At 50.0% G+C, this 144,179-nt stretch overlaps 2 protein-coding genes across 2 annotated transcripts in view; both read left to right on the top strand.

Moving 5' to 3' along the window:
• Positions 1–63,886, top strand: part of LOC119957952 (cytochrome P450 2C42-like) — a 64,175-nt gene extending 289 nt beyond the window's left edge. Inside the window, exons 1-9 of the mRNA XM_038786177.1 lie at positions 1–93; positions 18,329–18,491; positions 30,491–30,640; positions 39,903–40,063; positions 42,813–42,989; positions 43,306–43,447; positions 45,637–45,824; positions 52,154–52,295; positions 63,166–63,886. The exon at positions 1–93 is cut by the window's left edge and continues 289 nt beyond it. Coding sequence (XP_038642105.1) covers positions 1–93; positions 18,329–18,491; positions 30,491–30,640; positions 39,903–40,063; positions 42,813–42,989; positions 43,306–43,447; positions 45,637–45,824; positions 52,154–52,295; positions 63,166–63,347 — 1,398 coding nt within the window. The 3' untranslated portion in view covers positions 63,348–63,886. The remainder of the gene's footprint in view (positions 94–18,328; positions 18,492–30,490; positions 30,641–39,902; positions 40,064–42,812; positions 42,990–43,305; positions 43,448–45,636; positions 45,825–52,153; positions 52,296–63,165) is intronic.
• A 9,293-nt stretch (positions 63,887–73,179) lies between these two features.
• On the top strand, positions 73,180–139,088 carry LOC119957959 (cytochrome P450 2C42-like). Its single transcript, XM_038786190.1, has 9 exons — positions 73,180–73,619; positions 91,080–91,242; positions 112,048–112,197; positions 120,257–120,417; positions 123,167–123,343; positions 123,660–123,801; positions 126,330–126,517; positions 137,185–137,326; positions 138,883–139,088. Exons 1-9 carry the CDS (start codon positions 73,410–73,412, stop codon positions 139,062–139,064), a joined length of 1,515 nt encoding a protein of 504 aa, XP_038642118.1. The 5' UTR covers positions 73,180–73,409; the 3' UTR covers positions 139,065–139,088.
• Positions 139,089–144,179: the final 5,091 nt, after the last annotated feature.

The following is a 144,179-nucleotide window of genomic DNA, read 5'->3' as shown; positions in this document are numbered from 1 at the left end:
AAAAGCAGGCTCCCCCCAGGTCCTTCTGCCCTCCCAATTCTTGGCAACTTATTCCAAGTGGATAGAAGAGCAACTAAGAAGTCTCTCATGAAGGTAAGGTGCTGACTACTGCAAATGCCTGTTTTTCATTCCAACTTTGTCCCTTCATCTAAACGCTTTGACTGATCCGGGAGCATAGTAGCACAGTGGTTAGAACTGTTGCTTCACAGCGCCAGGGACCCAGGTTATATACCTGGCTTAAGTCACTGTCTGTGCGGAGTCTCCACATTCTTCCCGTGTCAGTGTGGGTTTCCTCCGGGTGCTCCGGTTTCCGCCCACAGTCCAAATGTGCGGGTTAGGTGGATTGGTCACGCTAAATTGCCCTGTAGTGTCCAAAATGTTAGATGGCATGTGGGCTTAGATAGGGTACTCTTTCAGGGTCTGGTGTAGACTCGATTGGCTGAATGGCCTTCATTTTCTGCACTGTAAATTCTAGGAAATTCACACGCCGGAGTTCCTCTGAGGATTCATCCAAGAAGCTATAATAAATCTGTTTAGTAGGATTATTGATTGTCGATGAGGCACTAAAGCAAGGCTCACTGCCAAACCAAATTTAATCCAAACAAGCTATATTTTTGGATTGGATTGGATTTGTTTATTGTCACGTGTACCGAGGTACAGTGAAAAGTATTTTTCTGCAAGCAGCTCAACAGATCATTCAATACATGGGAAGAAAAGGGAATTGAACAGAATTCAAGAAAATACATGAGAATACATAATAGGGCAACACAATATATACAATGTACTACATAAGCATTGGCATCGGATGAAGCATGCAGGGTGTAGTGTTAATGAGGACAGTCCATAAAAGGGTCATTTAGGAGTCTGGTGACAGTGGGGAAGAAGCTGTTTTTGAGTCTGTTCGTCCGTGTTCTCAGACGTCTGAATCTCCTGCCCGATGGAAGAAGTTGGAAAAGTGAGTAAGCCGGGTGGGAGGGATCCTTGATTATGCTGCCTGCTTTCCCCCGGCAGCGGGAGGTGTAGATGGAATCAATGGATGGGAGGCAGGTTCGTGTGATGGACTGGGCGGTATTCACGACTCTCTGAAGTTCCTTGCGGTCCTGGGCCGAGCAGTTGCCATACCAGGCTGTGATGCAGCCCGATAGGATGCTCTCTATAGTGCATCTGTAAAAGTTGGTAAGGGTTAATGTGGACATGCCAAATTTCCTTAGTTTCCTGAGGAAGTAAAGGCGCTGTTGTGCTTTCTTGGTGATAGCGTCGACATGAGTGGACCAGGATAGATTTTTGGTGATGTGCACCCCTAGGAATTTGAAACTGCTCACCATCTCTACCTCGGCTCCGTTGATGCTGACAGGGGTGTGTACAGTACTATGCTTCCTGAAGTCGATGACCAGCTCTTTAGTTTTGCTGGCATTAAGGGAGAGATTGTTGTCGTTGCACCACTCCACTAGATTCTCTATCTCCCTCCTGTATTCGGACTCGTCGTTATTCGAGATCCGGCCCACTATGGTCATATCGTCAGCAAACTTGTAGATGGAGTTGGAACCAAGTTTTGCCATGCAGTCGTGTGTGTACAGGGAGTAGAGTAGGGGGCTAAGTACGCAGCCTTGCGGGGCACCGGTGTTGACCTCAGGTTACTTATTTTTCAGCTCAGGTTACTTATACTGCTCAGAAATAAATTTGGTGGACTTGTTCTGGCGATATTGAAGGTATTGCTAGTGTCCCTAAAACTATCCTAACTGAAACTGGCTAACCAAAGTTGCAATTTTGGACCTTTCTGTTTCTGTATGACTTACGTCAACGCTGCAAATGCATTTATTTCGTGTTCAAATCACTATATGGCCTCACCACTTCATTTTCATTCCCATCTCGCTCTATCATTGATGGATGTGTTTTCTTTTTTTAAAAAATAATTTTTATTCAAATTTTCAACAAATTTTAGCCAACAAAACAAAGAAAAACAGTAACCCCCCCCAAATACAAAAGCAATAAATTAACAAAAATAATGAGCATGAAACCATGAAACCACACACCCAACCCTCATAGCGAACAAGTAACCCCCCCCCCCCATCCCCCCCCCCCGGTTGCTGCTGAAGTTGACCGCCCCCTAATGCTCCACCAGGAAGTCTTGAAACGGCTGCCACCGCCGGAAGAACCCTTGCACCGACCCCCTCAGGGCAAACTTGACCCTCTCCAGTTTAATAAACCCAGCCATATCGTTGCTCCAGGATTCCGGGCTCGGGGGCCTCGCATCCTTCCACTGCAAAAGAATCCTGCGCCGGGCTACCAGGGACGCAAAGGCCAGAATACCGGCCTCTTTCGTCTCCTGCACTCCCGGCTCCGATGCTACCCCGAAAATTGCGAGCCCCCAGCCCGGCTCCACCCTAGAACCAACCACCCTTGACAACGTCCCCGCAACGCCCCTCTAAAAGCACTCCAACGCAGGGCACGCCCAAAACATGTGGGTGTGGTTTGCTGGGCTCCCCGTACACCTGACACATCTGTCCTCCCCCCCCCCCAAAGAACCGACTCAGCCTGGTCCCAGTCATATGCACCCTATGCAGCACCTTTAGTTGGATTAAACTAAGCCTCACGCAAGCGGAGGAGGAATTCACCCTCCCCAGGGTATCCGCCCACGTCCCCTCCTCGATCTCCTCTCCCAGCTCCTCCTCCCACATCTCTTTCAGCTCTTCCACCGAGGCCTCCTCCCCCTCCTGCATCACTTGGTAGATTGCCGAGATCCTTCCCTCACCGACCCACGCCCCCGAAAGCACCCTGTCCTGAACCCCCCCTTGGCGGCAACAGTGGCAACTCCGCCACCTGCCGCCTAACAAACGCCCTAATCTGCATATACCTGAAGGTATTCCCTGGGGGGAGACCCCACCTCCCCTCCAACTCCTCTAAGGTCGCAAACTTCCCATCGAGAAAGAGGTCCCCCATCCGCCTGATACCTGCCCTGTGCCAGCTCAAAAACCCTCCGTCCATCCTCCCTGGTACAAACCGGTGGTTCCCCTGTATCGGGGACCAAACTGAAGCCTTCACCACCCCCCTATGCCGCCTCCACTGCCGCCAGATTTTGAGGGTAGCCACCACTACCGGACTCGTAGATTACCTTGCTGGGGGGAGCGGCAATGGCGCCGTCACCAGCGCCTCTAAGCTCGTGCCCACACAGAATGCCGCCTCCAACCTCTTCCATGCTGCCCCCTCCCCCTCCATCACCCACCTACGTATCATTGCCACATTTGCAGCCCAGTAGTACCCACACAGGCTGGGCAGCGCCAGCCCGCCCACTTCCCTACCCCGCTCCAGGAATACCCTCCTCACCCTCGGGGTCTTCTGCGGCCACACAAACCCCGTAATTCTCCTACTGACCCTCCTGAAAAAAGCCTTCGGGATCATGGTGGGTAGACACTGGAAAAGGAACAAAAACCTCGGGAGCACCGTCATTTTAACCGACTGGACCCTGTCCACTAGGGAGAGTGGCAACACATTCCACCTCCTAAACTCCTCCTCCATCTGCTCCACCAGCTTCGTGAAGTTTAACCTATGCAGGGCCCCCCAGGTCCTGGCTATCTGCACCCCCAGGTATCTGAAGCTCCTCTCTGCCCTTTTCAGCGGGAGCTCCCCTATCTCTCTTTCCTGGTCCCCCATATGCACCACAAACAACTCACTCTTCCCCACGTTGAGATTATACCCAGAGAAGTCGCCGAACTCCCCGAGAATCCTCATTACCTCCGGCATCACCCCGCCGGATCTGCAACGTACAACAATAAATCGTCTGCGTACAACGGCAGCCGGTGCTCCCCCCCCCCCCCCCCCCCCCCCCCCCCGCACTATCCCCCTCCAGTTCCTCGATTCCCTCAGTGCCATGGTCAGGGGTTCGATCGCCAACGCAAACAGCAGGGAAGACAGGGGCCACCCCTGCCTCGTCTCCTGGTACAACCGAAAGTTCTCCGACCTCCTCCCAATCGTTACCACACTCGCCACTGGGGCATCTCTTGCCTCACCCACCTAATAAATCCCTCACCAATCCCGAACCTCCTCAAAACCTCCCACAGGTATCTCCACTCCACCCTGTCAAAGGCCTTCTCCGCATCCATCGATGCCACTATCTCCGCCTCCCCGTCCACCGCCGGCATCATTCTGACATTAAGAAGCCGCCGCACATTAGCGTTCAACTGCCTCCCCTTCATAAAACCCGTTTGATCCTCGTGAATAACCTGCGGCCCCCATCCTCCACCCTCCTGGCCAATATCTTGGCCAGCACTTCCGCGTCCACATTGAGGAGCAAAATCGGCCTGTATGACCCACACTGGAGGGGGTCCTTATCCCGCTTAAGAATCAATGAAATTAACGCCCTGGACATGGTCGGGGGCAAAGCCCCTCCCCTCCCTTGCCTCATTCAAAGTCCTCACTAGCAGCGGGCCCAGCAGGTCTGAAAACCTCTTCTAAAATTCCACCGGGAACCCATCGGGCCCCGGTGCCTTTCCTGACTGCATACTCCCCATCGTATTGACCAGCTCCTCCAGCTCAACTGACGCCCCCAGACCCTCCACCTGCTCCACCCCTACTCTCGGGAACTCTAGCTTGTCCAAAAATCGGTGCATTCCCCCCTCCTCCCAGGGGGCACTGACCAGTACAACTCCTCATAGAAGGTACTAAACACTCCGTTGATGCCCCTTGCACTCTGCACCAGACTCCCTCCTCCATCCCTAACTCCCCCTATCTCCCTCGCCGCCTCCCGCTTCCGGAGCTGGCGGGCCAGCATCCGACTCACCTTCTCCCCGTATTCGTATACCGCCCCTTGCGCCCTCCTCCACTGCGCCTCCGCTTTCCGGGTGGTCAATATATCAAACTCCGCTTGGAGACTACAACGCTTCCTCAATAGCCCTTCTTCCGGGGCCTCCACGTACCTCCTGTCCACCCTCACCATTTCTTCCACCAACCTCTCCCTCTCCCTTTTCTCCCTCCTCTCCCTATGTGCCCAAATGGAAATCAGCTCCCCCCTAACCACCGCCTTCAGCGCCTCCCAGACCACCCCCACCTGCACCTCCCCATTATCATTAGTTTCTAAATACCCCTCTATGCACCTCCGGACCCGCCCGCATACCTCCTCGTCCGACAGCAGCCCCGCCTCTAACCTCCACAGCGGGCCTTGGTCCCTCCCCTCCCCCAGCTCTAGGTCCACCCAATGCGGGGCATGATCCGAGATGGCTATCGCCGAATACTCCGCCCCTACCACCCTCGGAATCAACGCCCTGCTAAAGACAAAAAAGTCAATCCGGGAGTAAGCCTTATGGACATGGGAGAAGAACGAGAATTCCCTACCCCCCGGCCTCAGAAACCTCCAAGGATCCACCCCTCCCATCTGGTCCATGAACTCCCTCAGCACTGTGGCCGCCGCCGGCCTCCTACCCATCCTGGACCTGGAGCGATCCAGTGCTGGGTCCAGTACTGTATTGAAATCTCCTCCCATTATCAAGCCCCCCGCCTCAAGGTCTGGAATCCGGCCCAGCATACGCTGCACAAAGCCTGCATCGTCCCAATTTGGGGCGTACACATTAACCAGCACCACCCACTCCCCCTGGAACCTACCGCTCACCATCACATATCTGCCACAACTATCCGCCACCACACTCGACGCCACAAACGACATACTCCTCCCCACCAAAATCGCCACCCCCCGGTTCCTCGCATCCAACCCCGAATGGAACACTTACCCAACCCACCCCTTTCTCAACCTTACTTGATCTGCCACCCTAAGGTGCGTCTCCTGGAGCATAGCCACATCCGCCGCCAGCCCCTTCAAATGCGCCTCCACCCGGGCCCGCTTGACCGGCCCATTCAGCCCCCTTACATTCCATGTGACCAGCCGAATCGGAGAGCTATTCCCCCTCACTGTGTACCGGTCAGCCATAACTCTTCCTCGGCCCACCACGTGCCCGCAGTCCCCGCACTGCCCGTTCCTCACGGTGGCAGATCCTCATCCCGACCCCCCCCCCCCCGCACCATCAGTTCCCCTTCAGCCCTTCCAGCAGCAACCCGGTAACCCCCCTACTCCCCCCCCCCCCCCCCGACAGCCCCCTCCCCTCCCCCCCCCCAGCTAGGCCCCCCCCCCTCGCTGCGTTGCCCCTCTCATTGTACTTCCGTAAGTCAGCTGACTCCTGCTGACCCCGGATGCTCCCGCCACCCCAACCACCATTCCCCCCCGACCGGCACAGTCCCCCCCCTCATTCTGACTCTAGCGCGGGAAAAAAACCCGCGCCTCCAGCTTAAACCCTGCTCCTCGACCCAAAATGTGGGACGAGAAGGCTCGCGCCACAGCGGGCCTACAAAACATCCCCCAAGCTGCCCACAGGAAAGAAAAAACAAAAACCAACAGAAAAAAGCAAGGGCGAACAGAGCCTCCGAACACTATACATCAGTCCCCAACCCCCTCTCAATCCTCAGTCCGAGTCCAGCTTCTCTGCCTGGACAAAGGCCCAGCGTTTCCGGGGAGTCAAAGTAGTACTGGCGGTCTTCATAAGTAACCCAAAGGCGTGCCAGCTGTAACAGGCCAAACTTCACCCCTCTCTTGTGCAGCACTGCCTTCGACCGGTTATAACCAACCCTCTTTTTTGCCACCTCCGCACTCCAGTATGTTGCTCGTTATGCTTTCCCTTAATTTGCTCTGTTTTAATTACCTTTGCTCTAGAGTCGCCAGGTATCTTTCTGATACCACTACAGGGTTTAAAACCGAGTACTGATCAATAACTCACTACACCAGTTAGTAAGTTTGAAATCAATACACGTTTATTATACACACAGTCAATTACTACTCATGCATAAACTCTATTTACTAAACTACAACTGCTACTAAAAGCCTAAACTTAGCTTCGAGTGGCCCACCAGGTCAGAGGAACAATGGCTTTTGTCCGGTTCTGATACTGCTGGCTTCGAACTGGTACGGAATAGTAGCTAGGAGTGTCTATCTCGTAGCGTGCGTTGACCTTAGACTTACTTGGTTGATGCAGCTGTTAGGCAGGTCACTCCTCGCTGAGAGCCAAGGCCAAGAGAGCGAACTGAACTTGGGGACGCTATCTTATAGCCCCCAGGGGTTTCGCGCCCTTCTGGGCGGACCCCGGACTTGGTCCCAATTAATTGGACCATGTCCCAATCATTCCTATCGATTTTCTCCAATACCGGAGGTGTTCCCTGATCGTTGGGCGGGCCCTATGTGGTCGTTGGCCTGCCTTTGTTTTAGCTTCCACTGGCGCCGGGGAGTCTGTCTTGGTCTCGATTGTTTCAATGTTTCTTTTTGTCCCTGGAGATAGCTCATTAATATGTTAATGGTTATTGGTTTTGGTTCTGTCTGGGTTCTGCAAATCTTAATACACAGGAAACCTTGCACCTGCTTGTGTTCTCTGGTGTTGTCCGTTTTTCCCTGCACTCCTTGCGAGTGTCCATTTTGAATCGGGACGTGGCAACCCCAGGTGGCTACACTCCCTCCTTGTGACCCGCGACGCGAAGCGTGACGGATCACATTACTGCGATGTCTTCGTCCTCTGACAAAGTGGGCACTCATGTCTGGGCTCTACTCTGACCCTAACTATGCAATAAATTTTTAACTAAACAATATTACATACACATTATCAAAACTCTATGGGGGCGCTATGTCTTTAAGGGCGTGCATTACAAAATAAAAAAAACTGGAGCCTCTAACTATCCGCAATAAACTATTCAAAAATATTCTAGCTTCTTAACTGTACAAATAGCAGCATTCAAATCCTCTCTGGTTTGGCAGTCAAACGCAGAGTTTACATTCCTTTATTCCATAAACGGTCACATTTATTTATTCACAAACGAAGACACATAAACAAAAAAAACGAATGTAATTTATTACATGTCAAGGGGTTCGGGGGCCTGGTGGAAACCGAAAATAGGGGATCTTATTCTGTATACCGGGGTGCGAGAGCGGTAGGCTCTCCTTTGCCATTTCTTCATACGAATGGTCTGCACGATACTGCAAAGTATCGCCAGTGCTAGAAGTGCTTCAACAACATACAAGACGGAATACCATGTAATAAACGTATCACACCATGTTGGGGTACTGTTGGTTGTTACTGGGCTCTGTGTGCTATGGGGGAGTGAATCATTGATGGCCTGTGGGTGGGGGTGAGGGGGTTCGCATTCGCGCACAACCAAAGGGACCCTATGATCCAGACAACAAAGATGGAGGTCGTCTTCATCTTTTCCTCTCTTTTCTTCTTTCTTCTCTTCTTGTCCTTCTTTGACCTTCTGGAATTCTGTGAATACAAGCATAATATCTGTTATTATCTTGCTTAGGATCTCGTGCGTTAGTCCATCTGTTCTTTAGTGCAAATTTCCCGTTATAATTGGTCACCATCTGTGACTCCCTCATTTTTTTTTTAAACCGAATTTCTGGACAAGACATTCGTGAAAAATACTGACACAGTGCGAGCCGTCTCGCAGCCTGTGCGATTTACCGTCCCAATGTTTGAGGATGTAAATAGCATGAGGGGAAGCAACCGAAGAGTCACTGTAAACTGAAACAAAAACTTTTGAAATGAAAGAGCCAAAATGAGGTGCGTATGGGCCGCGGCGGGTAAGAATTGGATAGAATCCCCGGGTAGGACGGGATGTGCTCTACCCGAGCTTAGCTGACCAGAGGGGGTGTCCTCAGACAGGGCGGGGATAAGTGCCGTTACTCCACTGCCTGGGTAACAGGCAAGAACGGGCAAGAATGTAGTCATCGTGGGGGTTGCGGTACTGCCTCTACCGTCAAATCGGAAGAGCAACTATGAAATGCTTTCTGGCAAGATCTCAGCGGTTTTGGCTGATGAGCTTGCTGGCAAGTTTTCAGAGGTATCTGCGGACAAACTAGGCGTGGGGCTGTGAAAAACCTATTTAAATTCCAAACACTAAACATTAAACAAACACAAACAAACAAACATGCCACAGGGAGCTTGTGTATAAATATGCGTGTGAGTCACTGAGATCCTATTCTACAGTTGCGCGCCACAACCCCCCATTCCGATTCCAGCACGGGAAAAAACCCCGCGCCTCCAGCTTAAACCCCGCCCCTCAACCCAAAACGTGGGACGAGAAGGCTCGCGCCACAGCGGGCCTACAAAACATCCCCCAAGCTTCCCACAAGAAAGAAAAAACAAAAACCAACAGAAAAAAGCAAGGGCGAACAGAGCCTCCGAACACTATACATCAGTCCCCAACCCCCTCTCAATCCTCAGTCCGAGTCCAGCTTCTCTGCCTGGACAAAGGCCCAGCGTTTCCGGGGAGTCAAAGTAGTACTGGCGGTCTTTATAAGTGACCCAAAGGCGCGCCGTCTGTAACAGGCCAAACTTCACCCCTCTCTTGTGCAGCACTGCCTTCGACCGGTTATAACCAACCCTCTTTTTCGTCACCTCCGCACTCCAGTCCTGTTAAATTTGGATCTCCGCATTCTCCCAACTGCTGCTCCTCTCCTTCTTAGCCCACCTCAGCACACATTCTCGGTTGACGAAGCGGTGAAACCGCACTAGCACTGCCCTTGGTGGCTCGTTCGGCTTGGGCCTTCTCACCAACACTCGATGGGCCCCCTCCAGCTCCAAGGGCCCTTGGAAGGACCCCGCTCCCATTAGCGAGTTCAGCATCGTGACCATGTAGGCCCCCAAGTCCGATCCCTCCAGCCCCTCCGGGAGACCCAGGATCCGCAAATTCTTCCGTCGCGAGCGGTTCTCCATATCCTCCATCCCCACCTGCCATTTCTTGTGGAGCACCTTGTGTGACTCCACCTTGACTGCCAGGCCTCGGATTTCGTCCTCATTCTCCGAGGCCTTTTGCCGGACCTCGCAGCTCTCTGCCCCCGGGCCGTCTGAGTTGCTGTGAGCTTGTCAAGCGAGGCCTTTAGCAGTTCCAGCAGCTCACCTTTCAGCTCCCTGAAGCAGCGATGGAGCATCTCCTGCTGCTCCTGCGCCCACTGCCGCCACGCTGCCGATTCCCCACCCACCGCCATCTTGGTCTTCCTCCCTTGCACCTTTCTCTGCTCCAAAACCGATTTTTTGACCGCTCCGCTCCTGGTCCAGTACATCCACCGGCAGAGAGACGCAGCTGATGTCTTCCCACACCAGGAAACGTCCGACAAGCGCCGTTACGGGCTCTTAAAAGAGCCCAAAAGTCCTGAAAAAAGCGGGAGCCTCCGAACGTGCGGCTTAGCTCCGCATCACGGCAACCGGAAGTCCGATGGATATGTTTTCAGCTGTCTAGGCGCCAGTATCGAGAATTCACTTCCTGAATCTCATCATCTGTGTTTTCTTTAAGATTGATCTCCGCACCAACCTTTCCAACTAAACATTGGGCATCTGTTTTAATGTCTGGTCTGTGGCCATCGAAAATGGCCGCCCACAAAGGATAATGGGAATTGTGGTCAGGCTGGGACGCAGACAAGACACAGCTTGTGAGTATTGGCAAAAGCAATCCAGACCTATGCAGAAATTTGCACCTGCTAGAGGTCAATCACAGATCTCCCCAATGGGGCTCAGATTGAAACATAACATGAGTAACAGACTCGGGGGTGGCTATTCACATTATTTGGGAGTGCATACGTGCCTTGAGCAATAATAACCAGGACCCGGCCAGCTATCAAGGTACCTGCCCCTAATTGGCCACAATTAGGGTGATCCAAATCCTATCAATCCACTGGATCCCGAGTTGGGACCGCCCAAAAGAGCTCGAAAGATCAGAGGATAAGAGGAATTGCGTGACCAACGCTCTGTCTCTTTTGGCACCGGCCTCTACCCCACCACTTGTAGCATATCGACCAGCGAAGTTCAAGGACCAGCGATAGTTACCAGAAGGACCAACCTCAGCCCAGACGTAACTTCCTGCTGCCACACTTGGGGTACCAGATAAGGGCCTTATCTAACCTACACAGAGCAGGTCATTTGAAAGTTAAGTAAAGGTCATTTAAGCTGTTAGATATCATCTAATGTGTAGTAGCGTGTAAGTTATTAAGAATCGACCTTATTCTATGTTTAACAATAAACTATAATTGAACTAATATACTGGTTGTGTGGTCATTTGTCCAATACACGGAACGTACTCGCATCTTGTGGTATTGATAAAGATAGAAGTAAACATTAATTGGTGACTCTGATGGGATTCGACTAGAAGTGACTTTGTTACTCCAAGAGATCCCACAACTTTGATGAAACTGGAATAAGTCAAAACGCACCACAAGCATGAATTTCGTATTGGCCAAATAACCAAATTTTGGAAATGTGCACTAACCGCATGCAAAATTAACAGGGAAAGATAGGGTAAACTCTGCAGACTTGCACGCACATCTAGAGGGGTTGTGAACCAGAACATAGCCGTAAGCCGTAACTGTTGTTCGCTTGACTCCCTATTCCCCCCTTCCAAATTAAATAGTGAGGAAATGGCAGCGCAATTGATAGAGAGGGAGATGAATCCGCAGCAGCAAACTGGGGTAGAAGTAGTTGACATGTCACAGAAGTGTCCCATATGGGAGGATGTACTAAGGAAATACTTAAAGAGGAAAGGATGGCCCTAATGGGCAAATCTTTGTGTGAACATCGAATCAGGTTCAAGGAAGATAGGACAAGCTTCGTGGGAGGATTTGTGTAAAATTTATAAGAAGAATGTAACAAAGTTTAAAAAGCCAATGGCCGTAGTGTGCTGCTTGACTCAGTTAAGAGGAACCGAGGAGGTCTTGGAGACGCTCCGCAGTCAATTGAGAGAAGGAGGAGGAATGTAAGAAAAATGAGGAAAGGGGAACATCCGACTGCCTTTGCTGGTCGCCTCTGGATACATTTTAAGGCACTATTTGGAGACTTAAATCGTGCTAATTTAGATGATGAAGACACTACAAAATGGGCCCACACTTTAGCTTCACACGCCACAGAAGCAGGTAGAAAGGCTTGCGCAAACTTCGACCCAGCAGAGCAGACACATAATGAAGCATGGGTACTCAGACGTCTATCTAGAGCATGGGAACAGTCGCTGCAGAACCAAATATGACAGGATGGCTTGGAAGGTGCCATGCATCCAGTTAAGACTAGTAGTGGACAAGTGAGTGCAGAGGAGTGGTCCAATGTCCCAGGGAACAATATCCAAGGTATCATGAGAATGCCACTTTAAGAAATGTTTGTCTGCTCAAGTTACTGTAGTGATGTCAGAGTGTGGATGGAGCTGAGCTCTGGCTCTGCTTTTTAGTTTCACTTTGAGAAAAGCTTGGGTGTGTTTTTTGGTTTTGTTTTAGTGTTGGGGCTGCAGTCAGCCAGAGAAGGTGTAATGTTGTTCTCTCTGCCATATAAAGACTATCTTTTGATCATTTGGTGAATTCAGAGTGATAACTGTTCTCAGGAGTGAATTTAAACCTGATGTGCTTCTGTTATAAGTTTTTGGTTGTGGATGTTAAAAGGAAAGTTTAAGGATTATTTTGTGTTGTATTACTTGGGGGTATATTTGAATTGATGGTTGCTAAGAAGTTCACTGTATGTTTTAAAAAGGTTAACTTGAGTTCATAGAATAAACATTGTTTTGCTTAAAAAAAACTTTTCGATTTCTGCTGTACCACACCTGTAGAGTGGGCCATTTGCTCCCCATAACCACAATCTAGTAAAAGCCGTGGGTCAGGTAAACTCCATGATACACTTTGGGGTTCTCTATACTCTGGCCCATAACAAAGAAAACAATATCCAAGGGAACAATACCCCAGAGAGCTATACACCAGAACACCGGGTCCACCTTATGTGCCCCGAGGGTCATGTTATAGCTGTGGGCAATCGGGCCACTACGCCCGCGAATGTAGACAAAATCCGCCATCTTATAACTGAAACCAAAGACCACAGGGACACACTAGCCCCCCACCAAGGAACAATAGGCCTGACCACGATCGCCCACCACGTCAGCTAGAAGGTAACGCTTGGCCCATGTATACCGTAAACGCCCACGTAGATGATCTTGCATATCACTCCCTCGATTGACGGTGTCCGGCCTTTCCAATATGGGTCTGTGATACATGGTAGGATAATGTCAGGAGGCTGGTAGTCACAGGCAAAGTCCGGGGACATTCGGTTGATTTTCTCTGCGACACAGGAGGCTCTCAGATCACACTAAATTAATCCACCCTGTTCCTCAAAGCGCCATGGCCAATTGCGGACACCATCACACTAAGCGGATTTACTGGGCACATGCAGGAAGGATTTATTACAGCCCCTATACCTGTCCATGTTGGAACAATAGCCACTAATCACCCTGTCATTCTGGTCGAACAACCCCCCCAACGCAGAGCACATTTTAGGAATGGATTTCATGAACAATAATAACTGCTCATTCGACCCCGTAAATAGGTGTTTGATAATAATGTTTAATAATAAACTATAATTGAATTAATATACTGGTTGTGTGGTCATTTGTCCAATACACGGAACATCTTCGCATCTTGTGGTATTGATAAAGATAGAAGTCAACAGTTCCTGTAGCTCAGTTCTGATGTTTGTCAATCTATTTTTCATTGTGATGTTTTACTATTTAAGAGCACAATATACATGCAAACTGTGTTATCGATCAGTGGCTTTGATTATAAAAAAACATTTACGGAGCTGTTGTGTGTCACCAGGAATGGGTTTAATGGTGAGGATCCCAAAATTAAAAAGCTGCTAGCAACTCAATAGACTCATATTCTATTGAAGAATGGCCTTTTGAATGAGATACCAGTGGAACTGCACCCTGCCATAATTGAGCACTTTCAGGAAAGTTAAACACTGGAAAATAATCTGTCGGGGTGAGATGCATTTTTCCTCTCCCCTTTGTGACTTGAAGGATATCATTCTGTCCGTGTGCATGTGTTGGCTCTCTGCACTCAGCCCCAGATTCTCCAATCTATCCACATAACTGAAATTCCTCTTCCCTTGAACCATTCCCGTGTATCTTTTCTGGACCTCTCTATCGCTTTCACCTTCCTAAAGTGTGGTGCCCAGAACTTCACGCAATACTCCAGTTGAGGCTGAACCAATGTTTTATACAGGTTACCATAGCTTCCATGTTTTTGCACTCTGTGCCATTGTTAGTACAGACCAAGATGCCGCATGCTTTATTCACCATGTTCTCAACCTGGGTGGCACAATGGTTAGCACCGTTCCCTCGTAGCGTCACGGACCAGGATTCAATTCCGGCCTTGGGTGACTGTCTGTCTGGAGTTTCTACTGTTCTCCCCGTGTCTGCGTGAGTTTCCTCCGCGTCCTCTGGTTTCCTCCCACTGTAACAAAGTTGTGCAGTTTAGATGGGGTGGCAGGAATAGTGGGCCTGGGTGGAGTGTTCTTTCAGAGGGATGGTGCAGACTCAATGGGCTGAATGGTCTCCATCTGCACTATAGGGATTGTATGGATTCCTGCCATCTTCAATGATTTGTACACATATATATGCAGGTCAATCTCCTCCACCTCCTTTAGCATTGTACCCTTGATTTTATATTGTTTCTCTACATTCTCCCTTGCTAAATGGATCACTTCACACTCCTCTGCATTAAATTTATTTTGCCACTTGCTTGCCTTTTCCACCAACTTGTCTGTTATTTTTGAACTTCTACATTATCCATCTCACAGTTCCTAATACTTCCAAGTTTCGTTTGTCTGCACATTTAGAAGTTGTGCACTGTGCACCAAGGTCTCGGTCATTTATGTATATCCGGAAGAGCTGGGGCACAAACACCAACCCCTAGGGATCTCCACTTTAAACCTTCCTCCAGTCTGATAGACCACTGTTCATCACTATTCTCTCTTTCATGTCACTCAGCTAATTTCAAGCTCCAGTTTTGCTCTGAAGCTTGTTGCACAGCACTTTATCAAATGCTTTTTGGAAGTCCATGTACAGCACATCAACTGCATTACCCTCATCCACATTGTTACCTCATCAAGAAACAGTAATGTTAGTGAAACACAATTTGTCAATAACAAATTCATGCTGCCTTTCCTTCATTATTCTGCATTTGCCCAAATTATGCTAATTATGTCCCAAATTTTAATTTCTAAAAGCTTCCCCATCATTGAGTTTAAACTGACTGGCCTGATGTTGCTCGGCTTATCCTTGTCTCCATTTTTGAACAAGGGTGTAACATTTGCAATTCTCCAGTCCTCTCGCACTACACCTTGTATCTGAGGTGCAACAGAAGATGACTACACCTGGACCAGAGGGGTACTAAAATCCTGGGGGGGAGGTTTGCTAATGCTCTTCTGGAGGGTTTAAACTAGTTCAGCAGGGGATTGGGAACCTGAATTGTAGCTCCAGTATACAAGAAGCTGAGAGTAGTGAGGTCATGAGTAAGGTTTCAAAGTTGCAGGAGTGTACCGGCAGGAAGGAAGGTGGTTTAAAGTGCGTCTACTTCAATGCCAAGAGCATCCGGAATAAGGTGGGTGAGCTTGCGGCATGGGTTAGTACCTGGGACTTTGATGTTGTGGCCATTTCGGAGACATGGATAGAGCAGGGCGAGGAATGGTTGTTGCAGGTGCCGAGGTTTAGATATTTCAATAAGCTCAGGGAAGGTGGTAAGAGAGGGGGAGGGATGGCATTGTTAGTCAAGGACAGTATTACGGTGGCTGAGAGGACATTTGATAAGGACTCGAATACTGAGGTAGTATGGGCTGAGTTAAGAAACAGGAAAGGAGAGGTCACCCTGTTAGGGCTTTTCTATAGGCCTCTGAAAAGTTCCAGAGATGTAGAGGAAAGGATTGCAAAGATGATTCTGGACAGGAGCGAAAATAACAGGGTAGTTGTTATGGGGGACTTTAAACTTTTCAAATATTGACTGGAAACACTATAGTTCGAGTACTTTAGATGGGTCCGTTTTTGTCCAATGTGTGCAGGAGGGTTTCCTGATGCAGTATGTAGATAGGCCAACAAGAGGCGAGGCTGTATTGGATTTGGTACTGGGTAATGAACCAGGACAGGTGTTAGATTTGGAGGTAGGTGAGCATTTTGGTGATAGTGACCACAATGCGATTACGTTTACTTTAGCGATGGAAAGGGATAGGTATATACCGCAGGGCAAGAGTTATAGCTGGGGGAAAGGCAATTTTGATGCGATGAGGCAAGACTTAGGATGCATCGGCTGGAGAGGAAAACTGCAGGGGATGGACACAATGGAAATGCGGAGCATGTTCAAGGAACAGCTACTGCGTTTCCTTGATAAGTATGTACCTGTCAGGCAGGGAGGAAGTTGTCGAGCGAGGGAACCATTGGTTACTAAAGCAGTTGAAATACTTGTCAAGAGGAAGAAGGAGGCTTATGTGAAGATGAGACGTGATGGTTCAGTTAGGTCGCTTGAGAGTTACAAATTAGCTAGGAAGGCTCTAAAGAGAGAGCTAAGAAGAGCCAAGCGAGGACATGAAATGTGTTTGGCAGGTAGGATCAAGGATAACCCTAAAGTTTTTTTTATAGGTATGTCAGGAATAAAAGAATGACTAAGGTAAGAGTAGGGCCAGTCAAGGACAGTAGTGGGAAGTTGTGCGTGGAGTCCGAGGAGATAGGAGAGGTGCTAAATTAGTATTTTTCATCTGTATTCACACAGGAATAAGACAAAGTTGTCGAGGAGAATACTGAGATACAGGCTACTAGACTAGAAGGGCTTGAGGTTCATAAGGAGGAGGTGTTAGCGATTCTGGAAAGTGTGAAAATAGATAAGTCCCCTGGGCCGGATGGGATTTATCCTAGGGTTCTCTGGAAAGGTAGGGAGGAGATTGCTGAGCCTTTGATCTTTAAGTCATCTTTGTCTACAGGAATAGTGCCAGAGGACTGGAGGATAGCGAATGTTGTACAAGAAGGGGCGTAGAGATAACCCCGGTAACTATAGACCAGTGAGCCTTACTTCTGTTGTGGGAAAAGTCTTGGAAAGATTTATAAGAGATAGGATGTATAATCATCTGGAAAGGAATAATTTGATTAGAGATAGTCAACATGGTTTTGTGAAGGGTAGGTTGTGCCTCACAAACCTCATTGAGTTCTTCGAGAAGGTGACCAAACAGGTGGATGAGGGTAATGCAGTTGATGTGGTGTATATGGATTTCAGTAAAGCGTTTGATAAGATTCCCCATGGTAGGCTATTGCAGAAAATACAGAGGCATGGGATTCAGGGTGATTTAGCAGTTTGGATCAGAAATTGGCTAGCTGATAGAAGACAAAGGGTGGTGATTGATGGAAAATGCTCTGACTGGTGTCCAGTTACTAGTGGTGTGCCACAAGGATCTGTTTTGGGGCCGCTGCTGATGTCATTTTTATAAATGACCTGGCGGAGGGCGTAGAAGGATGGGTGAGTAAATTTGCAGATGACACTAAAGTCGGTGGAGTTGTGGACAGTGCAAAAGGATGTTACAAGTTACAGAGGGACATAGATAAGCTGCAGAGCTGGGCTGACAGGTGGCAAATGGAGTTTAATGCAGAAAAGTGTGAGGTGATTCATTTTGGAAGGAATAACAGGAAGACAGAGTACTGGGCTAATGGTAAGATTCTTGGTAGTGTGGACGAGCAGAGAGATCTCGGTGTCCATGTCCATAGATCCCTGAAAGTTGCCACCCAGGTTGAGAGGGTTGTTAAGAAGGCGTACGGTGTGTTAGCTTCTATTGGTAGAGGAATTGAGTTTCGGAGCCATGAGGTCATGCAGCAGTTGTACAAAACTCTGGTGCGGCCGCATTTGGAGTATTGTGTGCAGTTCTGGTCGCCACATTATAGGAAGCATGTGGAAGCATTGGAAAGGGTACAGAAGAGATTTACAAGAATGTTGCCTGGTATGGAGGGAAGATCATATGAGGAAAGGCTGAAGGACATGAGGCTGTTTTTGTTAGAGAGAAGAAGGTTAAGAGGTGACTTAATTGAGGCATACAAAATGATCAGAGGATTAGATAGGGTGGACATCGAGAGCCTTTTTCCTCGGATGGTGATGTCTAGCACGAGGGGACATAGCTTTAAATTGAGGGGAGATAGATATAGGACAGATGTCAGAGGTAGGTTCTTTACTCAGAGAGTAGTAAGGGCATGGAATGCCCTGCCTGCAACAGTAGTGGACTCGCCAACACTAAACGCGTTCAAATGGTCATTGGATAGGCATATGGACGACAAAGGAATAGTGTAGAGGGACTTTAGAAGAGTTTCATAGGACGGCGCAACATCGAGGGCCGAAGGGCCTGTACTGCGCTGTAATGTTCTATGTTCTATGACGAGTCAGGTTTAGAGCTAGGAACAGGATGGAAAGAGATTCTTTGCTAGAAGTCGATGAAATACAATTAACAATTGTTATTTCTTTATCATTTCTCTTCAGCTGGGTGAGCAATACGGCCCCGTATTCACCATTTGGTTGGGCAGTTGTCCTGCAGTGGTGCTGTGTGGCCACGAGGCGGTGACAGAAGCGTTGATCGAGCGAGGGCATGACTTCGGCGGCAGGTATGTCTTGCCTGTCTTCAAAACATTGTCAAATGACTACGGTGAGCAAACTTCATATTCTCTATTTGAATTATTATTGCTGCATTTGCGACCCTAATAACTGAAAATTTAGAATGAGCCCAACTTGTTTATTCTTCCAGTGATAATCCTAATTCTTTAGCGTTTCTAAAACACTTTTTCTATCCTCAAGGCATCACAAAGCTCTTTGTAACTTAATTAAAGTCCTTCTGAATTGTATGCTGATAAAGGACCAGGTGTATGTTTTTCGTGTTCTTCGAGGAATAAAAGTTGGGTGGAACACTGAGGGCTACCCTGCACTTTGCTGATCATTGTCATGGATCGTTACATCTACCTGAATAAGAAACGGCCTGAGTAAAACGACACATGCTAAAGAGATCCTCGGAACTGCAATAAAGTGTCAGCCGATGTTATGTGCACTGTAGTTTTTGCAGATGAACGTGAACCCACATCTTCTAACTCAGATGCCAGAATTCCAGTACTGTACCAAACTGACACTGGAAAGCTTTCAGCATTTGTAGCTGCCAATTGGGAGACGCTGGGATTTTATGGAGCAAAAACATTGAGAACAGTTATCACTTTAACATTACCATCAGGGAGCTGCACTTGCCCGAGGAAGTTCAAATGTTTGTCAATACCCGACATAACTGAGCCTCCTGAAGTACCGTCACATCAAGGGAACTCTGCCTCTTCCTGTTCACCATGTCATGGTTAATGACTCATGGGACCTGCACCCCCTCCACTGTCCAGCTGCAGATCTTTGAAAGGCAGGCTGTAGTTGCTGATCTCCGCTCTAATGACCAGCCCATGTCCTTCAACAGCAGGTTGCTATTGGTCATATTGTTCCTCATCCGATGTCCAATCAATGGAAGCCCAGCTGCTGCTCATCCTGATGAGATTCTGAACTGTAGAAAGAAAATTCTCAGCTAAATTACTTTGAATGAAGTGATCCAGGAATATGTGCGGTTTAATTGTCCATGTGAGGTCTCGCAGGTGGTGGTGTGGGAAGCTTTGAAGACACTGGTGAGGGAGGAGGTGATATGGGGCTGGTTTAGCTCAGCGAGCTAGACAGCTGGTTTGTGATGCAGAACAAGGCCAGTAGCACGGATTCAATTCTCGTACCAGCTTACCCGAACAGGCGCCGGAATTGGCGACTCGGGGCTTTTCACAGTAACTTCATACTTGTGACAATAAAAGGTTGTTGTTGTTATTGTTTAAGGCAAAGGTGTATAAGGAGGAGAGGGTGGAGCGGCAAAGGTTAATAGTTGAGATATTGGAAGTGAACAGGAGGTATGCAGAGGATGTGGATCCAGCACTGTTGGAAAAGAGGAAGGAGTTGCAGGCGAGTTTTGACCGGTTGTCCACAAGGAAGGCAGTGCACCAATTGGGCGAGGGGAGCGGTCTACGAGTATGGAGAGAAGCCAGGACGCATGCTGGCAGGTCAACGTCGGATGGAGGCAGCGGCAAGGGAAATTGTTCAGGTTCAGGATGGGACAGGGAAGTTGGTGGTGACTCCAGACGAGATTAAGTGTTTTTGAGGAGTTCCATGAGAGATTGTATCGGTCGAACCACCTGGGGTGGATCAGGGAATGCGGGAATTCCTAGGTGGTATGGAATATCTGAGGTTGGGGGAGGTGGATAGGATCACATTGGAGGGGGTGATAGGGGAGTAGGAGATAAAGGATGCGATTTGGAGGATGCAGTCGGGGAAGCTAACAGGGCTGGTTGGGTTTCCTGTGAAGTACTGTGAAGAATTTAGGGATAAGCTCGCGCTGCTGATGGTGAGGATGTTTGAGGAGGCAATAGGGAAGGGGGTGTTGCCACAGACTTTGAGGCAGACATTGATCTCCTTGTTGCTCAAGAAGGATAAGGATCTGACACAATGTGGGTCGTTTCGGCCCATATCACTCTTGAATGTAGATGCAAATGTGTTGACGAAGGTGTTAGCGGGAATGCTGCAGGAGTGCCTCCCAAAGGTGATAGGGAAGATCAAACAGGGTTTGTAAGAGGGAGGCAGCTTTTTTCAAACACAAGGAGGGTTCTGAATGTAGTTATGGCACTGGCAGAGGGTAGTAGTGACGCTGGACGCCGTGAACATAAGAACATAAGAAATAGGAGCAGGAGTAGGCCATCTGGCCCCTCGAGCCTGCTCCGCCATTCAATGAGATCATGGCTGATCTTTTGTGGACTCAGCTCCACTTTCCGGCCCGAACACCATAACCCTTAATCCCTTTATTCTTCAAAAAACTATCTATCTTTACCTTAAAAACATGTAATGAAGGAGCCTCAACTGCTTCACTGGGCAAGGAATTCCATAGATTCACAACCCTTTGGGTGAAGAAGTTCCTCCTAAACTCAGTTCTAAATCTATTTCCCCTTATTTTGAGGCTATGCCCCCTAGTTCTGCTGTCACCCGCCAGTGGAAACAACCTGCCCGCATCTATCCTATCTATTCCCTTCATAATTTTAAATGTTTCTATAAGATCCCCCCTCATCCTTCTAAATTCCAACGAGTACAGTCCCAGTCTCCTCAACCTCTCCTCATAATCCAACCCCTTCAGCTCTGGGATTAACCTAGTGAATCTCCTCTGCACACCCTCCAGCGCCAGTACGTCCTTTCTCAAGTAAGGAGACCAAAACTGAACACAATACTCCAGGTGTGGCCGCACTAACACCTTATACAATTGCAACATAACCTCCCTAGTCTTAAACTCCATCCCTCTAGCAATGAAGGACAAAATTCCATTTGCCTTCTTAATCACCTGTTGCACTTGTAAACCAACCTTCTGTGACTCATGCACTAGCACACCCAAGTCTCTCTGAACAGCGGCATGCTTTAATATTTTATCGTTTAAATAATAATCCCGTTTGCTGTTATTCCTACCAAAATGGATAACCTCACATTTGTCAACATTGTATTCCATCTGCCAGACCCGAGCCCATTCACTTAACCTATCCAAATCCCTCTGCAGACTTCCAGTATCCTCTGCACTTTTCGCTTTACCACTCATCTTAGTGTCATCTGCAAACTTGGACACATTGCCCTTGGTCCCCAACTCCAAATCATCAATGAAGGCTTTTAACCGGATAGAGTGGAGGTATTTAAAAAAAATATATTTTTATTCTCCTCCTTTTTCACATTTTCTCCCAAATTTACACCGAACAATAAAGAACAATCAGTAACGAATGCAATGTCAATCCCCATATTGTCATGTGAGAGTACCTTTAAGAAATGGGTGTTTATTCAATAGCTGCAGTGATGTCAGAGTGCAGATGGAGGTGTGCTGTCTGTCTGTTTTACTCTCGATTTGGGATGTCAACTACAGGGTGTGTTTAAAAATGTTAATTGGATTCATAGAATAAGCATTGCTTTTTTGTTTTAAAATACTTTTAGTTCTCTGTTCCATCACACCTGGAAAGTGGGCCCTTGTGCTCCCCATAACCAAAATCTATTCAAAGTTATGGGTCAGGTGAACTCCATGATACACTTGGGGTTCGCTAAATCCTGGCCGGTAACAATTGGGGGCTCGTCCGGGATAAAATCTATCTATTGGGTTGGCTTTGTGAACTTAAAGATAGTGAGGGGTGAGCATATTGTGGTTGCTTTTCAGGTGTGGTATTCCAGTTGAAGTAGGGAGTGTGTTGTGGACAATGGTTCTTTCAGAGGCTCTGACGTTTTTGGGGATGGAGACGGTCATACATAGTACCTTACGAACAGAGACTAATAACAGGCTTTTAGATTTGGCAAAAACATCACAGTTAAGCTTAACACCTGACAGAATACGAAAAGAGGTACTTACGGTGCTAGCTGAGCATTTAAAATTACCTGAGCTATAGTCTGAGTCATTAAAAATGGCAAAAATTCAGTTACAAATCAAGCAACTTGAACATGAAAAAGAATTAAAGCAGCTTGAATACAAAATGAGAGAAAAATAGAGAGAAAGGGAAATACAGATCAGGGAAAAGGAAAAGGAGAGCCAAGAAAGAAACAAAGAATAGCCCTAGCAGAACAAAAAGAAAGAGAAAGGGAGATACAGATCATGGTGAAAGAAAAGAGGAGAAGAAAGCAACAAATAATGAATAGCCCTCGCAGAGAAAAAAGAAAAAGAGAGAGACAAAAGGGAAGAAGAGAGAGGAAAGGGAAAAAGAGCGAGAGTTTGAACTTCAAAAAATGGGCATGAAACATGACAGTCAGTTAAAATTGGCAAATGTAAAGGGCAATGTACAGTTGGAGGAAAGTGATGAGGATAAAGAGAAAGAGCGTCACAGTCAAAGGCTTGGTGGGAATCGATTTAAACATGTTTAAGCATTGCCAAGGTTTGATGAGAAGGAGGTAGAAGCCTTTTTCATTTCATTTGAGAAGGTGGCAAAGCAACTGGAATGGCCACAGGACATGTGGGTATTACTGACTCGAGCAAAGCAGGTAGGTAGGGCAAGTGAAGTGTTTGCATCACTATCAGAGGAGGTATCTGGGACGTATGAGGTGAAAGAAACTATCTTAGGTGCATATGAACTAGCCCCTGAAACCTACAGACAAAGGTTTAGAAATTTAAGGAAAGAACCTGGTCAAACATACATGGAGTTTGAAAGGATCAGACTAATTTTGACAGGAGGATAAGGGCTTGGAAAATAGACCAAACAAATGAAGCTCTCAGAGAAATTATACTTTTGAAGGAGTTTAAAAATTCAATTCCTGATGTAGTGAGAAGTCATGTGGAAGAGCAGAGGGTTAAAACTGTGAGGTTAGCAGCAGAAATGGCAGATGATTATGAATTAGTTAATAAATCAAAGCTTGGGTACCGACATCAGTTTCAGCCTGTGAGGGATAGAAACTGGGGACATGAGAAATACTTAAGTGGTAGAGGGAAAGGAGATCTGATGGTTCATGTGAAGGTTTGCCACTTGGATACTCTGCTGCAACCTGGCTCAGTCAGACTGGATAAACACATGTGAAACAAGGGCAGGACACAACAAACAGGGACATACAGTAAATACAGTAGAGAAGTTTTGCTTTCTAGTATGTACAGTGCAAAACATTCAATCCCCCTTCAAATCACCAGCCGGCATCGTGTAATGAATTGCCTGGGCAGAAATGACTAAGTTGGGGAGACTTCACATTTCATCAGTTTTTGTACAATAGATAAGACAATGATCATTTTTATAAAATAGTGAGAAATAATAGTTAAAGAAGGAATGCTGAGGTTGTGGTTTCTGAGGAATAAGATTTGCTCTCTCTTTGTCCCAAGTTCAGGGAACTCTCCAGTTCTTGTGGGAGATAAAATACAACACAGTCAATCGCTCATTGTTCTCCAAAGAGTTCTAAAGAGGTTACAGAGCTTCTTCAGATACAAGCCTCTTATGGATAATCCTGATTGTGATCACATAAAGCCACAATCAACATTAAATAAACAAGATGATCTTACAAGAGATAAGCAATAAGGTGATATCAGGGGCAAGGGGAGGCTGGAAAGTGAGATGTCGGCCTTGTGCATCTATCTGCCCCTTGGATAATTGAATGGAAAGACATGATTGAGTGAGTGATTAACATGAGACGGCCACCAACTCCTTGAAAATAAGGTATATAAATGGGTAGACAAGAAAGAGAAGACACAAACAAAAGGACAAGGTAGCCTGAAGTGATAGTTACGTCTGGCAGCAGAGACCAGGCCATTCAGTTTGTCTGATCTGAGACCAATAAACCTTCTCACCTGTCACGAGTTGAATGTCCACCCCATACATTCTGATTATGTGTTGTATTTAAACTGTTGCCCTTGATAAACTACTTTGACCCTATCATTAAACTGTGTCAGGAATGTAGGAAATGTGTGTGGTGATCACAAGTTAACTAGATGCAATACAACTGAGCAAACACTAGAGGGGGCACGGGGGAGCCATATAAATAGACGGGGACAGGAAGTGAGGACACACTTCACAGAGGGCAGAACTTGGAGCAACACAGATACACCCAGACACACCAGCTAGGAACACTGAAGGTAACCTTAGGAAACAGCTCTGAAGAGAGAACGAACTCACAATAAAGCATCTTCTCCACATTTGAGACTACGAGCTTTATTAAGACACGAGTAACAACACATGGTACCCAGGAGTGGCTTCAGACGCTTACTACAGGACAACTCAGTGGCAGATACAGAAAGCTCAAAATGGCATGGAAATCTCCTACTGGACATTTGACTTGGGAAGACATCGCTAATTCGAGGATGTGGCTTGGATACCCAGAGCAGCTAGACCTGACTGGCAATGTAAGAGGTGTCTGGAAAAGGTTTAAACAAATGTTTGATTTGGATCTCGTAGCTAATGAGGTACAAGACGCCTCCGACAACATTAAAATAGCAATTCTCACCGCAGGGCCTGTAAATAGGAAAGTGTATAATGGATTTAAATACTCAAAAGATGAAGACAGAAACAGCTTACAAACGTTACTAAACAAATTTGAAGAGTACTGTGAGAAATTTGAACAGCAAGACATGCTCAGAGTCCAAACTGCACAGAGACTGAGTGATGCAAAACTTAAAAAATCACGAAAAGAACAAGAAATCGCGAATGAAAAGTACAGATCAAAAAGAAGAAATAACACGAATTTCTCACAAAGCCAAAACGCTGAAACCCAGTCCAAATCGGGAAGAGAAGGTAACTTACAACTTTTAGAAATCCAGTCCAGATGGGACAGAAAAATCGCTGAAATCCGCGAAAAAATGGCGTCGGAGCACATTTTGCAGTCTCCGGTAAGCAAAGAACTACAAATTGCATCTGCGCATGCGCCGGAACCGGAAGCCGCGCATGCGCAGTTTAAAAAATATCGCGGTGCCGATCGTTATGCGCATGCGCAAGCCGCGCATGCGCAGTCAAAAAAAGTTTTGGTCGCGGATCGTAATGCGCATGCGCACGCCGCGCATGCGCAATGGAAACAAAACCGCACAGTGAAGGAGGAAGGCCGATTTGCGCATGCGCAATGCATTCCTGCGCGTGACGTCATGACGTCTGAGCATCCCGACCACGCCCACTTAAAAGGGAAATGCCCGAAAATTGCAAACAAGACACTTAAAGTGGTAAACACAAATTTTCTTGCCTCAGAACACAGAAAAACGCCTGAACTTAAACCAACAGTTAAAAACAACTTGCACAACACCCTGAAAAAAGCAGTCTGCACCACCCAAAGTGAAGAGAACAAAAAGAATTCCGAAACAACAAAAGATGATTTGTTTTTCGAAGATTACCTCTCAGACATGGCTGAGTCAGTCGGATATGCTTATCACAGCATCAGCGACACGGTCGCAAAGCACAAGACGAACCAACTCGTGGTAGATGAACCAACCAAGATGATTTGGTTTTCAAAGAACACTACTCAGACATGGCTGAGTCAGTCGGATATGCTTATCACAGCATCAGCGACACAGTCGCAAAGTTCAACACGAATCAACTCGTGGTAGAAGAATCCAAACAGGATGATTTGGTTTTCGAAGAATACTACTCAGACACAGCTGAGTCAGTCGGATATGCTTATCACAGCATCAGCGACACGGTCGCAAAGGTCAACACGAATCAACTCGTGGTAGAAGAAGCCAACGAAGATGAAATGGGTTTCAAAGAATACTACTCAGACATGGAGGAGTTATTTGGACATGCTGATCACAGCATCAGCGACACCGTTGCAAAGCTCAACACGACTCTACTCATGGTAGATGAATCCAACACCATGATGCCATGGCAGCTCGTCGATACATTGGATGACAGCAATACCCTAGACGACGACAACGCCACACAGAGAGCACAGGAAGACTCCACAGAGCGAGCGATGACAGGCTCCACAGTGCGAGTGATGAAAGACTCCAAAAGGGATGCAAGCAAACACTCCCTGGCGAACACCATGCATGAACAAGACCATGCAGGTAAACCCGCTGTATCTGAGCAACCGCAAGCAGACTATGAAAGTCTACCAAGCTCACAGGAACAGGAAGAAGACAACGTACATCTAACCACTGACACCATGCATGCACAAGACCATGAAGGTCAACCTGCCGTATCTGAGCAACCACAAGCAGACTATGAAAGTCTAACAAGCTCACATGAACAAGAAGAAGACAATGCACCTCTACCCACTGCATGCGAAGACAGTGACAAGGTGATCACACTCGACGTACAGGATCACAGCGAGACTGACAGTTCTCAGCTTGTCTGTACCGAAGCACAGAGCGAAAACAGTAACAAGGTGATCGCACTCGACGTACAGGATCACAGCGAGACTGACAGTTCTCAGCTTGTCTGTACAGAAGCACAGAGTCGGGCCACCCAACAGTCCAGAGAGACGATGCCGAAAGAAAACATGCAGATTTTGACTCCAGAAGAGGAGCACCTGGAGTCCAGAGAGACAACGCCGAAAGAAACCATGCAGATTCTGACTCCAGAAGAGGAGCACCTGGAGTCCAGAGAGACCAAGCCAAAAGAAAACATGCAGATTTTGACTCCAGAAGAGGAGCACCTGGAGTCCAGAGAGACAACGCCGAAAGAAACCATGCAGATTCTGACTCCAGAAGAGGAGCACCTGGAGTCCAGAGAGACCAAGCCAAAAGAAACCATGCAGATTTTGACTCCAGAAGAGGAGCACCTGGAGTCCAGTGAGACAACATCAACAGAAATCATGAAGATTTCAACTCCAGAAGCGGAGCACCAAGAGTCCGGAGACACCACGTCAACTGAAATCATGCAGATTTGGACTCCAGAAGAGGAGCGCCAGAAGTCCACAGACACCACGTCAATTGTAATCATGGAGGTTTTGACTCCAGAAGAGGAGCGCCAAGAATCCAGAGACACCGCGTCAAATGAAATCGAGAAGAACTTGACTCCGGAAGAGGAGCACCAAGAAAGCAAAGATGAGGAATCCAATTCTCCACAAATGATTGATGTCACCTGCACCGATGCAACATCAGATCATTCGCACCACTCTCGAGACGAAATGCTCAATGACTCAAATTATCCACTCGGGACACGAATAGAGTATAACAAGACAAACAAAAGTCAAAAGCACAGCAGAAACGGGACAAACAACAGCAAGAACAAAAGCAACATGAAGCGCGACAAGACAAACAACAAAGTCAGGCACAAAGATAGCGACAACGACAGAGACAGAAACAACAAGAACGGCAACGAAAACAACAAAGTCAGGAACAAAGATAGCGACAACACCAAAGACAGAAACGACAAAAACAGCAACACGAAAGGCAACGAAAACAACAAAGTCAGGAACAACGACAGTGCCAACACCAAAGACAGAAACGACAAAAACAGCAACAAGTACGGCAACGAAAACAACAAAAACAGGAACGACAGAAACAACAGCAATGAAACAACGACTTGTACACAATGGTACTACTTGGCACATGAAGGACAATGCCACAGCACACTGCAAAACGATGACAAGACTACAAACATGTCATGGGATGACAACGAATCGCACAAACTCACGTCTGCTCCAGAACGAGCAAGCACACCAGCATCCAAGGCGGATGAGACAATACATCAATACCACAAGCACAGAAAAAAGTCCATGCCAGTCAACATCAGTGAGGTGACCATGCAAACACCTCGGGATGATGCATTGGGTACTTAAAATAACAAGGAACACCAACAACATTCACAGCGGCCTTGCAATATCAATATCACCACGTCATCAACAACAAAAAGAAAAAAAAAAGCTCTGAACAAATTCATCAAGTTTGGACTCATAAATGTTTTTATTAAGATTGGACATATAACTACATTGGCTGTGTAAAATATGCAATAGCACTATCACCTGTATAGATACGCATATCATAAGTAACTGTTTTCTATCATTTTCTTTAACGATGTACAGCAAATATGTAAAGAGAAAAAGGGGGATGTGGTGATCGTAGATTGACCAGATACAAAACAACTGAGCAAACACCAGAGGGAGAGCTATAAATACACGTGGACAGGATGTACAATTTTCTTTAACGATGTACAGAAAATATGTAAAGAGAAAAAGGGGGATGTGGTGATCACAAGTTAACTAGATGCAATACAACTGAGCAAACACTAGAGGGGGCACGGGAGAGCCATATAAATAGACGGGGACAGGAAGTGAGGACACACTTCACAGAGGGCAGAACTTGGAGCAACACAGATACACCCAGACACACCAGCTAGGAACACTGAAGGTAACCTTAGGAAACAGCTCTGAAGAGAGAACAAACTCACAATAAAGCATCTTCTCCACATTTGAGACTACGAGCTTTATTAAGACACGAGTAACAACACAATGTGTATATAGATTGTATTTTAAAAATCTGTTGCAGTAATGTTATTAAAAGCCTGAATTAGGGGGCAGATATATAAATCTCTGCCCCGTGATGCCGGAAATGTGGATCGTGATTGAGCTGAGCATCGGGCGTCTGCCACAAATCAAGGTTAGTGCCGGTTGCCGAACCGACTGCCATGCTCCGGGGCCCCACTGGTGACGAACCGACTGCCATGCTCCGGGGCCCCACTGGTGCCGAACCGACTGCCATGCTCCGGGGCCCCACTGGTGCCGAACCGACTGCCATGCTCCGGGGCCCCACTGGTGCCGAACCGACTGCCATGCTCCGGGGCCCCACTGGTGCCGAACCGACTGCCATGCTCCGGGGCCCCACTGGTGCCGAACCGACTGCCATGCTCCGGGGCCCCACTGGTGCCGAACCGACTGCCATGCTCCGGGGCCCCACTGGTGCCGAACCGACTGCCATGCTCCGGGGCCCCACTGGTGCCGAACCGACTGCCATGCTCCGGGGCCCCACTGGTGCCGAACCGACTGCCATGCTCCGGGGCCCCACTGGTGACGAATCGACTGCCATGCTCCGGGGCCCCACTGGTGACGAACCGACTGCCATGCTCCGGGGCCCCACTGGTGACGAACCGACTGCCATGCTCCGGGGCCCCACTGGTGACGAACCGACTGCCATGCTCCGGGGCCCCACTGGTGGCGACGCACCCGATGCCGGATTGCAGAACCGGTCTTTGCATGGGTTAGCATACCTTTCCATGACAACTGGTTTGACTCCTCAAACGTTTGAGAAATCTGTTACTCCTGATCAAATCTTAGTGGTGTCAGAAGTGAGATAACGGAGATAGAAATTACAGACCTTGATTTGTTTTGTTTGTGAGAACACTGGGATTGGATAGGAAAAAAAGCAAGAACTGCACAGATACTGAGCGGGATCTTGACAGTTTAGCAGTTTTATACATGATCTGCATGTGGCTGTCAGTTTCTCCAATTATCTGTGGAATGAATCATACCCTTGTGCGTATGGTTCCCTGGTGCACACAGCCTTCCAGCACCTTGCCCAAGTTTGTTCTTCGGATGAAGGTGGCAACAGTGAGACAGCAAGGCTGAGGGCAATAAATCTAAACCACTTATTTTGGAACCATAATCATAACCTACATTATGGACACTTTGCACCAGGAGTTCCTGGAAGCTGAATTAAAATCATAGAATTTACAGTGCAGAATGAGGCTATTTGGCCCATCGAGTCTGCACCTGTCCCTGAAACAGCACCCGACCTAAGCCCACACCTTCACCCTATCCCCGTAAGCCAGCAACCCCACCCAACTTTTGGATACCACGGGGCAATTTAGCGTGACCAATCCACCTAACCAGCACATCTTTGGACCTGGAGGAAACCCACGCAGACACGAGGAGAACGTGCAGACGCCGTACAGACAGTGACCCAAGCCAGGTATCGAACCTAGATTTCTGGCGCTGTGAAGCAACAGCGCTAATCACTGTGCTACCGTGTTGCCCTGTATTTCTCTCCCTCACGCAGGGATCCTGACACCATCACAACACTACAACTCTCACCTAGAGAAATAACCGCTTGGGTGAGGTACTTGGAGGCTGTGTCAAAGAGGAGAAAAAAATATTGAAAAATATTCCGGATATTTTGTCCGGAGCAAATAGAAAATTTTACTCCCAAGTTATTTACATTTGTGTTAAATGTCTCTGATTCAGGAATTGCCTCCAGCAATGGGGAGAGATGGAAACAGATTCGCAGATTCACTCTCAGCACCCTGAAGAATTTTGGAATGGGGAGAAAGAGTATTGAACAGCGGAACCAGGAGGAAGCCCAGTTTCTAGTTACAGCTATCCGAAACAAAAAAGGTTTCTGAATAGAATACTGGAGGAATTTATTTTTCAAATCTTAGTAAAGTTGCTATTTTTTTTCAAGTTCCAAACCAAAGATAGGAGTGAAACTGAGTGAAAGGATGTGGCATGGAAATGGTGCAAGGGTTAGTGAAGAGGGCATGGTCCAAAATTATCTTTGCCCTTAATGGAAAATTAAATTATATAATAAAAATCAAAATTTAAGACCGCCTTCACTTTAAAATTTTTTTAGATTACCCAATTCATTATTTCCAATTAAGGGGCAATGTAGCGTGGTCAATTCACCTACCCTGCACATCTTTGGGTTGTGGGGGCGAAACCCACGCAAACACGGGGCGAACGTGCAAACTCCACACGGACGTGACCCAGAGCCGGGATCAAACCTGGGACCTCGGTGCTGTGAGGCAGCAGTGCTAACCATTGCGCCACAGTGCTGCCCTGACCGCCTTTACGTTTTGATACAGCAATTGGATAAAGAAGTGGGGAAAGGCCATTTGTTATCTGTTCATCCCTCAATAGACTGGTCAGCACTTGGGTCTGTGGTAATTAACTTGAGGTTTAAAGAAAAAAAAATTCACCCAGTCAATGTCCAGTGACTCCTCACAGATGGATGTCAAGTGAAGGCAGGTTTCTGTCCTGGTTGCAGTGATGCCTTCCACCACTGAATAACCTGTCTACGTTAATGAAGAACCGGAGAGCTGCTGGAGCTCAAGCCGGCAAGAGGCCAGCACTTCAGGAGAAAGGAAGAAAATAAAATGAATTAATTTTACGTTGATCCCACGGATGAGGCGCTTCTTTGGGAACATAAGGTTAAGGGGGGATTTAAAAAAGATGTTCAAAATTCAGAGGAGTTTCGGGAGTACAAGTGAGTAGCATCCTTTTCTGGTGGGAGGTGGATCGATAATCAGAGGACATAGATTTAAGACATCTGCAAAGGAATTAAGGGAGATAACTTTTTTTAATGTAGCAAAGTTATGATTTGAGTTCATTGCCTATCAGCATGTTGGCTACAGGCTCAATTGCATCCTTCAAAAGACAATTAGACATACAGTATATTTGAACAGCAAAACATTTCACAGCCCTGGGGAAACAGTGGAAGAGTAGGACCAATTGGATAGCTTTATCCAAAAGCCAGCACACACAGGATGGGCTGAATGTGCTGTATGATTTGATTCTCAACAGTTATTAAGGAGGTTTTCTTTCTACAGGCATCTGTTATAACACACTGGTTTGTGAAAAACCGTTCTCTGTCTGTATAGGTATTTATCTTGCTGTTCGCAAAGGGATGGTGGCATCAAATGTCAGCCAACATTCCTAAGGTTAAAATGAAAGCTAAGGGGTGGGATTCTCCGTTATAACGGCAGAGTGTTGATGCCGTCGTAAATGGCGGAGCTTTTTACGACGGCGTCAGCGGGCCGCTAAAAGCAGCTATCCTGCGGCGCACAAGGGGCCAGCACGGGCGCCGCGAGAAGCGCAGGGGGAGCGGCCGCAGACCGGCGTCGGATACGCAGGCTGCGTAATTGACGTGGTGCCGCATCGCATAAATTGCGCGAGCGCCACACAATGCTGATTCGTGCAAGATGGCCGTCACCTGCCGTGCTACCCCGAGCTTTTGGAACCACGACCTCGACACTCCTGGCCGTGGTGGAGGATAGGAGGGCGGTCCTGTATCCCGGCCTGGGCCGCAACATCCCATGCAGCACCGTCCGGCGTACGTGGACGGAGGTGGGCCAAGCCATCAGCGCTGTGGGGCACACCCCATCGACTGGCGACCAGTGCCGCAAAAAGCTGCATGACGTAATGAGGGCAGCCAGGGTGAGTACCCAGCAACCTTGCCGTCCCCCAGGAAGATGGCACAACCCCCTCCCTGACCCACATTGCCTGCAGCCACCCATGCCAGCCACATTGCCGGGCGCCTTGGCCTTGTATGCCATCATATTGCCAACAGCTGCCCTGCATGCGTTGGACCGCCTAACGTTTGTTCCTCCCCAGGAGAAGAGCGCTCACAACCACAGGGAGCAGGAAAAAAACGGAGGGGGTCCATCCGTACTGCACCCTCTCACTGTCCATGAGCAGAGGGCACTGGACCTCGCAGGCGGACCCGAGGACTGGGAGGTTGCCGATTGCCAGGTTGGAGGCGCACCACCAGTGACACTCTCCCGCCTGACTCTACCCCTTCACCCCAGACCCCCACTCCACACCCTCACCCCAGTCCCCCACTCCACACCCTCACCCCAGCCTCCCACTCCACATCCTCACCCCAGCCCCCCACTCCACACCCACACCCCAGCCTCCCACTCTACCCCCTCACCCCAGCCTCCCACTCTACCCCCTCACCCCAGCCCCCACTCCACACCCTCAGCCCAGCCCCCCACCACACCCTCACCCCAGCCCCCCACTCCACACCCTCACCCCAGCCCCCACTCCACGCCCACACCCCAGCCTCCCACTCCACACCCTCACCCCAGCCTCCCACTCCACACCCTCACCCCAGCCTCCCACTCCACACCCTCACCCCAGCCTCCCACTCCACACCCAAACCCCAGTCCCCCACTCCACGCCCACACCCCAGCCCCCCACTCCACGCCCACACCCCAGTCCCCCCACTCCACATCCTCACCCCAGCCTCCCACTCTACCCCCTCACCCCAGCCCCCCACTCCACGCCCACACCCCAGCCTCCCACTCCACACCCTCACCCCAGCCTCCCACTCCACACCCACACCCCAGTCCCCCACTCCACGCCCACACCCCAGCCCCCCACTCCACGCCCACACCCCAGTCCCCCACTCCACGCCCACACCCCAGTCCCCCCACTCCACATCCTCACCCCAGCCTCCCACTCTACCCCCTCACCCCAGCCCCCCACTCCACACCCTCACCCCAGCCTCCCACTCCACACCCACACCCCAGCCCCCCACTCCATGCCCTCACCCCAGCCCCCCACTCCACACCCTCACCCCAGCCTCCCACTCCACGCCCACACCCCAGCCTCCCACTCTACCCACTCACCCCAGCCCCCCACTCGACCCCCTCACCCCAGCCTCCCACTCCACACCCTCACCCCAGCCCCCCACTCCACGCCCACACCCCAGCCTCCCACTCTACCCCTTCACCCCAGCCCCCCACTCGACCCCCTCACCCCAGCCCCCCACTCCACGCCCACACCCCAGCCTCCCACTTCACACCCACACCCCAGCCCCCCACTCCATGCCCTCACCCCAGCCCCCCACTCCACACCCTCACCCCAGCCCCCACTCCACACCCTCACCCCAGCCTCCCACTCCACACCCTCACCCCAGCCTCCCACTCCACACCCCAGCCTCCCAGTCCACACCCTCACCCCAGCCTCCCCACCCTCACCCCAGCCTCCCACTCCACACCCTCACCCCAGCCTCCCACTTCACACCCACACCCCAGCCCCCCACTCCACACCCTCACCCCAACCACACTCTCACCCCAGCCTCCCACTCCACACCCTCACCCCAGCCCCCCATTCCACACCCTCACCCCAGCCTCCCACTCCACATCCTCACCCCAGCCCCCCACCCTCACCCCAGCCTCCCACTCCACATCCTCACCCCAGCCCCCACTCCACATCCTCACCCCAGCCCCCCACCCTCACCCCAGCCTCCCACTCCACATCCTCACCCCAGCCCCCCACCCCAGCCTCCCACTCCACATCCTCACCCCAGCCCCCCACCCTCACCTCAGCCTCCCACTCCGCACCCTCAGCCCAGCCCCCCCCACTCCACACCCTCACCCCAGCCTCCCCACTCCACACCCTCAGCCCAGCCCCCCCCCCACTCCACACCCTCACCCCAGCCTCCCACTCCACACCCTCACCCCAGCCCCCCCACTCCACATCCTCACCCCAGCCTCCCACTCTACCCCCTCACCCCAGCCCCCCACTCCACACCCTCACCCCCGTCCGCCTGTCTAACGATACATGCTGTCTTGTGTCTTACAGGACCAGCTGCCGGTCGTCCCAGGCCCTCCAACGTACCAGTGCCAGGTCTTGTGGCCCCCAGGGACGCAGGCCATGGCGGGGAGGGCAGCCGTCACACAGGCCCTGCCACCGACACAGAGACCCAGGACACCGACACACAGAGGACAGACATCCAAAGGATGGACGCACCAGACACCGACGCAGAGAGGACGGACACACAGAGGACGGACACGCAGAGGATGGACACGCAGAGGACGGACACGCAGAGGACTGACACACAGAGGACGGACACACAGGGGACGGACACACAGAGGACGGACACACAGAGGACGGACACACAGGGGACTGACACACAGGGGACGGACACACAGAGGACGGACACACAGAGGACTGACACACAGAGGACGGACACACAGAGGACTGACACACAGAGGACGGACACACAGAGGACGGACACACAGAGGACGGACACAGAGAAGACTGACACACAGAGGACGGACACCCAGAGGACGGACACCCAGAGGACGGACACACAGAGGATGGACACACAGTGGACGGACAGACCGAACACTGATACACAGAGGGGGTGGGGCAACACAGGGACCATCGGGCCAAGGGTCGACGCAGGAGATCCTGGACTTTGGCTCTGTTGACGACATGGACATTTCATCAGTGCTGTCTCCCACACCCTCCTCCATTGCAGAGACTCTCACCTCAGTTGGGCAATTTAGTGATGAGGCTTCCGGGACACTCACTGGGGCGCACCACACAGCCGTATCGGTACAACAGGTAGAGGTAGGAGCAGCCGTGGGGCCGGATGGTCAGAGGGAAGACCGGCCCCAGCAACCAGTTGCCGCCCAGACGAGTCCCGGGTTCCTGGTATTACCACAGCCACCCAGAGACCCGATGCAGTCAGACACCCAGAGACTAGATAACGGGATGACGGCCGTCTTCCAGCAGCTGCAGACACAGGTGGAGGAGTCCTGCTGTGTCCAGGAGCAGCGAGTGGTGCCGGTCATGGCTGCCACCCAGGCCGACACCACATGGGTGGCGTCCACGGTGGAGGCAGTGAGGGCAAAGGTGTCGGACATGGATCAGGTGATGCAAGGCATGGGGCTTTCTGTGCAGGCGGCATCCGTGGACCAGGACAGTGCTACCCTCTCACAGTCAGCCATGTGCCAGAGCCAGCTGGAGATTGCAGCGGTGCTCTGCAGTGTGGCCGAGTCTCAGCAGGCCATCGCTGAGAGCATCGCGCCACAGCCCAGGTGCTGGATGGCGTCGCACAGGCCCAGAGGGAGGTGATGCTGTCCCAGGCAGTGATGGCCCACTCCCTGAGCTCCATCGCTGCTAACGTTCAGACCCTAGTCGATACCATAGTGGGCCTCCAGGACTGGCAGCGGCATGTGTTGGTGGTGCCTCGGGGCTTGTCTGCGCTCGCACCCCCCTCCCGTGGAGAGGCCCTGGGGCCACCGGGATCCCGAGACAGGAGGAGGTGCTAGGGCCCGTGCCGGTGACTCCTGTCGGGGAGGTCCCGGAACACCGCAGCACCTCGGACTCCCCATTTCGTATCTGGTGCATCTGGTGGATAGTGGGGAGAACAGGGTGGCACCACGTCATCCATGACGCCGGAGGAGCAACCTGGCCCATCCGGGCCGAGCCGCCTCAGGAAACGAGCGCCAATGGGGACCCAGGTCGCAGGTCAGGAGTCTCAGCAGTCCGGCTCCACTGCTGCTGTACCGTCTGGGGAACCTCAGAGACGTAGTGATAGGTCCCGTGAGGCCAGCAAGTTAGATGCCTAGTAAGTTGGCACAGGTGGAGGTCACAGCTTAGTTCAGGGGCTAGGGCACATGTATACAACCTTTCTAATTAAACTCACTGTCACACCAATGCGAGTTGCCTTTGTGCTATGTTCGATGCTTGTGGGGCTGGGGAGGGGACTGAGTGCCACTGTGGTGGAACACTGAGCCCCGGTGGGTGTAATGTGCGCCCCCCACCCCCAACCCCGGATGCCCATGCCAGCCCGCCCCCTTCAGCAAGGCCATGTGATGGAGTGTGCAGCACACATACAGGGACCACCCAGGTGGAGGGTGTAACTGTGGCCATGAGTCAGCCATTGTCTTACGACTTGGAGCTCAGAGCTCATCGCAGAGCGGGTTGTCATCAGCCTCCATGGCATGAACCACACCCGCTTCCACAAGCAACCGTGTGAGCCCAGCCCATTGTGCCGCAGGTGGATGGGGTGTGGGAGCTGAGGGTGGTGGCTGGTGGGGGAGATGCTTCTCATGGGTGTTTTCGGAGGTCGGGGTGGTGAGGTGGCGCAGTACAATGGTGTCAGTGCCCCTGCTCAGCGAACCCCCACCTCCCCTAGTTGGTGAAACGTGCGGTGATCAACACGACCCATGCCCGCTGGCCCTGCCGGTGGCGTCGTGCAGCCTTCCGTCCATGTCCAGCCCCCATGTCCTGTCCAGTGCCACCCCCCTCCCCATCCTCCTCGTCTGGAGAGGCATGCCCTTCCTCGTGATCCCCCCCCTCCCCTCTCAGCACATCACCCCTCTGCTGGGCTGCATTGTGGAGGATGCAGCAGACCTCAACGATGCAGCCGACCCTCTCCGACAGGTACTGGACGAAAGGTCCAGGCACCTGAAGCGCATCTTCAGCAGCCCGAAGCACCTCTCGACCACACCCCTGGTCGCTGCATGGGTATCGTTGTATCAGTTCCCCACATCGGTCTGTGGCCTCTGTACAGGCGTCATCAGCCATGATCGCAACAGGTAACCCCTGTCGCCCAGCAGCCACCCTTGAACATGTCGGGTATGAATGATTGCACCAGGTCATGCACACTTTACGGGTAACGGGCGCAGACATGCAGGATCCTCATCACAGACCACCTGAACGTTCATGGAGTAGGACCCCTTCCTGTTCATGAACACGGCCCTGTTATCTGCTGGTGGCCGCATGCACCCCATCGATTGCCTCCCGGACCATGGGTATCCTGGCCACAGCAGTGTAGCCCGCTGCCCGGGCATCCTGGTGGGCACGGTCCACAAGGAACTGAATGTAGCGCTCCGTGGTGTCATCCAGGCCCTGTCACTGCATGGATGCATCGGTGCACTGATGCCTGGGAGATGCCCACTCAGCGACTGGAACGACCCCGTCGCATTGAAGTTCAGGGCCACCGTCACCTTGACGGCCACCGGGAGAGGGTATCCACCCCCAGTCCCACACGGTGCCAGGTGTGCCTTCGGGTGGCAGATATGGGTGATGGTTTCCCGGCTCATCCGTAGTCACTGCCTGCATGCCCTGTCCGGGAGGTCCTCGAATGACATGCGGTGCCGGTAAACACGAGGCCTCATCGGGCGTCTCCGTCACTGTGGCTCCAGTTCCTCCTCCCCCCTCTCCTCCTCCTCCTCATCGGTATCCTCATCCTCGTCGTGGTCCTCCTCCTCCTCCCCTCCAGCCTGAGCGGCTGCCACCTGCCCCTCTGCAGCCCGTCGCTCTGCTGCAGCCGCCGCCGCCTCTCTGAGCCGCCTGCGCTGACGCTGCCACAGGGATGCATGCAGGGCAGCGGCCCCCACCATGGTGGCCAACATCGCTGGTTGGTGCCCCAAACATTATGATCTGCAGGGGGTGCAGGGTAGACAAAAAGTTTATCCACGGTGCATGACCCTCTCCACAACCAGATGCCATGGGCTAGATGGCTGCCCTGGTTGGCAGTTTGCACCCCAGCGACGCAGGCCCCCCACCTCCGCCCGCCCCCTCGGCGTTCCGACTCCAGTTGCCCATCCCTCCTGCCAGTGCCACTGTTGAATGGCGCAGCCCTCACCGGGGATGCCGTGGATGTGGCCCTGGGCTTACCCGCTGGTGGATGTCGCCGGCTGGGAGGGCCACCACCTGGGGGGTCTGGCACCCATCCGCACGGCCGGGAGGCCTGTGCTGAGCAAGTGCCCGGGGTCAGTGCCCATCAGCCTGGTTACCGTAATGGCATCCATGGCTTTGGCATTGCCCTGCCATGGCGGGCTGTTCCCGGTCGGCAGGGCTGTCCTCCCCACGCCCCCACCAGAACCTGGAGGGCCTCCCCTCCTCGCCCCTCCCAGCCACGGCCATGCCCGTCCCGACAGCCTAGGTCCCCCCGACGCCGACCCCTACCTCCTACTGCCATATTGTCAGCAGCACGACTGGCTGATGATTTTTAAAACCCCATTAGAACCGCGCCGGCGTGACCTCGGGGCTTTGGCTCACCCAGGCCGCAGTATCGCTGGGAGACTGGAGAATCCTCATCGGACCACCTCAGGCGATTCTCCAGGCCGCGCGGTGCTTTTCGCGACCACGCCTTTTCCCTTGTTTGGAGAATAGCAAAACGGCTTCGGACCGGCGTCGTGCGACTTTCCGTCGTGAACGCCGGTTCTCTGAACCGGCGAGGGCTCGGAGAATCCCACCCAAGGTAGCTCAACTATTAATAACAATGAGTGACTGAGGTGCAAATACTAGAAATGCTCCAGGTTTAATCCCCTGATCTTGGTTGGCCTCAGCTGGGTGTTGGTGGGATCTCTGTAGTGCGCATTGGAAGATTATGAAGTAAAATCAGTTACTTGACCCTAATTTGAATCCAGTGATACCCTCCCTGACTGGGAATGCAGGTAGATGGACACTGAAAGAGGACAGATTTAAATTCAGTATATGATGGCTCCCCTGATCCAAAAGCCAATTGTCACTGGGAGGAAATTGGGCCTCATTGTGTCTGTTTTCGGGCACAAAGTGGGGACAAAAAGATTTGCCTCTTGATGCTCAACTGTAACTCGCCAGAAACATGGTGATGAGCTCCGAGGCCCAATTTCATACAAGTCTCAGATGTCCAGCGTGAAAACTGAGCAGTTATCTATTTTGACCCTGAAACTGGAATGAAACCAATTTTTTGGCCACTGTTTGTAGTGATCTGCATACCTGTGTATATACAAGGGGTCAATGTAAATGCAATACAACTGAGCAATCACCAAGGGGAGCACAGGAGATGTATAAATATGGACAGACAGGAAGTCAGGGAGCACTCTTCACAGGAGCGGCAGCTGGTGAGCAGGACACAGACAGGCAGCTCAGATATAACATAGTATAAACGCTGGAGAGAGAACAAACTCACACAATAAAGCATCTAATTCAACTGTAAGGCTACGAGCTTTATTCAGAGACAAGGAATAAAACACTGTTTACTTACATACTTATGAATATTAATATCTATGAAATATTAATGTATTCCTCTGTTACTTGTGTAACACTTTAGACTTTTCTAACTGACCTTCTCTTTCATTTATATCAGATACCCCATTTAGCCCAAACCTTTTTCTGAGATTCGCAGTATCTAATATCATCTGTTCCTTAGTCTTTGGAGACCGGTTTGATTATGAAGATAAAAGGTTTCTCACATTGATTGAGATGATTTCAGAAAATATGCGAGTTTTAAGTGGCCCCTGGATACAGGTATTTCCCTTTCTTTTAAAATCATAATGTAACTGAAACTAGCTTAAACTGTCACATTTGCAGAAGATGCTCAAATAATGGGAGTGGCAGAGCGAGGAGCAGCTAGAGGTTTGCAGAAGGATTTAAATTGATTATTTAACTGGGAAATAAATGACAACTTGAATTTAAATGTATAAATAATGATCTGAGTTTGGAAATGAAGGTTTAGAAAGGGATCTGAGAGTAATGGTCGACCATTCATTATCTATTTCTGGTTTAGGCAATAAACTAAGAAAGAAAGATATAGAGCTCAATTTTCCAGCCTTTCCTGCCAATGGCAGCCTCCCCGTGGCGGGTTCATCGGTGAACAATGCAAAATGCTATTGGTGGACCAGAGATCCCACCAGCGGTCATTGGCGAGCCGCCGCTGGAAAACATGCTGCAGGGTTGGGAAATCCCGTCCATAGTCACTACAGAACATATGTCCAAAAAGACAAAATACCGTGAATACTCGTATAATACCCGTCACAAGACCCACAGGAACACATCAACTGATCTGCCCAGCGAGGCTCGTAAATTCACCCTTTAAAATCCAACCCGGAATGGGGTTGGCACTGCCAGTCGTCCCGATTGAGATGTGTGAGCTGGAAGCCACGTTGCGGCCTTTTACTTTATGTTTACAAATTAAATATTATTTAATTTACCTTCTCAGTCCTCCTGAGCTTTTCTACCTAGAAACATGAAATACAAGCAGAAAATGTTGGAAGTATGCAGTAGGCCAGGCAGACCGACGACGTTTTAGACCTGAAACTTTTTTTCTCTCTTCACGTGTTGCCTAAACTGTTGAGTAACAGATTCAAACTATTTCTATTAACTATCTACAGAGGTTATCTAGACTTGTCAGGCTTCCGTTAGTTTTGTTCAGGTTGATCACATTTGAAAAATGTGTCTACACAAGGTAGAAGTTATAAAGAGGAAGAACCAGACTACTGCCAAGGGTATTAGGGTTACTTTATGAGGATCACACTGTCAAATAAGAATCTCTGCAGTGCATAAGAAGGCCATTCGGCCCATCGAGTCTGCACCGACCCTCCTAAAGAGCACCCCACCCAGGCCCACTTCACTTCCCCCTATCTCTGTAAACCCCGCCTCACCTTCAGTAACTAAGGCAATTGGTCACGGCCAATCCACATAACCTGCACATTCCGTGAGTAAACTGGAACGCCCGGGAAAACCCACGCAGAATGTGCAAACTCCACAAATGGTCACCCAGGGCCGGATATGAACTCGGGCCCCTGGCGCTGTGAAGCAGCAGTGCTTACCACTGTGCCACTCTGCTGCCTCAGATAATTTCCATAACTTTAAATACACATAAATAACTTTCAATATCTTCAGTGGGTAAATATTCAGAAAAAGAACATCACCCGGGGCAGACTCTGTTTCCTTTCCATTAAATAGCACCCGAGGCATCATGGGCTCGATTCTCCGTTCCTGAGGCTAAGTGCCGATGCCAACGGATGATCCGTAGTGCGAATCCCTCACCGATTGTGAGGGGCTAGCACCGGCGCCGTGTGCAACACCAATTGAACAAGCGGAAAACAGTTGGAAAATCGGCAGGTCCTGTGCTGCACATCTGCACAGCTGACAAGCTGCAGCTGAGCATGCCGACACACCCACACACGCACCGGTCCCGTTGGAAAAGATGGCGCCGGCTGTGTTGGACTGCATACCCGCCCACCCTAAACCCACAGGCCACTTCCTGGCCACCCCCCACCACTACCCCCAGCCCTGGCAGAAGGCCCCTGGCCAGTGATACGGATCTCCGCCGAAAGTGGTGGTGCTGAACACTGAGCACACGCCGGCACGCCAGGCTCCCGACCCCGTCGCAGGCAGAGCATCGCGGTTGGACCGGCTGATGACATAATAACCGCATTGCGACTGTGGCAGCGCGTGTCCCGATGACACCGATTTGGAGGGGGTGGAGCATCGCGACCCGGCCTCAAACCGTCGCCATGCCCAATCCGCCGTCGGGACATGTAGAATCCCGCCCATTGTCACCTGGATTTTTAGTCCAATGCCATGACCACTTCTCTGACTGGGTGCTCGACTTGTGTCCTGTCCCCTATGTTTGTTCTGCAATTTAAAAGCTTGTTTACTCCCACCCGGTTTTTTCCTGTCATTATTTAGAAACAAGACCCTTTTTCTCCAGCTTCATAAAAATAAATTTGGAGCAGCCAATTCTGTCTTTTCCAATTAAAGGGCAATTTAGCGTGGCCAATCCACCTTCCCTGCACATCTTTTTAGGTTGTGGGGGTGAGACCTATGCCGATACGGAGAGAATGTGCAAACTCCACATGGACAGTGACCCGGGGCTGGGGCAAACCACTGTACCACCGTGCTGCCTGTGCTTTTCCCAGCTTAGTGCCGGCTCTTATTGGCTCAGCTCAGACCAAGAATCGAATCAAAGACTCTCTTGGACCCTCTGGTTCGGAAACAGGAGATTGAACTGTGTTTCATGCACTGTTCCGTTTAGGATAACTGAGTCCACACCAATCTAATGGGTGTGATTTATGGTCCAGCCCGCCATGTGTTTTTTGGTGGGAAGACAGCCTGTCACGGTATCTATCAGTCCTGCCGTTACCAATAGGATTTCCTGTGTGCCGGTGTGAGACCGGAATTTTCTGTCGTTGTGAGCAGCCGGTAAATCCCGTCCAATGACACCATATGACCAGAAATATAAATGCTAACAAACATTTTGTTTGCCTTGCAGATGTACAATAACTTCCCGACGATCATGGATTTCCTGCCTGGGCCTCACAAAAAGCTCTTCCAAAATGTAGCAGATTTGCTGAATTTTATAAAACAAATGATTCAAAGTCATAAAGAAAGTTTGCAGAAAGATTTTCCCAGGGATTATATTGACAGTTTCCTCATCAAGATGGAGGAGGTACTGGAAGGAGTTTTCTTTTTACTTTCGTACAGTTTCAATTTTCGTACCTGCTCCCCTAAGGTAAGGAGGGGTTTGGCTGGATACTGATGTGGTGAATCCAACAGGTTTACACAAAGATTAACACCAGCTAAACAAGACCAGCATTTTGGGAACTAGTGTCGCAAATGTCCCGTTGACACCAATAGAAAAACAGCTCAAAAATGTAACATATAGATTGGTTAATAGCACAACCTGTATTTGAAAAGAAATCTGAAAGTGACTACACACAACATAAGGCCGTTAATATTTTAAAAGTACATTAAATTTGTTTCAGGAGGAACACAAGCATGATTCGGAATTCATTCACATGAACTTGCTGTGGGCGATAATGGACTTATTTTTTGCTGGAACTGAAACAACCAGCACGACACTGCAATGGGCTATCCAGATCCTGGCAAAGTATCCACAAGTTCAGGGTAAGCAACATTACTATAAGAGGTTGGAGGATTTCAACAGTCCAACACATGGGATTATAGTGTTGGGAGAATGTTCCATTCTCATTTCGGAATCTAGAATCTAATTTTAACCTGGGGTTGGACAGCGGCATGAGAACTGGGACAGGAGTGAAGAGCTGACAACCCCTCATGCAGTCCCAGGCTCCGTGACTGCATCTCCACTGTCGCTGGGACTGCCCTTTCCAGAAGCCCAAAACCAAGATGGACAACAGCTAGTCTGACAGTCCGCCTCCTCAGAGGTTCCTCCCTCCACCTGATGTACCGTAGCACAAGTGTAGCGCGCACTCGATCGTGACCCAGGAGCCTCTTCACTAACATGCTCAACCGAGGTGAGTGTCTCTGGGATGGTGGAGAGTGTTGGAGACAGCTGTGTCAGGAAGTCAGTGTCATACCTGGACTGGTGATCCAGGGTGTCTCGGGCTGCAGTTTGAAGGCTCGCATCGCTGTCTATGTCCTCTTCCTTGCTGCTATATACTTGGGGTTGGGGTTGTAATTGGGTCAGGGGAAACCAGAAGGATCCGCCTCATCGCCAGGGGACCCTGCAAGACACAAGACATGACGCATGATTGTGTCACGGGTTGGGCTGGTGGTGGAGGGAGATGGTATGGGAGTGATGGTGATGGAGGGCGGGATATTTGGGGGATGGGGGGATGGTTGGCGGTGGTGTGGGTGTGGGGAACGGAGTGCTAATATGTGGCTGCAGCTTCTCGAGTGTTAACTCCGACATAGTTTCTAACTGGAATCGATCGTGTTCCACGCGGTGCCAGTGCTAGCCCATGAACGGTTGATGAATTGCTTCTGGAGTGGCGCTACTTTTGCTGTGGTAGATCTCCACCGGTTCTGTCCCGGGGTCCTGGTGGGGGCTGGCCACGGGGTAGGTAGGGTCTGCACACGGCCGCGCCGTGTTTTACGGCGCGACTGCTGCAGGCCATCGTCGTGCGTATGTGCAGGCTCGGACCTGGCAATTCTCCAGCCGTTTATATTGTGCAGGCTGGGTGTTTTACTCGGTACGGCTGTTAGCCCCTCACCAGTCGCTGGATTGGTAAGGGTTCGCTGCCAATTTGGCTGTCGTAAAACGCCACTGTTCACACACTGGCATTGGCACTTAGTCTCCAAAACGGTGAATCCAGCCCATAGTCTCTGAAACAGAGAATCCCGCCCATTATTTTTAAATTGTGTCACACTAGAGGAAACATCATTCCAGCATCAACCTGTCAAATCCCCATAGGATATTTTATGTTTCAATACAATCACATCTCATTCTTCTAAACTGCAATGGATACAGGACCAATCTGTACAATCTCTTCTCAGTGTATAACCCCTCCACCCCAAGAATCAGTTGAGTAAACCTTCTTGCAGCACTTCCAATGCAATTATATCCTGTCTTAAATTAGACCAAAACTGTACACAGTGCTTGAGTGTGGTTTCACCATTGCACTGTAAACTGTGGCAAAATTTCCTCACCTTTGTATTCCATTCCCCTTGCAATAAATAACAACATTCTATTTACCTTCCGAATTACTTGCTACACATGCGTAATAACATTGTGTGGTTCATTTACCTGGACACCTAAATTCCTATTCTCCCAAAAAGCTGATCACTTGGCAGCTCATTCCTCCCTCGCCTCCAGCTTTCAACCGCTGCTCACTATCACAATCAGTTGGGTGTATCAATACCTCTGTGGTGACTGTGGCTCTGAACTTCCTCTTCTTGTTCCATTAACTTGCATATCCTCCATTCTGCAATCTTGTTTTTCCCTGGACCTTCATTGGGTCAAAATCAAGCATCATCCACTTCGTTTAAAAAATGACTTTTCCAGTATCCCAAAACTATACGATTCCTTACCTCCTTCAATTTTTTTTCTTCATCCTAAAATCTTCAGGCTTTATAGAGCCAAACTTTGTGTGCCTAATCTTGGATTATGGGCATTGATTTCTACCGCAGGTTTCTAAGTGAAAATATATTAAATAAGCACTAACTCTCCAGTAGTCTTGAACCAATATCTTGTAATTGGCTAAGTCCATCAAATACACTGGCAGTCAGGTGAAGTAGTAGTACAGGCCACAATGTGCAAAGTGTCACAGACGACAGTGATGTTTGTAAATGAAATATATTTCACAATTTATAACTGTCTTTCTTTGTCCTACCAGAAAAAATTCATGGAGAGATTGATGAAGTTGTTGGATCCTGTCGAAGACCCACTGTTGAAGATCGAGCAAAAATGCCATATACAGATGCCGTTATACATGAAGTTCAGCGATACATCGACCTTGCTCCCATGGGTCTTCCACACGCTGTGACAAAAGATGTAGAATTCAGAGGATACCTGATTCCTGAGGTTGGAATCAAAACCTTTATATAGCTCCTCATAATGTCAAAACAGCAATTTGTATTATGGAATTGCTTTTGAATGCTACGACTATTGTTATTCTGGAAATTGTAATAGATATTCCTTGCCACCATTCTCCCACAAAACACACAATGAGACACGTAACTAGTTCTTTTCTTGATGGTTGTTTTTGTTAAGGGAGAAATATAGCCTGGAATACCAGGAGGAAATTTTACATTCAGAGGTATACAATAACACAGATACAGGGGAACTGGGTGGGATTCTGTGGTCGCCAATGCCGAAAACGAATTCAGTGATCGCCCGGAGAATCCATGTTTGTGCCAGCGCCGCTTTTGCAATGCTCCGTCCCCTCGAAAACAGCATACCCGCAGAGTACGGTGTACGCCGTCAGACCGACCGACCCTGAGGCCCTCCCCCGATGCTCCAACCCCAACACGCGTTGTGAACCTGGCGTGGCAGCTGTCCAGTGCCGGGGGGGGGGGGGGGGGGGGGGGGGTTGTGGAAGGCGAGCCGTTCCACAAGCAGGGCTGAGGGCACTGGAGGGGGGGGGGGGGGTGTTTCTGGGGTGGCGAGGCTGACTACAGGGGGACAGGTTTTGGCAGGCTGGGTCCATGCGCGGCCGGCGCCATGTTGCACGGTGCAGCCGCTGCAGGCCGCCGCCTTGAGCATGTGCAGCCACCGCAATTCTCCGGCTGTATCCACAGGTAAAGCCGGGGGCTTTAACACTGCGTGCCAGCAAGCCCCCTACCGGACGGAAGATCGGTTTTGCGCCGTTTTTCAGGCGTAAAACACCACAGTTCCCACGCCGGCGTCAGCACTTGGTCTTCAATTCGGAGAATCCAGCCCACTATGTCCTCTGTTAGGGAAATCCAGTACTAAGGAGCAATAGCCTTAATGTTAGAGCTAGACCATATGCAACTGAAATCAGGGAGCAATCTTTAGCACACAAGATCATGGAAATCTGGAATTTACTCCCCTAAAAGATGTGGATGCGGAATCAATTGAATTTTCAAGAAAGAGGGATAAATGGAGTTGATGTATCGATCGGATTGGATTGGATTGAATTAGCCATGATTTAATTGAATGGCAGAAGTTTTGAATAGTGCATGTGATCATTATTGAAAAGCTCATCCAAATAAGTAGAGATAAGGGGCGTGATTCTCCGTTTTGCTGGAGCCCGGGGTTTCCCGATGGTGTGGGGCTGTCCCACATTGGGAAACCCCGGGCGGAATTCTCCGCAAGGCCCGACGTGGTTGTGAAACCCGGAGAGGCGTCGGAGGCCGCTCCTCGTCCCCTATTCTCTCCCCCCCCCCCTCCGGGGGGGCTAGGAGGGCCGTGCCGTAAATCGCTGCCGCGGGGCCTTGACGCTGGAGTCAAGGCCCGGCGCGCCGAGAATGACGCGGCCGGCAGCGCCTAATGACGTCAGACGCGCATGTGCAGGTTGGCTGGCTCCAACCCGCGCATGCGCGGTTGCCGTCTTCCCCTCCGCTGACCTGCAAGACGTGGCGGTTTGATCTTGCGGGGCGGCGGAGGGGAAAGAGTGCGTCCCTTTGAGACTCCGGTCCGGTGCCCCGATCACGGGCCAGTCCCCTCCCGAGCACGACCGTAGTGCTCACTCCCCTCTCCGCCCCCCACAAGCCACAAACCAGCTTTTGGCGCCATGTTCATACCGGCAGCGACCGGGTGTGGTTGCCGCCGGCGTGAACCGGTCGGGAACGGCCGGCCGCTTGGCCCATCCGGGTCGGAGAATCGCGGGTTGCCATGAAAAATGGCGGCCCGCGATTCTCCGAGCGGCGTGTTGCGCCATTTTGGGGGCCGTGGGAGAATCGCGAGGGTGCCAGAGCGGCCCTCCCGCGATTCTCCCACCCGGCATGGTAGCGGAGAATCGCGCCCCCCATTGACCAACTGGCGTAACGGAGAATCCCGCCGGCCGGTCGGGGCAGAAATGTGGCACGGTGAGGCAGAGAATCCCGCCCAATGTTATTTGATCAAAATTTTCATTGTTAATCATACACAAGAGCGTTAGTCCTCTCAAATTCACTCTGGAATAGGACTTGAATCATCATCTTCTAACTAGGACCGTTACCAACTGAGTGAAGCTTGCATGTCTGTTCCACCAGCTGCCATTCATTAACCAGACTCACTCAATGTGGTTTTCAGGATTCCAATCAAATGTTCTCATCTCCACGCTGGCTGTGCATTCATCGTGTAAGGCCTTCATGTAAGGACATCAATGGACGATGGTGGCTTCACAACCAAGCCTAATCATCCACAATCTTATTTTTCTATTATATAAGCTTACAGTGGGAAACCTTTATTAATTTTGCTTCAAATGTTCATCTATTACATCATTGTGATTTATTTCTGACCCTTTTCTGAATTGGCTCTTGTATCTTTGGGAATGGCTTTCCACTGACATACAGGACAAGTCCAGACTCACACAACTACCTGGATTATTATTATTCTTTCCACTCGACCCCTTGTAAGTATTTCATTCCATTCATCCAATTTCTTCATCTCCATTCAATTTGCCCTCATGTTGTCACCTTTTACATGAGTTTTAAAAATTATTATGGGTCAGGGTTTAGAGAACCCCAAAGTGTATCATGGAGTTCACCTGACCCACAACATTGAATAGATTGTGGTTATGGGAGCACACAGGCTTACCTTACAGGTGTAATGCACCAGAAATCTACAGTATTTTAAAATTAAAACAGTGTTTATTTATGAAACCAGTTAACAATTTTTAAACCCACAGTAAACATCTTAACAACTATCAACACCAATAAATCCCTCAAAGAATACAGTACTCTATAAGTAACTCTTAATCTTTCCTTGCAACATCTATAAGACAAATCAAACCCTCTTTACAGAAATACATCAGGTTTAACTTCAATACTGAGAACAGTCCACGCTGAAATCACCAAATGGACATTCATAAGCTTGCAGAGATTCATACACATCTTGCTTTGACTGCAGCTTCTCCAAATCTAAAACAAAACTAAACACACCCTGTAGCTGCACACACAAAGCGAAAGTAAAAGCAGACAGACAGCCCAGCTCCACCCACACTCTGACATCACTGATAAACATCCATTTTTTAAAGGTACATCCACGACTGATATTGTTATAAACACCCATTTCTTAAAGGTACTCTCACCTGACAAAATGTTCTCCATTTTCCTCAACCATGGGTGAATGCCTCAGCCAGGTCCACCCTGTTTCTCTGCTTCTACCCTCACCCAACCTCAAAACAGTGATAGAAACTCACCATTTCTGCATTCCACCTCACTAGCCTCCACATTTTTGCCACCTCTGATGCAAGTGTGCCCCATCTTCACCTCCCCTTTCATCATTGTAAAGGGAACTTTCCTCCGTGATATCCTATTTCACTCTTTCATCACTTTTATTACCTGGCAATGGAGATGCAACATGTCTCCATCCAAGTCCTCCCATACCACTGTCCAGGGACACAATCAGCCCCCCCAGGTACCGCAGCAATTCACATGTACCTCTGCAACTTGTATATTGTATTGTCTCCTCGGCATTGGAATATTGAGTGCAGATTTGGTCCTCATTATGTCAGACACCTTCATTCTGTCCTCTTGTAACAAAGAACTGTCACTTCAATTCTTTACCCCAGCATCACTCTGATTTCTATTTGGAATGTCTACAAAGTTTGATAAAGCTGAACATAAACTGCGGAACAGTGTCTTTTTTTTTTACAGCTTTCTGGTCTTAGTACTGACTGTATATCAGGACACAGCTTTCAGTTACTCTTTTAGTTTATACTGTCAGTGTAGAATAGGTGTGAGAGTTTTTGATGATGTGATAGTAGTGCATTGGTGATGAGTGTGAAATCACCATGGACACTAATAAAACTGTGCTATTGTGGTAATCTGCACCAATGCTGTCAACAATGTATTTCTCCTAGACTCTTGCAGCCTGCTTCTATTTGTCTAGATTTTTATAATTTCCATTCCACTACTCTTCGTTAGTTACTTTGCATGTCTTCATGATGGAAGACACCAGTGGGATGCCAGAGCTCCAGGAGAATCATAGGGCAAAGATGACTGCAGTAGCCATCACGAAGGAGAAGGCTCAAAGGAAACTGAAAGGTCTGAAGGTGGATAAATCACCTGGACCAGACGGAGTACACCCCAGGGTTCTAAAAGAGGTAGCTGAGCAGATTGTGGAGGCATTGGTGGTGATCTTTCAAGAATCACTGGAGGCAGGAAGAGTCCCAGGGAACTGGAAAGTGGCTAATGTAACACCGCTGTTTAAGAAGGGAGGGAGTCAGAAGATGGGAAATTATAGATCGGTTAGCCTGACTTCGGTCATTGGTAAGATTTTAGAGTTAAAGATGATCATTATTAAAGATGAGATCGTGGAGTACTTGGAAGTGCATGATAACATAGGACTGAATTAGCACGGCTTTGTCAAAGGGAGGTCATGTCTGAAAAATCTGTTAGAGTTCTTTGAAGAGGTCACAAGGACGTTAGACAAAGGACAACCAGTAGACGTGATTTACTTAGACTTCCAGAAGGCCTTTGACAAGGTGTTTCAAAGGAGACTGTTACATAAGTTAAGAGCCCATGGTGTTAAAGGTAAGATCCTGGCATGGATAGAGGATTGGCTGACTGGCAGAAGGCAGAGAGTGCGGATAAACGTTTTTTTTTGAGGATGGCAGCCAGTGACTAGTGGTGTGGTGGTGTGCCTCAAGGGTCTGTGCTGGGACCACAATTTTTCACAATATACATTAATGATCTGGAAGAAGGAACTGAAGGCACTGTTAATAATAATAATTGCTATTGTCACAAGTTGGCTTCAATGAAGTTACTGTGAAAAGCCCCTAATTTCCACAGTCTGGTGCCTGCTCAGGGAGGCCAGTATGGGGATTGAACCTGCGCTGCTGCCATGTTCTGCCAGCTGTTTAGCCCACTGTGCTGAACCAACCAGCCCCTGGGGAGGGGGCTGGGTGTTGGGGAAGGGGAAGAGAGAGGACCAAACCAACCAACCTGTTGCTAAGTTTGCAGATGATACAAAGATCTGTGGAGGGACAGGTAGCATTGAGGAAGTCAGGGGGCTGCAGAAGGATTTGGACAGGCTAGGAGAGTGGGCAATGAAGTAGAAAATTATATACAATGTGGAAAAGTGTGAGGTTATGCATTTTGGAAGGATGAATGGAGGTATAGACTATTTTCTAATTGGGAAAATGCTTCGGAAATCAGAAGCATAAAGGACTTTGGAGTCCTTGTTCATGATTCTCTTGACATTAATACGCAGGTTCAGTCGGCAGTTGGGAAGGCAAATGCAATGTTAGCATTCATCTCGAGAATACAAGAGCAGGGATGTACTTCTGAGGCTCTGGTCAGACCCCATTGAGTATTGTGAGCAGTTTCGTGCCCCGTATCTAAGGAAAGATGTGCTGGCCTTGGAAAGGGTCCAGAGGAGGTTCACAAGAATGATCCCTGGAATGAACAGCTTGTCGTATGAGGAACGGTTGAGGATTCTGAGTCTGTAAACTGGAGTTTAGAGGGATGAGGGGGGGTGGGGGGGTCTTATAGAAACTTACAGGATACTGCTTGGCCTGGATAGAGAGGACATGGAGCCAATGTTTCCACTTGTAGGAAAAATTAGAACCAGAGGACACAATCTCAGAGAAAAGAGACAATCCTTTATCACTGAGGTGAGGAGCAATTTCTTCAGCCAGAGGGTGGTGAATCTGTGGAACTCTGCCGCAGAAGGCTTTGGAGGCCAAATCACTGAGTGTCTTTAAGACAGCGATAGATAGGTTCTTGATTAATAAGGGGATCAGGGGTTATGGGGAGAAGGCAGGAGAATGGGGATGAGAAAAGTATCAGCCATAATTGAATGACGGAGCAGACTCGATGGGCTGAGTGGCCTAATTCTGTTTCTGTATTTTATGGTCTTATCAACTATTCTAAGGTTCAGTGCTGTTCTTCTATTACTGGATTTCCTATTCTCCACAATGCTGAACACACTTTTAATTATTTTCTCGTGTGTTGTTGCTCTGTATGTTTTGCCCTGTCCCCTATTCTGTTCCCCCCTAAATGCTGTTCATCAGTAAAGCTTTACATTCTGAGAAAAGTTCTGCAGCGGAGAAGTTAGCTTGTGTTTTCTCAATACATGACGTCTGATTTGTTGGGTCTTTTCATTGATGCCTGCAGGGAGCTCTCTAACTGCTTATTGATGTTACTTGATCATGATGTTGCTATGTTGGAATGCACACAAGTGTGTAATTCTGATGTGCATTCTTCTTGTTTTTTTGTCTGATCTCATAATTTTGTTTTTAGGGCACATGTGTGCTTCCTCTGCTTTCCTCGGTTTTGAAAGGCACCAGCCAGTGGGAGACTCCAGACAAATTTAACCCAAACCATTTTCTTGATGAGAATGGGGACTTCAAACAGAGCAAAAGTTTTATGCCATTTTCGGCAGGTACAGTCTCTTTCCTTTGTTACACTTTTCCTTGCAGTTTCTGGACTCTGCGACACCACATTTTAACCCCAAGCTTCAAAACAGTAATCACAATTACACCAGGCCAGACATTGCAGGGATTTTGGTTACAATCCCACGATTTTAGAGACTAATTTCCTCCTGTAAATTTCAGGTGTCATCGTCAGTGCTTTTAAGTGGCACTTCACACACCAGTTTGGGTCTCACAGGGATCATTCAGTTCCACACCTTGTTACAGGCCTGATCCAAATAACGGCGAAAGAGCTGAATTCCAGAGGTCAGAGTGTCTACCTAAGACATCTAGGCAGCATTTGACCACATGTGGATTCAAGCAGCCCTATTAAAATTGAAGTCAATGGAAATCAATGGGGAGAAACTTGACTCTAGCTGAAGTTATACCGAGCACAAAAGGTGATGACTGAGGTTGTTGGAAGAACAAAAGAACATAGGAACTAGGAGCAGGAGTAGGCCATCTGGCCCCTCGAGCCTGCTCCGCCATTCAATGAGATCATGGCTGATCTTTTGTGGTCTCAGCTCCACTTTCCGGCCCGAACACCATAACCCTTAATCCCTTTATTCTTCAAAAAGCTATCTATCTTTACCTTAAAAACATTTAATGAAGGAGCCTCAACTGCTTCACTGGGCAAGAAATTCCATAGATTCACAACCCTTTGGGTGAAGAAGTTCCTCCTAAACTCAGTCCTAAATCTACTTCCCCTTATTTTGAGGCTATGCCCCCTAGTTCTGCTTTCACCCGCCAGTGGAAACAACCTGCCCGCATTTATCCTATCTATTCCCTTCATAATTTTATATATTTCTATAAGATTCCCCCTCATTCTTCTAAATTCCAATGAGTACAGCCCCAGTCTACTCAACCTCTCCTCATAATCCAACCCCTTCAACTCTGGGATTAACCTAGTGAATCTCCTCTGCACACCCTCCAGTGCCAGTATGTCCTTTCTCAAGTAAGGAGACCAAAACTGAACACAATACTCTAGGTGTGGCCTCACTAACACCTTATACATTTGCAGCATAACCTCCCTAGTCTTAAACTCCATCCCTCTAGCAACGAAGGACAAAATTCAATTTGCCTTCTTAATCACCTGTTGCACCTGTAAACCAACCTTCTGTGACTCATGCACTAGCACACCCAGGTCTCGCTGCACAGCATCATGTTTTAATATTTTATCATTTAAATAAAAATCCCGTTTGCTGTTATTCCTACCAAAATGGATAACCTCACATTTGTCAACATTGTATTCCATCTGCCAGACCCTAGCCCATTCACTTAACCTATCCAAATCACTCTGCAAGGATTCTTCCAAGTGTCCTCTGCACTTTTCGCCTTACCAGTCATCTTTTTTTTATAAATGTTTTTTATTGAGTTTTCATATTTTATATATGACAAATTACAAATTATTAGAGAGAAAAAAAAAGAAAACACAAAAATTTAGCATGAATATTTACAGGTAAGCATCTTCATAACAACAATTGTGGCCGCCCCCTTTAGCCAGCATACATATTTTACATTCCCCAATATGGCCAAGGCACATGTTTATAGGCATTTATTTATAGTTTGGTTTTGGGCCTTGGCTTGCCAGCAAACCCCCATAACGAGCCCGTAACCCCCCCCCCCCCCCCCCCCCCCCCCCCCCCCCCCCCCCCCCGGCTACCCCCCCCCCCCCCCCCCGGCTACCCTCCCCCGATTCCCATCCATTTTCCCCTGATTCTTGGCCACCCGACTATTCTTCCTCTTGTACGTTGGCCACAAACAGGTCCCGGAACAGTTGCATGAATGGCTCCCACGTTCTGTGGAAGCCGTCGTCCGACCCTCGGATGGCAAATTTGATTTTCTCCATTTGGAGAGATTCCGAGAGGTCGGACAGCCAGTCCGCAGCTCTGGGCGGTGCTGCTGACCGCCAGCCAAACAGGATTCTACGGCGGGCGATCAGGGAGGCAAAGGCAAGGACGTCCGCCCTCCTCCCCAGGAATAGATCTGGCTGGTCTGAAACCCCGAAGACCGCCACTATCGGGCATGGCTCCACCCTCACCCCCACCACTTTGGACATAGCCTCGAAGAAGGCTGTCCAGTACTCCACAAGCCTGGGGCAAGACCAGAACATGTGGGCGTGGTTGGCCGGGCCTCTTTGGCACCGCTCGCATCTGTCCTCCACCTCCGGGAAGAACCTACTCATATGGTTTCTCGTTAAGTGGGCTCTATGTACCACTTTTAGTTGCGTCAGGCTGAGCCTTGCGCACGTGGAGGTGGAGTTGACCCTATGCAGTGCTTCGCTCCAGAGTCCCCACCCTATCTCCATCCCCAGGTCATCCTCCCATTTCCTTCTTGTTGCGTCCAGTACGGTGCCGTCCCTTTCTACCAGTCGGCCATACATGTCACTACAGTTCCCTTTCTCTAGGATACTTGCGTCCAGTAGGTCTTCCAGTAGTGTCTGTCGTGGCGGTTGTGGGTACGTCCTTGTCTCCTTTCGTAAGAAGTTTTTGAGCTGCAGGTACCATAGCTCGTTCCCCCCAGCTAGCTGAAATTTCTCTGTCAGTTCGTCCAGTGTTGCGATCCTGTCGTCCGTGTATAGGTCCCTGACTGTCAGTGTCCCCCCGTCCTGTCTCCACCTTTTGAAGGTGGCGTCAGTCAGTGCTGGTTTGAACCTATGGTTGTTGCAGATGGGAGCCTTGTCCGACATTTTGTACAGGCCAAATTGCTGCCGCAGTTGGTTCCAGGATTGGAGGGTGGCTGTCACCACTGGGCTGCTGGAGTGTTTTTTGGGTGGGGATGGGAATGCTGCCGTGGCGAGGGCCCGGAGGGAGGTTCCCATGCAGGAGGCCTCCTCTGCACGCACCCACTCGGCTTCTGGCTCCTGGATCCATCCCCTTACTCGCTCGGCTGTTGCCGCCCAGTGGTAGAATTGTAGATTCGGGAGGGCTAGCCCCCCCCTGGATTTTGTTTTTTGTAGGACCTTCTTTGGGATCCTAGCATTTTTACCCCCCCATACGAACGCCATGATAAGTTTGTCCAGCGCTTTGAAAAAGGCCTTGGGGATGTAGATCGGAATGGATCTAAACAGGAAGAGGAACCTGGGCAGTACGTTCATTTTGATCGTCTGGACTCTCCCCGCGAGGGAGAGCGGGAGTGTGTTCCATCTTTGCAGGTCCTTTTTAACTTCCTCCGTCAGGCTGGTGAGGTTCCATTTGTGGATCCCTTTCCAGTCATGGGCTATTTGGATCCGCAGGTAGCGGAATTTATGTCGGGCTTGTTTGAACGGCAGCCCCTTTAGTGCTGCCGCCCCCACCTTGCGGGTGTACTGGGAAGATCTCGCTTTTGCTCATGTTGAGTTTGTAGCCCGAGAAGGCTCCAAGCTCTTTCAGGAGCGCGATGATTCCGTCCATGCTGCTTTGTGGGTCCGAGATATAGAGGAGCAGATCATCGGCATAGAGTGAGACTCTGTGCTCTCTACCTCCCCTTCGGATCCCGCTCCAATTTTTTGCTGCCCTGAGCGCGATTGCTAGCGGTTCGATTGCTAGTGCGAACAGCAGCGGGGACAGTGGGCATCCTTGTCTGTGCAGCTGGAAGTATTGGGAGTTGGTATTGTTGGTCCGTACACTCGCCATAGGAGCATTGTATAGGAGCTTTACCCAAGCGGTGAACCCTGTTCCCAGCCCGAACCGCTCCAGTACCTCTATGAGGTATTTCCATTCGACTCTGTCGAAGGCCTTTTCTGCGTCCAGGGAGACGATCACCTCTTGTGTTCTCTCCCCGGAGGGGGTCATTATCACGTTCAGCAGGCGCCTGATGTTCGCAGTAAGCTGTCTACCTTTGACGAAGCCCGTCTGGTCCTCTGTGACCACCTCAGGTACACAGTCTTCTAGCCTTTTGGCTAGGATTTTGGCCAGTATTTTGGCGTCTGCGTTCAGCAGAGATATGGGTCTGTCTGACCCACATTCCGTTGGGCCTTTGTCTTTCTTAGGTATCAGCGAGATTGAGGCCTGTGCTAACGTGGGTGGCAGTGTGCCCCTAGCTAGCGAGTCTGTGAACATCTCCCGCAGGTGCGGGGCCAGCGCTGTCGCAAATTTTTTGTAGAAGTCCGCCGGGAATCCGGTCCCGGCGCCTTCCCCGTCTGCATGGAGCTAATGCTCTCCATGATCTCTCCCAGTGCTAGTGGTGCTTCCAGATCCCGTTTTCTGCCCTCTCCCACGACTGGTATGTCCAGTCCATCAAGAAACCGGTTCATCCCAGCCTTCCCCGTTGGGGGCTCTGAGGTGTACAGCTCTTGGTAGAAGGCCTTGAAGGTTTCATTAATCCTCTCTGGTTCTGTTTCCCACGTGCCTCTGGTACCTCTGATTTGCGCAATTTCTCTGCTGGCTGCCTGCTTTCTCAGCTGGTGTGCCAACAGGCGGCTGGCTTTGTCTCCCTGTGTTCTTACAGGGCCCCGCATGCCTGGCGGAGTTGGTGTACTGCTTTCCTGGTGGAGAGCAGGTCAAATTTCCTTTGTAATTCTTTTCTCTCCGCCAGGAGCTCTACGGTCGGGGCCTCGGAGTATTTACAGTCTACCTCCAGTATGGAGTCGACCAGCTTCTGCCTAGCCACCCTTTCCTCCCTATCTCTTTGCGCTTTGTAGGCAATGATTTCCCCTCTTAGTACGGCCTTAAGCGCTTCCCAGAACGTGGAGGATGAGACCTCCCCGTTTTGGTTGTTCTCCGTGTATTCCGCTATGGCCCGTGCTATCCTTTCGCTGAAGGCCTTGTCAGCTAGTAAGGCACCGTCCAACCTCCATGTGGGGCGCTGGGCCCTTCCCGTCTCCAGCCGCACGTCCATGTAGTGTGGGGCGTGGTCTGATATCACAATTGCGTAGTATTCCACCTTGTCTATCCCTGGAAGCACCGTTTTCCCCACCACAAAGAAGTCAATTCTGGTGAACACGTTGTGTACTGGGGAGAAGAAAGAGAATTCTTTCTCCCCCGGGTGGGCGAATCTCCAGGGGTCCACTGCTCCCATCTGCTCCATATAGTGACTGAGTTCCCTTGCCATGTTTGAGGTTTTCCCCGTTCTGGGGTTTGATCTGTCCGTCTTTGGATCCTGTACACAGTTGAAGTTCCCCCCCATGATTAGTCGGTGCGTCGCTATGTCCGGGATTTCTGCCATGGTCTTTTGGATGAAGCTCGTGTCGTCCCAGTTGGGCGCGTATTACCACTCATCTTAGTGTCATCTGCAAACTTGGACACATTGCCGTTGGTCTCCAACTCCAAATCATCTATGTAAATTGTGAACAATTGTGGGCCCAACATGGATCCCTGAGGGACACCACTAGCTACTGATTGCCAACCAGAGAAACATCCATTAATCCCCACTCTTTGCTTTCTATTAATTAACCAATCCTCTATCCATGCTACTACTTTACCCTTAATGCCATGCATCTTTATCTTATGCAGCAACCTTTTGTGTGGCACCTTGTCAAAGGCTTTCTGGAAATCCAGATATACCACATCCATTGGCTCCCCATTATCTACTGCACTGGTAATGTCCTCAAAAAATTCCACTAAATTAGTTAGGCACGACCTGCCCTTTATGAACCCATGCTGCGTCTGTCCAATGGGACAATTTCTATCCAGATGATTGATTCCAGCATCTTCCCTACTACCGAAGTTAAGCTCACTGGCCTATAATTACCCGCTCTCTGCCTACCTCCTTTTTTAAACAGTGGTGTCACGTTTGCTAATTTCCAATCCACCGGGACCATCCCAGAGTCTAGTGAATTTTGGTAAATTATCACTAGTGCATTTGCAATTTCCCTAGCCATCTCTTTCAGCACTCTGGGATGCATTCCATCAGGGCCAGGAGACTTGTCTACCTTTAGCCCCATTAACTTGCCCATCACTACCTCAGTGCTAACAATCATTTCAAGGTCCTCACCTGTCATAGCCTCATTTCTATCAGTCACTGGCATGTCATTTGTGTCTTCCACTGTGAAGACCGACCCAAAAAACCTGTTCAGTTCCTCAGCTATTTCCTCATCTCCCATTATTAAAACTCCCTTCTCATCCTCTAAAGGACCAATATTTACCTGAGCCACTCTTTTTTGTTTTATATATTTGTAGAACCTTTTACCATCTGTTTTTATATTCTGAGCAAGTTTACTCTCATAATCTATCTTACTCTTCTCTATAGCTTTTTTAGTAGCTTTCTGTTGCCCCCTAAAGATTTCCCAGTCCTCTAGTCTCCCACCAATCTTTGCCACTTTGTATGCTTTTTCCTTCAATTTGATACTATCCCTTATTTCCTTAGATATCCACGGTCGATTTTCCCTCTTTCTACCGTCCTTCCTTTTTGTTGGTATAAACCTTTGCTGAGCACTGTGAAAAATCGCTTGGAAGGTTCTCCACTGTTCCTCAACTGTTCCACCATAAAGTCTTTGCTCCCAGTCTACCTTAGCTAGATCTTCTCTCTTCCCATTTTAATCTCCTTTGTTTAAGCACAAAACACTAGTATTTGATTTTACTTTCTCACCCTCCATCTGTATTTTAAATTCCACCCTATTGTGATCGCTCCTTCCCGAGAGGATCCCTAACTATGAGATCATGAATCAATCCTGTCTCATTACACAGGACAAGATCTAGGACCGCTTGTTCCCTCGTAGGTCCATTACATACTGTTCTAGGAAACTATCGCGGATACATTCTATAAACCCCTCCTCAAGGTTGCCTTGATTGACTTGGTTAAACCAATCGACATGTAGATTAAAATCCCCCTGATAACTGCTGTACTATTTCTACATGTATCAGTTATTTCGTTGTTTATTGCCTGCCCCACCATAACGTTACTATTTGGCGGCCGATAGACTACTCCTATCAGTGACTTTTTCGTCTTACTATTCCTAGGGCGCGATCTCCGCTCCCGCGCGGCATCGGGAAGGCCGTCATTAACTTGGCCGAGTTTCACGACGGTGTCGGAGGCCGCTCCTCGCACCCTATTCACCCCCCCCACCCCACCCCAGGGGCCTAGGAGCGGCGTGCCGTAAATCTCGGCCGCCGGGCCTTGTCGCTGGCCGAGAATGACACGGCCGGCACGCCTAATGACGTCAGCTGCGCATGCGCAGGTAGGCCGGCTCTAACCCGCGCATGCACGGTTGCCGTCTTCCCTTCCGCTGTCCCGCAAGACGTGGCGGCTTGATCTTGTGGGGCGGCGGAGGGGAAAGAGTGCGTCCCTTGGAGACGCCGGCCCGACGATTGGTGGGCACCGATCGCGGGCCAGTCCCCTCCCGAGCACGGCCATGATGCTCACTCCCCTCTCCGCCCCCCACAAGCCACAAACGAGCCTTTGGCGCCATGTTAACGCCGGCATCGACCAGGTGTGGTTGCCGCCGGCGTGAACAAGTCGGGAACGTCAGGCCGCTCGGCCCATCTGGGCCGGAGTATCGGCAAGCGGCGATTCTCCGAGTGGGGTGGGTGGGAGAATCGCGGGGGGTGCCAGGGCGGCGTGTCGTGATTCGCCCGGCCCTCCCGTGATTCTCCCACGTGGTGTGGGGAGCGGAAAATCGCGCCCCTGATTTCCACCCAAATGGATTGAACCTTATCCTCCATAGCACCAAAGTCATCCCTTACTATTGCCCTGATGTCATCCTTAAATAACAGAGCTACACCACCTCCCTTACCATCCACTCTGTCCTTCCAAATAGTTTGATACCCTCGGATATTTAACTCCCAGTCGTGACCATCCTTTAACCATGTTTCAGTAATGGCCACTAAATCATAGTCATTCACGATGATTTGCGCCATCAACTCATTTACTTTATTCCGAATACTACGCGCATTCAGGTAAAGTACACTTATGTTGTTTTTTTTTTCTTGTTTTGAATCTTAACATCTCCAGTTTTATTCCTTTTAGTATTACTGGACCTATTCACTGAGCTCCCCTCAGTCACTGTACCTTGTACTGTCGCCCTTTTTTAATTTTTGACTATGGCTTCTCTGCCTTACACTTTCCCCCTTACTTCCTTTTGCTTCTGTCCCTGTTTTACTACCTTCCAACTTCCTGCATCGGTTCCCATCCCAATGCCCCAGGAATTTGAATCCCTCCCTCTTGCACCATCTCTCGAGCCACACATTCATCCTATCTATCATGACATTCCTACTCTCACTAGCTCGTGGCACTGGTAGCAATCCTGAGATTACTACCTTTGAGGTCCTACTTTTTAGTTTAACTGCTAACTCCCTGAATTCAGCTTGTTGGACCTCATCCTGTCTTTTACCTATATCGTCGGTGCCTATGTGCACTACGACAGCTGGCTGTTCACCCTCCCCCCCAGAATGTCCTGCAGCCGCTCCAAGACATCCTTGACCCTTGCACCAGGGAGGTAACATACCATACCGGAGTCTCGATTGCGTCCACAGAACCGCCTGACTATTCCCCTTACGATTGAGTCCCCTATCACTATAGCCCTGCCATTGTTCTTCCTGCCCTGCTGCGCAGCAGAGCCAGCCACGGTGCCATGAACCTGGCTGCTGCTGCCTTCCCCTGGTGAGCCATCTCCCCCAACAGTATCCAAAGTGGTATATCTGTTTTGCAGGGAGATGACCGCAGGGGACACCTGCACTGCCTTCCTACTCTTGCTCTGTCTTTTGGTCACCCATTTTCTATCCCCCTCAGTAACTTTCACCTGCGGTGTGACCAACTCGCTAAACGTGCTATTCACGACGTCCTCAGCATCGCGGATGCTCCAAAGTGAGTCCATCCGCAGCTCCAGAGCCGTCAAGCGGTCTAACAGGAGCTGCAACTGAACACACTTCTTGCACGTGAAAGAGCCAGGGACAGTGGACATGTCCCTGAGCTCTATATCGCACACAAGGAGCATGACACGGGTCTGGGATCTCCTGCCATGTCTTAAACCTTAGGTAAACTTATACAACTACAATTTCAAAAACAAAAGAAAAATAAATAAATTAGACAATGAAAAGAAAAAAAGAAAAACTACTTACCAGGGTTAAAAGCACCTCCTCCCCACCCAGCTTCGAATTCCCAAACTCACTCTTGGTTGTGCCTCACTCTGGCTGTGTGTTCTCTGGCTCACTGGGAGAACTCACCCAGGGTCTCAGATGCTCCCTGGTTCTCTCCCTGCAGATTAAAAGTTACAGGCCAGAAGAAAGAGAGAGGGCAAAACAGTAGAGAAAAAGCACCTTCTCCCACTCTGCACCAAATTACCAAGTTCCAACTCCGGCTGTGTCTTCTCGACTTGCGCAAAGCCAGCTTTTCATCTCAGCCCAAGGACATTGTTGCGGGAGATCTCAGAGTAACTATCCTTCCATTTGAAGGCTTGATGTGGGGATGTTCACTGATTGCTCAGAGTTCACTTCCAATTGCAACTCATCAGATAATGAGGCAGTCTGTGCCCGCATGCAGCAAGACCCAGGCACCATTCAAGTTGGGCTGATAAGTGACAAATAACATTTGGCTACACAAGCACTAGGCAATGACCGTCACTGACAACAGGAAGTCTAACCACCTCCCCATAGCATTCAGTGGGGGTTACCACTGACCAGAGACTGAACTGAACTGAAACATAAATACTGCGGCAACAAGAACGGGTCAGAAATCATGGGCGCGATTCTCCGCCCACACGCCGGGTGGGAGAATCGCGGGAGGGCCGCTCTGGCACCCCCCGCGATTCTCCCACCCCACCCAAAATGGCGTGTTGCGTTTTCCGACACGCCGATTGGAGAATCACGGGCCGCCGTTTTTCAAGGCGGCCCACGATTCTCTGACCCGAATGGGCCGAGCGGCCTGCCGTTCACGACCGGTGGCAACCACACCTGGTTGCTACCATCGTGAACATGGCGCCAGATGCTCGTTTGGGGCTTCTGGGGGGCGGAGAGGGGAGTGAGCACCAAGACTGTGCTAGGGAGGGGACTGCCCGCGATCGGTGCCCATCGATCGTCGGGCCGCTGTCTCAATGGGACGCACTCTTTCCCCTCCGCTGCCCCGCAAGATCAAGCCACCACGTTTTGCGGGGCAGCAGAGGGGAAGATGGTAACTGCGCATGCGCGGGTTAGAGTCGGCCAACCCGCGCAAGCGCGACTGACGTCATTAGGCGCGCCGGCCGCGTCATTCTCGGTGCACCGGGCCTTGATGCCAACGACAAGGCCCAGCGGCCGAGATTCACGGCATTGCCCTCCTAGCCCCCAGCGGGGGGAGAATAGGGGGTCCGGAGTGGCCTCCGATGCCGTTGTGAACCTCTCTGGGTTTCACAACGGCGACGGGCCTGGCAGAGAATTCCGCCCCATATATTCTGCAATGAGTAACACACTTCCTGGCTCCCAAGACACAATTCAGGAATATTATCCACTTGACTGAATGAGTGCAGCTCAAGCAACACTCCAAAGTTCGACATAACCCTGGACAGGGCTGCCTGGTTGATTGGCACCCCATCCACACTTAAACACCTGGTTGGAAGCATAACTGGAGATAAGTCTGGAACAAGGTAATCAAATACTCAAAGGGCACAATGATTCCTGTGGTTAGTTGGGTGTGAGAACTTTTGTGGAGGGCAGAAAGGGTTAGGGTAAAAATGTCAATAAATATTCTCAAGCATTGCAGGATTCCATCACCAATAAGCAAGTGAATCTTTTTGGAGGTTGAGTATGTGGGTTAGAAAATGATTATTCACCTCATGGTTAAGATTCAAATCCAGTGCAGGTGGATGGGATGCCAAGAGGGCTTCTACAGACAGGAGTGTCAGAATTTCAAAAATTGGAAAGTTAACAGCTTGAACACACCCACTTCCAGTTTAAACACAATAAAGCAAACTACATTACAAACAAATTTCAGAATTTTTTCTTAACCTTGCAGGGAAAAGAATCTGTCTGGGAGAATCCTTGGCTCGAATGGAACTCTTTCTTTTCTTGACTACTCTGCTGCAGAACTTTGTCTTCAAGCCTGTTATCGACCGCAAGGAAATTGACATCTCACCAGTCATAAGTGGTTTAGCAGATGTGCCAAATGATTACGAGTTCTATTTCATTTCTCGCTAAAATCAACTTGGTCATCAATTGATCTAGAATTGAAAAAAATAGAATGTTTTTTGTGATGTTGGTTGAGGGATTGATATTGGTCCATTATTCTTTAAATAGTAATATTTCATTAACATAAGACAGGCTTGTCTCATCCAAAAGATGGAACTTATAGCAGTGCAGCATCCACTCAGTGCTGTGCTGATTGTGTTCATCTCTGGAATGCAGCTTGAAGAGCCAGCCTATTAACTCAGGTGACAATGCTACACCTGCTCTAAAGTTGACACTTGTATCTTACATTTACTAATTCTGAACATAGCGTAATCTTCAGTATCCAGAATCCTGTCTAACCTTTGGTTGCAGAAATTGTCTTTGCTGGCATCACAACACTTGCCAACAGCAAATGAAATCTGATGCACGATGAGCAAATTCATCGATATGAAAGCAGAAATGAAGCAATGATAAAAGTGATTATATATGATTTTTGTGTAATCCTATTGAATTGTTATAACATTTGTTTAAACAGCTATAAAATAAAGTTGTTTTAGGAATTAACTCTGTGTACTGGACTTGTTGTATTTTTTTAAGACATAAGTGTGATAATCATTCTGTCACTCAGAGGAAGGTCATGATCTCACATCAGAAGATGCCCATGTCAACTGTGTTTTAGATTTCCCCTATACGCTGTGATTTGTGAACGTTTCCCACAAGGAATAAAATAGTTGATTCCATGTCTGCTACATCTCCACCCCTGCCCTCCAAGTTATTGGCAAGAAGTAATTGAGCACCACTTTTTACCTTTTCCACAAACTAGACTCTCTGATATTAATGTTTGTTGGTACAGTCCTTTAGGCAATTCAAAGAAAAACTCCAAGAGTCTCTGTCCAGACATTTGATAGGTGCATCTGTAATAAAGGACAAATTAAAATCTCCACAAATTCGGGTCTGCACATTTGATGCTGCGTCTGTTTAGGGTGAGAATATGCTTTATTTGCTGCCTTTCAAATTAATGGTGTATCCAAAATGAGAGTCAGACTTTCATTTTTCATCACCCAGCAATGGCTTCAAGAGCTCCAAAGGCAGCCATGGAATGGGAGACGCCTCTATTTTAGCTGAAAGTGTGCTACTGCCTGAAACTAAAGAGAATTAAGAAAAAAAAGATGGTGTATCTTTACACAAAACTGCGGTAAAGTACTGACATGCATTTGCTCATTTTTCAAATAAATCCGGTTTATTCATTTCAGGACGGCACGGGGGCACAGTGTTAGCACTGTTGCTTCACAGCGCCAGGGACTCAGGTTCCATTCCCGGCTTGGGTCACTGTCTGTGCGGAGTCTGCACGTTCTCCCCGTGTCTGCGTGGGTTTCCTCTGGGTGCTCCGATTTCCTCCCACAATCCCGAAAGTCGTGTTGTTAGGTGAATTAGACATTCAGGCGACATTAGACACCCAAACAGGCGCTGGAGTGTGGCGACTCGGAGATTTTCACAGTAAGTTCATTACAGTGTTAATGTCAGACTACGTGTGACACTGATAAAAATTCACTAGAGAGGAGATAATTTGACACATTGGGGTGGATTCTCCGCCTCGTGACGCCTGAAATGCGGAACACAATCGAGCGGAGAATCAGACATTCGCTGAAAACCAAGGCGGCGATGTGTGCTGAACCCACCGCCATGCTCCGGAGGGACCCACAAGTGGCGACAACACGGACTGCGCCGGCAAGCAAAACCGGCGTTTGCATGCATTACCATATCATTACTAGGTACGACCCAGTATGCTCTGCGGCTCCGCGAAGCTTTGCCCCTGCCAGGCAGAAGTGAGCACGGCTCACTACAGGCATTTGAAAATGTTTACCGAGTGCCATGGCTACTGAGGCAGAGAGGGGAGGGAAGGAAAGTTACCAAAATCGCAATAGTATGCTAACAGCTGTGCCACGGGCTGGGGCGGCGGGTATGGCCAGGGCTGGGGTCAGTAGCGGGGATTGACTGGGAGAAGGGACATGGATTACAGGTCGTCCCCCTGTGATTGGTGTGGTCGGGCATATACCGCCATCTGCAAGGTAACCATTGTGTACAGGTTACAGGCCCCTAGCTGCGCACTGCACTGACTGACCACTGTGCCTTGTAAATGTTCAGAGCGCCACCGGTCGTTTGGGTGCCCATCCAGGCCACCTGTTGGGAAACCCTCAGACCCCAGCTGGCCCATCAATGGGATTGGCGTGCAACCTATGGCCCACCAGCTGTTGGCACCCCTCAGTGCACTGATCAGAAGTGCAGCCCCACTGCAGAGTGAACAGAAAGAAGCCTTCATACCCAGAATGGGCCACACTAGGTTTAGTCTAGATGATGGGCGGGATTTTTCTGTCCCCCAGCAGCAAGTTTCTTGGTACGGCACCATTTGCTAGTGGCGGGAATCTCTTTTCCTGCTGGTTGTCAGTGAGATTTCCTGTGGAAGCCACCCCAAGCTGCCGGGAACCCCGTGGACAGGGGTGTGCTGCCAGCGGAGAAAGAGAATCCCAACGGCAGAAGAATTCCGGCCAATGTAATGGACTTGTGATCAAGAACTGAGGAGTGTGACAGCAATTACAACTTTCTAAATATTTCCTGAAAACTACTTTTTTTATCTTTTGAAATGCTACAAACATTGAACATTATTGTGTGGGGTTCATCAACATGAGGGCAGGGTCCACACTGTCTGTGGTTCTGCTTTCAAAGATCATCCGCTAGGTCACTGATCTGCTGCTTTCATACAAAAAAAAGGCAAAGTTCAGGTCAGAATCCTGTTCTCTCATGTAGCAAGAACATAATTTTCATATTCAGTTACTTGAAACTAATTCCTCTAAGCTCTGGAGAGGGAGTGTTGCAATTCCACTGGGTATATGATCGCATGGTTACAACAAGATAATGATCAAGGTTCTTCTGGGTTGTCAGATGTTTGCAGCCCGTGTAGCTTCTGTATAATTTCTTGCTAGTTTTCTAGGTTGACACATACTTTCTTTGAAATGACAGAGGTGTGCAAACACCACAACCTGGCTCAGCTTTTTGCTCAGAGCCTTCCTAATATTTGACTGTGTGTGCCGTCAACTCAGGAGGTGCTGCAGTGCCGTAGCCAGCAACTGTTTCGCCAGTGAGACAGCACTCCGAGTATTGGGGACCAGGGGCGGAATTCTCCGATCCCCCGCAGGGTCGGGGAATCGCCCAGGGCCGGCGTAAATCCCGCCCCCGCCGTGGCCGGAAATTCTCCGCCACCCAGGAATCAGTGGGAGTGGGAATCACGCCCCGCCGATCGGCGTGCCCCCCCGCGGCGATTCTCCAGCTTGCGATGGGCCGAAGTCCCGCTGACAGGCCAATCCCGCCGACGTGGTTTAAGAAACCACCTCGGGTGCCGGCGGGATTGGCGCGAGCGGGCCCCCGGGGGGGGTGGGGGGGGGGGGGCGTGGGGCGATCTGACCCCGGGGGGTGCCGCCACGGTGGCCTGACCCGCGATCGGGGTCCACCGATTGCCGGGCGGGCCAATGCGGTAGAGGCACTCTTTTTCTACCGCCACGGCCTCCACCATGGCAGAGGCGGAAGGGACTCCCCCTACCGCGCATGCGCCGGTGGTGACGTCAGCGGCCGCTGATGCACTGGCGCATGCACGGACCGGCGAAGGCCTTTCGGCCAGCCCCGACGGCGGGCGGCGTAGCGGCAGTTTTGGCACCGGCTGCAGAGCGGAAACCACTCCGGTGCGGGCCTAACCCCTTTGGGGAGGCCCGACGCCGGAGTGGTTGGCGCCACTCCGCTACGCCGGGACCCCCCGCCCCGCCGGGAGGGGGAGAATCTCGACCCTGATCATTGAGATCTTTCTATATTCTTTCATTGCCACCATGGGTTTAAATGGTCCAGGGGCAACTCTACTTTTTGTTTTGCTAAGTGTTCTGTTCATTAAATGGTTTCTTAAACGCGAACAGCCGCAGAAATGCAGACTCCCCCCAGTCCTTCTGTCCGCCCAATTCTTGGCAATTTGTTCCAAGTGGCTAGAAGAGCATCTCAGTAAGCTGCTGAATACTGCAAATGTCCGTTTTTCATTCCAAAATTGGTCCCTTCCTCTAAACGCTTTGACTCATCCGGGAGCACAAATTCACAGGGGCCGGAGCGCCTCTGAGGATCACATCCAAGAAACTATTCTAAAACTGTTTGATAGGATTAGTGAGGGTAATAATAATAATAATCTTTATTAGTGTCACAAGTAGGCTGACATTAACGCTGCATTGAAGTTACTGTGAAAAGCCCCCAGTCGCCACACTCCGCGCCTGTTCGGGTACACGGAGGGAGAATTCAGAATGTCCAATTCACCTAACAGCACGCCTTTCGGAACTAGTGGGAGGAAACCGGAGCGCCCAGAGGAAACCCACGCAGACACAGCGAGAACGGGCAGACTCCGCACAGACAGTGACCCCAGCCGGCAATCGAACCTGGGACCCTGGCATTGACAGCCCAGCCAGTCATCCATAACTACCCTTGTTTCAGCCCTTTGGTGCCGAAATCCATGCATTTCAGACCATCAGAAATAGGAGCATAAGTATGCCATTCGGCCCATCAGGTCTGCTCCGCTTCCATGCTTAAGATTTCAGCAATGGTCTCCTGGTTGGTCTCCTCCCTTCTACCCTCTATAAACTTCTCATTCAAAACTCTGCTGCCCGTATCTTAACGTTCGCCCATAACCTCTGTGCTCCCTGACCTATATTGGTTCCTGGTCCGATGTCTCAAATTTAAAATTTTCATTCTCGTGTTCAAATCATTCTATGGCCTCACCACTCTTTTTCATTCCCAACTCGCACTATCATTGGTGATGTGTTTTCAGCTGTCTAAGCACCAGTCTCTAGAATTCACTTCTTGATTCTCACTATCTGTCTCTTCTTTAAGATTGTCCTCCACATCAACCTTTACAACTAAACTTAGGGCATCTGTTTCAACGTCTGTTCTTTTAACTCAGTTCTGGTGTTTGTCAATCTACTTTTCTGTTAAATTCATTGTGATGTTTTACTATTTTAAGGGCACAATCTAAATGCAAACTGTGCTATTGATCAGTGGCTTTGATTGTAAAAAATATTTACGTGGCTGTTGTGTGTCACTAGAAATGGGTTTAATGGTGAGGTTCCCCAAAATTAAAAAGCTGCTAGTTGCTCACTGTACTCATACATGAAGAATGGCCGTTTGAATGAGATACCACTGCACCCTGCCACAACTGAGCACTTTCAGGAAAGTTAAACACTGGAAAATAATCTGTCGGGGTGAGATGCATTTTTCCTCTCCCCTTTGTGACTTTAAGGATATAATTCTGTCCGTGTGCATGTGTTGGCTCTCTGCACAGCCCCAGATTCTTCAATCTATCCACATAACTGAAATTCCTCACCCCTTGAACCATCTCATATATCTTTTCTGCACCTCTCTAATGCTTTCACCTCCTTCCGAAAGTGTGGTGTCTAGAACTTCACACAATACTCCAGTTGAGGCTGAACCAATGTTTTATACAGGTTACCATAGCTTCCATGTTTTTGCACTCTGTGCCATTGTTAATACAGACCAAGATGCCGCATGCTTTATATACCATGTTCTCAACCTGGGTGGCACAATGGTTAGCACCGTTCCCTCGTAGCGTCACGGACCAGGATTCAATTCCGGCCTTGGGTCACTCTCAGTCTGGAGTTTGTATACTCCGTGTTGCGTGGGTTTCCTCCGCTTCCTTACAAATTTGTGCAGGTTGGTGGGGTTCGGTAGATAGGGTGGGGGAGTGGGCCTACGTAGTGTTCGTTCGGAGTGTTGGTGTAGACTTAATCGGCTGAATGGTCTCCATCTGCACTATAGGGATTGTATGGATTCCTGCCATCTTCAATGATTTGTACACATATATATGCAGGTCCATTTACTCCACCTCCATTAGAATTGTACCTTTGATTTTATATTATCTCTCAACATTCTCCCTTGCTAAATGGATCTCTTCACACTTCTCTGCATTTAATTTTTTTTGCCACTTGCTTGCCTTTTCCACCAACTTGTCTGTTATTTTTGAACTTCTACATTATCCTTCACAGTTCCTAATCCTTCCAAGTTTCGTTTGCCAGCACATTTAGAAGTTGTGCACTGTGCACCAAGGTCTCGGTCATTTATGTATATCCGGAAGAACAGGGGCACAAACACCAACCCCTGGGGATCCCCACTTTAAACCTTCCTCCAGTCTGATAGACCACTGTTCATCACTATTCTCTCTTTCATGTCACTCAGCTAATTTCAAGCTCCAGTTTTGCTCTGAAGCTTGTTGCACAGCACTTTATCAAATGCTTTTTGGAAGTCCATGTACAGCACATCAACTGCATTACCCTCATCCACATTGTTACCTCATCAAGAAACAGGAATGTTAGTGAAACACAATTTGTCAATAACAAAGTATATGTGGTGTCTCTCCCGTTTTGGGATGTCTCCTTTTTTTCTTGTTTTTGCGTTGTTTTCCTGAATCTTTCCTGTTTGGGCTCTTTGCTTAGTTGGAGTTTGGCTGGGGGGAATTAATAAACAAAACAGTTAAAAGGGCTGGGTTAAAATGGATGCTTCAGGGGAACTTTGTGCAATTATTTTCATTGTCTGTATGGGTAGGACTGAAGAGTGCCTGTTTTTTCTTATCTCTTTTTTTCTTTTTTAACTTGAATTGTGCTATTGTGGGGGTTGTTTATGACTTGTTTGCTCAAGTAGGGCTGATCTGGGGAAGTGGTGTGGAGGGGTCAGGGGGAGGGGGTGACTGGGAACAATGGGTGGGAGACGGGCTGGTGCCAAGGCTGGGAGCCCCAGGCTAGCTGAGTGCAGCTAGTCAACGGAAGCCGAGGTGGGGGTGTCCATATAGTTAGATTAGAGCAGGGGTTAGGTGATAGGATGGTGTTGCTGGGGGGGGGGGGGGGGGGGGGGGGGGGGAGTTGTTCTGCTGACGGGGATGAAAACTGGGCATGGTAACAGTGAGGAGGTCATGGGAGGAGCGGGCCAGGAGGCGGGCCAGAGGAAGTGCGACACATGGCTGGGAGGCGGGCCAACGAAAGGGGATGGCTGATCAGCAAAGGTGGGGGGGGGGGGAGTGCCCCCCAACCAGGCCGATCACCTGGATTGCTGGAGGGTTAAACAGGCCAGTGAAGAGGGCGCGTGTGTTTGCGGATCTGCAGATTCTGAAGGCGGACATAGTCTTTTGCAGGAGACGCACCTGAAAGTGGCAGACCAGGTTAGGTTAAGGAAGGGCTGGGTCAGTCCGGTCTTTCATTCGGGGCTTGATTTTAAGATGAGGGGGGTTGCGATCCTGATTAATAAAAGGATACAATTTGAGGCGGAGGGCACAGTCGTGGATGGGGGTGGCAGGTTCGTTATGGTGAGGGGTAAGCTCAAAGGGGTGCGAGTAGTCCTGGTCAGTGTGTATGCCCCTAATTGGGACGATGTGGATTTTATTAGGAGGATGCTAAGGAAGATCCCCGACTTGGACCCGCGTAAGTTGATCATGGGCGGGGGCTTTAATACAGTCCTGGACTCGAGCCTGGATCGGTCATGCTCAAGAACAGGCAGATTGCCAGCGATGGCAAAGGAACTGAGAGGGTTCATGGAGCAAATGGGGGGAGCAGGTCCGTGGAGATTTAGCCAGCCGACGGTGAGGGAGTTCTTGTATTACTCCCACATCCACAAGATGTATTCCCGAATGGACTACTTTGTAGTGAGTAGGGACCTGCTGTCCGGAATGTTAGGGGCAGAATATTCGGAAATTGCCATATCGGACCATGCTCCGCACGGGGTAGACCTGCAGTTTTGTAAGGACAGCTTTCAGCGCCCACCATGGAGGCTGGAAGTTGGACTACTCGCGGACGAGGAGGTGTGTGTGAGAGGCTGAGGAAATGCTGCAGAATTATCTGCAGGTGAACGATTCTGGAGAAGTCTCGGCAGCGGTGCTCTGGGAGGCCCTGAAGGCAGTGGTGAGAGGGGAGCTGATTTCAATCCGGGCGTACAGGGACAGGACAGATAGGGCAGAGACGGACCGACTGATTAAGGAAATTCTACGGACGGACAGGAGTTACGCGGAATCCCCGAGGCCACAGTTACTCAGGGAAATGGGGAGGGTAGTGGATGGGGAAGGTAATCTAGTGGGTGATCCAGGAGGGCTGAACAAGGTCTTTAGGGACTTTTATAGGAAGCTGTACACTTCAGAACCACCCGGGGGACCGGGGCGGCGCGGGGGGATGAAGCGATTCCTGGATGGACTGACCTTCCCAAGAGTGGGGAGGGGGTTGGTGGACGGTTTGGGGGGTCTGGTCAGGATCAAAGAGGTATTGGGGAGCTTGAAGGTCATGCAGTCGGGTAAAGTCTGGGGCCGGACAGGTATCCGGTTGAGTTTTACAAAAGATTTGCCGGGATAGTGGGGCCGATGCTGGTCAGGGTCTTTAACGAGATAAGAGACCAAGAGACAGAGGGATTTTACCCTGACGATGTCGCAGGCCACCATCTCGCTCATTCTGAAACGGGATAAGGACCCGGAGGCCTGTAGGTCATACAGGCCGATCTCCTTGATCAACGTCGACACCAAGTTACTGGCCAAGATTTTGGCGGCCAGAATTGAGGACTGTGTATCGGATGTAATTGTGGAGGACCAAACCGGGTTTGTAAAGGGGAGGCAGCTGGTGGCCAACATAAGAAGGCTGCTCAACGTGATTTTGATACCCCCGGAGAGTACGGAGGTAGGGATAGTGGTAGCCATGGATGCTAAAAGGCGAGTGGGACTATCTGTGGGAGGTACAAGGATGGTTCAGGTTCGGGGCGGGGTTCATCGACTGGGTTAGGCTATTGTATTAGGCCCCGGAGGTGAGTGTAAGGACGAACAGGACGACATCGGACTACTTTAGACCCGCACCTTGGGACAAGACAGGGCTGCCCTCTTTCCCCACTACTGTTTGCGCTGGCCATAGGGCCTCTGGCAATTGCACTGAGAGCTTCTAGGGGCTGGAAAGGGCTGGTCCGGGGCGGGGGGGGGGGGGGGAGTGGAGCATAGAGTTTCATTATACGCAGGTGACCTGCTCTTGTCTGATTCGGTCCCGATGGTGGGGATGGATGGAATCATGGCGACCCTCGGAAAATTCGGCCGTTTTCGGGCTACAAATTGAGTATGACAAAAAGTGAAATGTCAGCTTTGGAGCGGGTTGAGGCAGCCTCATGTAGGGGTACAAGTCTGGGGGCGTTGGTGACGGCGCCTCTGCCGTTTCCGCCATCGTGCTTCTCCACCAGTCCTGTAGTGGTGGCGACCCTTCGGATCTGGGGACAGTGGAGGAGGCACGTGGGAGCAACGGGAGCATCGGTCTGGTCCCCAATATGTGACAACCATTGGTTTGCTCCGGGGAGGTTGGACGGGGGGTTTCGGGTATGGCGGAGTGCAGGGATTGAGCGGATGGGAGATTTGTTTTTGAAGGGACCCTCCCGAGCTTGAGGACGCTGGAGGCCAAGTTTGGGTTGACGAGGGGGAATGAATTCCGGTATATTCAGGTGCTGGACATTTTGCGCAGGCAGGTGCCATCTTTTCCACTCTTGCCACTAAGGGGGAGCCAAGATGGGGTAGTTTCCAGAAGGTGGGGGAAGGAAGTGTCTCGGATATTTACAAGGAGCTCATGGGGGTGGAAGAGATGCAGACGAGGAACTGAGGCTTTGTAGTAAGAACAAATTTTCATATTCAGTTACTTTAAACTAATTCCCCTAAGCTATGGAGAGGGAGTGTTCCAATTCCTCTGGGTATATGATCGCAGGGTTACAAGATAATGATCAAGGTTCTTCTGGGTTGTCAGATATTTGCAGCCCGTGTACCTTCTGTATAATTTCTTGCTAGTTTTCTAGGTTAACACATACATCCTCTGAAACGAAACAGGCGTGCAAACACCACAACCTGGCTCAGCGTCTGGCTCAGAGCCACCCTAATATTTGACTGTGTGTGGCGTCAACACAGGAGGTCCAGCAGTGCCGTTGAAGACAGCCGCCGACAGCCAGCAACTGTTTTCCCAGTGAGACAGCACTTCGAGTATTGGGGACCAGATCGCTGAAATGTTTCTGTATTCCTTAGTTGCCACAATGGGTTTAAATGGTCCAGGGACAACTCTACTTTTTGTTTTGCTTATTATTCTGTTCATTAAGTGGTTTCATAAACCCAAACAGCCATGGAAAAGCAGGCTCCCCCCAGGTCCTTCTGCCCTCCCAATTCTTGGCAACTTATTCCAAGTGGATAGAAGAGCAACTAAGAAGTCTCTCATGAAGGTAAGGTGCTGACTACTGCAAATGCCTGTTTTTCATTCAAACTTTGTTCCCTGCCTCTAAACGCTTTGACTGATCCGGGAGCATAGTAGCACAGTGGTTAAACCTGTTGCTTCACAGCGCCAGGGACCCAGGTTATATACCTGGCTTGAGTCACTGTCTGTGCAGAGTTTGTACGTTCTCCCCGTGTCTGCTTGGGTTTCCTCCGGGTGCTTCGGTTTCCGCCCACAGTCCAAATGTGCGGGTTAGGTGGATTGGTCACGCTAAATTGCCCTGTAGTGTCCAAAACGTTAGATGGCATTTCTGGGTGTAGCGCTAACAATTATACTCAAAGACGAGAGACTAGTACAATAGAGGCTTTATTGCTGTGCGATGCTATTCCTCCATCTGCAACTGCAGACTAGGGTCTGAGTGACTCACACGCATATTTATACACAAGCTCCCTGTGGGCGGAGCTAGCTGGCAGGGGCTTACCGGAGGAACCTGTATTACAGGTACAGGCATACATCCCCCTACTGCAGTACACATAACTACAGTGGTTATATCACCACATTCACCCCCTGTAAAAAATGAGTCCGGCGGGGGTGACGTGTAACTATAATACAAAGAATGAGCTATTTACAAAAGGGTCCAAACAAAGAAAAACAAGAGTCCATCCGGCTAGCAGGTTACAGGTTGAGCTGAATCGGCGGTCGAACGTTCCGCTGTGATCGGCGTAGCTGTGGTGGCGAGGTTGGCACAGGCAGTGATGGCAACGATGGTGCAGGTGCTGGCGGTGTTGGTGCTGGCTGCTAGCGGGATGACTCCAAGAGCGAGCCGAAATCTTCTGAGAGCGAGCCAAAATCTTCCATGTCCTCCAGTGTGGGCAGGGGAACGAGGGATGGACCTGGTGGGGACGAATAGGGGGGCGCCGGGGAAAAGGAGGTTGGCGCAGGGGGAAAAGGGGGCGTGGGCATGGGATCGGCACCTGAGGGAGCCAGGTCCCGGAGCGAGACTGTGTCCTGGCGGCCGTCGGGGAACTCCATGTAGGCATACTGCGGGTTGGTGTGGAGAAGGCGTACTTTGTCCACCAGGGGTTTCCGCCTTGTGGTGCCGGACATGCCTACGGAGAAGGACTGGGCCCGGAGTCGTGAGCCACGTCGGGAGCGACACCCCGGATGTAGACTGCCTAGGGAAGGCAAAAACACGTTCATGGGGTGTACTGTTAGTTGCGGTGCACAGTAGCGACGGAATGGAATGGAGCGCGTCAGGGAGGACCTGCTGCCAGCGAGCGGCTGGGAGGTTCCTGGAACATAGGGCCAGCTGGACGGCCCTCCCTACCGTCCCGTTCTCCCTATCTACCTGCCCGTTTTCCCGGGGGTTGTAGCTGATCGTCCTGCTGGAGGCGATACCTCTGCTGAGCAGGAAATGATGCAGCTCATCGCTCATGAACGAGGATCCCCTGTCACTGTGGACAACGAATGAACAGGCATCGTGCGACAATCACCAGGCAGGAATGTTCCCTTCCAGTCGGGGAACACTTCAGCAGTCAAGGGCATTCAGCCTCTGATCTCCGGGTAAGCGTTCTCCAAGGCGGTCTTCAGGACACGCGACAACGCAGAATTGCTGAGCAAAAACTTATAGCTAAGTTCCGCACGCATGAGTTCGGCCTCAACAGGGATCTTGGATTCATGTCGCATTACATCCACCCCCCACCATCTGGCCTGGACTTGCAAAATCCTACCAACTGTTCTGGCTTGAGACAATTCACACCTCTTTAACCTGTGATTATCCCTCTCCCTGGATCTGTAATGATTTGATTACCTGCAAATGCCTGCATTCCAAGCATTGTCCAGCATCTCTGACTTTGTCTATATAAATGTTTCTCGCCGTTCACCTGAGGAAGGAGCTGCGCTCCGAAAGCTCGTGTTTGAATCAAACCTGTTGGACTTTAACCTGGTGTTGTAAGACTTCTTACTGTGCTCTCCCCAGTCCAACGCCGGCATCTCCACACTGTGGATATAGTCGGGGAAACCGAACAGGGCGAAAATGGAATCCAGGGCCTTGATGATGGTGGCAGACGTCATATCCGGGCATGGGATGGCGAAGGGGAACCTAGAAAATTCATCGACCACAATAAGGCTGTAGGTGTTGCGGTCGGTGAAGGGAAGGGGCCCTTTGAAGTCCACGCTGAGGCGTTCAAAGGGGCGGGGCGCTTTCACCAGGCGCGTGCGATCTGGCCAGTAGAAGTGCGGCTTGCATTCGGCACAGATCTGGCAGTCTCTGGTGACTGTCCGTACTTCCTCGACGGAGTAGGGCAGATTGCGGGCTTTGATTAGATGGTACAAGCGAGTGACCCCCGGATGGCAAAGGCTCTCGTGCAAGGCACAGAGCTGGTTCACTGGTGTGCTGGCACATGTACCTCGGGAGAGGGCGTCTGGGGGCTCATTGAGCTTGCCGGGGTGATACAGGATCTCGTAGTTAAAGGTGGAGAGCTCGATTCTCCACCGCAAGATTTTGTCATTCTTGATCTTGCCCCGCTGCGTGTTGTTGAACATGAAGGCTACCGACCGTTGGTCAGTGAGGAGAGTGAATCTCCTGCCGGCCAGGTAATGCCTCCAGTGCCGCACCGCTTCAACGATTGCTTGGGCCTCCTTTTCAACAGAGGAATGCCGAATTTCGGAGGCGTGGAGGGTGCGTGAAAAGAATGCCACGGGTCTGCCTGCCTGATTCAGCGTGGCGGCAAGTGCGACATCTGAAGCGTCGCTTTCTACTTGGAAAGGCAGTGTCTCGTCTTCTGCGTGCATCCCCGCCCTGGCTATGTCAGATCGAATGCGGGCGAAGGCCTGTTGTGCCTCGGCCGAGAGGGGAAAATGTGTGGACTGGATAAGTGGCCGGGCCTTGTCTGCGTATTGCGGGACCCACTGGGCGTAATAAGAAAAGAACCCAAGGCAGCGTTTGAGGGCCTTGGGGCAGTGGGGGAGTGGAAGCTCCATGACGGGGCGCATGCATTCGGGGTCGGGCCCCAGTAGTCCGTTTTGGACTACGTAGCCGAGGATGGCTAAGCGGTCTGTGCGGAACACGCACTTTTCCTTGTTGTACGTGAGGTTAAGGAGAGATGCGGTGTGGAGGAATTTAGAAAGGTTGGCATCATGGTCCTGCTGGTCATGGCCGCAGATGGTGACATTGTTGAGGTACAGGAAGGTGGCCTGCAGTCCGTACCGGTCAACCATTCGGTCCATTTCTCGTTGAAATACCGAGACTCCATTCGTGACGCCGAAGGGAACCCTAAGAAATTGGTACAGATGACCGTCTGCCTCGAAGGCAGTGTAGGGACGGTTCGATTCACGGATGGGGAGCTGGTGGTAGGCGGATTTCAGGTCAATAGTAGAGAAGACCCAGTACTGTGCAATCTCATTGACCATATCAGAAATGCGGGGGAGGGGTTACGCGTCGAGCTGCGTGCACCGGTTGATGGTCTGGCTGTAATCCACGACCATCCTGTGCTTCTCCCCGGTCTTAACCACCACCACCTGGGCTCTCCAAGGGCTGTTGCTGGCCTCGATAATACCCTCCCGAAGCAGCCGCTGGACTTCGGACCTGATGAAGGCCTTGTCCTGGGTGCTGTACCGTCTGCTCCTGGTGGCGACGGGCTTGCAATCTGCGGTCAGATTGGCAAAGAGTGAGGGAGGCTCAACCTTGAGGGGCGCGAGGCCGCAAATGGTGAGGGGAGATAGGGGCCCGCCGAATTTGAGGGTGAGGCTCTGGAGATTGCACTGGAAATCCAGTCCTAGTAAGAGTGACGCGCAGAGGTTGGCGAGAATGTACAGACAGAAACAGTCGAATTCCACGCCCTGTACAGTAAGTTTAACCAGGCAGAAACCCCGGATCGAGACAGAGTGGGACCAGGAACCGAGAGAGATCTGCCGGTTGGCGGGGTGGACCGCAAGGGAATAGCGCCTTACCGTGTCCGGGTGGACGAAGCTCTCGGTGCTCCCGGAGTTGATGAGGCAGGAGGTCACGTGGCCGTTGACCAGCACCGATGTGGAAGAGAGTGCCAGGTTGCGAGGACGCGACTGGTCGAGCGTAACGGAGGCGAGTAGCGGGCGATCGGCGGTCGAGTCAGATGAGTCCGACGGGGAGCGGTAGCGACCCGTGTCCTTGTCCCAGGGGGAGGAGAAAATGGCGGCATCTGGAGTACCTGTGGGTAAAATGGCGCCGCCCATGGAGCGCACGTTGTGGGGTCGGGACAAAATGGCGGCGCCCATGGAACGCACATGGCGGTGGTGGATGAAGATAGCGGCGCCCATGGAGCGCACGTGGCGGGGCGGCGAAAGATGGCGGCGCCCACTGATCGCACGTGGGGTCGGGGGAAGAGGACGGCGGGGCCCATTGAGCGAGCGGCTGAGGCGAGGGGACCGGGGGCGCGATAGCGGCGACCGTCCGGGACTGACACACCGCTGCAAAGTGGCCTTTCTTGCCACAAGCTTTGCAGGTCGCGGTGCGGGCCGGGCAGCGCTGGCGGGAGTGCTTCTGCTGACCCCAGAAGTGACAGTGGGGACCCCCAGGGAGCGTGGTGCGGCGGGCAGCGCAGGCATAGTGCGCGGGGGCGGCTGCTGGGGGGGCCGTTTGCAGGGTCCACGAGGGGTAGGACGGGTGGGCCTGGGGGGCCGTTTGCGGGGTCCACGAGGGGTAGGACGGGTGGGCCTGGGGGGCCGTTTGCGGGGTCCACGAGGGGTAGGACGGGTGGGCCGAGCGGCTAGCGGAGTAGGATCACGCACTACGGGAGGCGGTCATCATGGAAAGCGCCAGAGCCTTTGTGGTCGCGAGGTCGGGGGCGGCCCCTTCCAGCAGTCATTGCCGGATGGGGTCCGATGCAATGCCTGTAACAAAGGCATCGCGCATGAGTAAGTCAGAGTGTTCCATGGCTGTGAGGGCCCGGCAGTCGCAGTCTCGTACCAGAGGTATAAGGGCCCTCCAGAAGTCCTCAATTGACTCACCCGGCTGCTGGACGCGAGTAGAGAGTTGATGCCTCGCAATCAGGGTGTTTGCCAACTGTGGATAGTTCACCTTGAGCAGTTCCATAGCTGTGGTGTAGTCAGTCGCATCTCAAATTAGCGGAAAGATACTGGAGCGAAGTCTGGAGTACAGGAGTTGCTTTTTCTGAGCCTCCGTTGGGGGAGGGTCCACTGAAGAGATGTAGGCCTCAAAGACTGCAAGCCAGTGAACAAAGTATTTTCTGGCGTGAGGCGACTGCGGATCCAGCTGCAGACGGTCAGGCTTGATTCTGATGTCCGTGGTGAACGGAAAATCACACAGCAATAAATTGTAGCGCTAACAATTATACTCAAAGACGAGAGACTAGTACAATAGAGGCTTTATTGCTGTGCGATGCTATTCCTCCATCTGCAACTTTAGACTAAGGTCTGAGTGACTCACATGCATATTTATACACAAGCTCCCTGTGGGCGGAGCTAGCCGGCAGGGGCTTACTGGAGGAACCTATATTACAGGTACAGGCATACATCCCCCCACTGCAAGTACACATCACTACAGTGGTTATATCACCACACTGGGTTATGTGATTAGGGTGGTTATGTGGGTTTAGATAGGGCGCTCTTTCAGTGTCTGGTGTGGACTCGATGGGCTGAATGGCCTTCATTTTCTGCACAAATTCTATGAAATTCACACGCCGGAGTTCCTCTGCTGGTTGTGTGGTCATTTGTCCAATACACAGAACGTACTCGCATCTTGTGGTATTGATAAAGATAGAAGTCAACATTAATTGGTGACACTGATGGGATTCGACTAGAAGTGACTTTGTTACTCAGAGAGATCCCACAACTTTGATGAAACTGGAATAGGTCAAAACGCACCACAAGCATGAATTCCGTATTGGCCAAATAACCAAATTTCGGAAATGTGCACTAACCGCATGCAAAATTAACAGGGAAAGATAGGGTAAACTCTGCAGACTTGCATGCAAATCTAAAAGGGTTGTGAACCAGAACATAGACGTAAGCCGTAACTGTTGTTCGCTTGACTCCCTATTCCCCCCTTCCAAATTAAATAGTGAGGAAATGGCAGCGCAATTGATAAGAGAGGAAGATGAATACGCAGCAGCAAACAGGGGTAGAAGTAGTTGACATGTCACAGAAGTGTCCCATATGGGAGGATGTACTAAGGAAATACTTAAAGAGGAAAGGATGGCCCTTATGGGCAAATCTTTGTGTGAACATCGAATCAGGTTCAAGGAAGATAGGACAAGCTTCGTGGGAGGATTTGTGTAAAATTTATAAGAAGAATGTAACAAATTTTAAAAAGCCAATGGCCGTAGTGTGCTGCTTGACTCAGTTAAGAGGAACCGAGGAGGTCTTGGAGACGCTCAGCGGTCAATTAATAGAGGAGGAGGAGGAATGTAAGAAAAACGAGGAACTTCAAATATGTGCATATATATATGTTTCTGGAACACTCCTCTTCATTCACCTGAGGTAGGAGCAGTGCTCCGAAGGTAGTGTTTGAAACAAACCTGTTGGAATTTAACCTGGTGTTGTAAGACTTCTTACTGTAAATTAAACTAAATTAAATGAATGAAATGAAATGAAAATCGCTTATTGTCACAAGTGGGCTTCAAATGAAGTTACTGTGAAAATCCCCTATTCGCCACATTCCGGCGCCTGTTCGGGGAGGCCAGTATGGGAATAAATGTCGACAGAGGAAAGGGGAACATCCGACTGCCTTTGCCGGTCGCCTCTGGATACATTTTAAGGCAGTATTTGGAGACTTAAATCGTGCTAATTTAGATGATGAAGACACTACAAAATGGGCCCCCACTTTAGTTTCACACGCCACAGAAGCAGGTAGAAAGGCTTGTGCAAACTTCAACCCAGCAGAGCAGACACATAATGAAGCATGGGTACTCAGACGTCTATCTAGAGCATGGGAACAGTCGCTGCAGAACCAAATGCGACAGGATGGCTTGGAAGGTGCCATGCATCCAGTTAAGACTAATAGTGGACAAATCCATGTCTCTGATCGTGTCTTCAGGATCCTGAAGGGGGAGGGTGAGCAGCCAGAAGTCGTGGTGCACATTGGTACCAACGATGTAGGTAGGAAAAAGGGTGTGGAGGTAATAAACAAGTTTAGGGAGTTAGGCTGGAAGTTAAAGGCCAGGACAGACAGAGTTGTCATCTCTGGTTTGTTGCCGGTGCCACGTGATAGCGAGGCTAAGAATAGGGAGAGAGTGCAGTTGAACACGTGGCTGCAGGAATGGTGTAGGAGGGAGGGCTTCAGGTATTTGGATAATTGGAGCGCATTCTGGGGAAGGTGGGACCTGTACAAGCAGGACGGGTTGCATCTGAACCAGAGGGGCACCAATATCCTGGGGGGGAGGTTTTCTAGTACTCTTCGGGAGGGTTTAAACTAATTTGGCAGGGGAATGGGAACCGGATCTGTAGTCCAGCAACTAAGGTAGACGATAGTCAGGACACCAAAGCACATAGTGATGCAGTGGGGAAGGTAACAATGACAAAGGAGAGTACTTGCAGGCAAGGAGATGGGTTGAAGTGTGTATACTTTAATGCAAGAAGCATCAGGAATAAGGTGGGTGAACTTAAGGCATGGATCTGTACTTGGGACTACGATGTGGTGGCCATCACAGAAACTTGGATAGAAGAGGGGCAGAAATGGTTGTTGGAGGTCCCTGGTTATAGATGTTTCAACAAGATTAGGGAGGATGGTAAAAGAGGTGGGGGGGTGGCATTGTTAATTAGAGATAGTATAACAGCTGCAGAAAGGCAGTTCGAGGGGGATGTGCCTACTGAGGTAATATGGGTTGAAGTTAGAAATAAGAAAGGAGCAGTCACGTTGTTGGGAGTTTTCTATAGGCCCCCCAATAGCAGCAGAGATGTGGAGGAACAGATTGGGGAACAGATTTTGGAAAGGTGCAGAAGTCACAGGGTAGTAGTCATGGGCGACTTCAACTTCCCAAACATTGAGTGGAAACTCTTTAGATCAAATAGTTTGGATGGGGTAGTGTTTGTGCAGTGTGTCCAGGAAGCTTTTCTAACACAGTATGTAGATTGTCCGACCAGAGGGGAGGCCATATTGGATTTAGTACTTGGTAATGAACCAGGGCAGGTGATAGATTTGTTAGTGGGGGAGTATTTTGGAGGTAGTGACCACAATTCTGTGACTTTCACTTTAGTAATGGAGAGGGATAGGTGCGAGCAACAGGGCAAGGTTTATAATTGGGGGAAGGGTAAATACAATGCTGTCAGACAAGAATTGAAGTGCAGAAGTTGGGAACATAGGCTGTCAGGGAAGGACACAAGTGAAATGTGGAACTTGTTCAAGGAACAGGTACTGCATGTCTTTGATATGTATGTCCCTGTCAGGCAGGGAAGAGATGGTCGAGTGAGGGAACCATGGTTGACAAGAGAGGTTGAATGTCTTGTTAAGAGGAAGAAGGAGACTTATGTAAGGCTGAAGAAACAAGGTTCAGACAGGGTGCTGGAGGGATACAAGATAGCCAGGAGGGAACTGAAGAAAGGGATTAGAAGAGCTAAGAGAGGGCATGAAAAATCTTTGGCGGGTAGGATCAAGGAAAACCCCAAGGCCTTTTACACATATGTGAGAAATATGAGAATGACTAGAGCGAGGGTAGGTCCAATTAAGGACAGTAGCGGGAGATTGTGTATTGAGTCTGAAGAGATAGGAGAGGTCTTGAACAAGTATTTTTCTTCAGTATTTACAAACGAGAGGGGCCATATTGTTGGAGAGGACAGCGTGAAGCAGACTGATAAGCTTGAGGAGATACTTGTCAGGAAGGAAGATGTGTTGCGCGTTTTGAAAAACTTGAGGATAGACAAGTCCCCCGGGCCTGACGGGATATATCCAAGGATTCTATGGGAAGCAAGAAATGAAATTGCAGAGCCGTTGGCAATGATCTTTTCGTCCTCGCTGTCAACAGGGGTGGTACCAGAGGATTGGAGAGTGGCGAATGTCGTGCCCCTGTTCAAAAAAGGGAATAGGGATAACCCTGGGAATTACAGGCCAGTTAGTCTTACTTCGGTGGTAGGCAAAGTAATGGAAAGGGTACTGAGGGATAGGATTTCTGAGCATCTGGAAAGGCATTGCTTGATTAGGGATAGTCAGCACGGATTTGTGAGGGGTAGGTCTTGCCTTACAAGTCTTATTGAATTCTTTGAGGAGGTGACCAAGCATGTGGATGAAGGTAAAGCAGTGGATGTAGTGTACATGGATTTTAGTAAGGCATTTGATAAGGTTCCCCATGGTAGGCTTATGCAGAAAGTAAGGAGGCATGGGATAGTGGGAAATTTGGCCAGTTGGATAACAAACTGGCTAACCGATAGAAGACAGAGAGTTGTGGTGGATGGCAAATATTCAGCCTGGAGCCCAGTTATCAGTGGCGTACCGCAGGGATCAGTTCTGGGTCCTCTGCTGTTTGTGATTTTCATTAACGACTTGGATGAGGGAGTTGAAGGGTGGGTCAGTAAATTTGCAGATGATACGAAGATTGGTGGAGTTGTGGATAGTGAGGAGGGCTGTTGTCGGCTTCAAAGAGACATAGATAGAATGCAGAGCTGGGCTGAGAAGTGGCAGATGGAGTTTAACCCTGACAAGTGTGAGGTTGTCCATTTTGGAAGGACAAATATGAATGCGGAATACAGGGTTAACGGTAGGGTTCTTGGCAGTGTGGAGGAGCAGAGAGATCTTGGGGTCTATGTTCATAGTTCTTTGAAAGTTGCCACTCAAGTGGATAGAGCTGTGAAGAAGGCCTATGGTGTGCTAGCGTTCATTAGCAGAGGGATTGAATTTAAGAGCCGTGAGGTGATGATGCAGCTGTACAAAACCTTGGTTAGGCCACATTTGGAGTACTGTGTGCAGTTCTGGTCACCTCATTTTAGGAAGGATGTGGAAGCTTTGGAAAAGGTGCAAAGGAGATTTACCAGGATGTTGCCTGGAATGGAGAGTAGGTCATACGAGGAAAGGTTGAGGGTGCTAGGCCTTTTCTCATTAGAACGGAGAAGGATGAGGGGCGACTTGATAGAGGTTTATAAGATGATCAGGGGAATAGATAGAGTAGACAGTCAGAGACTTTTTCCCCGGGTGGAACACACCATTACAAGGGGACATAAATTTAAGATAAATGGTGGAAGATATAGAGGGGATGTCAGAGGTAGGTTCTTTACCCAGAGAGTAGTGGGGGCATGGAATGCAAAGCCTGTGGTAGTAGTTGAGTCGGAAAATTTATGGACCTTCAAGCGGCTATTGGATAGGTACTTGGATTAGGGTAGAATAAGGGAGTGTAGGTTAACTTCTTAAGGGCCGCACGGTAGCATTGTGGATAGCACAATTGCTTCACAGCTCCAGGCTCCCAAGTTCGATTTCGACTTGGGTCACTGTCTATGTGGAGTCTGCACATCCTCCCCGTGACTGCGTGGGTTTCCTCCGGGTACTCCGGTTTCCTCCCACAGTCCAAAGATGTGCAGGTTGGGTGGATTGGCCATGAAAAATTGTCCAAAATTCTATGATTAACCTAGGACAAAAGTTCGGCGCAACATCGTGGGCCGAAGGGCCTGTTCTGTGCTGTATTTCTCTATATCTATAAATGAGGGCAGAGGAGTGGTCCAATGTCCCAGGGAACAATATCCAAGGTATCATGCGAATGTCACTTTAAGAAATGTTTGTCTGCTCAAGTTACTGCAGTGATGTCAGAGTGTGGGTGGAGCTGAGCTCTGGCTCTACTTTTTAGTTTCACTTTGAGAAAAGCTTGGGTGTATCTGTGTTTTTTGGTTTCATTTTAGTGTTGGAGCTGCAGTCAGCCAGAGAAGGTGCAATGTTGTTCTCTCTGCCATGTAAAGACTATCTCTTGATCATTTGGTGAATTCAGAGTAATAACTGTTCTCAGTAGTGAATTTAAACCTGATATGCTTCTGTTAAAAGTTTTTTATGTCTTGTGGATGTTAAAAGGAAAGTTTAAGGATTACTTAGTGTTGTTTTCTTTGGGGGGGTGTATTTGAATTGATGGTTGCTAAGAAGTTCACTGTACGTTTTAAAAAGGTTAACTTGAGTTCATAGAATAAACATTGTTTTGCTTAAAAAAAACTTTTTGATTTCTGCTGTACCACACCTGTAGAGTGGGCTATTTGCTCCCCATAACCACAATCTAGTAAAAGCCGTGGGTCAGGTAAACTCCATGATACACTTTGGGGTTCTCTATACTCTGGCCCATAACAAAGAAAACAATATCCAAGGGAACAATACCCCAGAGAGCTATACACCAGAACACCGGGTCCACCTTATGCGCCCCGAGGGTCATGTTATAGCTGTGGGCAATCGGGCCACTACGCCCGCGAATGTAGACAAAATCCGCCATCTTATAACTGAAACCAAAGACCACAGGGACACACTAGCCCCCCACCAAGAAACAATAGGTTTTTTTTAAATATAATTTTTATTGGAATTTTTTACAGAAAATATAAAACATAACGACAAACAATGAAATGCAACAAAATAACCCATAATAACTGTAACACCCCCAGACCGTATGTATCACATCCCCCCACCCCCCAACCCCAATTAACAACAAAAGAACTTAAAAATAAATTAAAATTAAATAAACAAACATAGTCATTGGGGGGGGGGGGGGGAGAGAGAGAGAGACCCGGCGTTTGGGGGGGGGGAGAGAGAGACCCGGCGTTTGGGTGGGGGGGGGGAAGAGAGGGAGAGACCCGGCGTTTGGGGGGGGAGAGAGAGAGAGACCCGGCATTTGGGGAAAACGCCGGGACTCTCTCTCTCCCCCCCCCCCACACAAACGCTGGGTCTCCCTCTCCCCCCCCACACAAACGCCGGGACTCTCTCTCTTCCCCCCCCCACACAAACGCCGGGACTCTCTCTCACCCCCCCCAGCCCACCCCCCACACAAACGCCGGGACTCTGTCTCTTCCCCCCCCCCCCCACACAAACGCCGGGACTCTCTCTCCCCCCCCACACAAACGCTGGGTCTCCCTCTCCCCCCCCCACACAAACGCCGGGACTCTCTCTCTCCCCCCCCCACACAAACGCCGGGACTCCCGTGGCCACGTCGGCGGGAATTCGGCCCATCCGGCACGGAGAATGTCTATCTGATAAAAATCAATGACATCCCGCCGGCTCCAGTTGTTTTCAGAGGCTGCCGGCTGGATTTGCACAACGCTGGTTTTTGGCCGCCCGGAGAATTAAAAACCCGGCGGGAGCGGGAATAACGCCGCCGCTGGCCGATTCTCCGACCCTGCGTGGGGTCGGAGAATTTCGCCCATGCATAGAGCAGGGCGAGGAATGGTTGTTGCAGGTGCCGAGGTTTAGATATTTCAGTAAGCTCAGGGAAGGTGGTAAGAGAGGGGGAGGGGTGGCATTGTTAGTCAAGGACAGTATTACGGTGGCTGAGAGGACATTTGAGAAGGACTCGAATACTGAGGTAGTATGGGCTGAGTTAAGAAACAGGAAAGGAGAGGTCACCCTGTTAGGGCTTTTCTACAAGCCTCCGAAAGGTCCAGAGATGTAGAGGAAATGATTGCAAAGATGATTCTGGATAGGAGCGAAAATAACAGGGTAGTTGTTATGGGGGACTTTAAACTTTTCAAATATTGACTGGAAACACTATAGTTCGAGTACTTTAGATGGGGCCGTTTTTGTCTAATGCGTGCAGGTGGGTTTCCTGATGCAGTATGTAGATAGGCCAACAAGAGGCGAGGCTGTATTGGATTTGGAACTGGGTAATGAACCAGGCCGGTGTTAGATTTGGAGGTAGGTGAGCATTTTGGTGATAGTGACCACAATTCGATTATGTTTACTTTAGCGATGGAAAGGGATAGGTATATACCGCAGGGCAAGAGTTATAGCTGGGGGAAAGGCAATTTTGATGCGATAAGGCAAGACTTAGGATGCATCGGCTGGAGAGGAAAACTGCAGGGGATGGACACAATGGAAATGCGGAGCATGTTCAAGGAACAGCTACTGCGTATCCTTGATAAGTATGTACCTGTCAGGCAGGGAGGAAGTTGTCGAGCGAGGGAACCATGGGTTACTAAAGCAGTTGAAATACTTGTCAAGAGGAAGAAGGAGGCTTATGCGAAGATGAGACGTGATGGTTCAGTTGGGTCGCTTGAGAGTTACAAATTAGTAGGAAGGCTCTAAAGAGAGAGCTAAGAAGAGCCAAGCGAGGACATGAAAAGTCTTTGGCAGGTAGGTTCAAGGATAACCCTAAAGTTTTTTATAGGTATGTCAGGAATAAAAGAATGACTAAGGTAAGAGTAGGGCCAGTCAAGGACAGTAGTGGGAAGTTGTGCGTGGAGTCCGAGGAGATAGGAGAGGTGCTAAATTAGTATTTTTCATCTATATTCACACAGGAAAAAGACAAAGTTGTCGCGGAGAATACTGAGATACAGGCTACTAGACTAGAAGGGCTTGAGGTTCATAAGGAGGAGGTGTTAGTGATTCTGGAAAGTGTGAAAACAGATAAGTCCCCTGGGCCGGATGGGATTTATCCTAGGGTTCTCTGGGAAGGTAGGGAGGAGATTGCTGAGCCTTTGATCTTTAAGTCATCTTTGTCTACAGGAATAGTGCCAGAGGACTGGAGGATAGCGAATGTTGTACAAGAAGGGGAGTAGAGATAACCCCGGTAACTATAGACCAGTGAGCCTTACTTCTGTTGTGGGAAAAGTCTTGGAAAGATTTATAAGAGATAGGATGTATAATCATCTGGAAAGGAATAATTTGATTAGAGATAGTCAACATGGTTTTCTGAAGGATAGGTTGTGCCTCACAAACCTCATTGAGTTCTTCGAGAAGATGACAAAACAGGTGGATGAGGGTAATGCAGTTGATGTGGTGTATATAGATTTCAGTAAAGCGTTTGATAAGGTTCCCCATGGTAGGCTATTACAGAAAATACAGAGGCATGGGATTCAGAGTGATTTAACAGTCTGGATCAGAAAATGGCTAACTGATAGAAAACAAAGGGTGGTGGTTGATGGAAAATGCTCTGACTGGTGTCCAGTTACTAGTGGTGTGCCACAAGGATCTGTTTTGGGGCCGCTGCTGTTTGTCATTTTTATAAATGACCTGGAGGAGGGCGTAGAAGGATGGGTGAGTAAATTTGCAGATGACACTAAAGTCGGTGGAGTTGTGGACAGTGCAAAAGGATGTTACAAGTTACAGAGGGACATAGATAAGCTGCAGAGCTGGGCTGACAGGTGGCAAATGGAGTTTAATGCAGAAAAGTGTGAGGTGATTCATTTTGGAAGGAATAACAGGAAGACAGAGTACTGGGCTAATGGTAAGATTCTTGGTAGTGTGGACGAGCAGAGAGATCTCGGTGTCCATGTCCATAGATCCCTGAAAGTTGCCACCCAGGTTGAGAGGGTTGTTAAGAAGGTGTACGGTGGATCAGACAGGTTTTGTGAAGGGAAGGCAGCTGAACACGAATGTGCAGAGATTGCTGAATGTCATCATGATGCCGGCGATTGAGGGGGCGGCAGAGATAGTGGTGGCGCTGGATACGGAGAAGGCCTTCGATAGAGTGGAGTGGGGGTACCTATGGGAGGTGTTGAGGGGGTTTGGATTTGGTGAAGGGTTCATTAGATGGATAAGGCTGCTATATGAGGCCCCGATGGCGTGCGTGTCCACGAATAGGAGGAGGTCGGAGTACTTCCGGCTTTACCGAGGGACCAGGCAGGGTTGCCCCCTGTCCCCCTTGTTGTTTGCACTGGCAATCGAGCCGCTGGCGATGGCATTGAGAGATTCAGAGAGGTGGTGAGGCTTGGTGCGAGGTGGAGAGGAACATAGGGTGTCGTTGTATGCCGACGACCTGTTACTGTGTGTGGCGGACCCGGTGGGAGGAATGCCGGGAGTGATGGAGTTGCTAGCCGAGTTTGGGACCTTTTCAGGTCATAAATTAAACTTAGGCAAGAGCGAGGTGTTTGTGGTGCACCCTGGAGACCAGGAGGAAGGAATTGGTAGGCTCCCGCTTAGGCGGGCAGGGGAGAGCTTTAGGTACCTGGGGGTGCAGGTGGCCAGGGACTGGGGGACTCTTCACAAGCATAACTTCACCAGACTTGTAGATCAGATGGAGGAGAAGTTCAAGAGGTGGGACATGCTGCCATTGTCGTTGGCGGGGAGGGTACAGTCCGTCAAAATGACGGTGCTTCCGAGGTTCTTGTTCCTCTTTCAGTGCCTGCCCATCTTTATCCCCAGGGCCTTCTTTAGGAGAGTGACTAGCAATATTTTGAGCTTTGTGTGGCACATGGGACTCCGAGAGTGAAGAGGGTGTTCCTGGAGTGAGGAAGGGATAGAGGCGGGCTGGCGCTGCCCAACCTTCGGGGTACTATTGGGCAGCCAATGTGTCAATGGTGCGTAAATGGGTGATGGACGGGGGAGGGGCGGCGTGGAAAAGAATGGAGATGGCGTCATGTAGAGGTACGAGCCTGGGTGCCATGGTAACGGCACCGTTGCCGCTCTCCCCTAAGAGGTTTACCACGAGCCCTGTGGTGGCGGCGACCCTAAGAATCTGGGGACAGTGGAGACGGCATCGGGAGGAAACAGGTGGCTCGATGGAGGCTCCACTGGGTGGCAACCATCGGTTCATTCCAGGGAACACGGATGGGGGATTCAGGGGGTGGCAAAGGGCGGGCATCAGCAAATTGAGGGACCTGTTTATTGGCGAGAGGTTTGCGGGCCTGGGGGAACTGGAAGATAAATTTGGCCTTCCCCAAGGCAACATGTTCAGAAACCTGCAGGTAAAGGCATTTGCTAGGCGACAGGTAGAGGGATTCCCTTTGCTGCCCTCGCAGGGGACGATGGACAGAGTGCTTTCGGGGGTGTGGGTCGGAGTGGGGAAGGTGTCTGACATCTATACGGTAATGCAGGAGGTGGAGGAGTCGTCAGTGGAGGAGCTGAAGGCTAAATGGGAGGAGGAACTCGGGGAGCAGATAGAGGACGGGACTTGGGCGGATGCCTTGGAGAGAGTCAACTCTTCCTCCTCATGTGCGAGGCTTAGTCTCATCCAATTTAAGGTGCTGCACCGGGCCCACATGTCCGGGACTAGGATGAGTAGGTTCTTTGGGGGTGAGGACAGGTGCACCAGATGTTCGGGGAGTCCAGCGAACCACGCCCATATGTTCTGGGCATGCCCAGCACTGGAAGAATTCTGGAAGGGGGTGGCGGGGACGGTGTCGAGGGTGGTTGGATCTAGGGTCAAACCAGGGTGGGGACTCGCGATTTTTGGAGTTGCGGTAGAGCCAGGAGTGCAGGAGGCGAAAGAGGCCGGTGTCCTGGCCTTTGCGTCCCTAGTAGCCTGTCGAAGGATTCTGTTCCAATGGAAGGATGCAAGGCCCCCAAGCGTGGAGACCTGGATCAGTGACATGGCGGGATTTATAAAATTGGAAAAGGTCAAATTTGCCCCGAGAGGATCAATACAAGGGTTCTATAAACGATGGCAGCCTTTTCTGGACTTCCTGGCTCAAAGATAGGTAACTTGGTCAATGGCAGCAGCAACCCGGGGGGGAGTGCATTATTGTAGTGTTTATTCTGTAACTTTATAGTGTGTTAATTTGCGTTGTTGTTAAAATACTGGGTTGTTCATGGAGATGGGGGCGAATGTATATGATTGTTAATATTATTCTTATTTTCGGTATTTTACTGAGGTGCGTCAATGTTGTATAAAATCAAAATTTTTCAATAAAAATTATTTCAAAAAAAAAGAAGGCGTACGGTGTGTTAGCTTTTATTGGTAGAGGAATTGAGTTTCGGAGCCATGAGGTCATGTTGCAGTTGTACAAAACTCTGGTGCGGCCGCATTTGGAGTATTGTGTGCAGTTCTGGTCGCCACATTATAGGAAGCATGTGGAAGCATTGGAAAGGGTACAGAGGAGATTTACAAGAATGTTGCCTGGTATGGAGGGAAGATCATATGAGGAAAGGCTGAAGGACATGAGGCTGTTTTCGTTAGAGAGAAGAAGGTTAAGAGGTGACTTAATTCAGGCATACAAGATGATCAGAGGTTTAAATAGGGTGGACATCAAGAGCCTTTTTCCTCGGATGGTGATGTCCAGCACGAGGGGACATAGCTTTAAATTGAGGGGAGATAGATATAGGACAGATGTCAGAGGTAGGTTCTTTACTCAGAGAGTAGTAAGGGCGTGGAATGCCCTGCCTGCAACAGTAGTGGACTCGCCAACACTAGACGCGTTCAAATGGTCATTGGATAGGCATATGGACGACAAGGGAATAGTGTAGAGGGACTTTAGAAGGGTTTCGCAGGATGGCGCAACATCGAGGGCCGAAGGGCCTGTACTGCGCTGTAATGTTCTATGTTCTATGACGAGTCAGGTTTAGAGCTAGGAACAGGATGGAAAGAGATTCTTTGCTAGAAGTCGATGAAATACAATTAACAGTTGTTATTTATTTATCATTTGTCTTCAGCTGGGTGAGCAATACGGCCCCATATTCACCATTTGGTTGGGCAGTTGTCCTGCAGTGGTGCTGTGTGGCCACGAGGCGGTGACAGAAGCGTTGATCGAACGAGGGCATGACTTCAGCGGCAGGTATGTCTTGCCTGTCTTCAAAAAATTCTCAAATGGCTACGGTGAGCAAACTTCATATTCTCTATTTGAATTATTATTGCTGCATTTACGACCCTAATAACTGAAAATTTAGAATGAGCCCAACTTGTTTATTCTTCCAGTGATAATCCTAATTCTTTAGCATTTCTAAAACACTTTTTCTATCCTCAAGGCATCACAAAGCTCTTTGTAACTTTAAAGTCCTTCAGAATTGTATGCTGATAAAGGACCAGGTGTATGTTTTTCGTGTTCTTCGAGGAATAAAAATTGGGTGGAACACTTGAGGGCTACCTTGCACTTTGCTGATCATTGTTATGGATCGTTACATCTACCGGAATAAGAAACGGCCTGAGTAAAACGACACATGCTAAAGAGATCCTCAGAACTGCAATAAAGTGTCAGCCGATGTTATGTGCACTGTAGTTTTTGCAGATGAACGTGAACCCACATCTTCTAACTCAGATGCCAGAATTCCAGTACTGTACCAAACTGACACTGGAAAGCTTTCAGCATTTGTAGCTGCCAATTGGGAGACGCTGGGATTTTATGGAGCAAAAACATTGAGAACAGTTATCACTTTAACATTACCATCAGGGAGCTGCACTTGCCCGAGGAAGTTCAAATGTTTGTCAATACCCGACATAACTGAGCCTCCTGAAGTACCGTCACATCAAGGGAACTCTGCCTCTTCATATTCACCATGGCATGGTTAATGACTCATGGGACCTGCACCCCCTCCACTGTCCAGCTGCAGATCTTTGAAAGGCAGGCTGTAGTTGCTGATCCCCGCTCTAATGACCAGCCCATGTCCTTCAACAGCAGGTTGCTGTTGGTCATATTGTTCCTCATCCAAGGTCCAATCAATGGAAGCCCAGCTGCTGCTCATCCTGATGAGATTCTGAACTGTAGAAAGTAAATTCTCAGCTAAATTACTTTGAATGAAGTGATCCAGGAATATGTGCGGTTTAATTGTCCGTGTGAGGTCTCGCAGGTGGTGGTGTGGGAAGCTTTGAAGACACTGGTGAGGGGGGAGGTGATATGGGGCTGGTTTAGCTCAGCGAGCTAGACAGCTGGTTTGTGATGCAGAACAAGGCCAGTAGCGCGGATTCAATTCTCGTACCAGCTTACCTGAACAGGCGCCGGAATTGGCGACTCGGGGCTTTTCACAGTAACTTCATACTTGTGACAATAAAAGGTTGTTGTTGTTATTGTTTAAGGCAAAGGTGTATAAGGAGGAGAGGGTGGAGCGGCAAAGGTTAATAGATGAGATATTGGAAGTGAACAGGAGGTATGCAGAGGATGTGGATCCAGCACTGTTGGAAAAGAGGAAGGAGTTGCAGGCGAGTTTTGACCGGTTGTCCACAAGGAAGGCAGTGCACCAATTGGGCGAGGGGAGCGGTCTACGAGTATGGAGAGAAGCCAGGACGCATGCTGGCAGGTCAACGTCGGAGGGAGGCAGCGGCAAGGGAAATTGTTCAGGTTCAGGATGGGACAGGGAAGTTGGTGGTGACTCCAGACGAGATTAAGTGTTTTTGAGGAGTTCCATGAGAGATTGTATCGGTCGAACCACCTGGGGTGGATCAGGGAATGCAGGAATTCCTAGGTGGTATGGAATATCTGAGGTTGGGGGAGGTGGATAGGATCACATTGGAGGGGGTGATAGGGGAGCAGGAGATAAAGGATGCGATTTGGAGGATGCAGTCGGGGAAGCTAACAGGGCTGGTTGGGTTTCCTGTGAAGTACTGTGAAGAATTTAGGGATAAGCTCGCGCTGCTGATGGTGAGGATGTTTGAGGAGGCAATAGGGAAGGGGGTGTTGCCACAGACTTTGAGGCAGACATTGATCTCCTTGTTGCTCAAGAAGGATAAGGATCTGACACAATGTGGGTCGTTTCGGCCCATATCACTCTTGAATGTAGATGCAAATGTGTTGACGAAGGTGTTAGCGGGAATGCTGCAGGAGTGCCTCCCAAAGGTGATAGGGAAGATCAAACAGGGTTTGTAAGAGGGAGGCAGCTTTTTTCAAACACAAGGAGGGTTCTGAATGTAGTTATGGCACTGGCAGAGGGTAGTAGTGGCGCTGGATGCCGTGAAGGCTTTTAACCGGATAGAGTGGAGGTATTTTTTAAAAATATATTTTTATTCTCCTCCTTTTTCACATTTTCTCCCAAATTTACACCGAACAATAAAGAACAATCAGTAACGAATGCAATGTCAATCCCCATATTGTCATGTGAGAGTACCTTTAAGAAATGGGTGTTTATTCAATAGCTGCAGTGATGTCAGAGTGCAGATGGAGGTGTGCTGTCTGTCTGTTTTACTCTCGATTTGGGATGTCAAGTACAGGGTGTGTTTAAAAATGTTAAGTGGATTCATAGAATAAGCATTGCTTTTTTGTTTTAAAATACTTTTAGTTCTCTGTTCCATCACACCTGGAAAGTGGGCCCTTGTGCTCCACATAACCAAAATCTATTCAAAGTTATGGGTCAGGTGAACTCCATGATACACTTGGGGTTCGCTAAATCCTGGCCGGTAACAATTGGGGGCTCGTCCGGGATAAAATCTATCTATTGGGTTGGCTTTGTGAACTTAAAGATAGTGAGGGGTGAGCATATTGTGGTTGCTTTTCAGGTGTGGTATTCCAGTTGAAGTAGGGAGTGTGTTGTGGACAATGGTTCTTTCAGAGGCTCTGACGTTTTTGGGGATGGAGACGGTCATTCATAGTACCTTACGAACAGAGACTAATAACAGGCTTTTAGATTTGGCAAAAACATCACAGTTAAGATTAACACCTGACAGAATACGAAAAGAGGTACTTACGGTGCTAGCTGAGCATTTAAAATTACCTGAGCTATAGTCTGAGTCATTAAAAATGGCAAAAATTCAGTTACAAATCAAGCAACTTGAACATGAAAAAGAATTAAAGCAGCTTGAATACAAAATGAGAGAAAAATAGAGAGAAAGGGAAATACAGATCAGGGAAAAGGAAAAGGAGAGCCAAGAAAGAAACAAAGAATAGCCCTAGCAGAACAAAAAGAAAGAGAAAGGGAGATACAGATCATGGTGAAAGAAAAGAGGAGAAGAAAGCAACAAATAATGAATAGCCCTCGCAGAGAAAAAAGAAAAAGAGAGAGACGAAAGGGAAGAAGAGAGAGGAAAGGGAAAAAGAGCGAGAGTTTGAACTTCAAAAAATGGGCATGAAACATGACAGTCAGTTAAAATTGGCGAATGTAAAGGGCAATGTACAGTTGGAGGAAAGTGATGAGGATAAAGAGAAAGAGCGTCACAGTCAAAGGCTTGGTGGGAATCGATTTAAACATGTTTAAGCATTGCCAAGGTTTGATGAGAAGGAGGTAGAAGCCTTTTTCATTTCATTTGAGAAGGTGGCAAAACAACTGGAATGGCCACAGGACATGTGGGTATTACTGACTCGAGCAAAGCAGGTAGGTAGGGCAAGTGAAGTGTTTGCATCACTATCAGAGGAGGTATCTGGGACGTATGAGGTGAAAGAAACTATCTTAGGTGCATATGAACTAGCCCCTGAAACCTACAGACAAAGGTTTAGAAATTTAAGGAAAGAACCTGGTCAAACATACATGGAGTTTGAAAGGATCAGACTAATTTTGACAGGAGGATAAGGGCTTGGAAAATAGACCAAACAAATGAAGCTCTCAGAGAAATTATACTTTTGAAGGAGTTTAAAAATTCAATTCCTGATGCAGTGAGAAGTCATGTGGAAGAGCAGAGGGTTAAAACTCTGAGGTTAGCAGCAGAAATGGCAGATGATTATGAATTAGTTCATAAATCAAAGCTTGGGTACCGACATCAGTTTCAGCCTGTGAGGGATAGAAACTGGGGACATGAGAAATACTTAAGTGGTAGAGGGAAAGGAGATCTGATGGGAGATAATAAGGAGAGTGTACCTCAGATTAAAAGATCAACATTTTAATGTTGTCTAGCCAATTCACCTGCTCTATTTAATTGTTCCCTAAAATTTGACACGTAATCCAATAATGTAAGTTCCAATTTCTCACTCACCAATTTTTCCTCAATCAATTTAAGTAGTCCTCTTACCTCATGACCAAAAATTAGTTCAAAAGGACTGAATTTGGTTGACTCATTAGGTGAATCCCTAATTGCAAACTATACAAATGGAATTCCTTTATCCCAATCCTCTGGATAATCTTGACAAAATGCCCTCAACATTGTCTTTAATGACTGAAGCTACCTTTCTGACGCTCCCTGCAATTCTGGATGGTACGCAGTTGATTTAAATTGTTTTGTTCCTAAGCTATCCATAACTTCTTCGAATAACCTTCAGGTAAAATTTGATCTTTGATCTGAATGTATTTCTGTGGGTAGTCCATATCGTGTAAAGAATTTAAGTAACTCTTCCATAACCTTTTTAGCTGTAATATTACGCACTGGAATGGCCTCTGGAAACCTAGTAGACACATCCATTATAGTCAAAAGATATTGACTGCCACTTTTCATTTGAGGAAGCGGTCCTACACAATCAATTAAGACCCTTTGAAAAGTACACTCAAATGCTGGAATGGGTATTAAGGTCTCTGGTTTTATCACTGCTTTGATTTCCCTATTACTTGACATGTGTGACATGATCGACAAAATTTAACTATATCTTTTTCTAGTCCAGGTCAATAAAAATGTTTTTGGATTTTAGCTTGAGTTTTCTTTACTCCCAAAGGACCTCCAACTGGTACCTCATGTGCTACTCGCAAAACTTCCTTTCTATACCCGACAGGCAATACCACTTGATGAACTTCTGCCCACTTTTCATCCGCTTGCATATGTAAAGGTCTCCATTTTCTCATCAAGACAGCACTTTTATGGTAGTAACACTCTGCTATACAATCAGATTCCTCTTCCATGTATGCTTTCTGATACGTCCGTTTCATTTCTATCTTTCTGTTGTAACTCCACCAATTTTGCTGAACTAAAAGTATCCGCCTCATCCTCCACCTGGTCTTGTTCTTTTTCAACCATTTGATCAAAAATCGTTTCTGATCGTTTCAACTTTATTTCACTCTTTGATTTCTCCTCGTGTCTTAACCTGTGACTTTGCGACTTTGTTACTACACAATTCGGAAAATCCCAGGATACTCGTCCTTCAACACTTCAGTTGTCTGATTTTCCACTGGCTTATCAACCACAGTAGGCATCACTCCCACCTGCAATCCAGCTATATTATTACCCAAGATAAACTGTGTTCCTGGACAAGATTGTTTCTCTATTACTCCTACTACCACTTCACCAATCTTCACTGGACTTCCCAACCTTACCTTATATAATGGAACACTACTCTTCGCACCCAGAATTCCATATATTACCACCTTTTCTGGCAAAATTCTTCCCAAACTATACAACTCCTCATCTCTTACCATTAAAGATTGACTAACTCCCGTATCTCTTAAAATTGTGACTTCTTTACCTGTTCCTTCTGGTACACGAGTAAACTTTACCCACACAAGTAAATTCTTTAAAGAGATCTGGCACCTTCTTATCAATCACCTCTTTATCAGTCTGTACAATCTTTTGCACCTCCTTCGCTTGGGCTTTCCTTTAACACTTTAACAAACCCTTTAACTTATCCTGTTTTATCACATCAGCCTTTCCAGTGCCTTTCTTCAACCACCAACACTGACTTTACATGGCCTAGTTTACTACAGTGAAAACATTTGAAACTTTTCATTTCTCTTCCACCCTCCTGGATTCATTTTTAATCTGAGGTACACTCTCCTTATTATCTCCCATCAGATCACCTTTACCTCTACCACTTGAGTATTTCTCTTTTCCCCAGTTTCTAACCCTCACAGGCTGAAACTGATGTTGGAAACCAAGCTTTGATTTATGAACTAATTCATAATCATTTGCCATTTCTGCTGCCAATCTCGGAGTTTTAACCCTCTGCTCTTCCACATGAGTTCTCACTACATCAGGAATTGAATTTTTAAACTCCTCCAAAAGCATAATTTCTCTGAGAGCTTCATTTGTTTGGTCTATTTTAGTAAGCCCTTATCCACCTATCAAAATTACTCTGTTTGATCCTTTCAAACTCCATGTATGTTTGACCAGGTTCTTTCCTTAAATTTCTAAACCTTTGTCTGTGGGCTTCAGGCACCAGTGCATATGCAGCTGAGATGGATTTTTCCTCATACGTCCCAGATACCTCCTCCGGTAGTGATGCAAACACTTCACTAGCCCTACCTACCAGGTTTGTTTGAATCAGTAATACCCACATGTCCTGTGGCCATTCCATTTGTTTAGCTACCTTCTCAAATGAAATGAAAAAGGCTTCTTTCTCCTTCTCATCAAACTTTGGCAATGCTTGGACATATTTAAATCGATCCCACCCAGCCTTTGACTGTGACACTCTTTCTGTTTATCGTCATCACTTTCCTCCAACTGTACATTTCCCTTTATATTCGCCAATTTTAACTGTTGTTTCATGGCCACCTTCTGAAGTTCAAACTCTCTCTCTTTTTCTCTTTTCTCCCTTTCTTTCTTTTTCCCTGATCTGTATCTCCCTTTCTCTTTCTTTTTCTCTTTCATCTCTCTTTTTCTTTTTCTCTCATTACGTATTCAAGCTGCTTTAATTCTTTTTCACGTTAAAGTTGCTTGATTCGTAACTGAATTGTTGCCATTTCCAATGCCTATTTCTCAGGCATACTCTCTCCCATGCCGTGTGCATTCGGAGACTCCCGATCTGAAGTGCAGGGCCTCGTACCTGCAGCCAGAGCTGCAGGGAGCACTCCAGGGCCCTGCTAGCTGCCTGGAAATTGGAGTGAAACACCTGCATTTTGACGCTAGCGTGGAGTTATAGCCCCTTTATTGAAGAATCATGCCCATGGTTCCCCCAAATCAGCATTTTCCTTGACCGTGCCCCCAACCTGAAGTGCTGGCGAAACTGCCTTCAAATTCTCAACAAAGTTATTACTATTGGATTCTCTGAGTATCTCCCCAGGGCCTTTGGGAGTTGCGCTGTTGATAGCGCCTTTAATACTGACCCCCTATACAAACTCTCCTCCATTCTGACCCATTGGGAGTCAACCCCTCTGACCCAGTTCCGTACCTTCTCGACATTCGCCGCCCAGTAATAATACATCAGGTTTGGAATACCCAAACTCCCTGCCTGCCTTCCTCTCTGTAGATAGATAGAGAAATACAGCACAGAACAGGCCCTTCGGGCCACGATGTTGCGCCGAACTTTTGTCCCAGGTTAATCAAATAATTTTGGACACTAAGGGCAATTTTCTGTGGCCAATCCACCCAACCTGCATATCTTTGGATTGTGGGAGGAAACCGGAGTACCCGGAGGAAACCCACGCACACACGTGGAGGATGTAGCAGACTCTACACAGACAGTGACCCAAGTCGAAATCGAACTTGGGATCCTGGAGCTGTGAAGCAATTGTGCTATCCACAATGCTACCGTGCTGCCCTTAAGAAGAAGTTAACCTACACTCCATTATTCTACCCTAATCCATGTACCTATCCAATAGCCGCTTGAAGGTCCCTAACGTTTCCGACTCAACTACTTCCACAGGCAGTGCATTCCATCCCCCACCACTCTCTGGGTAAAGAACCTACCTCTGACATCCCTTCCTGGCCACCTCCCCCCCCTCCCCCCCCCCCCCCCCCCCCCCCCCATATGAATGAGGAATCATCCCTTCAAATCTCTCTAAAAAATGCCTTTGGCAGGAAAATCGGCAGGAATTGGTAAATAAACAGGAATCATGGAAATTCACTTTAACTGCCTGTTTCCGACCCGCCAGTGACAGAAACACCCAAAGCAGCTCCAGTATTCCCCCTATTGACAAACTTGCTTCCGACACATTTAACAAGTCATCGGCATATAAGGACACCTTATGCTCTATCCCCCCCCCCCCCCCCCCCCCCACACACACTATCCCTTTTCATACCCCCGAATGTCTTAACGCGATGGCCAATGGCTCAATCGTGAGTGCAAACAGCAGGGGCGACATAGGAAATCCCTGCCTCGTCCCACGGTGGAGAGGAAGGTATTCCGAGCTGATGTTATTTATGCGGACATTGGCCCTCGGCTCCTTATATAGCTTTACCGAGTCCACAAATCTTGGTCCAATCCCAAATTGCTCCAGACTGCCATCAAGTACCCCCATTCTACCCGGTCAAACGCTTTCTCAGCATTCAATGCCACAACCACCTGTTTCCTTCCCCTCCACCGGTGCCAGAACCACGTTCAATATTGGATTTGTTTATTGTCACGTGTACCAAGGAACAGTGAAAAGTATCCCTCCTAATACCCTCCTAATGTTCGAAAAGAGCTGCCACCCTCTCACAAACCCCATTTGATCTTCATGTATCACCTTCGGGAGGCACTCCTGCAGCCTACCTGCCAGTACCTTCACATATATCTTTGTGTCCACGTTTAAAACTGAAATGGGCCTAAACGACCCACGCTCTGTCGGATCCTTATGTTTCTTAAGTAACGGGGAAATCGATGCCTGCCCCAAAGTATGTGGTAACACCCCCTTCCCTATCGCCTCCTCAAACATCCCCATCATCAGCAGTACCAGCTTATCTTCGAAATTTTTATAATATTCCACCAAAAAACCCAACCAGCCCTGCCACTTTCCCCGACTGCTCCACTATCGCCCCTTTTAATGTCGCCCTGTCCCCCTCCCCTAAGCTCGGGTACTACAGCCCATCTAGAAATTCCTGCATCTCCCGGCCTCCCGCAGGCGGCTCTGACCTGTACAACCTCTCATTGAATTCCTTAAAGACCTTGGGCGCAATTCTCCGACCCCCACGCCAGGTGGTAGAATCGCGGGAGTGTGCCGGGCGATTCCCACCACGCTGCCCTGGCACTCGCATGTGATTCTCCCACCCCCCCCCCCCCCCCCCCCCCCCCCCCCCACAACGGCATGCCGTGTTTCACGACAGGCCGCTTGGAGAATCGCCGCTTGCCGTTTGTAGCAGGCGAGCGGCGATTCTCCTGCCCGAATGGGCCGAGCGGCCTACCCAATCCGACGTGTTCACGCCAGAGCCAACCACACCTGGTCGCTGCCAGCGTGAACAGCGCGCGAATGCTGCATGTGCGGCCTGTGGGGAGAGGGAGGATCGAGCACCAGGGGGACGCTCAGTAGGGGTCTGGCCCGCGATCGGTGCCCACCGATCGGTGGGCCGGCGTCTCTAAAGACGCACTCTTTTCCTCCGCCGCCCTGCAAGATCATTCCTCCATGTCTTGCGGGGCGCCCGCAGGGAGGACGACAACCACGCATGTGTGGGTTGGCGCCGGCCAACCCGCGCATGCACGGGCGACATCATTTACGCGTCACCGGCCGCGTAATTTACTCGCCATGGCTTTCAAGCGGCGCCAAGGCCTGGCACGCGAAATTGACGCGACACCGCTCCTAGCCCCCTGGGGGTGGGAGAATAGGGGGCGAGGAGTGGCCTCCGACACCGGAGTGAAACACTCTGGTTTTCACTCCGACGACGGCACTTAGTCTCGTGATGGGAGAATTTCGTCCCTTGTTAATCTGATCTGGAGCTACCACCTTCCCTGTCTCGCACCTGGACAATTTCCCTTGCCGCAGCCTCCCTCTGGAGCTGACCCGCCAACAGCCTTCTCTCCATGCTCATAAACTGCACCCCTTCCTCGCCTCCATTGGCGAACCGCCTTCCTGGTAGATAGTCGGTGAAAACTTGCCTGAAGTCCCTTCCTCTTTTCCAACTGCGCTGGGTCCATATCTTCTGCACACCTCCTGTCTACCTCCAGCATCTCATCTATTACCCTCTGATGCTCCAAACTTTCCTCTTTGTTTAGCCTAGCCTTGAACGAGATCACCTCACCCCTCACCACCCCCTGCTCGTCTGACCGTTCATCGCCTGCCGCTACCTCCACCACTGCTGACCAGCCCGGGACCTCCCAGTATCTGCCGCAGCTCGCCTCGATCATCCTGGATCAGTCCCGGCCCCTCAACCTCGCGTCGCAACAACGATGGTGCAAATCGATGGGCATGAGACGACCTGCCTTTTTGACTCCGGGAGCACAGAGAGCTTCATCCACCCCTCGATGGTAGGGCTCTGTTCCTTGCGGTACACCCCGTTACCCAGAAAATCTCCTTGGCCTCCGGATCCCATTCAGTGGAAATCCGGGGGTACTGAATTGCGACCCTCATCGTCCAAGGCGTAGAGTTTAGCAACTTCCAGCTCTACGTCATCCCCCACCTCTGCGTTGCTCTGTTACTCGGCCTGAACTTCCAGTGCCACCTCCAAAGCTTAACCTTAAAATTCGGCCGACCCCTACCCCCCTCACTGCATGCGGCCTCACGACCCTTAAGGTCGATCCACCTTCCTTGTTTGCGGACCTCACCCTGGATTGCAAACACGTCGCCACCAGGAGCAGAAGGTACAGTGCCCAGGATAGGACCTTCATCAGGTCGGGGGTCCAACGGTTTCTGTGGGAAGGGGGTCCTTGAGACCAGCAATAGCCCCTGGAGAACTCAAGTGGCAGTAGTAACGACTGGGGAGAAGACCAGGATGGTCATTGACTACAGTCAGACCATCAATCGGTACACGCAGCTCGACGCCTACCCCCTCCCACGCGTATCTGACATGGTCAATCAGATTGCGCAGTATCGGGTCTTTTCCACAGTGGACCTGAAGTCCGCCTACCACCAGCTCACCATCCTTCTGGAGGACCGCCAATACACTGTGTTTGAAGCAGATGGCCGCCTCTATCACTTCCTTAGGGTTCCTTTCGGCGTCACTAATGGCGTTTTGGTCTTCCAACGTGAGGTGGACCGAATGGTTGATCGGTACAGACTGCAGGCCACCTTCCCGTGCCTAGATAACGTCACCATCTGCGGCCACGATCAGCAGGACTATGACTCAAACCTCCTAAAATTACTCCAGACTGCCAAACTCCTTAACCTCACGTACAATAAGGAGAAATGCGTGTTCCGCACCAATCGCTTAGCCATCCTTGGCTATGTCGTGGAAAATTGAATTCTAGGGCCCGACCCCAACCGCAAGCGCCCCCTCATGGAACACCCCCTTCCCCAAGGCCCTGAAACGATGCCTGGGGTTTTTCTCCTACTATGCCCAGTGGGTCCCTAATTATGCGGACACGGCCTGCCCACTCATTCAGTCCACAGTTTTTCCCCTGACGGCTATGGCCCACCAGGCCTTCAACTGCATCATGGCAGACAAGGCCACGATGCACACAGTCGACGAGGCCCTCCCCTTTCAGGTCGAGAGCGATGCATCGGACGTAGCTCTGGCCGCCACACTCAACCAGTCAGGCAGGCCCGTGGCCTTCATTTCCCGCACCCTCCATGCCTCCAAAATTCGGCACTCCTCAGTCGAAAAGGGGGCCCAAGCCATTGTGGAAGCGGTGAGACATTGGAGGCATTACCTGGCCGACAGGAGATTCACTCTCCTCACTGACCAACGGTCGGTTGCCTTCATGTTCAATAACACACAGTGGGGCAAGATCAAAAACGACAATATCTTGAGGTGGAGGATCGAGCTCTCCATCTATATTTATGAGATTTTGTATCACCCGGGGAAGCTCAACAAGCCCCCTGACACCCTATCCCGCGGTACATGTGCCAGTGCACAAGTGGACCGACTCCGGGTTCTCCACTATGACCTCTGTCACCCGGTTCTTCCATTTCATCAAGGCCCGCAACCTGCCCTACTCCATTGAGGAGGTCAGGGCTGTCATCAGAGACTGCCAGGTCTGCGCAGAGTGCAAGCTGCACTTCTACTGGCCAGATCGAGCGCACCTGGTGAAGGCCTCCCGCCCCTTTTAGCGCCTCAGCATGGACTCCAAAGGGCCCCTCCCCTCCACCAACTGCAACACATACTTTCTGAATGTGGTCGATTAGTACTCCCGGTTCCCTTTCGCCATCCCATGCCCCGATATGACTTCTGCCACGGTCATTAAATCCCTCCACGGTATCTTCACTCTGTTCAGTTTCCCCACCTATGTCCACAGCTATTGGGGATCCTCTTTTATGAGTGATGAGCTGCGCCAGTTCCTGCTCAGCAAGGGCATCACCTCGAGCAGGACGACCAGCTACAACCCCCGGGGAAACGGACACTGGAGAGGCAGAACGGGACGGTCTGGTAGGCCATCCTGCTGGTCCTGCCGTCTAAATATCTCCTGGTCTCCCGCTCGCAGGAGGTCCTCCCCGATGCGCTCCACGTCATCCGATCGCTCCTCTGCACCGCGACTAACGAGACCCCTCATGAACGTCTCTTTGCCGTCCCCAGGAAGTCCACCTCCGGGGTCTCGCTTGCAACATGGCTGACAGTTCCTGGACCCGTCCTCCTTCGCAAGCATGTGCAGACCCATAAGTTGGACCCTTTGGTCGAAAGGGTCCACCTCCTACATGCGAACCCGCAGTACGCCTACGTGGCACACCCCAATGGGCGCCAGCACACAGTCTCCCTCTGGGACTGCACCCGCTGGATCCCCACCCACGGCCCCCGACCCGTCACCGCCCCCCCCACCCCGGTTGCCTCATTCACCCCTGCGCCACTCACCCTCCCTCCAGTGAACTTCACCGCAGCCCCCACCCCAGGAGGATCCGTCCTCCCACTGGTTCCACTCAGGGGTGACGAAGACGAGTACAACACGCTCCTGGAGTCACAGGTGACCAATTCGGTGCCCACATCAGGAGGGTCAAGGCCCCTGACAGACTGACCTTGTAATTTTTTTCCACCACCCCTGCCGGACTCTTTTTTTTAACAGGGGGTGAATGTGGTAGTCACCACTAGCAGTATTATATGCATTACGGTAAGACACACATACTCGAGGTACATGGGTAAATCCCTACCTGCTGGCTCCGCCCAGTAGGCGGCGTATAAATGTGGGTGCTCGCCGGTGCTGCAGCCATTCTGGTAACAGCTACAGGAGGCACAACATCTTTGTTCAATAAAGCCTCAATTATTCCGCTACTCTCGTCTTTGTGGTAATCGATAGTGCATCAACCTCCCCCTCAAAGGCATACTGTCCCCTCCCACCCAGTCCCAGAAGTCAAAGAAAAGCAATCTGACCCATACAATTCAATAAAATAACATATAACATTTGCAACAAAAAAAAGAACAAAAATGCCAATCAAACCAAACAAAAACTTAAACTCTATAACAATGTGAAGTCAAGTATGTTACAATACAGGTCAGTGGAAAGAAAGTTATAACATTTATACATTTTCCAGCTCCCCAATCACAGTCCACGATCTCTCTTCCAGCTCCGCTCCTCACTTCTGTCCCAAGCCTTCTGCCTTCATGAACATCTCAGCTGCCTCCACCGTTTCAAATAAAAAAATCTTTGGCATTGTACGTCACCCTCTGCTTTGCCATGTACACCATACCAAATCGCAGCCCCTTGTTGTACAGTGCCGCCTTCACTCAGCTGAATCCCGCTCGTTTCTTCGCTAACTCCACTGTCAGGTCCTGGTAAATCACCATCCCACTGCACTTCCCGCTTCTGCTTCGCCCAGTTTAAGACATTCTCTTTCATGTGGTATTTATGGTAGCAGATAATTACTGCTCCTGGAGGCTCATTTATTTTGGGCTTCGGCCTTAACGGCCGATGAGCTAGGTCCAGTTCATACCGGGAGGGGCCTTCACCCTCCCCCATCAACTCCGCCAGCACCTTAGCACAGTACTCTGTTGGCCTTGAGCCCTCTGCACCTTCTGGCAAGCATAGAATTCTCAGATTGCGCACCTCGAGCAGTTCTCCAAGTCCTCGAGCTTTGCTTGGAGTCCTCTGTTGACCTCCACCACCCTCCGCAGCTCGTCCTTCATCGAGGTGAGCTGGTCGCTGTGCTGCGACACGGCCTCCTCCACTTCCTTCACCTTTTCACCTTGTTCTCTCACCTCGACTGATGTCTTTGTCACAGCCGCCCTCACCAGGGCGATTGTCTCCTCCACCAATGATTGCAGTGTGATTGCCATATCCTTCCTCGCAAACTGCTTCTCCAGCTCCACAGCAATCACCTTGGTTATCCTTCCACTGTAAGTAGTGCGGCCCCAACACACAGTCTGGCACCCGCCATCTTGTCAGCGCTTTTACTGGTCCTCTCATTCTTCACAGTTATTTTTGGCATCCCTGAACCACTTAGTATTTTTCTCCCTCTTTCTTCAATCATAAAATAAACTTTTTAAATAAAAATAAAAAATAATATAAAAGCAAAATTCAAAAATCAAAAAATCTCTTCCCCTGGGACCGGACTTCAAACATCCCACAGATTATTTTTCAGTGGGGGCCACCCGATGTGCGCTGCTCCCCCTCTACATTTGTGCTGGATTTGGGCCTCGCCTCAGGCCAAGCTCCTCCCCCACCGCTCACTTCGGGCTCGATGCCCACCGGCTCCAAACAGGCCCGACCTGCTGCCCGTCCCTCAGGTCCCAACGGCGGAAGAAATGCCAATCGGTGCATGAACGGGAAAACCCCCCGGAAACGCTAAAATGTCTCAGACCGGCAGGAGCCCCTTCTCACTCCGCTTGCGCACGTCACCAGAAGTCAGAGTGGGGACTTTGATGGCGGTTTTGGAACGGTTTGGGATTGGGCCGCGTTTTGTGGATTGGGTAAAATTTACTGTACAGGGAGCCGAGGGCAAGTGTCCAGACGAATAATATGAACTCTGAGTATTTTGCTCTACATCGTCGGGCCAGGCAGGGGTGTCCTATGTCCCCCCTGTTGTTTGTGCTTGCGATCGAACCTTTGGCCATCGCATTGAGACGTTTGGGGGTGTGGAGGGGAATAGTGCGGGGGTGGGTGGAACATAGGGTATCTTTGTACACAGACAACTTGCTGTTGTACGTGTCGGTACCAAGTGTGTCGATGGGTGGTATATTGGAGCTGCTTTAAGAGTTTGTGTTTTTATCGGGGTATAAAATAAATTTGGACAAAAGGGAAAACTTTGTTGTGTCCCGGCCAGAGGTAGGAACAAGGGTGGGGGGGGGGGCTGCCATTCCCTAGGGCAGTAACCCACTTTAGATACCTGAGGGTGCAGGTGGCATAAAATCGGGGTGCTCCGGAGATATAACATCACTAGTTTGGTGAGGAGGGTGAAAGCGGATTTGGCAAGATGGGATTGTCTTCCTCTATCCCTGGCAGGTCGGGTGCAGACAGTTAAGATGAATGTATTGCCGCAGTTTTCATTCATTTTTCAGTGCCAGCCGATCGTTTTATCAAAGGCGTTTTTTATGGCAGTAGAAAAGATGATTACCTTGTTTATTTGGTGGGGGGGGGGGGGGGGGGTGGCTAGGAAGGTGCTGTTGTAGAGAGGACGGCAGTCAGGAGGGTTGGGTTTCCTGAATTTAATGTATTATTCCAGGGCAGTGAATGCTGAGACGGTGCGGGGTTGGGTGAGGGGGTGACCCCCAGTGGGTTAGAATGGAGGAGAGTCTATGCAGAGGGTTGGGATTGAGGGTGTTGGCAACAGTGTCGCTCCCGATGGCCCATGGGAAATACTGAATCCGGTGATAGTGGCGACGCTCAGGATCTGGAGGGTGTTGCACAGCACTTTAGGTTGTGAGCGGAGTCAAGGCAAATGCCGATTCGAGGGAATCATAGATTTAAACCTGGGAGTTGGGATGGGAATATTTGGAGATGGAAGTTAGGAGATTAAAGATTTGTTTCTGGCAGGCTGTTTTGCGAAGTTGGAGGAGGTGGGGTGAAATATGGATTGGGGCAGTGGGAGATGTTGAGATTTATGCAGGTTCGAAATTCTGCCATGAAGGAGGTACAGAGCTTTGCGATTGCACTGGCCCCCACACTGTGGAAGAGATATTGACGGCGGGAGGATTGGAGAAAGGAGTGGTGTCGGTGATTTATGGGGTTATTCTGGGAGATAATAAGGTATCACTGGATGGTATTAAGGAAAAGTGGGAGGAAGAGTTGGGGAAGGGCACGGAGGTGGGGTTGTGAGGTGCTACGGAGGGTGAATACGTCAACTTTATGTGCGAGATTGTGGCTGATATGCTGCAGGTGGTGTATAGGGCACACCTCACAAGCATGAGGATGAACCGACTTTTTGAGGGGGTGGAGGAGGTTTGTGAACGCTGTTGGGGGGGGGGGGCACAAATCACGTTCATATGTTTTAGTCCTGCCCAAAATTGGAGGGGTATTGAAGGGAGATCTTTAGGGTAATCTCGAAGATGGTACACCTGAGATCGAATCAGGTCCCCTAGAAGCCATATTCGGGGTTGGAAGTGGGTGCGGAGGCAGTTGTCTTAGCCTTCGCCTCACTGATTGCCCGAAGGCAGATTCTGTTGGGGTGGAAGTTGGCTTCCCCGCCCTGTTCCTCGGCGTGGTGGGGGGACCAGCTGGAGTTCCTAACACTCGAGTTGAGGGGGAGGATAGAAGGATTCTATGCATTTTCACGAATTGGATGACATCGAACATGGGGGGTGGGGGGGATTGGGGTGGGGGGGGGGGGGGTTGGAATGTATAAATTAATGATGATTCTTTTCATTGGTGTTTTGTATTCAAATGTTGGGAGCTGTTTGAGGGTGGGTGGGTGGGATGAGGGGATTGTTGGCTCGGGGATTGTAATTGTATTTGTTGTTATTGTTAATTATTTGCTGTTGTCAATATGATGAAAATGTGAAAAAGGAGGAGAATAAAAATAATTATTAAAACATTTTACTTTAAATGAATCCTTTCCCACTGTTAGGTGTAATAGTGGAAGAGAAACTGCTGTAAGTATTTTATATATATTGTGGTGTTCCAATTAGTTGAAATAGTTTAGGGGCTGGTTGAGCACAGTAGGCTAAACAGCTGGCTTGTAATGCAGAACAAGGCAGCAGAGCGGGTTCAATTACCGGACCAGCCTCCCCGAACAGGCGCTGGAACGTGCCGACTAGGGGCTTTTCACAGTAACTTCATTGAAGCCTACTTGTGACAATAAGTGATTATTATTATTATCAATCCCCTCAATCGCCATTGTGTCTAGCCTTGCTTTCACTAGCCAATTTCAACAGAACCTGGAAAGCTGTAGATGCAATGTTACGTTTAAAAGTGTGTGGATATATTGGTCCAATTGAGCAATGAGCATGTGTTAGTCGTAACTCATATCAAGGGAATGCATGCAAAAAGGCATTTGAGCTAAACGCAGAACTTAGTCGGCGAAGCAGACTTGCCAACATGTTCGTACATTTTAATATTGCACCTGGACTCTAATCCTCCAGGTGAACACTCCCTTTAATGAAGCTCGACTGTGATAGCTGCCATTAGTTAGCACTCATTGCCCTGGTTCATGTGAAGGTTTGCCACTTGGATACGGTATCAGGGAACCCATTCACTCTGCTGCAACCTGGCTCAGTCAGACTGGATAAACACATGAGAAACAAGGGCAGGACACAACAAACAGGGACATACAGTAAATACAGTAAAGAAGTTTTGCTTTATAGTATGTACAGTGGAAAACATTCAATCCCCCTTCAAATCACCAGCCGGCATCGTGTAATGAATTGCCTGGGCAGAAATGACTAAGTTGGGGAGACTGCACATTTCATTAGTTTTTGTACAATAGATAAGAAAATGATCATTTTTATAAAATAGTGAGAAATAATAGTTAAAGAAGGAATGCTGAGGTTGTGGTTTCTGAGGAATAAGGTTTGCTCTCTCTTTGTCCCAAGTTCAGGGAACTCTCCAATTCTTGTGGGAGATAAAATACAACACAGTCAATCGCTCATTGTTCTCCAAAGAGTTCTAAAGAGGTTACAGAGCTTCTTCAGATACAAGCCTCTTATGGATAATCCTGATTGTGATCACATAAAGCCACAATCAACATTAAATAAACAAGATGATCTTACAAGAGATAAGCAATAAGGTGATATCAGGGGCAAGGGGAGGCTGGAAAGTGAGATGTCGGCCTTGTGCATCTATCTGCCCCTTGGATAATTGAATGGAAAGACATGATTGAGTGAGTGATTAACATGAGACAGCCACCAACTCCTTGAAAATAAGGTATATAAATGGGTAGACAAGAAAGAGAAGACACAAACAAAAGGACAAGGTAGCCTGAAGTGATAGTTACGTCTGGCAGCAGAGACCAGGCCATTCAGTTTGTCTGATCTGAGACCAATAAACCTTCTCACCTGTCACGGGTTGAATGTCCACCCCATACATAAGAACTAGGAGCAGGAGTAGGCCATCTGGCCCCTCGAGCCTGCTCCGCCATTCAATTAGATCATGGCTGATCTTTTGTGGACTCAGCTCCACTTTCCGGCCCGAACACCATAACCCTTAATCCCTTTATTCTTCAAAAAACTATCTATCTTTACCTTAAAAACATGTAATGAAGGAGCCTCAACTGCTGTCACCCGCCAGTGGAAACAACCTGCCCGCATCTATCCTATCTATTCCCTTCATAATTTTAAATGTTTCTATAAGATCCCCCCTCATCCTTCTATATTCCAACGAGTACAGTCCTAGTCTACTCAACCTCTCCTCATAATCCAACCCCTTCAGCTCTGGGATTAACCTAGTGAATCTCCTCTGCACACCCTCCAGCGCCAGTACGTCCTTTCTCAAGTAAGGAGACCAAAACTGAACACAATACTCCAGGTGTGGCCGCACCAACACCTTATACAATTGCAGCATAACCTCCCTAGTCTTAAACTCCATCCCTCTAGCAATGAAGGACAAAATTCCATTTGCCTTCTTAATCACCTGTTGCACTTGTAAACCAACCTTCTGTGACTCATGCACTAGCACACCCAAGTCTCTCTGAACAGCGGCATGCTTTAATATTTTATCGTTTAAATAATAATCCCGTTTGCTGTTATTCCTACCAAAATGGATAACCTCACATTTGTCAACATTGTATTCCATCTGCCAGACCCGAGCCCATTCACTTAACCTATCCAAATCCCTCTGCAGACTTCCAGTATCCTCTGCACTTTTCGCTTTACCACTCATCTTAGTGTCATCTGCAAACTTGGACACATTGCCCTTGGTCCCCAACTCCAAATCATCTATGTAAATTGTGAACAATTGTGGGCCCAACACGGATCCCTGAGGGACACCACTAGCTACTGATTGCCAACCAGAGAAACACCCATTAATCCCCACTCTTTGCTTTCTATTAATTAACCAATCCTCTATCCATGCTACTACTTTACCCTTAATGCCATGCATCTTTATCTTATGCAGCAACCTTTTGTGTGGCACCTTGTCAAAGGCTTTCTGGAAATCCAGATTATACATTCTGATTATGTGTTGTATTTAAACTGTTGCCCTTGATAAACTACTTTGACCCTATCATTAAACTGTGTCAGGAATGTAGGAAATGTGTATATAGATTGTATTTTAAAAATCTGTTGCAGTAATGTTATTAAAAGCCTGCATTAGGGGGCAGATATATAAATCTCTGCCCCGTGATGCCGGAAATGTGGATCGTGATTGAGCTGAGCATCGGGCGTCTGCCACAAATCAAGGTTAGTGCCGGTTGCCGAACCGACTGCCATGCTCCGGGGCCCCACTGGTGACGAACCGACTGCCATGCTCCGGGGCCCCACTGGTGGCGAACCGACTGCCATGCTCCGGGGCCCCACTGGTGACGAACCGACTGCCATGCTCCGGGGCCCCACTGGTGCCGAACCGACTGCCATGCTCCGGGGCCCCACTGGTGGCGAACCGACTGCCATGCTCCGGGGCCCCACTGGTGGCGAACCGACTGCCATGCTCCGGGGCCCCACTGGTGGCGAACCGACTGCCATGCTCCGGGGCCCCACTGGTGACGAACCGACTGCCATGCTCCGGGGCCCCACTGGTGGCGACGCACCCGATGCCGGATTGCAGAACCGTTGTTTGCCTGGGTTAGCATACCTTTCCATGACAACTGGTTTGACTCCTCAAACGTTTGAGAAATCTGTTACTCCTGATCAAATTTTAGTGGTGTCAGAAGTGGGATAACGGAGATAGAAGTTACAGACTTTGATTTGTTTTGTTTGTGAGAACACTGGGATTGGATAGGAAAAAAAGCAAGAACTGCACAGATACTGAGCGGGATCTTGACAGTCTAGCAGTTTTATACATGATCTGCATGTGGCTGTCAGTTTCTCCAATTATCTGTGGAATGAATCATACCCTTGTGCGTATGGTTCCCTGGTGCACACAGCCTTCCAGCACCATGCCCAAGTTTGTTCTTCGGATGAAGGTGGCAACAGTGAGACAGCAAGGCTGAGGGCAATAAAACTCAACCACTTATTTTGGAACCATAATCTTGACCTACATTATGGACCGTTGCATTAGGAGCTCCTGGAAGCTGCATTAAAATCATAGAATTTACAGTGCAGAATGAGGCTATTTGGCCCATCGAGTCTGCACCGGCCCCTGAAACAGCACCCGACCTAAGCCCACACCTTCACCCTATCCCCGTAAGCCAGCAACCCCACCCAACTTTTGGATACCACGGGGCGATTTAGCGTGACCAATCCACCTAAACAGCACATCTTTGGACCTGGAGGAAACCCACGCAGACACGAGGAGAACGTGCAGACGCCGTACAGACAGTGACCCAAGCCAGGTATCGAACCTGGATTTCTGGCGCTGTGAAGCAACAGCGCTAATCACTGTGCTACCGTGTTGCCCTGTATTTCTCTCCCTCACGCAGGGATCCTGACACCATCACAACACTACAACTCTCACCTAGAGAAATAACCGCTTGGGTGAGGTACTTGGAGGCTGTGTCAAAGAGGAGAAAAAAATATTGAAAAATATTCCAGATATTTTGTCTGGAGCAAATAGAAAATTTTACCCCAAGTTATTTACATTTGTGTTAAATGTCTCTGATTCAGGAATTGCCTCCAGCAATGGAGAGAGATGGAAACAGCTTCGCAGATTCACTCTCAGCACCTTCAGGAATTTCGGAATGGGGAGAAAGAGTATTGAACAGCGGAACCAGGAGGAAGCCCAGTTTCTAGTTACAGCTATCCGAAACAAAAAAGGTTTCTGAATAGAATACTGGAGGAATTTATTTTTCAAATCTTAGTAAAGTTGCTATTTTTTTTCCAGTTCCAAACCAAAGATAGGAGTGAAACTGAGTGAAAGGATGTGGCATGGAAATGGTGCAAGGGTTAGTGAAGAGGGCATGGTCCAAAATTATCTTTGCCCTTAATGGAAAATTAAATAATATAATAAAAATCAAAATTTAAGACCGCCTTCACTTTAAAAAAAATTTAGATTACCCAATTCATTTTTTCCAATTAAGGGGCAATTTAGCGTGGCCAATCCACCTAGCCTGCACATCTTTGGGTTGTGGGGGCGAAACCCACGCAAACACGGGGAGAATGTGCAAACTCCACACGGACGTGACTCAGAATATGCTGTATGATTTGATTCTCAACAGTTATTAAGGAGGTTTTTATTTCCACAGGCATCTGTTATAACACACTGGTTTGTGAAAAACTGTTCTCTGTATGTACAGATATTTATCTTGCTGTTCGCAAAGGGATGGTGGCATCAAATGTCAGCCAACATTCCTAAGGTTAAAATGAAAGTTAAGAGATGGGATTCTCCGTTATAACGGCAGAGTGTCGATGTCGTCGTAAACGCCGGAGCTTTGTACGGAGCAGCGATCCTGCGGCGCACAAGGGGCCAGCACGGACGCCGCGGGAAGCGCAGCGGGAGCAGCCCCAGACCGGCGTCGGATACGCGGGCTGCGTAATTGACGTGGTGCCGCATCGCATAAGTTGCGCGAGAGCCACACAATGCCGATGCTTGCAAGATGGCCGTCACCTGCCGTGCTACCCCGAGGTTTAGGAACCCCGACCTCGACACCCCTGGCCATGGTGGAGGATAGGAGGGCGGTCCTGTACCCCGGCCTGGGCCGCAACATCCCATGCAGCACCGTCCGGCGTACATGGACGGAGGTGGGCCAAGCCATCAGCGCTGTGGGGCACACCCCATCGACTGGCGACCAGTGCCGCAAAAAGCTGCATGACCTAACGAGGGCAGCCAAGCTGAGTACCCAGCAACCTTGCCCTCCCCCAGGAAGATGGCATAACCCCCTCCCTGACCCACATTGCCTGCAGCCACCCATGCCAGCCACATTGGCCGGGTGCCTTGTCCTCCTATGCCATCATATTGCCAACAGCTGCCCTGCATGCGTCGGACCGCCTAACACTCATGTTTGTTCCCCCCCCCCCCCCAGGAGAAGAGCGCTCACAACCACAGAGAGCAGGAAAAAAACGGAGGGGGTCCATCCGTACTGCACCCTCTCACTGTCCATGAGCAGAGGGCACTGGACCTCGCAGGCGGACCCGAGGACTGGGAGGTTGCCGATTGCCAGGTTGGAGGCGCACCACCAGTGACACTCTCCCGCCTGACTCTACCCCTTCACCCCAGACCCCCCATCCACACCCTCACCCCAGTCCCCCCACTCCACATCCTCACCCCAGCCTCCCACTCTACCCCCTCACCCCAGCCCCCCACTCCAAGCCCACACCCCAGCCTCCCACTCCACACCCACACCCCAGCCTCCCACTCCACACCCACACCCCAGCCTCCCCACCCTCACCCCAGCCTCCCACTCCACACCCACACCCCAGCCTCCCCACCCTCACCCCAGCCCCCCCACTCCACACCCTCACCCCAGCCTCCCACTCCACACCCTCACCCCAGCCTCCCACTCCACCCCCTCACCCCAGCCTCCCACTCCACCCCCTCACCCCAGCCTCCCACTCCACACCTTCACCCCAGCCTCCCACTCCACACCCTCACCCCAGCCTCCCACTCTACCCCCTCACCCCAGCCCCCCACTCTACCCCCTCACCCCAGCCCCCCACTCTACCCCCTCACCCCAGCCCCCCACTCCACACCCTCAACCCAGCCTCCCACTCCACACCCACACCCCAGCCTCCCACTCCACACCCTCACCCCAGCCCCCCACTCCACACCCCAGCCTCCCACTCCACACCCCAGCCCCCACTCCACACCCCAGCCCCCACTCCACACCCTCACCCCAGCCCCCCACCACACCCTCACCCCAGCCCCCCACCACACCCTCACCCCAGCCCCCCACTCCACACCCTCACCCCAGCCCCCCACCACACCCTCACCCCAGCCCCCCACCACACCCTCACCCCAGCCCCCCACTCCACACCCTCACCCCAGCCTCCCACTCCACACCCTCACCCCAACCCCCCACCGCACCCTCAACCCAGCCTCCCACTCCACACCCTCACCCCAGCCCCCCACCACACCCTCACCCCAGCCTCCCACTCCACACCCTCACCCCAGCCTCCCACTCCACACCTTCACCCCAGCCTCCCACTCCACACCCACACCCCAGCCCCCCATCCACATCCTCACCCCAGCCCCCCACCACACCCTCAGCCCAGCCCCCCCACTCCACACCCTTACCCCAGCCCCCCACTCCACACACTCAGCCCAGCCCCCCCCACTCCACACCCTCACCCCAGCCCCCCACTCCACACCCTCACCCCCGTCCGCCTGTCTAACGATACATGCTGTCTTGTGTCTTACAGGACCAGCTGCCGGTCGTCCCAGGCCCTCCAACGTACCAGTGCCAGGTTTTGTGGCCCCCAGGGACGCAGGCCATGGCGGGGAGGGCAGCCGTCACACAGGCCCTGCCACCGACACAGAGACGGACGCCCAGCATAGTGACACACAGAGGATGGACACACAGAGGACGGACACACAGGGGACGGACACACAGGGGATGGACACACAGAGGACGGACACACAGGGGACGGACACACAGGGGATGGACACACAGAGGATGGACACACAGAGGACGGACACACAGGGGATGGACACACAGAGGACTGACACACAGAGGACGGACACACAGAGGACGGACACACAGAGGACGGACACACAGAGGACTGACACACAGAGGACTGACACACAGAGGACTGACACACAGAGGACTGACACACAGAGGACGGACACAGAGAGGACAGACACAATGAGGACGGACACAGAGAGGACGGACACAGAGAGGACTGACACACAGAGGACGGACACAGAGGGGACGGACACAGAGAGGACGGACTCACAGAGGATGGGCACACAGAGGACGGACACACAGGGGACGGATACACAGAGGATGGACACAGAGAGGACGGACACACAGAGGACTGACACAGAGAAGACGGACACACAGAGGACGGACACAGAGAGGACGGACACACAGAGGACGGACACACAGAGGACTGACACACAGAGGACGGACACCCAGAGGACGGACACACAGAGGGCGGACACACAGAGGACGGACAGACCGAACACTGATACACAGAGGGGGTGGGGCAACACAGGGACCATCGGGCCAAGGGTCGACGCAGGAGATCCTGGACTTTGGCTCTGTTGACGACATGGACTTTTCATCAGTGCTGTCTCCCACACCCTCCTCCATTGCAGAGACTCTCACCTCAGTTGGGCAATTTAGTGATGAGGCTTCCGGGACACTCACTGGGGCGCACCACACAGCCGTATCGGTACAACAGGTAGAGGTAGGAGCAGCCGTGGGGCCGGATGGTCAGAGGGCAGACCGGCCCCAGCAACCAGTTGCCGCCCAGACGAGTCCCGGGTTCCTGGTATTACCACAGCCACCCAGAGACCCAATGCAGTCAGACACCCAGAGACTAGATAACGGGATGACGGCCGTCTTCCAGCAGCTGCAGACACAGGTGGAGGAGTCCTGCTGTGTCCAGGAGCAGCGAGTGGTGCCAGTCATGGCTGCCACCCAGGCCGACACCACATGGGTGGCGTCCGCGGTGGAGGCAGTGAGGGCAAAGGTGTCGGACATGGATCAGGTGATGCAAGGCATGGGCCTTTCTGTGCAGGCGGCATCCGTGGCCCAGGACAGTGCTACCCTCTCACAGTCAGCCATGTGCCAGAGCCAGCTGGAGATTGCAGCGGTGCTCTGCAGTGTGGCCGAGTCGCAGCAGGCCATCGCTGAGAGCATCGCGCCACAGCCCAGGTGCTGGATGGCGTCGCACAGGCCCAGAGGGAGGTGATGCTGTCCCAGGCAGTGATGGCCCACTCCCTGAGCTCCATCGCTGCTAACGTTCAGACCCTAGTCGATACCATAGTGGGCCTCCAGGACTGGTAGCGGCATGCGTTGGTGGTGCCTCGGGGCTTGTCTGCGCTCGCACCCCCCTCCCGTGGAGAGGCCCTGGGGCCACCGGGATCCCGAGACAGGAGGAGGTGCTAGGGCCCGTGCCGGTGACTCCTGTCGGGGAGGTCCCGGAACACCGCAGCACCTCGGACTCCCCATTTCGTATCTGGTGCATCTGGTGGATAGTGGGGAGAACAGGGTGGCACCACGTCATCCATGACGCCGGAGGAGCAACCTGTCCCATCCGGGCCGAGCCGCCTCAGGAAACGAGCGCCAATGGGGACCCAGGTCGCAGGTCAGGAGTCTCAGCAGTCCGGCTCCACTGCTGCTGTACCGTCTGGGGAACCTCAGAGACGTAGTGATAGGTCCCGTGAGGCCAGCAAGTTAGATGCCTAGTAAGTTGGCACAGGTGGAGGTCACAGCTTAGTTCAGGGGCTAGGGCACATGTATACAACCTTTCTAATTAAACTCACTGTCACACCAATGCGAGTTGCCTTTGTGCTATGTTCGATGCTTGTGGGGCCGGGGAGGGGACTGAGTGCCACTGTGGTGGAACACTGAGCCCCGGTGGGTGTAATGTGCGCCCCCCACCCCCAACCCCGGATGCCCATGCCAGCCCGCCCCCTTCAGCAAGGCCATGTGATGGAGTGTCCAGCACACATACAGGGACCACCCAGGTGGAGGGTGTAACTGTGGCCATGAGTCAGCCATTGTCTTACGACTTGGAGCTCAGAGCTCATCGCAGAGCGGGTTGTCATCAGCCTCCATGGCATGAACCACACCCGCTTCCACAAGCAACCGTGTGAGCCCAGCCCATTGTGCCGCAGGTGGATGGGGTGTGGGAGCTGAGGGTGGTGGCTGGTGGGGGAGATGCTTCTCATGGGTGTTTTCGGAGGTCGGGGTGGTGGGTGGTGAGGTGGCGCAGTACAATGGTGTCAGTGCCCCTGCTCAGCGAACCCCCACCTCCCCTAGTTGGTGAAACGTGCGGTGATCAACACGACCCATGCCCGCTGGCCCTGCCGGTGGCGTCGTGCAGCCTTCCATCCATGTCCAGCCCCCATGTCCTGTCCAGTGCCACCCCCCTCCCCATCCTCCTCGTCTGGAGAGGCATGCCCTTCCTCGTGATCCCCCCCCTCCCCTCTCAGCACATCACCCCTCTGCTGGGCTGCATTGTGGAGGATGCAGCAGACCTCAACGATGCAGCCGACCCTCTCCGACAGGTACTGGACGAAAGGTTCAGGCACCTGAAGCGCATCTTCAGCAGCCCGAAGCACCTCTCGACCACACCCCTGGTCGCTGCATGGGTATCGTTGTATCAGTTCCCCACATCGGTCTGTGGCCTCTGTACAGGCGTCATCAGCCATGATCGCAACAGGTAACCCCTGTCGCCCAGCAGCCACCCTTGAACATGTCGGGTATGAATGATTGCACCAGGTCATGCACACTTTACGGGTAACGGGCGCAGACATGCAGGATCCTCATCACAGGCCACCTGAACGTTCATGGAGTAGGACCCCTTCCTGTTCATGAACACGGCCCTGTTATCTGCTGGTGGCCGCATGCACCCCATCGATTGCCTCCCGGACCATGGGTATCCTGGCCACAGCAGTGTAGCCCGCTGCCCGGGCATCCTGGTGGGCATGGTCCACAAGGAACTGAATGTAGCGCTCCGTGGTGTCATCCAGGCCCTGTCACTGCATGGATGCATCGGTGCACTGATGCCTGGGAGATTCCCACTCGGCGACTGGAACGACCCCGTCGCATTGAAGTTCAGGGCCACCGTCACCTTGACGGCCACCGGGAGAGGGTATCCACCCCCAGTCCCACGCGGTGCCAGGTGTGCCTTCGGGTGGCAGATATGGGCGATGGTTTCCCGGCTCATCCGTAGTCACTGCCTGCATGCCCTGTCCAGGAGGTCCTCGAATGACATGCGGTGCCGGTAAACACGAGGCCTCATCGGGCGTCTCCGTCACTGTGGCTCCACTTCCTCCTCCCCCCTCTCCTCCTCCTCCTCATCGGTATCCTCATCCTCGTCGTGGTCCTCCTCCTCCTCCCCTCCAGCCTGAGCGGCTGCCACCTGCCCCTCTGCAGCCCGTTGCTCTGCTGCAGCTGCCGCCGCCTCTCTGAGCCGCCTGCGCTGACGCTGCCACAGGGATGCATGCAGGGCAGCGGCCCCCACCATGGTGGCCAACATCGCTGGTTGGTGCCCCAAACATTATGATCTGCAGGGGGTGGAGGGTAGACAGAAAGTTTATCCATGGTGCATGACCCTCTCCACAACCAGATGCCATGGGCTAGATGGCTGCCCTGGTTGGCAGTTTGTGCTCAGCCTCGCAGGCCCCCCACCCCCGCCCGCCCCCTCGGTGTTCCGACTCCAGTTGCCCATCCCTCCTGCCAGCGCCACTGTTGAATGGCGCAGCCCTCACCGGGGATGCCGTGGATGTGGCCCTGGACTTACCCGCTGGTGGATGTCGCCGGCTGAGAGGGCTGCCACCTGGGAGGGTCCGGCACCCATCCGCACGGCCGGGAGGCCTGCGCTGAGCAAGTGCCCGGGGTTGGTGCCCATCAGCCTGGTTACCGTAATGGCATCCATGGCTTTGGCATCGCCCTGCCATGGCGGGCTGTTCCCGGTCGGCAGGGCTGTCCTCCCCACGCCCCCACCAGAACCTGGAGGGCCTCCCCTCCTCGCCCCTCCCAGCCACGGCCATGCCCGTCCCGCCAGCCTAGGTCCCCCCGACGCCGACCCCTACCTCCTACTGCCATATTGTCAGCAGCACGACTGGCTGATGATTTTTAAAACCCCATTAGAACCGCGCCGGCGTGACCTCGGGGCTTTGGCTCACCCAGGCCGCAGTATCGCTGGGAGACTGGAGAATCCTCATCGGACCACCTCAGGCGATTCTCCAGGCCACGCGGCGCTTTTCCCAACCACGCCTTTTCCCTTGTTTGGAGAATAGCAAAACGGCTTCGGACCGGCGTCGTGCGACTTTCCGTCGTGAACGCCGGTTCTCTGAACCGGCGAGGGCTCGGAGAATCCCACCCAAGGTAGCTCAACTATTAATAACAATGAGTGACTGAGGTGCAAATACTAGAAATGCTCCAGGTTTAATCCCCTGATCTTGGTTGGCCTCAGCTGGGTGTTGGTGCGATCTCTGTAGTGCGCATTGGAAGATTATGAAGTAAAATCAGTTACTTGACCCTAATTTGAATCCAGTGATACCCTCCCTGACTGGGAATGCAGGTAGATGGACACTGAAAGAGGACAGATTTAAATTCAGTATATGATGGCTCCCCTGATCCAAAAGCCAATTGTCACTGGGAGGAAATTGAGACACAAAACATTGTGTCTGTTTTCGGGCACAAAGTGGGGACAAAAAGATTTGCCTCTTGATGCTCAACTGTAACTCGCCAGAAACATGGTGATGAGCTCCGAGGCCCAATTTCATACAAGTCTCAGATGTCCAGCGTGAAAACTGAGCAGTTATCTATTTTGACCCTGAAACTGGAATGAAACCAATTTTTTGGCCACTGTTTGTAGTGATCTGCATACCTGTGTATATACAAGGGGTCAATGTAAATGCAATACAACTGAGCAATCACCAAGGGGAGCACAGGAGATGTATAAATATGGACAGACAGGAAGTCAGGGAGCACTCTTCACAGGAGCGGCAGCTGGTGAGCAGGACACAGACAGGCAGCTCAGATATAACATAGTATAAACGCTGGAGAGAGAACAAACTCACACAATAAAGCATCTAATTCAACTGTAAGGCTACGAGCTTTATTCAGAGACAAGGAATAAAACACTGTTTACTTACATACTTATGAATATTAATATCTATGAAATATTAATGTATTCCTCTGTTACTTGTGTAACACTTTAGACTTTTCTAACTGACCTTCTCTTTCATTTATATCAGATACCCCATTTAGCCCAAACTTTTTTCTGAGATTCGCAGTATCTAATATCATCTGTTCCTTAGTCTTTGGAGACCGGTTTGATTATGAAGATAAAAGGTTTCTCACATTGATTGAGATGATTTCAGAAAATATGCGAGTTTTAAGTGGCCCCTGGATACAGGTATTTCCCTTTCTTTTAAAATCATAATGTAACTGAAACTAGCTTAAACTGTCACATTTCCAGAAGATGCTCAAATAATGGGAGTGGCAGAGCGAGGAGCAGCTAGAGGTTTGCAGAAGGATTTAAATTGATTATTTAACTGGGAAATAAATGACAACTTGAATTTAAATGTATAAATAATGATCTGAGTTTGGAAATGAAGGTTTAGAAAGGGATCTGAGAGTAATGGTCGACCATTCATTATCTATTTCTGGTTTAGGCAATAAACTAAGAAAGAAAGATATAGAGCTCAATTTTCCAGCCTTTCCTGCCAATGGCAGCCTCCCCGTGGCGGGTTCATCGGTGAACAATGCAAAACGCTATTGGTGGACCAGAGATCCCACCAGCGGTCATTGGCGAGCCGCCGCTGGAAAACATGCTGCAGGGTTGGGAAATCCCGTCCATAGTCACTACAGAACATATGTCCAAAAAGACAAAATACCGTGAATACTCGTATAATACCCGTCACAAGACCCACAGGAACACATCAACTGATCTGCCCAGCGAGGCTCGTAAATTCACCCTTTAAAATCCAACCCGGAATGGGGTTGGCACTGCCAGTCGTCCCGATTGAGATGTGTGAGCTGGAAGCCACGTTGCGGCCTTTTACTTTATGTTTACAAATTAAATATTATTTAATTTACCTTCTCAGTCCTCCTGAGCTTTTCTACCTAGAAACATGAAATACAAGCAGAAAATGTTGGAAGTATGCAGTACGCCAGGCAGACCGACGACGTTTTAGACCTGAAATTTTTTTTCTCTCTTCACGTGTTGCCTAAACTGTTGAGTAACAGATTCAAACTATTTCTATTAACTATCTACAGAGGTTATCTAGACTTGTCAGGCTTCCGTTAGTTTTGTTCAGGTTGATCACATTTGAAAAATGAATCTGCACAAGGTAGAAGTTATAAAGAGGAAGAACCAGACTACTGCCAAGGGCATTAGGGTTACTTTTTGAGGATCGTAATGTCAAATAAGAATCTCTACAGTGCGTAAGATCGCCATTCGGCCCATCGAGTCTGCACCGACCCTCCTAAAGAGCACCCCACCCAGGCCCACTTCACTTCCCCCTATCTCTGTAAACCCCGCCTCACCTTCAGTAACTAAGGCAATTGGTCACGGCCAATCCACATAACCTGCACATTCCGGGAGTAAACCGGAACGCCCGGGAAAACCCACGCAGAATGTGCAAACTCCACAAATGGTCACCCAGGGCCGGATATGAACTCGGGCCCCTGGTCCTGTGAGGCAGTAGTGCTTATCACTGTGCCACTCTGCTGCCTCAGATAATTTCCATAACTTTAAATACACATAAATAACTTTCAATATCTTCAGTGGGTAAATATTCAGAAAAAGAACATCACCCGGGGCAGACTCTGTTTCCTTTCCATTAAATAGCACCCGAGGCATCATGGGCTCGATTCTCCGTTCCTGAGGCTAAGTGCCGATGCCAACGGATGATCCGTAGTGCGAATCCCTCACCGATTGTGAGGGGCTAGCACCGGCGCCGTGTGCAACACCAATTGAACAAGCGGAAAACAGTTGGAAAATCGGCAGGTCCTGTGCTGCACATCTGCACAGCTGCCAAGCTGCAGCTGAGCATGCCGACACTCCCACACACGCACCGGTCCCGTTGGAAAAGATGGCGCCGGCTGTGTTGGACTGCATACCCGCCCACCCTAAACCCACAGGCCACTTCCTGGCCACCCCCCACCACTACCCCCAGCCCTGGCAGAAGGCCCCTGGCCAGTGATACGGATCTCCGCCGAAAGTGGTGGTGCTGAACACTGAGCACACGCCGGCACGCCAGGCTCCCGACCCCGTCGCAAGCAGAGCATCGCGGTTGGACCGGCTGATGACATAATAACCGCATTGCGACTGTGGCAGCGCGTGTCCCGATGACACCGATTTGGAGGGGGTGGAGCATCGCGACCCGGCCTCAAACCGTCGCCTGGCCCAATCCGCCGTCGGGACATGTAGAATCCCGCCCATTGTCACCTGGATTTTTAGTCCAATGCCATGACCACTTCTCTGACTGGGTGCTCTACTTGTGTCCTGTCCCCTATGTTTGTTCTGCAATTTAAAAGCTTGTTTAGTCCCACCCGGTTTTTTCCTGTCATTATTTAGAAACAAGACCCTTTTTCTCCAGCTTCATAAAAATAAATTTGGAGCAGCCAATTCTGTCTTTTCCAATTAAAGGGCAATTTAGCGTGGCCAATCCACCTTCCCTGCACATCTTTTTAGGTTGTGGGGTGAGACCTATGCCGATACGGAGAGAATGTGCAAAACTCCACGTGGACAGTGACCCGGGGCTGGGGCAAACCACTGTATCACCGTGCTGCCTGTGCTTTTCCCAGCTTAGTGCCGGCTCTTATTGGCTCAGCTAAGACCAAGAATCGAATCAAAGACTCTCTTGGACCCTCTGGTTCGGAAACAGGAGATTGAACTGTGTTTCATGCATTGTTCCGTTTAGGATAACTGAGTCCACACCAATCTAATGGGTGTGATTTATGGTCCAGCCCGCCATGTGTTTTTTGGTGGGAAGACAGCCTGTCACGGTATCTATCAGTCCTGCCGTTACCAATAGGATTTCCTGTGTGCCGGTGTGGGACCGGAATTTTCTGTCGTTGTGAGCAGCCGGTAAATCCCGTCCAATGACACCATATGACCAGAAATATAAATGTTAACAAACATTTTTTTTGCCTTGCAGATGTACAATAACTTCCCGACGATCGTGGATTTCCTGCCTGGGCCTCACAAAAAGCTCTTCCAAAATGGAGCAGATTTGCTGAATTTTATAAAACAAATAATTCAAAGTCATAAAGAAAGTTTGCAGAAAGATTTTCCCAGGGATTATATTGACAGTTTCCTCATCAAGATGGAGGAGGTACTGGAAGGAGTTTTCTTTTTACATTCGTACAGTTTCAATTTTCGTACCTGCTCCCCTAAGGTAAGGAGGGGTTTGGCTGGATACTGATGTGGTGAGTCCAACAGGTTTACACAAAGATTAACACCAGCTAAACAAGACCAGCATTTTGGGAACTAGTGTCGCAAATGTCCCGTTGACACCAATAGAAAAACAGCTCAAAAATGTAACATATAGATTGGTTAATAGCACAGCCTGTATTTGAAAAGAAATCTGAAAGTGACTACACACAACATAAGGCCGTTAATATTTTAAAAGTACATTAAATTTGTTTCAGGAGGAACACAAGCATGATTCGGAATTCATTCACATGAACTTGTTAAGGACGATAATGGACTTATTTTTTGCTGGAACTGAAACAACCAGCACAACACTGCAATGGGCTATCCAGATCCTGGCAAAGTATCCACAAGTTCAGGGTAAGCAACATTACTATAAGAGGTTGGAGGATTTCAACAGTCCAACACATGGGATTATAGTGTTGGGAGAATGTTCCATTCTCATTTCGGAATCTAGAATCTAATTTTAACCTGGGGTTGGACAGCGGCATGAGAACTGGGACAGGAGTGAAGAGCTGACAACCCCTCATGCAGTCCCAGGCTCCGTGACTGCATCTCCACTGTCGCTGGGACTGCCCTTTCCAGAAGCCCAAAACCAAGATGGACAACAGCTAGTCTGACAGTCCGCCTCCTCAGAGGTTCCTCCCTCCACCTGATGTACCGTAGCACAAGTGTAGCGCGCACTCGATCGTGACCCAGGAGCCTCTTCACTAACATGCTCAACCGAGGTGAGTGTCTCTGGGATGGTGGAGAGTGTTGGAGACAGCTGTGTCAGGAAGTCAGTGTCATACCTGGACTGGTGATCCAGGGTGTCTCGGGCTGCAGTTTGAAGGCTCGCATCGCTGTCTATGTCCTCTTCCTTGCTGCTATATACTTGGGGTTGGGGTTGTATTTGGGTCAGGGGAAACCAGAAGGATCCGCCTCATCGCCAGGGGACCCTGCAAGACACAAGACATGACGCATGATTGTGTCGCGGGTTGGGCTGGTGGTGGAGGGAGATGGTATGGGAGTGATGGTGATGGAGGGCGGGATATTTGGGGGATGGGGGGATGGTTGGCTAGGTGGTGTGGGTGTGGGGAACGGAGTGCTAATATGTGGCTGCAGCTTCTCGAGTGTTAACTCCGACATAGTTTCTAACTGGAATCGATCGTGTTCCACGCGGTGCCAGTGCTAGCCCATGAACGGTTTGATGAATTGCTTCTGGAGTGGCGCTACTTTTGCCTGTGTTAGATCTCCCCCGGTTCTGTCCCGGGGTCAGCAGATACGGCAGGATTCACCATTCCCCGACGGTGATATCACATTCGATCCGACACTGAAATCGGTGGGCGCCGCCGGTTTGATGTCGGTTTTCTATCCTCCGCCCCCTCTAAAATGGAGTCATCACTTAGCACGCCATTGCAACAGCATTGGCGCTAACACCTGAAGGCCCTCCCCCTATGCTCCGCCCGCTGATGGGATGAGTTTCCGGCACACCGGGCACATGTTGTCTCAGTGGTCGGCAATCCGGCGTGGCGGCTGCAGACTGTGTCCAGCCCCACCAGTTGGCCGGGTGCCATGCCGCTGGCCAGTGGGGTCTTCACAAAGGCTGGGGTGACTGGTGGGGGCTGGCCACGGGGTAGGTAGGGTCTGCACACGGCCGCGCCGGTTTTACGGCCGCGACTGCTGCAGGCCATCGTGTGCGTATGTGCAGGCTCGGACCTGGCAATTCTCCAGCCGTGTTATATTGTGCAGGCTGGGTGTTTTACTCGGTACGGCTGTTAGCCCCTCACCAGTCGCTGGATTGGTAAGGGTTCAGCCGCCAATTGGCTGTCGTAAAACGCCACGGTTCACACACTGGCATTGGCACTATAGTCTCCAAAACGGTGACTCCAGCCCATAGTCTCTGAAACAGAGAATCCCGCCCATTATTTTTAATTGTGTCACACTAGAGGAAACATCATTCCAGCATCAACCTGTCAAATCCCATAGGATATTTTATGTTTCAATACAATCACATTCATTCTTCTAAACTGCAATGGATACAGGACCAATCTGTACAATCTCTTCTCAGTGTATACCCTCCACCCCAAGAATCAGTTTGAGTAACCTTCTTGCAGCCACTTCCAATGCAATTATATCCTGTCTTAAATTAGACCAAAACTGTACACAGTGCTTGGTGTGGTTTCACCATTGCACTGTACAACTGTGGCAAAATTCCTCACCTTTGTATTCCATTCCCCTTGCAATAAATACAAACATTCTATTTACCTTCCGAATTTACCTTGCTACACATGCGTAATAACATTGTGTGGTTCATTTACCTGGACACCTAAATTCCGTATTCTCCCAAAAAGCTGATCACTTGGCAGCTCCTTCCTCCCTCGCCCCAGCTTTCAACCGCTGTCACTATCACAATCAGTTGGGTGTATCAATACCTCTGTGGTGACTGTGGCTCTGAACTTCCTCTTCTTGTTCCATTAACTTGCATATCCTCCCATTCTGCAATCTTGTTTTTCCCTGGACCTTCATTGGGTCAAAATCAAGCCCATCCACTTCGTTTAAAAAATGACTTTTCCAGTATCCCAAAAACTATACGATTCCTTACCTCTCTCAATTTTTTTTCTTCATCCTAAAATCTTCAGGCTTTATAGAGCCAAACTTTGTGTGCCTATTCTTGGATTATGGCATTGATTTCTACCGCAGGTTTTCTAAGTGAAAATATATTAAATAAGCACTAACTCTCCAGTAGTCTTGAACCAATATCTTGTAATTGGCTAAGACCATCAATACACTGGTAGTCAGGTGAAGTAGTAGTACAAGCCACAATGTGCAAAGTGTCACAGACGACAGTGATGTTTGTAAATTAAATATATTTCACAATTTAAAACTGTCTTTCTTTGTCCTACCAGAAAAAATTCATAGAGAGATTGATGAAGTGGTTGGATCCTGTCGAAGACCCACTGTTGAAGATCGAGCAAAAATGCCATATACAGATGCCGTTATACATGAAGTTCAGCGATACATCGACCTTGCTCCCATGGGTCTTCCACACGCTGTGACAAAAGATGTAGAATTCAGAGGATACCTGATTCCTGAGGTTGGAATCAAAACCTTTATATAGCTCCTCATAATGTCAAAACAGCAATTTGTATTATGGAATTGCTTTTGAATGCTACGACTATTGTTATTCTGGAAATTGTAATAGATATTCCTTGCCACCATTCTCGCACAAACACACAATGAGACACGTAACTAGTTCATTTCTTGATGGTTGTTTTTGTTAAGGGAGAAATATAGCCTGGAATACCAGGAGGAAATTTATACATTATGAGAAGGAATTCAACAGCACAGATACATGGAAACTGGATTCTCCGGTCGCCAACAGCATTCGGTGTATGCCCGGAGAATCCCTGTTTGTGCCAAAATCGGGGGCGGTGCGCTTTTGCATTGCTCCGCCGCCTTGAAACGGGCATACTCGCAGAGTACGGCGTATACCGTCAGACCGACCACAGAGCGTACCCTGAGGCTCTCCCCTGATGCTCCAAACCCAACAATTCGGGTTCCTTACAAGCGTGAAACACTTGTCCTTTCTATTTTCGTGAACCTGGCATGGCAGCTGTGTAGTTGAGTCCAGTGCCGCCAGTCGGGGGGCGTTCCGCAGGCAGGGGGGGGCCTTGGCGTGGGCTGGGGACACTGAAGGGGGGGTGTTCCGAGGGTGGCGAGGCTGATTACAGGGGGCAGGTTTTGCAGGCTGGGTCCGTGCGCGGGCCGGCGCCATATTTCGCGGCGCAGCCGCAGCAGGCCGCCGTCATGAGCATGCATAGCCACCGCAATTCTCCGGCCGTATCCGCAGGTAAAGCTGGGGGTTTTACACTGCCCCCCACCAGACGGAGGATCGGTGCAGCTTTTGCGTTGTTTTTCCGGGCGTAAAACACCACAGCTCCATCACCAGTGTCAGCACTTAGTCTTCAATTCGGAGAATCCAGCCCACTATGTTCTCTGTTAGGGAAATCCGGTACGAAGGAGCAATAGCCTTAATGTTAGAGCTAGACCATATGCAAGTGAAATCAGGGAGCAATCTTTAGCACACAGGATCATGGAAATCTGGAATTTACTCTCCTGAAGGATGTGGATGCGGAATCAATTGAATTTTCGAGAAAGAGGGAAAAATGGAGTTGATGTATCGATCGGATTGGATTGGATTGAATTAGCCATGATTTAATTGAATGGCAGAAGTTTTGAATAGTGCATGTGACCATAATTGAAAACCTGATCCAAATAAATAGAGAGAAGGGGCGTTGATTCTCCATGTCCCAGGCGTGGGGCTGCCCCACATTGGGAACCCGTATTGACCGGCTGGCGTAACAGAGTAATCCCGCCCGGAGTGATCGGGGGCAAGGAAATGTGGCACGGTGAGTTGGAGAATCCCGCCCAATGTTCTTTTGATCGAATTTCATTGGTTTTTAAAAAATAATTTTTAGTCAGATTTTCACCAAATATCAATAACAGAAAATATTACAGAAAATAAATATTAACAAGCTAATAAACACAAGAAAGCAACAAACGCCCCCCCCCCGGTAAATACATAAAAGAAGAATAGATTAACACCACATAGACAAGGTATACATGTACGCGTCCCTTCAAACCAACCCACCGAAACGAACCACCCCCCCCCCCCCCCCCCCACCCCCCCCCCGCCGGGCTGCTGCTGGCCTTTTTCCCTACCGTTCTGCCAGGAAATCTAAGAAAGGTTGCCACCGCCTGAAAAACCCCTGTACTGATCCCCTCAGGGCAAATTTCACCCTCTCCAATTTGATGAACCCCGCCATATCATTGATCCAGGCCTCCACGCTTGGGGGCCTCGCCTCCTTCCACTGGAGAAGGATCCTCCGCCGGGCTACGAGGGACGCAAAGGCCAGAACACCGGCCTCTTTCGCCTCCTGCACTCCGGGCTCCACCACAACCCCAAAAATTGCGAGTCCCCAGCCTGCCTTGACCCTGGATCCTACCACCCTCGACACCGTCCTTGCTATGCCCTTCCAAAATTACCCCAGCGCTGGGCATGCCCAGAACTTTTGGCCGTGGTTCGCTGGGCTCCCCGAGCACCTAGAACACCTGTCTTCGCCCCCAAAGAACCTACTCATCCTTGGCCTGGTCATATGAGCCCTATGTAGCACCTTGAACTGTATGAGGCTAAGCCTCGCACATGAAGAGGAGGAGTTCACTCTTTCCAGAGCATCCGCCCACGTCCCCTCCTCAATCTCCTCACCCAGCTCTTCCACCGAGGCCTCGTCCACCTCCTGCATCACTTGGTACATGTCCGAAATCCTTCCCCCTCCAACCCACACCCCCGAGAGCACCCTGTCCTGGACCCCACGTGGGGGCAACAGAGGGAACCCTGCCACCTGCCGCCTGGCAAACGCCCTTACCTGCATATACCTAAAAATGTTCCCCGGTGGGAGCCCGTATTTCCCCTCTAACTCACCCAGGCTCGCAAACTTCCCGTCTACAAACAGGTTCCTCAACCTCCTATGCCAACGCCCTGTGCCAACTCATGAACCCGCCATCGATTCTCCCTGGAACAAACTGGTGGTTCCCCCGTATCGGGGACCCCATCGAGGCCCTCACCTTCCCCCTGTGCCATCTCTATTGCCCCCAAATTTTGAGGGTAGCCGCCACCACCGGGCTCGTGGTATACCTCGTTGGAGGGAGCGGCAACGGAGCCGTTACCAGCGCCTCCAGGCTCATATCCACACAGGACGCCATCTCCATCCTCTTCCATGCTGCCCCTTCCCCGTCCATTACCCACTTAAGCACCATCTTTGCGTTGGCAGCCCAATAGTACCCACAGAGGTTGGGCAGTGCCAGCTCCCCCCTATTCCTTCTCACCCTCAGAGTCCCATGCGCCCATACAAACCCCGTAATACTCCTGTTGACCCTCCTAAAAAAGGCCTTCGGGATAAGGATGGGGAGGCACTGGAACAGGAATCTCGGGAGCACCGTCATCTTGACTGACTGCACCCTGCCCGCCAGCGACAGCAGCAACAGGTCCCATCTTTTAAACTCCTCCTCCATTTGCTCCACCAGCCTTGTAAGGTTAAGTTTGTGTAGGGCCCCCCAGCTCCTGGCCACCTGGACTCCCAGGTACCTAAAGCTCCTCTCCGCCCTTTTTACCAGGAGCCTACCAATCCCCTCCTCCTGATCCCCCGGGTGCACGACAAACAGCTTGCTCTTCCCCAGGTTGGGCTTGTACCCCGAGAAGTCCCCAAATTAGCTGAGAATTTTCATCACCTCCGGCATTCCCCCCACTGGGTCCGCCACATAAAGCAATAAATCATCCGCATTAAGCGACAATCGGTGCTCCGCCTCCCCCCCCCCCCCCCCCCCCCCCCCCCCCGCACCAGTCCCCTCCAGTTCCTCGACTCCCTCAACGCCATGGCCAGGGGTTCGATTGCCAACGCAAAGAGCAAGGGGGACAAGGGACACCCCTGTCTCGTCCCTTGGTATAACCAAAAGTACTCCGATCTTCTCCTATTCGTGGCCACGCTCCCCATCGGGGCCTCATATAACAACCTCACCCATCTGGCAAACACCTCCCCAAACCCAAACCTTTCCAGCACCTCCCACAAGTACCCCCACTCAACCCTATCAAAGGCCTTCTCCGCGTCTAGCGCCACCACTATCTCCACTTCCCCGCTACCGTCGGCATCATCATAACATTCAAGAGCCTCCGTATGTTGGTGTTCAGCTGCCTTCCCTTCACGAACCCCGTCTGGTCCTCGTGGATGACCCACGGCACACAGTCCTCTATTCTTGTGGCCAAGATCTTCGCCAACAGCTTGGCGTCCACGTTTAACAGCGAGATCGGCCTGTATGACCCACACTGCAGGGGGTCCTTGTCCCCCTTAAGGATCAAGGAAATCAGCGCCCGGGACATAGTCGGGGGCAAAGCCCCCTCCCCCCCCCCTCCTTTGCCTCGTTAAAGGTCCTAACCAACATGGGGCCCAGCAGGTCTGCATACATTTTATAGAATACAACCGGGAACCCATCCGGTCCCAGCGCCTTCCCCGACTGCATGCTCTCTATCCCCTTGACCAGCTCCTCCAGCTCAATCGGCTCCCCCAGTCCCTCCACCTGCCCCTCCTCCACCTTCGGGAATCTCAACCAAGGAGCGCCCCATTCTTCCCCCCTCCACTGGGGGTTCAGACCGATACAATTCCCCATAGAAGTCCCTGAAGACCCCATTGATATCTACCCCTTTCGCACCACATTCCCTCCCCTATCCTTAACTCCACCAATCTCCCTGGCCGCATCCCGCTTATGGAGCTGATGCGCCAGCATCCTACTTGCCTTCTCCCCAGACCGCTCCCTGTGCCTTCCTCAACTGAGCTTCCGCCTTTCTGGTGGTCAGTAAGTTGAACTTGGCCTGAAGACTACGCCGCTCCCCCAGCAATCCCTCCTCCGGAGCCTCCGCGTATCTCCTATCCACCCTCACCAACTCCCCCACCAGCCTCTCCCTCTGCTCTCTCCTCTCCCTATGGGCTCGGATGGAGATCAACTCCCCTCTAATCACCACCTTCAATGCCTCCCAGACCGTCCCCACTCGGACCTCCCCATTATCATTGGCCTCCAGGTACCTCTCGATACAACCACGAACCCGCCTGCCCACCTCCTCGTCTGCCAGCAGCCCCACCTCTAAGCGCCAGAGCGGGCACTGGTCTTTCTCCTCCCCCAGCTCGAGGTCCATCAATGCGGGGCATGATCCGAAATGACTATCGACGAATATTCGGCATCCTCCACCCTCGAAACCAGCCCCCTGCACATAATAAAAAATTTGAACCGGGAATAAGCCTTATGCACATGGGAGAAGAATGAAAACTCCCTGGCCCATCGCCTCGCAAACCTCCAAGGATCCACCCCTCCCATCTGATCCATAAACCCCCTCAACACCTTAGTCGCCACTGGCCTCCTACCCGTCCTGGACCTGGATCGATTCAATGGGGGATCCAGCACTATATTGAAGTCCCCCCCCATTATCAGGCCCCCCATCTCCAAATCCCGCATCGTCCCAGTTCGGGGCGTATACGTTCACCAGCACCACCCGCTCCCCCTGCAGCTTGCCACTCACCATCACATATCTCCCGCCGCTGTCTGCCACCACATTTGACGCCTCAAACGACACCCTCTTTCCCACCAGGATCGCCACCCCCGATTTTTTGCATCCAGCCCTGAATGAAACACTTGGCCTACCCATCCCTTCCTCAGTCTAACCTGATCCACCACCTTCAGGTGCGTCTCCTGAAGCATGGCCACGTCCGCCTTCAGCCCCTTCAGGTACGCAAACACACGGGCCGGTTTGACCGGCTGTGGTGATATAACCACTGTAGTGATGTGTACTTGCAGTAGGGGGATGTATGCCTGTACCTGTAATACAGGTTCCTCCTGTTTGCCCCTGCCGGTTAGCTCCGCCCACAGGGAGCTTGTATATAAATATGCATGTGAGTCACTCAGACCCTAGTCTACAGTTGCAGATGGAGGAATGGAGCATCACACAGCAATAAAGCCTCTATTGCACTTGTCTCTCGTCTTTGAGTATAATTGTTAGCGCCACACCGGCCCATTCAGTCCCCTCACATTCCAGGTGATCAGCCGGATCAGGGGGCTCCCTGCCCGCCTCCCCCGCCGACTAGCCATAACCCTTCCCCTGCCCGCCACTGGCCTGCGACCCCGCTCGGCCCGTTCCCCACGGCGGCAAACCCCCATCTCGACCCCTCCTGCATACTCCAGCTCCTCCCTGGCCATTCCAGCAGCAACCCGGTACCCCGGTACCCCCCCCAAGCTAGGACCCCTCCGAGCCGCGTTACTCCCTCCATAGTACTTCCGTAAGCCAGCTGACCCCGGCAACTCCCGCCACTCTTTCGACCCCTCCCATCGTGGGGTTGCCCCACATCCCCAGTGTCCACCAGCAGGCTCTCCTCCTCCCCATCCCGCTCTCACGTGGAAAAAAAAAAGCCCCCGCTTCCCCGCTCCGACCTCATCAACCCTCAGCGCGGGAAAAAGCCCGCGCTTTCCACCTGCCCGACCTCTAAAGCAGCTTCCATTGTCGGCCCAAGCCCCTCGCGGGCCCCCAGCCCCCTTCCCACCATCAGCTGCCCACATTGCAAGCCTACCTCCCGCCTCGAGCCCATCCACCGAACCCACGCAAAGAAAAAGTGCCCCACCCGCCCGGAAAACAACACAGAACCAGCATTAAACAAAAAGCCCCCCCTCAGAAAAATAGCACAGTTATATACAGACCCCCGCACCCAACCCTCAGTTTGAGTCCAACTTCTCGGCCTGCACAAAGGCCCACGCCTCCTCCGGGGACTCGAAGTAAAAGTGTCGGTCCTTGTAGGTACCCACAAACGCACCGGCTGCAACATGCCAAACTTCACTCCTTTCCTGTGTAGCACCGCCTTCGTCCGGTTGTACCAGGCTCTCCGCTTAGCCACCTCCGCACTCCAGTCCTGGTAGATCCGCACCACCGCGTTCTCCCACCTGCTACTCCGCTCCTTCTTGGCCCACCTGAGCACACATTCCCGGTCAACGAACCGGTGGAACCGCACCATCACTGCCCATGGCGGCTCATTCTGGTTTAGCTCACTGAGCTAAATCGCTGGCTTTTAAAGCAGACCAAGCAGGCCAGCAGCACGGTTCGATTCCCGTACCAGCCTCCCCGAACAGGCGCCGGAATGTGGCGACTAGGGGCTTTTCACAGTAAATTCATTGAAGCTTACTTGTGACAATAAGCGATTTTCATTTCATTTCATTCATTTGGCTTGGGCCTCCTTGCCAGTATTCTGTGGGCCCCCTCCAGCTCCAGGGGCCCCTGGAAGGACCCAGCTCCCATCAGCGAATTCAGCAAGACGACCACGTAGACTCCCAAGTCTGACCCCTCCAGCCCCTCCGGGAGGCCCAGGATCCGCAAATTTTTCCGCCTCGACCGGTTTTCCATCTCCTCGAACCGCTCCTGCCACTTTTTTTGTGGAGCGCCTCATGCATCTCCACCTTTACTGCGAGGGCTGAGACCTCATCCTCTCTTTCAGAGGCCTGCTGTCGGATCTCCCGGATTGCCACCCCCTGGGCTGTCTGAGTCTCCAGCAGCTTGTCAATGGAAGCCTTCAATGGCTCTAGCAGCTCCGCTTTGAGCTCCCGAAAGCAGCGCTGGAGAGTCTCCTGCTGCTCCTGCACCCACTGCCTCCATTCCTCTAGGTCTCCGCCGGCTGCCATCTTGTGCTTCTTTCCTCGCTTTTTCTTAGGCGCTGCCACCGCTCTCTTGCTTGCCCCACTCCTGGTCCAGGCGATACACCGATGGGGAACTGCTGCTGACTCCTTCCCACGTCGGGAATCATCGAAAAAGTGCCTCTGGGGGCCCTAAAAAGAGCCCAAAGGTCCGTTCCTGGCGGGAGCTGCCGAACGTGCGGCTTAGCTCCGCATAGCTGCAACCAGAAGTCCGAAATTTTCATTGTTAATCGTACACAAGAGCGTTAGTCCTCTCAAATTCACTCTGGAATAGTTACTTGAATCATCATCTTCTAACTAGGAGCATTACCAACTGAGTGAAGCTTGCATGTCTGTTCCACCAGCTGCCATTCATTAACCAGACTCACTCAATGTGGTTTTCAGGATTCCAATCAAATGTTCTCATCTCCACGCTGGCTGTGCAAATTTCTATAGGTTCGAGGAGCTCTGAGACCACACACACATGTATTCTTCATGTAAGGACTTCAATGGCGATGGTGGCAGGCTGTTTCACTGGCATCACAACCAAGCCAAGCCTAACCATCCACAATCTCATTCTTCTATTGTATAAGCTTATAGTGGGAAACCTTTGTTAATTTTGCTTCAAATGTTCATCTATTACATCATTGCGATTTATTTCCGACCCTTTTCTGGATTGGCTCTTATATCTTTGGGAATGGCTTTCCACTGACATACAGGACAAGTCCAGACTTCCACAAGTACCTGGATTATTATTATTATTCTTTCCACTCAATCCCTTGTAAGTATTTCATTCCATTCATTCAATTTCTTCATCTCCATTCAATTTGCCCTCATGTTGTCAACTTTTACATGAGTTTTTAAAATTATTATGGGTCAGGGTTTAGAGAACCCCAAAGTGTATCATGGAGTTCACCTGACCCACAGCTTTTAATAGATTGTGGTTATGGGGAGCACACGGGCTTACCTTACAGGTGTAATGCACCAGAAATCTACAGTACTTTTAAGTTAAAACAATGTTTATTTATGAAACCAGTTAACACTTTGTAAACCTAACTTAACAACTATCAACACCAATAAATCCCCCAAAGAATACAGTACTCTATAAGTGACTCTTAATCTTTCCCTGCAACATCCATAAGGCAGAAAGAACCCTTGGAACAGAAAGACATCAGGTTTAACTTCACAACTGAAAACAGTCACCACGTTGAAATCACCAAATGGACATTCATAAGCTTGCAGAGATTCATACACATCTTGCTGTGACTGCAGCTTCTCCAAATCTAAAAGAAAATTAAACACACCCTGTAGCTGCACGGCCAAAGCAAAAGTAAAAGCAGACAGTCCAGCTCCACCCATTCTCTGACATTACTGATAAACATCCATTTCTTAAAGGTACATCCACGACAGATATTTTTATAAACACCCATTTCTTAAAGGTACTCTCACTTGAGAAATGTTCTCCATTCCCCTCAACCATGGGTGAAAGCCTTAGCCAAGTCCGTCCTGTTTCTCTGCTTCTGCCCTCACTCAACCTCAAAACAGTGATAGAAACTCACCATTTCTGCATTCCACCTCACCAGCCTCCACATTTTTGCCACCTCTGATGCAAGTGTGCCCCATCTTCACCTCCCCTTTCATCATTGCAAAGGGAACATTCCTCTGTGATATCCTATTTCACTCTTTCATCACTCTTATTACCTGGCAATGGAGATGCAAAATGTCTTCATCCAAGTCCTCCCATACAACTGTCCAGGGACACAATCAGCCCTCCCAGGTACCACAGCAATTCACATGTACCTCTGCAACCTGTATATTGTATTGTCTCCTCGGCATTGGAATATTGAGTGCAGATTTGGTAGGCACTGTGTCAGACACCTTCATTCTGTCCTCTTGTAACAAAGAACTGTCACTTCAATTCTGTACCCCACTGTCACTCTGATTTCTATTTGGAATGTCTACAAAGTTCGATAAAGCTGAACATAAACTGCGGAACAGTGCCTTTGTTTTTAGCTTTCTGGTCTTAGTACTGACTGTACATCAGGACACAGCTTTCAGTTACTCTTTTAGTTTATACTGTCAGTGTAGAATAGGTGTGAGAGTTTTTGATGATGTGATAGTAGTGCATTGGTGATGAGTGTGAAAGCACCATGAACACTAATAAAACTGTGCTATTGTGGTAGTCTGCACCATTGCTGTCAACAACATATTTCCCCTCGGCTCTTGCAGCCTGCTTCTATTTGTATAGATTTTTATGATTTCCATTCCACTACTCTTCATTAGTTACTTTGCATCAGTTTTCACGGTGGAAGACACTAGTGGGATGCCAGAGCTCCAGGAGAATCAGGGGACAGAGGTGAGTGCAGTGACCATCACTAAGGCAAAGGTTCTAGGGAAACTGAAAGGCCTGAAGGTGGATAAATCACCTGGACCAGATGGAGTACACCCCAGGGTTCTAAAAGAGGTAGCTGAGCAGATTGTGGAGGCATTGGTGGTGATCTTTCAGGAATCACTAGAGGCAGGAAGGGTCCCCCAGAGAACTGGAAAGTGGCTAATGTAACACCAGTGTTTAATAAGGGAGGGAGGCAGAAGATGGGAAAATTATAGATCGGTCAGCCTGACTTTGGTCATTGATAAGATTTTAGAGTCCATTATTAAAGATGAGATCGCGGAGTACTTGGAAGTGCATGATAAAATAGGACTGAGTCAGCACGGCTTTGTCAAAGGTAGGACATGTCTGACAATTTGTTAGACTACTTTGAAGAGGTGACAAGGAAGTTAGACAAATCACTGAGTGTCTTTCAGACAGTGATAGATAGGTTCTTGATTAATAAGAGAACCAGGGTTACAGGGAGAAGGAAGGAGAATGGGGATGAGAAAAGTATCAGCCATAATTGAATGGCGGAGCAGACCCGATGGGCTGAGTGGCCTAATTCTGCTCCTGTGTTTTAGGGTCTTATCAACTATTCTAAGGTTCAGTGCTGTTCTTCTATGACTGGATTTCCTATTCTCCACAATGCTGAACACACTTTAATTCTTTTCTAGTTGTTGTTGCGCTGTATGTTTTGCCCTGTCCCCTATTCTGTTCCCCCCTAAATGCTGTTCATCAGTAAAGCTTTACATTCTGAGAGAAGTTCTGCGGTGGAGAAGCTAGCTTGTGTTTTCTCAATACATGACGCCTGATAGCACAGGGCTAAAGAGCTGGCTTTGAAAGCAGACCAAGGTAGGCAAGCAGCACGGTTCAATTCCCGTATCAGCCTCCCCGAAAAGGCGCCGGAATGTGGAGACTAGGGGCTTTTCACAGTAACCTAATTTGAATCCTACTTGTGATAATAAGCATTTCATTTCAGTTGTTGGGTGTTTTCATTGATTGCCTGCAGGGAGCTCTCTGACTGCTTACTGATGTTACTTGATCATAATGTTGCTATGTTGGAATGCACACGTGTGTAATTCTGATGTGCATTATTCTTGTTTTCTTGTCTGATCTCATAATTTTGTTTTTAGGGCACGTGTGTGGTTCCTCTGCTTTCCTCGGTTTTGAAAGGCACCAGCCAGTGGGAGACTCCAGAAGAATTTAACCCAAACCATTTTCTTGATGAGAATGGGGACTTCAAAAAGAGTGAAAGTTTTATGGCATTCTCGGCAGGTACAGTCTCTTTCCTTTGTTACACTTTTCCTTGAAGTTTCTGGACTCTGCAACACCACATTTTAACCCCAAACTTCAAAACAGTAATCATAATTACACCAGGCCAGACGATGCTGGGATTTTGGTTACAATCCCACGATTTTAGGGAATAATTTCCTCCTGTAAAATTTCAGGTGTCATCGTCAGTGCTTCCAAGTGGTTAGGTGGAATGGCCATGCTAAGTTGCCCATAGTGTCCAAAATTGCCTTTAGTGTTGGGTGGGGTTACTGGGTTATGGGGATCGGGTGGAGGTGTGGACCTTGGGTGGGGTGCTCTTTCCATGAGCCGGTGCAGACTCGATGGGCCGAATGGCCTCCTTCTGCACTGTAAATTCTATGTCTTTATGTCTACATAGGACTTTACACACCAGTTTGGGTCTCACAGGGAGCATTCAGCTCCACAATTTGTTATGGGCCTGGTCCAAACATGGACGAAAGAGCTGAATCCCAGAGGTCAGAGTGTCTACCTAAGACATCTAGGCAGCATTTGTCCACATGTGGATTCAAGCAGCCCTATTAAAATTGAAGTCTGAGATGATGACTGAGGTTGTTGGAAGCTTTTCATCTCAGCCCAAGGACATTGCTGCGGGAGCTTCTCAGGGTAACTATTTTCCCATTTGAAGGCTTGATGTGGGGATGTTCACTGATTGTTCAGAGTTCACTTCCAATTGCAACTCATCAGATAATGAGGCAGTCTGTGCCTGCATGCAGCAAGACCCAGGCACCATTCAAGTTGGGCTGATAAGTGACAAATAACATTTGGCTACACAAGCACTAGGCAATGACCGTCACTGACAACAGGAAGTCTAACCACCTCCCCATAGCCTTCATCGGCATTTGGGGGTTACCACTGACCAGGGACTGAACTGAACTGAAATATAAATACTGCGGCGACAAGAGTGGGTCAGAGACCATATATTCTGCAATAAGTAACACACTTCCTGGCTCTCTAAAGCCTTTAAACCATCTACAAGGCATAAATCAGGAAAGTGATAGAATATTATCCACTTGACTGAATGAGTGCAGCTCAAGCAACACTCCAAAGTTCAACATAATCCTGGACAAGGCTGCCTGGTTGATTGGCCACTTAAACACCTGGTTGGGAACATAACTGGAGATAATAGGTATTAGTCTGGAACAAGATAATCAAATCCTTAAAGGGCACAATGATTCCTGTGGTTAGTTGGGTGTGAGAACTTTTGTGGAGGGCAGAAAGGGCTAGGGTTAAACAGTGAATATATCAATAAATATTCTCAAGCATTGCAGGATTCCATCACCAATAAGCAAGTGAATCTTTTTGGAGGTTGAGTATGTGGGTTAGAAAATGAACATTCACCTCATGGTTAAGATTCAAATCCAGTGCAGGTGGATGGGATGCCAAGAGGGCTTCTACAGACAGGAGTGTCAGAATTTCAAAAATTGGAAAGTTAACAGCTTGAACACACCCACTTCCAGTTTAAACACAATAAAGCAAACTACATTACAAACAAATTTCAGAATTTTTTCTTAACCTTGCAGGGAAAAGAATCTGTCCGGGAGAATCTTTGGCTCGAATGGAACTCTTTCTTTTCTTGACTACTCTGCTGCAGAACTTTGTCTTCAAGCCTGTTATTGACCGCAAGGAAATTGACATCTCACCAGTTATAAGTGGTTTAGCAGTTGTACCAAATGATTACGAGTTCTATTTCATTTCTCGCTAAAATCAACTCGGTCATCAATTGATCTAGAATTGAAAAAAATATAATGTTTTTTGTGATGTTGGTTGAGGGATTGATATTGGTCGATTATTCTTTAAATAATAGTATTAAATTAACATAAGAGAGCAGATCAGGCTTGTCTCATCCAAAAGATGGAACTTATAACAGTGCAGCATCCATTCAGTGTTGTGCCGACTGTGTTCATCTCTGGAATGCAGCTTGAAGAGCCAGCCTATTAACTCAGGTGACAACGCTACTCCCAATCTAAAATTGACACTTGTGTCTTACAATTACTAATTCTGAACATAGCGTAATCTTCAGTATCTATAGTTACAGAAGTTTCTGCTGTCTGCAAATTTTGTATGATCTAATTTCTTGATCGAGTTGCAGCACTCATCAACATGGTCAATTGCAGCCTACTTCACAGACATGTCTTCATTCCTGCACCTTGACTGTAATCAAATTGACTGATTAGGAGAGGGAATGTAGGGAAGAGACAGTAGGGGAAAGAGGATACAGGCGGTTATAGGAGAGGACGTAGGAGAGTAAAGATGATCAGATGGGATGGAGAGGGAGTTAGCTGAATAAAATCTTGGCAGCATGGTGGTACAGTGGTTAACACTGCTATCTCCCAGCGCCAGGGACTCGGGTTCGATCCAACCTTGGGTGACTGTTAAGCATATTCTCTCTGTGTCTGCATGGCGTTTGCACATTCTCCTTGTGGGATTCCTCCCAAACTTCAAACATGTGTAGGTTAGGTGGATTGGCCTTGCTAAATTGCCCCTTATAGTGTCCAAAAGGCTAGGTGAGATTACGGGGACTGGGTGCTCTTTCAGAGGTTTGGTGCACACCTGATAGGCTGAATGGTATCTTTCTGCACTGTAGACATTCTATGATTCTATTCTATGATTTTATTGTGAGCAGTTTTGCGTGCCGTTTCTAAGGAAGGATGGGCTGGCTTTGGAAAGGGTCCAGGAGGTTCACAAGAATGATCCCTGGAATAGAGAACTTGTCATATGAGGTGCCGTTTCTAAGGAAGGATGGCTGGCATTGGAAGGGTCCAGGAGGTTCACAAGAATGATCCCTGGAATGAAGAGCTTGTCATATGAGGAGCAGTTGAAGACTGGGTCTGTACTCAATGGAGTTTAGAAGGATGAGAAGAGATCTTACTGAAACTTACAGGTTACTGGGCAGCATGGTAGCACAGTCGTTAGCATTGCTGCCTCACAGAGCTGAGATCCCAGGTTCGATCCCGGCTCTGGGCCACTGTCCTTGTGGAGTTTGCACATTCTCACTGTGTTTCACCCCCACAACACAAAGATGTGCAGATTAGATAGATTGGCCATGCTAAATTGGGTGCTCCAAATTTATTTTTTTTAAACTTACAGATTACTGAGAGGCCAATAGAATGGATGCGGAGAGGATGTTTCCACTTGTGGGAAACACTAGAACCAGAGGGCACAACCGTAGACTGAAGGGACGCTCCTTCAAAACAGGGATGAGGAGGAATTTCTTCAGCCAGAGGGTGGTGAATCTGTGGAACTTGAAGTGTTGGATAATGTAGACTTGCGAGGTTAACATATGCCACCAACACTGAGGAAGGTTCAACTCTATTTTATTAACTAACTATGAACTAATCGACATACGAGAACTGTGGGTTTAAACAATGCTAGTTTAACGAGCGACCTAAGCCTGTCCGAACCAGTTGAATCTCTCAGCACGTGGTGTGAGTGTGCTAAACTTGATGAGCTCTTGTTCTACTGAGAGGCAGCATCCAGAATGAGCGGGAACCGTGGTGCCCTCTGCCTTTATATTGTGTGTATTCTAACTGGTGACTGGCTGCGGTATTTGTGCATATTGATTGGTCCCAGTATATGTTCATCAATATGTGTCTGCACCATGACATACTGGTGTATATTATGATATCCCCCTCCTTTTAAAAAAATGTTGATGTGAATATGTGACAATAAATAGTGTGGGTGTGTGAAGAATATACCTAACTAAGTGTGAGGTGCGAAGACATAGGTACAAATCTATATACAGGAAACAAAGCTATATACAAAGGAAGGTGCCTGGTGAAGATGATTAATATGCAGTAACTTGAACAAAAACAATGCTATATACAAACCACTGGAGAACGATTTTAACAGGGAAGAAAACATCTCAGAAAGTCCACTCATTCGCAAAGTTCATAGATTCAGTCTCTGAGGTGGGCGATGAACTCTGGTTGACTGCCTCAAGGGTGGGTCAATAGCTGGCAGGTCAGGAGCTGGGTGGGCTGCAGCACAGTCAGGGGGAGGCAGAGTGACCGGAAGCTCTGCACAGTCCATGGCAGGGTCAGCAGAGGAGCTCTTCGGAGGATCTCGTCACGACTGTGGAACAAGGTGAAGGGCACGCTGATTGCGGCGCCGAATGGATCCGTCCGGTAACCGGACCAGGAAGGAGCGGGAGGCCACCTGCCTAAGAACAACAGCAGGCGCAGACCAGCCACCATCCGGAAGATGGATGCGAACCGTGTCGTGTGGCTGGATGTCGGGGAGATCAGCAGCACGTGAGTCGTGCGTAGCTTTTTGTTTCGTCTGAGACATCTGCATCCTGTGGAGCACGGAGACAGGATCGAGATTGGGGGTGAGAATCTATGGCACCGTTGTCCTGAGGTTGCGGTTCATCAGTAATTGTGCAGGCGACAGCCCAGTGGAGAGCGGGGCGGAGCGATAGGCTAACAGAGCAAGATGGAAGTCAGAGCCGGCATCAGCAGCCTTGCAGAGCAGCCTGTTGACTATATGAACCCCCTTTTCCGCCCTGCCATTGGACTGAGGGGACAGGGGACTGGACGTGATGTGTGCAAAGTTGTATTGTTGGGCGAAGCTGGCCCATTCCTGGCTCGTGAAACAGGGGCCCGTGTCTGACATTACTGTTAGCGAAATGCCATGCCGGGCGAACGTCTCCTTGCACGCCTGAATGACAACCGAAGATGTGAGATCGGGCAACCTGATGACCTCCGGGTAGTTGGAGAAGTAGTCAATGATGAGGACGTAGTCCCTGCCCAATGCATGGAACAAATCGATGCCCACCTTGGTCCAGGGCGATGTGACTAACTCATGGGGCATCAGGGTCTCCCTTGTTTGGGCGAGTTGAAAACACTGGTAGGTGGATGTGGCGCTAACAATTGCACACAAAGACTCAATTCGGTACAAGAGATGCTATTCCTTCGGCTGCAGCTGTAGAATGGCATCTCAGGGAAACATATGAATATTTATACTGCTCCCTGTGGGCGGAGCTAGCCGGCAGGGGCTTACCGGAAAGCCTGTAATGCAGGTACTGTCATACATCCCCTAATGCAAGCACACACATATATACAGTGGTAGATCACCACAGTAGGGCAGTTGAGTACCGCATTGGCAATATCATCATTAATGCCCGGCCAGTAGACAGCTTCCCTGGCCCTGTGGCGACATTTTTCCATTCCTAGATGGCCTTCATGAAGCTGGCGCATGCTGTGCGGGATCACGATGCCATCTAACTTTAGGAGCACTCCATCAACAACCGCCAGGTCGTCACGGACATTGTAAAATTGTGGGCATTGGCCCTTGAGCCACCCGTCTGTCATTAAGCGCATTACACGCTGCAGAAGGGGGTCAACCGCTGTCTCGCGGCGAATTTGTACTAGGCGTGCATCCGATGATGGCAAGTGGGAGGCTGCGAATTGAACTTGAGCATCAATTTAGCAGACAAATCGTTTGTGATCGCATAGAGTGGTGACTGACCTGGAGAGGGCGTCGGCAACGACAAGGTCTTTGCCAGGGGTATAAACGAGTTGGAAGTCATACCGCTGTAGCTTGAGTAGGATGCGTTGGGGGCGAGGCGTCATATCATTCAAGTCCTTTTGTATTATGTTGACAAGTGGATGATGTTCGGTTTCAACGGTGAACTGCGGAAATCCATATACGTAGTCGTGGAACTTCATGACACCGGTCAGAAGGCCGAGATACTCTTTCTCAATTTGCGCGTAGCGCTGTTCCGTGGGGGGTCATTGCCCGTGACGCATATGCAACGGGGGCCCATGACGAGGCCTCATCTCATTACAGGAGCACGGCTCTAATCCCAGACTGACTGGCATCAGTAGAGATTTTAGTCTCTTTGGTCGGGTCTAAAAAGGCCAGCACTCGGGCCGTGGAAAGCTTGGCCTTCAGTTCCCTCCACTCGAGCTCGTGGGCAGGGAGCCACTGGAAGTCCGTAGTTTTGCGAACCAGGTTTCTGAGGGCCGTGGTGTGCGAGGCAAGATTCGGAAAGAACTTCCCAAGGAAATTCACCATGCCCAGGAACTGGAGGAACGCTTTCTTGTCCTCGGGAGTTTTAATGGACGTGATTGCCGCAATCTTGTCCTCATCCGGACGCACCCCTAAGTGGGAGATGTGATCACCCAGGAACTTAATGTCCGACTGGCCGAAGGAGCATTTGGCCCTATTGAGGCGGAGGCCATGTTCGTGAATGCGCTTGAAGACGCATTTGAGGCGGCTGATGTGTTCCTGCGGGGTGGTGGACCAGATTATAATGTCGTTGACATATACCCGGACGCCGTCGATTCCCTCCATCATCTGTTCCATTATTCAATGGAAAACTTTGAACGCAGAGATGATGCCCAATGGCATTCGGTGTAGCAGTATCTGCCAAAGTGTTGAATGTACACAGCTTTCTGCTCGATTCATCCAGCTGGATTTGCCAGAAACCCTTTGAGGCGTCGAGTTTTGGGAAGAGTTTGCCGTGGGCCACCTCGCACGTGAGTTCCTCATGTTTTGGAATCGGGTAGTGCTCCCACATGATGTTCCGATTAAGATCTTTAGGATCTATGCAGATCCTTAGCTCGCCGGATGATTTCTTAACGCAGACCATGGAGCTTACCCAGTCGGTCGGTTCCGTGACTCTGGATATAACCCCTTGGGGCTGGTGCTGGTTTAGCTCACACGGCTAAATCACTGGCTTTTAAAGCAGACCAAGCAGGCCAGCAGCACGGTTCGATTCCCGTACCAGCCTCCCCGGACAGGCGCCGGAATGTGGCGACTAGGGGCTTTTCACAGTTACTTCATTGAAGCCTACTCGTGACAATAAGCGATTTTC

The sequence above is a fragment of the Scyliorhinus canicula genome, chromosome 27 (genome assembly GCF_902713615.1).
Source record: "Scyliorhinus canicula chromosome 27, sScyCan1.1, whole genome shotgun sequence".
Taxonomy (NCBI): domain Eukaryota; kingdom Metazoa; phylum Chordata; class Chondrichthyes; order Carcharhiniformes; family Scyliorhinidae; genus Scyliorhinus; species Scyliorhinus canicula.
Note: the sequence above shows the minus strand (reverse complement) of the source record. Positions and strands in the feature narration are given on the sequence as shown.

Bases quoted from the DNA above. Each gene is read 5' to 3' on its own strand.
- LOC119957959 (XM_038786190.1), top strand. From the start codon at position 73,410: ATGTTTCTGTATTCCTTAGTTGCCACAATGGGTTTAAATGGTCCAGGG. The intron at 112,198-120,256 runs GTTTCTGAATAG...CATTTATATCAG, and splicing joins AGCTATCCGAAACAAAAAAG to ATACCCCATTTAGCCCAAAC. The intron at 120,418-123,166 runs GTATTTCCCTTT...TTTGCCTTGCAG, and splicing joins TAAGTGGCCCCTGGATACAG to ATGTACAATAACTTCCCGAC.